Raw genomic sequence first — 144,179 nt, 5'->3', positions numbered from 1 at the left:
ATGATTTTCAGAAGTGCTGGCTGCAGTTGATTAAAATAGCATTTGCAGGGCATCCACAGCATTTGCATAGGAAAATAATGGCAAAGTTACACCGTCAGGCTTATTTCTGAAAACCTTACTACAGGCAAGAAACAAGAACTCAGTTTTTGGAAACAGTCAGATTTAATGAGCTTGGATGCTTATCAGTAACAACCACTACATCCTCAGCTGCTGTTTCCGTTACACCTGCCAGACTGGGCGTAGCGCTGCTCTACCCTGGTTAGCTTTTCAGCTGATGGGAGGCACGTAGGGAGCTGGCGCTACAGCCGGATCCGCACGGCTCCGGGGGCTGCGCTCTGCGGTGACTTTACCCAGCTGCTGTTTCACCAGGCAGATCACGCATGGGCCCAATTCCTCATTCAAGTTTGCTCCGTGCAAGGCATGAGAGAGCCAAGAGCAAACACCTCCCTTCCATGTCTTTTGATCTTTACTCTGTTTCAAGCAAATGGGACCACTCTAGGGGTGACAGTCAGAGCATGGCTGGAGCCTGCCAGCATTGACGTCCTGCCTTAGGTGACATCAGAGACATGTGCAATAATCAGGGGTCGGAAAAGCTGTGGCACACACATCCTAGCGCCTCACCCCAGAGACGGGGCACCACTTACGGGGGGTGAAAAATTGCATGCCTAAACCCATAAAATGCAATTATTATTTGAGTTGAAAAATAATGGAGTAGACAAAGCCTGGCATTAATAGGGTGCCTTCAAAATAAAGAGGGAAAAAACACCTGGTACAAACTCTGTCAGCTATAACTGCTCTTTCAACACAGCTGAAAGAGTTCAGATAGCTCAGCACTTAATTTTTAGATCATCCATTCAATCCAGTCCAGATCAGTTATTACCTCAGGAAAGCACTCACAATTTCAGGCACCACTTCCCATGCAAGCGCTCGTGGATGGTCCTGATTAAAGCTCTGCTGAGATAGCAAATCCTTCCTCTCTCCTTGCTTGCAGTCATAGAAATTGAGCAGTGAAGCTTGGGGCCTTTTTCTTACTGTCTCCAGAGTGGCAGGAGACCAGTGTGCCAGGGTGGCCATGACAATCTGCAGGGTTTCTTACTTCCACACCACTTGTTCCCACACTTCTCACCCACTAGCCAAAGAGTTCATCTTTAAATGGATTTTTTAATAAAGCTAAATGTAATGCAAATACATTCAACAACTAAGACCAGTGAGACAACTAAGTCATTGTTAACACCTGCCACTTGGAGTATTTTGCATTTCTACCTCACCCACAGGATAAGCATCATGCAAAAAGCTAAAGGCTTCTCCCAGCGCCGGGACATTCCAGGGCTGGAGCAAATCCTCAGCCTGCCAGGATGGAAGCAGGCACTGAAGCATCCCCTGGAGCCTGCATCAGGCTTCACTCACTTCCACATTTTTTAATTGGTTTGAGGGGATTTTTCTGGACTGCTAATCACTGTGAGGTAATTAAAAACTTGTGCTGCATGTTGAGTGCTGTAGCACATTAGAGATGCTAAACACCTGAGAGCTCCTTTTAGTAGCACATGCAATGGTTTTTCCTCTTCTTTTGTGTGTGTGTATAACACCCAAAGAGGGAAGAAGTCCACAAGTTTGTGAACTAGATAGCAAGATGGGTGAATACTCAGAACAGCAACTGTAAAAACATGGAAAACATCCACGTTTCATGAAAATAAAGATTCAAAAGACATGAATTCTGGAAGGGACAGAAATTCTTATTCTTACAAGCATAGACTGTCTCAATAGAAAAGGAAAAAAACTATCCCTTTTACAGTTTATTAACTACTTGCTAAATGGTTCTGAAATTTCCAAGATTCTCATGGCTTCCTAAACCATTTTCATAGCTTCTCAGGAAACACTTATGTCTAATAAAATTGAGCCATACCTTAAAAAAAACCAACCCCCCCACCTCATTCTGATCTCCACTTTTGGTAAATTTTCTAAAGCATCAGGTTTTGCTCAAGAAGCTCACCAAACAGATGACAGTGCATGCAGAGAGATGCCATTTCACTTTAAATGAGGTATCATTACCCTCATGCCATCTCCAGGGGCTTGTCATTACATCTACCTGTTCTGATCCTTTCCTGGAAGCCCTTCCCAAGTGATTCATTGTCTCATATGCTCGGCTCAAGAAGTTTCAATCACAGAAAGTCCCACATAACCTCAAGCGATGGATCCCCTCTCATTACACCTCAGTACAGTGCCTCCTTAGCAGGATCCTGATTGCAGCCAGGGACCCTAGATAATAATGCAACCCCAAAAATGGTTGTAATTCATATCAAATGGGACATATTTGATTAGAATTAAGCTAGCTTTAATTCTAAGGCTAGCAGATGTTCAGTCCACAAATTACACCTTTTTCAGTGCCAGGGAGGCACAGCATGATCCTGGCTGTGTGATGCTTCACAACATCCCCCCAATCTGTGCTGCTCTAGGGGACTGAAAAGTGCAGAGAAGATTGTTTACTTGCTGGATCAGTTTGAATAGGTAGGATTGCAGTGGTCAGCGTGAAGAGGGGATAAGGGCTATAGGCTCTGCTGGATACTGGAGAACATTTTTCCCCTGGAAAGGCACTGTTGAACCAGCTTCATCTGCTTAAAGACTTTCTGCAACATGATCCCAAATCCACAACACTTCATTGTCTTACGGCTTAACCAATTTCCGCAATGCTCTAGCTAACCAGCTTGCAAACAAGCCATTCAGGAATTCAAGATTCAAGCCTTTATTTGTTTAGCTTACGCTTTTATCCCTGTGTCAACATAGCAAAAACTCAGCAGCACAGATTTGTCAGGCTTCTCATAGCACCATTGGTGTTTGTTTAAAACTCCTCATCTAGCAGAGAATGCAAAAGCAAAATAAGGAACTAACAGCGGTCATGGAGAATAGTTAGCTAAAACCACTCATTCCCCGCTTTGCTCGCTGTACAGCGAGCACAAGAAGGGCAAGGTGGAACCAGCTCGCTTTATCAGTCAACTAGCTGCAGCAGAGGGTCACAGTAATACAGGTACTCCTCTTGCAGCTCAGAGGACAAATAAAGGATGGCTTCCAAAGGAAATAGGAATTTTAAAATAGTAGTGTTCTTCCAAATCAACTGACTTCCAGAGGAAGTTTCCACCTCTGTCAGATGCAAAATAAATAATAATAAAATAGTAAATAAATAAATAAATAAATAAATACAACCCACCGCCCTCCCAACGAGGGCTGAGGGGGCCCCCTGACTCGCAGACCTCACCTCTCCCTCTGCACCCAACCTGCACAGGACAGTGACTTGGTGTATAGTGACCATTGTTCAAAAATCCACAGGAACAGCAGACAAAATCCTTAGGACAGAGAAGATGTACAGTAAGAGGCAGAAAAAGGTGTCCATTCACTCATCTCCTTCCAATAGCTAACTACCAGTGTAATTATCCCCTGGATCCTGCAGGATAATTTACACACAGACTCATGCCTCCAGGCCAGGGTGATTTCCTCCTTCTCTCAAAGGACAGGTAAAAAAACCTTTCCAGCTCCTTTGGGAGAAGAATTTGCCTCATGCTTCCTATTTCCCTTGTCACCCTCCAGTGATCTGCAGAGGTGCAGGTAGGATAAACTAGACAGGAGTGAGAGACTGCGATTTTGACCATATGGTAAATCCCAGAACCACTTCAAAACACTGTGGCCACAAGATGCAGAGTGCTTTCTTAGTATGATAGTTCTGAGGGGTTGTCTTTGAACCAGAAGGCTTTCTGCTCAGTAAAGCATCATCTGTCTTTGATCAGAAGGAGCATAATCATGAGTCCACACCCCATCGTGAGTGCACCAACATTTGTGACACTGCAGCCTGTGACAGTTTGGGTCTGGATCTGGATCTGTATCATGCCAGTGCCCTAAGACAGGGCTCAAGTATCCTGGGTCTCCTCTCCAGCTTCATAGCTCATTTGTGATCCAAGCTTTCTTCCTGATGCATGAGTCCACCTCAGGCAGCAAATCAACAGCAGAGCCAAAAATGCCACTGTACCTCCTCTGGCCTGACAGTCTTCCCTTGCCTGCTGGGATGATGGAGTCTCTCCCTCCCAGCAGCAGTGCTGCTTGCTGCTCACACATCTAAAAGCCATAGACAACTGTGAAATGAAAAATGATCTGGCATCCCTGAAGCCTGTTAGATCCAAAAGAAACAAGATTCTACTTGCTTTCCAGGGAAAACAGGAGGTGAAATTAAAAGTGGCCATTAAAGGAAAGATGAGCTACTATGTCCTAACCAGCACTGATTTTATTTTGCATCTCTCCAGCCTAATGGGTCAGTACTGGGAATGAACAGCTTAACCACAAAAAGGGAATTCTTCAGTTTAGATAATCACTGGAGAGAAAACAGTTAGTTTTGTTTGTGTGTTTGTTTTGTTGCCTTGCGTGTTTTCTAAAGGTTTTCTAACAGGCTCTAAAGATAAACAGAGCTCTCAAGTCAGGCTGAATGGGATTCTGTATTTGCTGCTTTGGTTTTTGTAGCTTCAAGCATTTTCCTTGCTTCCCCTGTTCCCCTCAAAGACTGACATTTTGGCAGTTGCAGGTAGAAAATCCACAGTCTGAGTGCAGGGGTGTAACATAATACTAATGCCTGTCTTAATAAAACAGCTCTCTGGCTCAACTAGCGAGGATGCTGCTCATTTCTGCGGTAGTGCTACACATGGTTGGGAGCCGCAGAGGCTTTTCGGCAAAATTAGCGATGAGCGACTCCGGCTTGCAGCAGATCCAGGCCTGATGGAGATGGTCCTGGCTGGATACTTCAGAGAGTTTTCTTGACTTTGGCCATCTCCCCCAGCATTTATTGCAGCCTCCGCTCCCTTTCATCAGCTAAATAATAGATGCTTGGTGACAATCATAACTCCCAATGCTGTTACAAGGGTATTGTGTGTTAAGCAGTTAATAAATGAAGTCTGTGTTGACTATACTCAAGAGTTAGGATACTTCTTGGCTTCTATAGAGCAGTGCAACTTCCATGAGCTAAAAACAACTCTATATCACTCACCAGCTCTGAACAACCACCATTGCCTTCAAGCATGACACTGCTGTATGCCTCTCTCTTCATCCTCCTTGCTTCTCACCTGGGAGAAGTCCTTACCAAGAGGCAGCTCAGGGGAACTTCTCACTCAGCACAAACTCTTGCTGATGGCACAGAGACTGCAGTCAGACACCTGGAGACCTTTCAAAGAAGAGTGCCACAGAAGTTCAGATTATCAGTGGTGTTTCATTTTACATTAGTAATGTAAGTGTATCCCATTTTATGAGTACTCCTGACGTTGGACTTTCCTTGCTGACAGTTTCGGGGAAAACATAGCCTCAGACTGGTTACCCCAAAATGCCCTGCCATAATTCTTTTCTTGAAACTTTTCTAACTTTAATAATAATTGTATGCTAAAAAATAACTAATGTCGCTTGTTTTAAACACTTGGGATAGAAAACTCTATAATCCCTGCAGAGCTTGCAGCCAGCCATTACCTAAGGAATAAGCAGCATCAGGAGCAAGTCAAATTCCCCTCCTATTCTCTCATGCTTCTCATATATCAGGACACAGCAATGCAGTCTTACCTTGAACAGGTGCAAGGGAATATTCCTGAATTACGGAGAGAGGTTGAAGGGGAGAAGACAGGCAAGGCAAAGGAAAGGCCATTACATAGAAGACAAAACTATGCCACTTCCCCTATTTCAAAGGGCCTTTGACAACCTCGAAAAAAAGATGTTAACAACTAGCCTTTATCGGATCACTTTCCAAAAAACAAACAAACAACAACAACAAACCTTCAGTCCTTAACAAGCAAACATAAATATGTCACGACGACAGCAAATGCGGGCAATAAGGGCAGAATAACAAGGCTCGTTTCCCAGAATCTGTTTCCAGTTTCTTCCTGTTCTTAGTCTGAATGTGTTCCCTTGCTCAGCTCCTACCCTGTCCCCTGCCCACCTCCTCTGCCTGTGCAGAGGCAGAGCACTGTGGAGCCTGCCTGCACATGGGAGCATGGCGCCAGGGACTGGCCAGTCCTGTGGGGCCTGAACACCCAGGCCAGGAAAGGCACATCAAGGGCGCCTTGTGCTAGGGTTTAGACGGGCTCACAAAGCAATTAGACAAAGCAGCAGAAGGAAAAAAAAATCAAGGTTTATTAGATATATCAAGGTGCAACTTGTTCCTTTGGAAGTTGCCCTCCTTTACAAAGAAGAAAATCAGTCCCTCAGGAACAACTGTTTTCTAAACCAAAATAAGGAAGATGCAATTTTAAAGATTGTTTTTCTCCCCGATCCCGGACTTATTTAATAGAAGAAACTGCAAAAGAAGCAGGGATAGAGTAACAGAGCACCATTCATATCAGAAGCTCTATAATTGAGCTCAGGCAAGGTAGGGCTGCTGACTGGACATAACTGGCAAAGGCATTAATCAGAATCAGTCATCCTCATCTCTTCCTCTTTAGAGATATCTAAGAATACATTTCAGCTCCAGGGCTAACAATGTTGTTATAGTGTCTAGAGTTGCTGTGGATGCATTCTATTAATGAAGAAAGTCCCCCAAAAGAAAGGAATTTCTTTTCTGCAGTTCAATCTGTATTCACATAGAAACTTAATGAGATTAAATGCACCAGCTTCAGATGCCAGCTGCTTTGAGCAGGCAGATAAGGTGATCTAATATAAACTCTGACATGCCTGAAAAACAGAGCAGCATGTCCCTCGGTGAGGTGGACACACCATGCCTGCCACCCTCACGGGGAAGGGACTGCCTGCTTGTCCCTGGCAGCCCTCATGCCACTGCGGCACTAAACCCTGCATCTACCAGGGCGACAAAGGCCTTTCCAGCGTGGAGGAACCACCAAGTGTGGTTGGGAACAGCCATGGCAAAGCATTACAAATGAAAAAAAAAAAAATCCCACCCACCCCCCAAAAGAGAAAATTTCCCCTGGCTAATCCGAGTGACAGTTTCCTGGCCCATGACACAAGCTCATGTAATACAAGCAGACCCATGCGGGTCTTCTGCACTTTCTTCCATGCAAAAATTTGCTGTTGCTATCACAGCTGCATACAAAGAGGGAGCCCCAGACAATTCCCTGGAGGCTGACTGATGATTTGGGGCCAGCATGAGAGCATCTTTGCATCTTGATGCTTACAGGTATTAACAGAAGCAGCTTTGGGTACGTGACTAGGGGCTACTGACAACCAACCCACAGTAGCACAGAGATGGGGAAGTAAATATCTCACTGCTTTCAGTCTGCTGATTTAAATTCACCCTCTTCAACAAGAGACTGGATATGGATACTGGCAAGACCCGTTAACAGAGACAGATCTACCACAGAAAAATAACAATATAAATCCTGACTTTGGAAGAGCTAACAGAGATAAACAAGGAATTTCTGATATCAGTCCTGTACTGAGCCACAGGCCTTCTCAGAAGGTCCACGGTGATAAAGTATCATCTTTCACTGGACTTTGGACCATTTTCAATAGCAAACAGATTTCCAGTGAGCCTTTCTGACTGGTCCACTCCCTGCTTCTGCTCTGAAGTAAAATCCCAGCATCACATTTAATAACAGGGCCCAGATGAAAGTGGAAAACAAAAGCCAAATAGCAAGCAACAAATAAAAGACAGCTGGTATGAAAGTGAATAGGAAACATCAGTGTGGCTTTAGCCATTGTTACAGGAACCTCCGAGGAGGGTAGTACAGCACAGATACTACATGTGAGAAGACATGAGCTAGACACGATCAGAGGCTGAACAAGCTTCGAGAAAACATCTGTTTGAACACTCCCAAATAAATGTTGCTCCAGCCAAGAGCTTGGTCTACCCTCTCCTTGCTTGCTGTCAAGTTTCCTGCTCTCGTGACAGGGCTGCTAAAAAGCAGGCAGCTGCCAGCATCTCCATTGCTATACCAGTAGGGCTCCTTGAGGCTGTTCAGCAGACACCAGCCCATGTCCCGCTTGGTGGCAGAGGTCGGATGCTTGCCAGTGTAGTCCTGGTCAGCCTCCTGCCCCAGGCCAGAGCTGCAATTGTGCAGGAGCCACGGAGCCAAGACCTGCTTTGGGCCCAGATTGTCTGAAAAGGGAAGGGGCTGGCTGGCCACCCTGGAGAGCTGCCCAAAGGGGCATCTAAAGTCCACCACGCAGCCCTGGGACAACAAGCAGCACCATCTTTTTGCTCTACCGCACCAGGCAGGGCAGGTAGGAGGGTGGGAATTGGTGCAGGAACAGTCCTGAAAAGCTGGTGGGTGACAGACAACTCACTGATCTCCCAGCTCCACATCTCCCCTGAAAGCCGCAGGATGCCTCGCCGCTGCTGCCTTTTGTACTTCAGAAAAACAGCTAATGGAAGCACTGAGATGCTAGGCAGGTTTACCCAGGAAGCAATGAGGAAATTATAACTGCCCAAGCAAGTACTGCTGCTGGGCATGTGCGGATAACAAAGAAAAGCCTTAAAACAACAACAAAAAAACAGCTACACTTCCCTGTTGGATTACTGTTTCCCAGTCTAGGAAATGAATTACTCTGTAGAGAGTGCCGAGATGCACAGTGCCAGACATGAGCTACAGATGGGGAGAGCCTTCCAAGCTCGGGGTTTTGGGGAGAGGAGCATGGCTGTGATCGTTCCTTTCTCAGTGGAAGTCACCTAGTGCAGAGCTGCCCCAGGTCTAGGCATTGCTTAATTCCTCAAAATGGTAATTAAGGGCAGGTGAGCAATGCATAATGTGATACAGGATAGAAGCTATCTGCCACACAAGCCACACACCATCTATGGGGCTGTTTGAATTTGCAGCCATTTGATTCATCAGAGCGAGAACTAGTCACTGGCCTGAAATATGTAGATGATCTGCAATAGGAAATAGCAATATCTTCTCTCAGGAGCGCTGGAAGTTCCTCACTGATGGTGGCTGTCAGCCTGTAGAGATGCTGCTGGCCCCGGGGCTCCCCTGCCATGGCCATGTCCCGCCAGCCGCTCCAGCAGCCAGGGAGGAAACATACTCCAAATAAGCCCTCCGGCCTCATGGCCAAGTCCACCACCTGCACGAAACCCTTCCCACACCGCTGGCCTCATCCTATTGTACTATAACTTCTTAACAGTAGAAATTGCTCATCTCTACAGATTTCTCAGTCCCTGATGGGTGATGGGTGCTAACTCATATTCAGATTAACCCTAGCACTGACCCAGAGGCTCGGTTTGCATGCGAGGGAGTGGCGCTCAGCCTACAGCTGCACTGGTTTTGCCGGGCTCAGGCTGCACAGTCACAGTTAAGCAGAGCCCAGATGACGCTGCAGCACCTCTTGGGTGAAGGCAGCCCAGGTAAAGCCAGGCAAAGCTTTCCTAGTCCCCCACTTGGGAGACAGACCCAGTTCACCCTTCCCTGCCCCAGTTGACATTCCAGATTATTTCTCAAAATAGAGTCTATACCCTCCTCTTATTTCCAAAACGAGGACAAGAGGCATAGCCATCCCTGCTGATGGATATGATGCAGCTCGCAGCTCTCCCCAACCTCAGTCATTCTCTGCCAGGGAATGAGGCCTTGTGCAGAGCTCCCTATAGACCCTATAGGGGCCAGCAGGGGACCTGCAGGACCAGCTCCAGTTTGCAGAGGCCCAGGACAATGACACAGATACAGCTATGCATACAGCTATGTCTTAGCACCTTATTGCACACCTTAGCAGGAATGCCGGAGGCCTCCTAGGTAATAACATGCTGCTTTTCTTCAGAAGCCCCTCAGTCCTCTGCAGCATGTCCTGAAACCCACACAGAGCGGATGGCACCCTGCGCCACAGGGCAGGCACGTGGCTGCCCTGCTCCCATTTGTGGCACCTCCACAGGAGGCTGCAGGGGACATGCATCAAGTGGAGTCAGTTCTTGGGATTCTTGAAAATCTTCCCGTGAATGTGGCTGAGGCATTTAAGGCCCAGCTGCAGCCAGCACCCCCTGCAGCTAAATCCCTGATCTATTATTCAAACTCATGATCTTCCTCTCAAAATGAGACACAGCTATTCCCTCTGCCAGCACTTGCCCCAGAAGAGGCAAGTGCCAGAACAGGGAGTACCTCTCAGGTCAGTCCCCTCGAGAAGGTTTCAGAGAGAGACAGTTCAGAGATTTCCATTTCCCACACCGATTCTGCAATCAAATGAGCAGGCAGCTGGCTTTGCAGTAATCCTCCACTCCTGTCTATGCATCTAAATGAACTATGAAATTGGAAATTGAAAAGCCGGAGCCCAAGCAACCTTCCTGCCCCTGGCTCCTGAGCCAGCCTCACTCCCTCCTTGGTGGTGGGAGGATCGGCTGACCAATACCCCAGCACGACCCCCAACTTCTCCCCTCTCACAAAGCCACAGCTTCACAAGAAACCCAAGGAAAAAGGAAATCAAGGCAACAGCTGTCCTCCTTTTCCCCTTCCCTGACCATCCCTGCTAGAGCAATAAACTCAAATCCCAATAGATGGCACCAAAAGCTGACACAGCTGTGGGACACATGCCAGGAAAGACTGGGGCCCTTCTGCTCCAAACAGTGCCTTTTTTGGAGAGGCTAAAGATTTATCATATGGGAAACACCATGAGGTGCTTGCTGTCAGGACTGATACAAATGACTGTTGACTCCTGTTCTGAAAAAAATATTGGCATCAGGAGATCATGGAAATTAATTTCAGGCCTGCTTGCTGCATGACAAAGGCGATGTACTGCCAGCGCCGTGCTTTGGGGCATGCAGAAGATTGTTCTCTGATACTGTCATCAGCTCCGACATCCAAGAAAAGCCTCTGACCAGGACCAGAGGGCTGCCATGCAGGGAGCTGTAAGCTGCTAAGCCCTAATCCCTGATGGGAACGGCCCCTCAAATCTCCTACCTCATTCAGTTCCTGGACAGGTAGCAATAAGACCTCAAGAAGGAAAATATAAATTGCTTCAACCAGCTACTTTGAGCACAGGCTTGGAACTGGCCACTGGAAGGAGATAAAAGTCTTTGCTACACAGCGCAGCCCTGTAATAGCCTGTATGAGTCTGTAGAGCCTGTATGAGCAAGTAGAGCCTCCATCAGGACCCTGTAGAGCCTGGCACAAGCCTGTAAGAGCCTGTAGAGACCAGCACGAGCCTGTTGAGCCTGGCACTAGACCGTATAAACCCATAGAGCCCGGCATGAGCCTGTATGAGCCCCGCACTAGACCGTATAAACCCATAGAGCCCAGCATGAGCCTGTACGAGGCCGTACAGCTTTGCACGAGCCCATATGAGCCCGTAGAGGCCCACACAAGCCTGTATGAACCTGTAGAAGTCTGCACAAACCCTTTCGAGCTTTGTGTTTGATGGGACTGTGCAAACCCTGGAAGGGGGGAGAGAGTGGGGAGGACACTCCCTTCCTGGGAGGTGTCACCTGCCCTGCTTGGTAGACAAGAGCCTGGCAATGGGCACTTGTCAGAAGCAGCGAGGGAAGAGCAGCCCCTGCTCCAAAAGGCTCCTTCTGGGCTGGTCCCTGGGCTCCGACGACGAGGATGGGATTTGAACCCATGCGTGCAGAGCACAATGGATTAGCAGTCCATCGCCTTCACCACTCGGCCACCTCGTCAGCCTGCTGTGGCTGCATGCATCATGTTTCTCGTGAACAGATGTGCTTGGTGGTTGGGACATGATAGACACTCTGAATACAGAACCTCCTGGGCATGCCCTCTCAAATGGTGGTACACATTCTCCATGGAGTCCTTCATGGCTGCCCATGAGGACTGGAGAATTTTCTTTCTTTTCAAGGACACCTTAGCCCTGATCACCTCTGCAGCATGGCTCATCCCAGCCTTCAGCTCATTTGGCTCCTCTTTCCCCTTCTTTCTATCTGCTGTCCTGCAGCTGGAAGATCACCCTAGTAAAGGAGAAGTGGTTCTGTGGTGTAATGGGCAGCACTCTGGACTTTGAATCCAGTGATCTGAGTTCAAGTCTCAGCAGAACCTCTGGGTATATTTTCCTTTTCTCTGGGAAATAAAACATTCAGAAGAGACAGGAAAACATCTCCCCTCCTTTTTATGTAATAACTCCAGTCCTAAACTTGACCTAAACTTCCTGGGAAAACACAACCTTTCCAGTGAACTCCAAAATACATACCTCACAGAGGCACAGAGCTCTGCTCCTCTTGTCCTTCAGCCTCCTTAAAAGGGATCACCTTCCTTGACTCCAGTGCACTCTGGAAGAATCTCAACGTCTGTGACTCCAGGCATTAGGGAGGATGGATCTCACATCCAAGCTGAAGTTCACACATCAGTCGTTTACAGCACAGAGTAGTCAAGGAAGTGTGAGCAGGCACCAGAATAGGATGCCAAAGGTAAAATCTAAGAGCTCTTCTACAAATTTTGGACAGCCACATTACCAAATAGAGGTAAAGCCTGGGACTGCATTTCTGAACATAACAAAGAAATGAGTGAATGCAGATTAAATCTCTCCCCCAGGGAGGATTGTCAACATGGAAAGTAATGAAGAACCTTGGTCCATAAATTCTAGTTCACCTCTTGGAAGAGAACACCCCTAAACCCTGGAGCCAGCCCTCAGAGCATGGCCATGATTTCCTGAAGAACCAAGCATGTAGCTCTCAGCTTGAAATAAGGGGCATGAGCCAGCCTGTTGTCACTTCCAGTCAGGACTCATTCTTCTGCTCTCTTCCTGTGCTTTAGCTTATATTCCCCACTATATATTCAAAGTGTTTATATTGACCTTGGGAGCTGGGGAGGGAAAGGCTCGTTCAACTGAAAGAGAGGATTGGTAGGTTTCTTCTTTTGCACCAGTACAGGTTGGGGGCTGACCTGCTGGAAAGCAGCTTTGCGGAGAAGGACCTGGGGGTGCTGGTGGGCAACAAGTTGACCATGAGCCAGCAATGTGCCCTTGTGGCCAAGAAGGCCAATGGTATCTTGGGCTGCATTAGGAAGAGCATTGCCAACAGATCAAGGGAGGCGATCCTCCCCCTCCTCAGCCCTGGTGAGGCCACATCTGGAGTCCTGTGTCCATTTCTGGGCTCCCCAATATGAGAGAGATGTGTAACTACCGGAGCGAGTCCAGTGGAGGGCTAATATGATGATTAAGAGACTGGAGCATCTCTCAAATGAGGAAAGGCTGAGAGAGCTGAGACTCTTCATCCTGGAGAAGAGAAGACTGAGAGGGGATCTTATCACTGTGTATAAGTATCTGAAGGGAGGGTGTAAAGATGGATGTGTGCCACCATTTGAGAGGGCATGCCCAGGAGGTCCTGCATTCAGAGTGTCTATCATGTCCCAACCACCAAGCACATCTGTTCACGAGAAACTTGAGGCTGTGCAGGTGAGTTTAGGGTGCTGATGAAGAAGCTGGCCTACTTTCCCTACCCTACCTTCCCTCCTTACAGGAGATACTAGACTCACAGGCCAAGTACAGCAGCTTTTGTTGGCTTTGTTATTTTTGTTCTTCCTCAAAACTGTTCCCTGTCAAAGGGAACTGGACTTGTGGGTTTATTAGAAGGCAATACCTAATGCAGGACTGGCACATGAAAATCCAACTTTCCTTTGACCTGCTGGTATCTGTTTGAGACAACCTCTGGTCCCCCTTATAAATCCCTGATACCCCTAACCGAACACACCCTGATCCTACCCCTTGAGCCCTTCCCACTGCACACAGCCCCTCTCTTCTCTCCCACAGACAAAGATCCTTCTGGATTCAGATCAAATCAGGCTGCCAGGGAGGGCAGGGACGGTCCCCTTTTACCCAGCCCCGGGCACTCGTGATGCAAGGGGTGTGTTTGCAGGATGGCTCCTCAACGGCATTATGAGCCCAGAGCCCCTCAGCCAGTCCTCAGTCTCTCCTGCCACATTGTGTGCATCCCATTGTGTCCAGGGATGCTGCCCAGCCCTGTTCCTTCCAACCCCTGCCAAGTCCCTGCTGACCACCTGTCAGACCGTCCCTCGGAGGCCTGGCTGGCTGCTGCCTGCTCCTGCTTCCACGTGGGTCCTCCCTGCAGTTTCCTGCTTTGTGCTGGGCTCTCCTTGCCTGCCCCACCCACACTTTGTTGCACCCTGCCTCCATGAGACAGGTCCCTGGCTCCCCGGGAAGGACCAGTCTGTCCCTCATCCTCCTTATTCACCTGTTTGCACCAACCCTGCTGGCCTGGGGAAGGAGCTCAGCAGAGGACTGCGCTTTTCAGTCCTTTCCTCCCTCCTGGCAGGGACTCCTGCCCAACAGACAGTCCTGAACCTGCCAGTCCTCCCTGTTCACAAGTCTCAGTGGTGGTGGCGGCGGCGGTGGCAGCGGTGGTGGCAGCAGCCGCCACAGCCTCAGCCGCAGCCGCAGCCGCAGCCGCAGCCGCAGCCGCAGCCGCAGCCACAGCAGGCTGACGAGGTGGCCGAGTGGTGAAGGCGATGGACTGCTAATCCATTGTGCTCTGCACGCATGGGTTCAAATCCCATCCTCGTCGGAGCCCAGGGACCAGCCCAGAAGGAGCCTTTTGGAGCAGGGGCCGCTCTTCCCTCGCTGCTTCTGACAAGTGCCCATTGCCAGGCTCTTGTCTACCAAGCAGGGCAGGTGACGCCTCCCAGGAAGGGAGCGTCCTCCCCACTCTCTCCCCCCTTCCAGGGTTTGCACAGTCCCATCAAACACAACGCCTTTCATGAAGCCTGTCCCTGGCCAGTCTGCTCAACAGAGCTCCCTGGGCCTGCGACAGACCCGGGTGAAGCCGGGAGGGGAGGGCTCAGGGAATCTGAGCTGCAGGTGGCAGGGGCTGTCCCCTGGTCTCCTGTGTGCTTTCAGCAAGAGAGAGAGAGAGAGAGAAGGGGAGAAACTAGGATGCCTGCACATGGGTGCCGCAGAGCTGAAGTCGCAGCCCCCAGTTACCAGGCCAGGGAATTGGCCCCTGACCTCCAGGGCCCACACCATTCTGGGGAATCACTCAGAGACCAGTACTGTGGCAGTGAAGCACTTTTCTTTCCCTAAGCCTTTCTGTGCCCATGACAGGGGGCTGCAGACACTTCCGTGGGCTCTGCAAAGGGCTGTTGGAGTGCACTGTGCCTGAAGAGCTTGCTCTCCCCAGGAAGCAAAGTCTGGCCACAGCATGCAGCAGGGAGACAAAAAGAAGGAGACCTGAGTCCCTGTTGATGGTGATCAGCAGTGTGAAGGTACTCTGCATCATCCTTCAACAGTCAGGGAAGGGATTGGAAGGGACAGGAAGGGATGGGAGGAAAGGAAGGGAGGTTGGGTAGATCTTGGAAATAAAGACTAGTCAGTCTTGTATTATCTGGCCCCTTAGAGGTTGATGCTGCATGCCTCATGGAAGCCATCCCCAAGCACATGGAGAACAAGGAGGAGGCTGGGAACAGCCAGCATGGATTCACCAAGGACAAGCGAGGCCTCACCAGGCTGATTGCCTTCTCTGATGAGCTGTCTGGCTCCGTGGATGAAGGGAGAACAGTAAACGTTACATTCCTTGACTTAGTAAATCGTGCAACACATAGAGCTTGTGTGGGCCTCTATGGGCTTGTACAGGCTTGTGCCAGGCTCTGCGGGCTCATATGGGATTGTACAGGTCTCTACAGGCTCATACGGGGTCGTGCCAAGCACTAGGGGTTCATATGGGCTCATGCTGGCCTCTACGGAGTCGTACCGTCTCGTGATGATCTCTACGGGCTCATACAAGTTCGTGCCAGGCTCTATGGCCTTGTATGGGCTCCTGTGGGCTCATGCTGGCCTCTGCGGGCTCATACAGGCTCGTGCTGGGTTCTAGGGGCTACTGTGGGCTTGTGTAGGTTCTGTGGACTTGCACAGGCTCATGCCAAACTTTACGTGCTCATGCCGGTCTCTATGGGCTCATACAGGCTTGTTCGGGCCTCTTTGGGCTTGTACAGGCTCTAAGGGCTGTACGGGCTCGTACAAGCTTGCCTGGGGCTCTGTCGTCTTGTACATGCTCATGTAGGCCTCTACGGGCTCGTACAGGCTCATGTCAAGCTCTACAGGCTCGTACGGGCTTGTGTGGGCCTCTATGGGCTTATACAGGCTTGTGCTGAGCTCTAGGGGCTCGTATGGGCTTGTGCCAAGCTCTACTTGTTCGTACGGGCTTGTGTGGGCTCCTACAGGCTCGTATGGGCTCATGCTGCTCTCTACGTGCTTGTATGGGCTTATGCTGTGCTCTACAGGCTGGGACGGGCTCATGCAGGCCTCTCCAGGCTCGTACAAGCTCGTACCTGGCTCTACAAGCTCATACAGGCTAGTGCTGGGTTCGAAATGGTTTGTGCGGACCCCTACAGGCTCGTACAGGCTCGTGGGGGCCTCTATGGGCTTGTACAGGCTCATGTCAAGCTCTACAGGCTCGTATGGTTTCGTGCCAAGCTCTACGAGCTCATACACACTCGTCTCAGGCTCTACGGGCATCTACGGGCTCATGCCAAGCTCTACTTGTTCGTACAGGCTTGTGAAGGCTCCTACAGGCTCATATGGGCTCATGCTGTGCTCTATGGGCTGGGATGGGCTCATGTGGGCCTCTCCAGGCTCGTACAGGCTTGTGCCGGCTCATGGGGACCTCTACAGGTTCATATGGGCTCGTGCCGGGCTCTGCAGGCTTGTATGGGCCAGTGCTGCCCTCCACAGGCTCGTATGGGCTTGCACAGGCCTCTACAGGCTCGTATGAGCTCATTCGGGCTCTACAGGCTTGTATGGGCTTGTGGTGGGCCTCGATAGGCTCGTATGTGCCCATTCTGTGTTTTACAGGCTCATATGGTGTCATGAGGGCCTCTATGGGCTTGCAGGAGCTCGTGCCAGCCTTTACGGGCTTGTACAGGCTTGTGCAATTCTCTACAGGCTCATATGGGCACATGTCAGCCTCTGTGGGCTCGTACGGGGTCATGCGGGTCTCTGTAGGCTCATACAGGCTCGTGGCAGGCTGTAGGAGCTCATATGGACTTCTGCAGGCATCTACAGGCCCATACAAGCTCATGTGGGCCTCTACGGGCTTGTAAGGGCTTGTGTCAAGCTCTGTGGTCTCGTAGGCACTTGTATCGGGCTCTATGGGCTTGTACAGGCTCATGCTGGCCTCTACAAGCTCATACCGGCTTGTGCCAAGCTCGTGCTGCCCTCTACAAGCTCATACCAGCTTGTGCCAAGCTCGTAGAGAGAAAGAAGTCCAGTGTTTCAGATGAATGGAGGAACTCCTACCCAACAGACAGTCCTGAACCTGCCAGTCCTCCCTGTTCACAAGTCTCAGTGGTGGTGGCGGCGGCGGTGGCAGCAGTGGTGGCAGCAGCCACCACAGCCTCAGCTGCAGCCACAGCTGCAGTCACAGCAGGCTGACGAGGTGGCCGAGTGGTGAAGGCGATGGACTGCTAATCCATTGTGCTCTGCACGCATGGGTTCAAATCCCATCCTCGTCGGAGCCCAGGGACCAGCCCAGAAGGAGCCTTTTGGAGCAGGGGCCGCTCTTCCCTCGCTGCTTCTGACAAGTGCCCATTGCCAAGCTCTTGTCTACCAAGCAGGGCAGGTGACACCTCCCAGGAAGGGAGTATCCTCCCCACTCTCTCCCCCCTTCCAGGGTTTGCACAGTCCCATCAAACACAACGCCTTTCACGAAGCCTGTCCCTGGCCAGTCTGCTCAACAGAGCTCCCTGGGCCTGCGATGAAGCTGGGAATGGAAGGGAGGCTCCCTGGGCCTGCGACAGACCCAGGCCTTTTGAAAGGCTCACAACACCTCTTTACACTCTTCTTCAACGCTTCCAAGAGGAATAAGTAAGAGTAATGTCTTGTGTAAACAACCTTACTCTGAATGTTTTGAGAAAGACCCAAAAACTAAGACAGCCAAAGCCAACAAGATGGACTGGCCTTCATAGCTTCTCTAAAAACTAGTTTACAAGTATGCTGCCTTTTTGGCCCTGCTGTTATGTCCATTACTGGAAGTTTCTGAAATACAGAATTGGAAGAGCAGAGCTGCCGCTACCTGCTGGGGCAGGGATTTGGGAGCCTGTTCTTTGGAGGAAGGTGTGTATCAGAGGCCTGGGACCTGCTTGTCACCCAGGTCTGGAGGATACATTCAGACAAGAAAAAAAATCATACAAAACAGCCAAATCAAACAAAAAAACCCCGCTCCAAATGACAAAAAGTTGACTCTTCTTCCTTGAAAATCATCATTATCATCGTTACTATTATATTAAAACAAAACAAAACAAAACAAGAAATCTGTGAGTCAGCCCAAAGGGTATCAGAGATATTTTACCCAGGGTGCCTTGCACTTCAGGTTTTCAGTCCCATCCCTTTGAAGGGACATTCGACCAGCTTGTCAGGCTCAGCACACTGAAGAAAGGAGGAAAAGGGACAAAAACTATCACATCACCGCCAGGGTGCCTTTTTACCATCAAAGGAAATAGGAATCGACCTCTCCATTCACTAATGGAAGATGTGGAAGGAGGAAGACAGCCTGCTGCAGGGAGGAGAGCCCAACGTGTCAGAAACCATGGTTTGATTCCCTGATGAAGATCAACAGCTGATGCCCTGCTTCTCTGGCTCCTGCTGGTGCCACGAGTTCTGGCCTGTGGCTTTTCTGAGTCTCTTCTGCCAACGCGGCCTTCACATGGGAGTGTGGGGAAGGAGGGCAGGAAGAGCAAAGAGTTCCTCCTGCAGAGGGAGGAGAGGGACCAGGAGACAGGCATACACTTGGCATATACATATACTTGCTTCCTGGGGAGAGCAAGCTCTTCAGGCGCAGTGCACTCCAACAGCCCTTTGCAGAGCCCACGGAAGTGTCTGCAGCCCCCTGTCATGGGCGCAGAAAGGCTTAGGGAAAGAAAAGTGCTTCACTGCCACAGTACTGGTCTCTGAGTGATTCCCCAGAATGGTGTGGGCCCTGGAGGTCAGGGGCCAATTCCCTGGCCTGGTAACTGGGGTCTGTGACTTCAGCTCTGCGGCACCCATGTGCAGGCATCCTAGTTTCTCCCCTTCTCTCTCTCTCTCTCTCTTGCTGAAAGCACACAGGAGACCAGGGGACAGCCCCTGCCACCTGCAGCTCAGATTCCCTGAGCCCTCCCCTCCCGGCTTCACCCGGGTCTGTCGCAGGCCCAGGGAGCTCTGTTGAGCAGACTGGCCAGGGACAGGCTTCGTGAAAGGCGTTGTGTTTGATGGGACTGTGCAAACCCTGGAAGGGGGGAGAGAGTGGGGAGGACGCTCCCTTCCTGGGAGGCGTCACCTGCCCTGCTTGGTAGACAAGAGCCTGGCAATGGGCACTTGTCAGAAGCAGCGAGGGAAGAGCGGCCCCTGCTCCAAAAGGCTCCTTCTGGGCTGGTCCCTGGGCTCCGACGAGGATGGGATTTGAACCCATGCGTGCAGAGCACAATGGATTAGCAGTCCATCGCCTTCACCACTCGGCCACCTCGTCAGCCTGCTGTGGCTGTGGCTGCGGCTGCGGCTGCGGCTGCGGCTGAGGCTGCGGCTGAGGCTGTGGCGGCTGCTGCCACCACCGCTGCCACCGCCGCCGCCACCACCACTGAGACTTGTGAACAGGGAGGACTGGCAGGTTCAGGACTGTCTGTTGGGCAGGAGTCCCTGCCAGGAGGGAGGAAAGGACTGAAAAGCGCAGTCCTCTGCTGAGCTCCTTCCCCAGGCCAGCAGAGTTGGTGCAAACAGGTGAATAAGGAGGATGAGGGACAGACTGGTCCTTCCCGGGGAGCCAGGGACCTGTCTCATGGAGGCAGGGTGCAACAAAGTGTGGGTGGGGCAGGCAAGGAGAGCCCAGCACAAAGCAGGAAACTGCAGGGAGGACCCACGTGGAAGCAGGAGGAGGCTAAATGGGACCCCAGGAGATCACAGGAAAGGTAGATTTTCAGGTATCAGGACAGGAGTAGCTGTGGTCTTTAAGAAACCCTGTAGTGCAGTTCCCTTTGACATGGAGCCCTTCTGCAGAAGCTCGTTCTGTGGAATGAACAAAAGCCACTGTGCCTGGCCTGCGAATCTCGTATGGCCTACTTAGAGGAAAGCTAGCCCAGCTTCTTCATCGCCACCCTAGTCTCACCTGGGCAGCCTCAGGAAGGAGAAGAAAAGCAGAAGTACTCATCGACAGATGTGCTTGGTGATTAGGACATGGCAGACAATCTGAGTGAAAGACTCCCTGGCTGTGCCCTCTCTGATGGTGGCACACAGTCTCCACAGAATCCTTCAGGGGTGTCCATGAGGAACAGGGAGTTCTTTCTTTTACAGGACACCTTAGCCCTGACCGCTTCTCCAGGCATTCTTCATGCTCTGTCTTGTGGTGGGACACGCATTTGCCAACAGGTTGGCCAGCCTGGTAAGGAGGGCTTTAAACTAGGAATGACGGGGGAAGGGGAGAGTTATAGAGACAGGGTAGCTGGCAAAACGCTGCTCAAGTCGGGATGCCTCCAGCAGGTGCATGCAGCCAGGGAAGTGCGCACGGGACATGACTATGGAGGATCCTCTTGTATCCCTCCTGGAAAACCTGCATGCTTGATCACCTCTCTGAAATGCCTGTACACCAATGCACGCAGCATGGGGAACAAACAGGAAGAACTAGAGATATGTGTGCGGTCGCAGGGCCATGATCTCATTGCAATTACAGAGACATGGTGGGATAGCTCGCATGACTGGAGTGCTGTCATGGATGGCTACGTGCTTTTTAGGAAAGACAGGCCAGGCCAGGAAGGCGAGGTGGTGGAGTTGCTCTTTCTGTGAGAGAGCACCTGGAATGTATTGAGCTGTGCCTAGGGATGGATGAAGAGCGAGTCGAGAGCTTATGGGTAAGGATCAAAGGGCAGGCTAGCATGGGTGACACTGTTGTGGGTGTTTACGACAGGCCACCTGATCAGGAAGAGGAAGTCGATGAGGTCTTCTACAGACAGCTGGAAGTAGCCTCACGATTACAAGCCCTGGTTCTCACGGGGGACTTCAACTATCCTGACATCTGCTGGAGAGACAACACAGCTAGGCACAAAGAGTCCAGGAGGTTCCTGCAGAGCACTGAGGATAACTTTTTGACACAGGTGGTGGAAGAGCCAATGAGGAGAGGTGTGCTGCTGGACCTCGTACTAACAAACAAAGAAGGACTGGTTGGAGATGTGAAGGTCGGGGGCAGCGTTGGCTGCAGTGACCATGAGATGGTGGAGTTCAGGATCCTGTGGGGAGAAAGCAGGGCAAAAAGTAGGATAACAGCCCTGGACTTCAGGAGAGCAAACTTTGGCCTCTTCATGGACCTACTTGGAGGAATCCCATGGCTTAGGGCCCTAGAAGGAAGGGGGTCCAAGAGACAAAGGTATGAAGGTATAGTAACTCTGTAACGGCCTCGTTAGGGTAGAGTTCATGTCAGCAGAGGTTGTCACTCTGCTGCTCTCTGTTCTCTCCTATAGCTATAGAAATAAACAACTTCTGCTCTGACCTTAACTTAAATTGGATTCCAGTTATTCCACAACAGAGTATGGTGCCATGATTCAGATTCACACATCCTGTTTCTCCTGGGAGGACCACAGACTGCTCCTTGCCGGGGCTCCCTGGCACCGCTCCGGGAGGTAAGGGACCTTTTGAAATCCCTATTGGAGCTTCAGCTGAGGGTCATCTGTAAGCTCCCATGGCACACTTGGACTGCTGAATCTGAACCTTTAATACAGGTCAGTCCAGAAACTAATTACCAGCTAGAAGAGGGAAAGCTAACTGTAATTCTGGTAATTCTGGTGAATCTGGTAAAATTAAGGAGAGGTAGGTCAGGAAAGTCTGGGTTGCAGTTATAAATACTATATGGATGTGGAATGAATGACCTGACCTCAGGACAACTCTGAAACCATACACAGTTGCCCTGAGCCACTCACAAACCATACTGGTGATGACTGGTGTAACTTGAATGCAAGAGCATGTGGCGGATTGTGGCTTGATTGCCAGATATCCCCTTCCCTCCCTTGTCTCTAGTTCCAGCATGAGTCTCCCTGGGTTCCATTGTTAATGACGTTGACCCTAACCAACATGGTGGGCTTGGGCTAGACATCCTGACCAGGAGGACCCTTGTGTGTGTTGTCTTTTTTCCCTTAAGTCTCTGGTTTTATTGTCAGGCTGAATAATCAGTTCAGTGGTGGAGACTTTGGGCTGATATTAAGGCTGTACAGGTTTCTTCTGACTTTCCTTTGTCTCTCCGAGTGAGTGAGAATGCTAGCCGGACAGTCAAAGGAAGTCCCAGTACCCCCAAAAGGGACTCCAGCATAGTATACATACATGTGTTACTCTCCTAAAACCTGCAGGTATTTAGATAATTGCAGTTTCTGCAGTAAGGATGATCCCTCTAAGCAGTGATAGTGCACTTAAGGGGTACCTTGGAGTCCAGCGGACCTAAAGTATCCCAAGGTCAGGAGGATGAATTTTTTGATTGGCACAAGGAACCCTCCAAAAGAAAAATAGAATCTCAAACAAGTAGTTTGAGAGACTCTCAGGAAAAATTGAAATATTATGTAAAGCATCTTAAGGGGCAGTTAGAAAAACACCAAATCCCTACTAACCCTAGTGCTCCCTTATATCCTTTGCTCCCCAAACAATCACCCCAGAAGAGGAAGAGACTAAGGAGGATATTTTAGAATTTCCTTGCCCTCCCTTTATAATACCAGAGATGCCTCAAGCACCTCCAGGTTTTCAGGACATGCCTGATTTTTCTCCATTTGCTAGTAGAACTAGTGATCAGCTGGGAACACTAATACGGGCACCTTTATGGGAAATGTCAGAACCAGAAGATATGGTCATTGTTCACACTCCATGGACCCCTGGAGACTTAAGAAACCTAGTCAACAATTTCCAGACATAAGGGAAGAACCTAAAAAATTTAGAGAGGAATTAGAGACTGTCATTAGTTGTTGCAATCTGAACTGGGCCGATAGGAACCAACTCTTGTGTGCTATTATGCCTCGTGAAGTTGGACAGTGATTAATAGCCGAAGCTGATTGGCCTCTTCATGCTCTAGTTAATGATAAGGGACTTGTGGTAGCCTGGGATCACCTCCTTGAGGCTAGCCAGCAAGTCTGTCCGAGAAAAATGGATTGAGCTAAAATAAATAATTGCAAGCAGAATAAAGGGGAATTCCCTGCAGATTACAGGGATTGCCTTAAGGCAGTCTTTGACAGGCATTCTGGCATAGACCATGCTGCTGAAAGTGCCCAAGAGGCGGTGGCAGCTGCCTTTGTTCAAGGCGTAGCACCCAAAGATTCAAGAACAATTCCGATATATTACCATTGGGTGGCAGACTAAGCCTCCTGTTGAATTAGTTACCATTCCTAATAACTGCAATACATGTCAGGAGAGGAAGAAGATAGACACCGAGACTAAACTCCTGGCACTGCAAATGCATTTTGTTCCTGGAAATATTAATAAAAATGGAGGAGCTACAAGACGCTGGGGCAGGAGAAGAGTAGGAATGGGAAGAGCCACGACTGAGGATTTGGAAGACCTTTTAGTTTTCCTAAAGATTTATGTCATTATTATAAACAGCAGGGACATTGGAAGTCAGAATGTCCATACTGACTTAATCGTGAGCTCTTCTGTATGACAGCATACAGTAACCCTGATCTTCAACCCAACTGGGCGGGGAGCCATGGGAAGCTTGCAGAGGGGTCGCCCAGGCGACCCAGCCCTCGCCAGTGCTGGCCATGATTTGCATTGGAGAAATGTTTCAACCCCATCTGCCAACAGCTGCAATGAGCTGCTCCCAAAGGAGAGCAGTTTGGCCTTTCCCCACAGGACACAGTCACTGAACTCTTTGGCTTCCACTTCAGAGGCACGAAAGCATGTGCATCCATCACCAAGGCTCGGGGTGAGCAGGAAGCCACTGTGCAGTGGCCTGGCCATCTCCAGGAATGGCCTCAGTGCCCCCATCCTTGCACACAATGGGGTTTCTCTCCGTCTTGCGGTGGGTCCCTGGTTGACCATCACCTTCCGATCACTCCTGGGGATCTGAGGCTCCTCAGAGCTGTTCTGTGCCCCTCTGGGGGACAGACAACCTACACAGGCTTGGCTATGCTCCGAGTACCTCTGTGGCCCTGAAGTGACTTGTGTTTCTCAGGGTCAGCCTCAGGCCCTCCAGGAAAAGCCCCTGTCAGTTGCCTCCAGTGCTGCTCCACAGCTCAAGTCCCGACTGAGTGGTGGCCGTGTTCCCCAGGAAGGGCAGCACGTGCACAACACCCACACATGGCCTGGAACTTCTGAAACTCTTTCCCCTCAACTGGCACGAGACCTCAGGTGAGCATGGGTATGGGGAAGAAACCAAATTACTCGCAAAGTAGTCATTTTGGTCTTACCCGGGATGAAAAGGGAGCCCAGCACGTCAGACGAAATAGCAATGTCTTTCATCTACCAGCAGAGCTTTGCAAGACAAAATTACTGTTGCTGAACATGCTTCCTGTCCACATCCTTTTTGAGCTCCCTCAGGGCTCTGGGCCGCAGTATAAAAGGGTGCACAGCTCCCAGCTCTTCTATTCCCTTCTTGTGCCTTCCTCCCCTCAGTGAACTTGGTAAGTCTCAGGTCGTTCTGTCTCTTGTCTCTTCCGTCAGCAGAATTCTTTGCTTCCTGAGAAGTCTGAATCCTCATCCTGGTCTCCTCCCCTCCCTAAAGGATCCTAAACGGAGAGTTTCTATGTCCATGCCTGAGAGCGCGCTTTTCCCAAGGGGGACTGTTTGCACAGGTGGGGTGAAACGAACGCTTGCCAAGATACTGTAGGTCTCCAAGAGTGGGTCACCCCTGGTGGGTAGGAGAAGAGGTCCTCAGAGGTAGGGCACGGTGTGACCAGGGAGACTCAAACTACACATGGGGGACGGAAGCGGGGACCGCTGTGTCCTGCCAGAACAACAGCAGGAGGCCACAGCAGGCCCTCCTGCTGGACACAGCTGTCTAGAGTCATTCCCCATCCCAAACCCCGCTCCGCTGAGCTCTCCAGCACCCACTCGTACCAGAGGGAGAGGAGCTGAGCTGGGGATCTGAAATGGTGCAACAGTTTCTGCCCTCCGCTCACTCCTGGCTCAGTGTTGCAGAGGCTCCTCCGTCCCGGAGACATGGCATGCTACAGCCCATCCCTGCCAGCCACCTGCAGCCCAACTCCACTTGCCAACAGCTGCAACGAGCCATGCGTCGCCCGGTGCGCTGACTCCAGCGTTGCGATCCAGCCCTCGCCAGTGCTGGTGACGCTGCCAGGCCCAGTCCTCAGCTCTTTCCCAGAGAGCACAGCTGTGGGCTCCACCGCGTCGGCTGCCGTGGGGAGCTCTCTCAGTGCTGGCAGCGTCCCCGTCGCTTCTGGGGGCTCCCTGGGGCTGGGTGGCTTTGGGTGGTCAGGCCTGGCCCATGGGCTCTGTTGGTCCTTTGGATGGGGCAGTCTCTTCTGCTAAAGCCCACAGATTGCCTGCTTGGGAGTGAGCCCCAGCAGCCTCGAAACAAGGCCTGGAGCCAGGCTGGAGAGCACGGCCACGGTCTCCAGAGGAGCCGAGCTCCCACCTCTCCACCTGGAAGGAGACTCCTGGGCCAGCTTCCCGCCTCCTCCCATCAGGCCTCCTTCTGTCCCCCTCTACCTTTGCTTTACCTCATGCTGCCCCTGAAATACCTCCTCCTTCCATGCGTTGTTGGATTTGGTACAGACATCACCAATGGCAACAAGCGGTAAGTGAGTGCCTGAGGCTTCAGGAAGAAGGCGAGAGGAAGCAGCCACTCCCTGCCCAGCTCCCCAGGGATGGGAGGAATTCTCAGGGCTTTTCTGAACCCTGGCAACATACTGCTTGCATCTTCTGTGCGCTCCCCTCGCTTTTTGGTTCTCATTAAAGGCATCGTGCAACAGGGCTGGACACTGGTGGTGTTTCTTTCTCCTCTTGTCTCAACCCTCAACCTGCTCAGTGTGAGGAGGTGAGGATGCCTTTCTGACCTCACGTGATAGGTCCTGGCAATTCATGGAGTTGGAAAACCTCCTGCCTTTTCTCCCCCATGAGAAAGAGTCCTTCCTGCTACCCCAGCAGCAGCAAGGGAACCTACAGGAGCCAGCTACCCTTCCTGGCAGCAGAACCCTCTCTTTTCCTGGCCATGCACTCGGAAGCCTTGGGGTCACCACTGCGAGGCAAGCAGCCCCCCTCCTGCAGTCCTGCCTCCCACACAGAGCTGCATCTGGCATCCCTGTGGGGAACAAGCTTTTACGTGAGCATCGCTTGTTTCAGTAGCGTCAGCTGCTCCCCATCGCCACACGCTATCATCTGCTCTGTCTGCTGACAGCGCCTCCATCTCTGCCCTGCATCCCAGACTGCTTCCACTGAGCACCCCTCCGCCTCTGGAGTCATCCCTGCTCCTCTGAAGAATGCCTGCAGGACAAAGGCCCATTATCAACCCTGTGTGCTCAGAGACCACCTTAACAACCTGTCCTCCCTGACTTCTGTTTGCTATGACTTTGGGGTCAAAAGGGTGACAGCTCGAGCTTAGAGAAGGGTCACCACACACTCCCCTCACATGCACTTGGTGCTGGCCAGCTAGCCCATCTCTTTAGAGATTATTCATAGGGCCGGAGACTTCTTTAGCCTGGAAGGCCTGGAGGATGTCATCCAGCCTGTTGCTCCAAGCCAGGGTAGTTTCCGAGCTAGACGCACGTGCTCTTGGCCTTGTCCTGCAGCACCTTGACCATCTCCAAAGCTGGCGACTCCTCAGCCTTTCTGGGCACCAGCTCCTGTGCTGCCCCACTCTCACGGTGAAGGCCCTTTCCTTCGTCCCTCGTTTTTGGGGTTGCAGAGTTCCCATTCACCTTCATATCCCTGACACTTCTTCCTTACCCTTGCCAAGCAGGTGCAGCAGAGTGCCTCCCCTCGTGGGCTCATCCAGCATGGTAGACTGTTGTACATCGAGGAGTTAGTGATTCACATAACAGTTGACCTGAGCAGGCACAGGCCTGTGCTACACATTACTTGCCTGCAGGGTAAACTTACCCAGCTAATTGTAGCGGAGGAGCCTGTAGGCAGCTCCCACTTGGCACTGGTGATTATACCACCTGTGTGTCCTCATCTTTATCTAAAAGCAAAGCGGCATGTTCTCATATGAACATCCTTTTCTTGAACAGTAGGAATAACAAATAGATTTTTTTCCTTCTAAGAAAATCCTGTAGGAGCCCTAAAGCCCAAAATGCTGGTGAACCTCACCACACAGGATCGGCATAGTGTGCCATGTCCTGACGGAGAGATCTGTCCAACACTGTATTATCTCAGGGTTCCCAGCACTGGAAGGGATGTAAGGGTTAATTGCTAATTTTTAATTGCTCTCCTATCATTGAATAGTTTGATTTAAACATCATATTATACTTCAAGATTCAAGTGGGAATTTCTTTTCCTGAGATCCAGAAAGAACCAGCACTTTCCCAGTGTACAATATGCCCTCCCCAAGGGCCCTAGAATAGCCCCTCAGGCTCCAGGGGCTATTCTAGGGCCAGCAATGGCCAAAAGCACACAGACTGGCCCACCCTTGTTAGCAGTGACAGGCCCTGCCTCTTAGTATTTGGATGGGATGTTGGGGCAGAAAAATGGGTTCACACAGATATCTGTAGCTTGGCTTGAAGTTAGGTAACTTTCCCAGTCCATGTCTCACCAATACATCTAGTGGACACTATTCAGGAGAACCTGCTGAAGGCCTTGCTAAATTTACAGTAAACAAGATCCACCACTCTCCCCTCATGCACATAGTCAGGTCATCAGAGAGCTGTCAGACTGAGCAAGCACAATTTGCCCCTGTTGAATGTATCCTGGCTGTGTTAATCTCAACAGTCTTGCTGCACACAGAAAGGAAACACAGTTTATAAAGTCCAAAACTTAATTGTTAATATAATTCAAATGGTAACAGTCTTATCTAAGAATTACTGTAAATCTAGATCTAGTTATTGCAGAAATAAAAAAGAAAAAGTAAACACTTCTATGACAGGAGAAGTTTCTATACTAATAATAGTTACAGTTGCTTTGCACATGCACCCTGGTATCCTCCTCTCTTCTGTACAGTTGTGCTCATCCTTCCCCTACCACTCTTGCTCTTGAGGCCAAAAGCACAAGGCTTCCTCAAGGAGATGGGAAGAGCTCTCGGCATGTGGACAGCATCCTGAGTTCTTTGCCGTGAGAATGTGATCATGGTGACAGTTTCTTCCTCCTCATTCTAGGGACCACGTGGGGATATTTTTATATGTTTTCTATTGTGCTCTACCCCTTGTTCTTTCCTCACCTGCAGCTCTAGGTTACATTAATATTTACCTTAAATGGTGCATTTTAAGTAGGTTGGTTACTTTTCTTTGTTCTCTTTGTTACCAGTAAAAACGGTTGTGTCCAGCTCCAAGGTCTGCATTTCTTTAACTGACAACTGCTGAATAGCCCTGAGGTGTCCAGCGTTAGCCTCTGCCTTTTACTTATCATCCCAAGCCTATACTCCTCTATACTACATACTCTGTCTCCACTTTGAGGCCGCTGCCAGGCCTGTATTCCTATACAGACATCATAATAGAATAGTCATGTATTCCTCATCAGCCTTTATTCTATATATTCTGTATTTAGAATACAAATATGTATCTATATTCTATATTCCATTTTTTCAGAATATAAACCTGCTTTCTACACCAGGCGTGTATCTCTCTACAGTACATCATGATGCTAGAATCATCAGTGTTTTCTTTTACATAGAGTAGCTACTTGTTACTGAGAGCTGCACAAAAATATGGTTACAACTTCAGCAAAAGTAAAACAAGTCAGGCATAACCACCTGGTCATTAGGAAAACTGCTGTTACGGCTAAACAAACTGAAAGAAAACTCCAGGCAGGCCAAGACAACCTCAAAGCCTGACAAGCCTCAGTCCTGAGGCCTTGTTAAGTCAGAACAAAGCTGTGGCCTGTTTCTCATAATGGCAATAATGTACTCCTGGGGTGCATCATGATAAAGTATTTCAGTATGTTGGTGTTTGGATTTAGAAATTAGCATACTGGTTATAGGAATTATCCAGTATGTAAAATAACATATGGTTAGATATGGGAGTATCAGTGAATATGGATGCAGGAAAAGCTTTTCTCAGTGAAGTGGGTGACAGAGTTAGCTCAGATAGCTGTAGGAAGGTGTACTCAGGCCAAGTACAAGGTTCAAGGAGAGGTATATGTGAATATACAAATCAGCATGCAGAGTGGAGAGTCAGCATACAAATTAGCTAAACCAATGACTAAGATTTTTCTTTGGTAATGATATAGAGTCTTCTTTTGTTTGCTTTTTATAGATGCAATTACGTGCCTTGGGCTTTATTAGCAGAAATTTCTTAAACTTTTTAATTGTTGTACTTGAAGAGATGTTCTTAATGTGCCTCAGTGGACATTATTAGAGTCATGCACAAGTGTCAGGAGGAGTCATTAACATAATTGTGAAAACTTTTTGGTGATGAAAACTGGTAGCAATTCTTTCCTTCCCACTCAGGTTCCCAGAGGGAAAAGTCACCCCATGATCACATGATCAGCCAAGTAGGAAAGAGACGGTGTTTCAGGAAAGTGTTTAAAGATGTTCCTGTTCTGAGGTCCAGGCTTGTCCTCAAAGCAGCTGAGACAAACCACTGTGCAGGGCCCACAAGCAGACACTAGGAGAACTGGGTTTGTTTAGTTCAGCAAAGAAGAAGCTAAGGGATAATCCAATAGCAGTCTACAGTAACTTGAAGGGGTAATGAAAAAGAAGCAGTAAGGCTGCTGAGACAACAAAGACACAACAGACACAATTGCCTCTAGGGAGGTTCAGGGCAGACATTCAGAAAACCATCTTTCAATAGAAGGAGGGTCACTGCACTAGAACAACGAAGTTGTGGGAGCTCCATTTTTGGAGATTTAGCAAAGCCATAACTGAACTTACCTTGTGTTGGCTGTAGTGCCACCTCATGCAGAAGGTTGGACTGCAGAACTCCAGAGATTCCATCCAACCAAAATTGAATCTTTGAGACAGGGAAAGGTCCCCTACCTTCTCCCATCCCCTCAGTTTCCCTAAGTCACAGCATGAGTCAAACTTCTCCTGAGATGTGTTCTTGAGGAGTCAGCTATGGGATTATAGAGCTGATGGTGGCTGGGACATGCACCTTGCTCTGGGATGTCCTTCAAGGTTGGGAAGAAAGCGTAGAGCAGCTGGAGAGCAACATGGAGGTGTCATGTTTCCCACAGTATCTGAGCTGCAATTGGCTGTGCCATGTGCTTACTTGATGAGAAAGAATACAAAAGGAGTCTGATCTCAGGGGTATCATATTTAGAGGAAAAACAAACAACAGAATAGAGATATATTTATATCTTTAGCAGTGAACACTGAAAACAGTATGAATGGATTAAAAATAAAAAAAGCTTATCTAAACTGATTTTGGTTTGGACTAATAGGATGAATCAGTGACTAGAACATGTCCAAAATGAACAGCAGTGCAAATAGGCGAAGTCTGACAGAAACTTAGATAAATACCCTTCTATAAAACCATCTCACACATGCAAATGAGCTTGTACATGTTCAGTGTGGCTCAAGATTAATGCCTTGGCATTTAGGGTCTAAATGCTATCCTATGTCATTGGTAAAAAAAGCAGGATCTGAGAACCAAGACTTAGACCAACTGTAGTTCTGGGTAACCCTTAGGAAATCATTTGAATTCTCTGTGATGGTTCTGTTCCTTCTCTCCTCAGTCACATCCTTGAGCTCAATATCACTTCAAAGACAGTTTAGATACAGACAGACCCCAGAGAGGGACAGGCCAGCAAGTTACCTTGCTGAAGGTCCCTCTAGCTGGTGCGCAGCTGGTTCAACATGGAATAATCCCATGCAATAGGACAAGCTGGTCACCAACTGGATAGAAAGCAGTTTTGCAGAGGAAGATATGGGGTCCTAGTGGACAGCAATTTGAACAGGATTCAGCAGTGTGCCCTTGTAAAACTTAAGGCTGACTGCACACTGAGCTACATTAGCGAGAGTATAGTCAGGTGGTCCAAGGAAGTGATTAGTCTCTTCTGCTTGGAACTTGTGAGACTGCATTTAGAGTAGTGTGTCTGGTTTTGGGGTCCCCAGTACAAGACAGTGACACACTGGAGAGAGTCCAACAGAGGCCCCCAAGATGGTCAGGGGACTGGAGTAGCTGATGTACAAGGAGAAACCAAGAGAACTGCTTTTGTTCAGCCTTAAGAATAGAAGGCTAAGGGGAGACCTTATTGCTCTCTAAAGCTACCTAATGGAATGGTGTAGTGAAGACAGAGCCAGACTCTACTCAGAGATGCACACTGGAAGGACAAAAGGCAATTGGCACAAGCTGCAACAATATCTAATCTTTTTTCAGTGTTGAAGTAGTCAAGAACTGACAGGTTGCTGGAAAATCTGTGAAATCTCCCTCCCCCGAGACATTTAAAAGTCAAATTGAAAAGTTCTGAGTAGCCTTCCTTTAGTTGACTCTGCTTTGAGAGAGACAGTTGCACCTATATCACCCTGTGATTCTATGAGTTTAGGTAGGCTGATAAAGTGTGCTGTGGAGTGTTTTCCTTCACTGTCTCCAAAAGCACCATTACATCTAGCTGTTCCTTTATATTCACCTGAGAGGTCTTCTCTGAGATGTCTCTGAGTTTCTGGTACTTTACCAGGCTCTTTGTAGCAACCAGGTCCAGCACAGACACTGAGAGAAGACAACCATTTGCACACTCTACATCTCTATGCAGATTTTGGACCTCTCTTTGTTTGCTGGAAGTTGATTCTGGCAGGATAAAGCAAAACTGAAGATCTCATCAACTATAGTTGCAGGGATCTGGCATAGCTCGTCCATCATGTTTCCTGCTGCTTGCTCAAGGAAGTAAGGTTATCTCTTACAACTCTATCTCAAGGGAAAGCTGTATCAAAATGGGCCCATTCCAGCCCTCTCTGCAGCCATAAGTCATTCTCAGATCTCCACCTCTAAGATTTCCCAGTCATTCCACAAACACCCAAATTAGCAAGATGGACACAATCTAGGTCTACCTTCAAGCCAGGCCACAGACATCTGTGTGAATTCATTTCTCTGCCCTGACATCCTATTCAAATACAAAGAGGAGGGGTCTGTTACTGGTAACGAGGGTGAGCCAGTCTCTTTGCTGACCCAGCTTCTCAGGTGGCTGAGAACAGAGCTGCAAACTCCTTCAGCAAGTAGTGGGCATAGCAATACCTACAGTATGGACTGAAGGATTCTCCCACACAGAGCTGTGGTGAGAGGGAGACCCTGTTGCCTATTTAGATGGAGTTTAGCAGGCGTAGCTTCTTTCTTGGTTTGTCCTGTTTAGATTCTGGCTGCACGTCTCCTCTCAGCATTTTCTTTGCCTCCACCTCAACTGTGACCTCTCCAAGTTAGAAAAGAGCCTCATCCACCTTCCATCCAAGCTACTTGTGCATGGCACCAGGAAGAGGTTGCCTAACATCATGATATTTATATCTCAATGGAGGAAGAAAGACAGCACATATAGTGTTAAGATCTCTGGTGTTATTGCAGACTGTCTGAATGCCACAGCTATGCAAAAGAATGCCAGAGACAAGTGTGTGATGCATATTCACTGTGGGCTGAAGTCAAATGCTTCTCTGTCTCTCAGAATATTTCTTTCTCCTAAAATCTTTGTTTGAGCATTGAAATCTCTAAAGCACCGTTAGAGTCTTTCTGGCTAATATCAGTACTCTGCATTTTTCTTAAATGTCCCCAGTTGCAAGATTAACAAACTGTAACAGTTCTGAAAGCTAATCTTCCTTTCCAGAAGAATTGTTTCATCAGTATCACTGGCAGTTTTTCTGATCATTTTCCTAGTGAGGATTTTCCAGATGCTTAGTTAAAAAGGTGGCATTTTACAGCATGAGACATCACCTTCTTTGAAGGTAAACAGAATTTGCATCTTGCAGTCTTTTAATTAAACATCTCCTTAACCCATATGATGGTAAAAAAGCTGTATTGACTTCCAAGCAGTGATCTCATGTATACTGGATGCTATACTGATTTGACATTGTGTTGAATTAAACAACTCCTAGATATAGTGTTGAAAGCACAGTGTGACATGTGCAGTCTGGAGCATAGTAGCAAAGACAGTCTCCCAATCCCCTAGCTGAGAGAGAAAAGCATTTTAGAAGACATTGAAGAAAAAGGAAGCAGAGCTTGAAATGACCTTCTTCCAAAGAGGCTGAACAAATAACCCTAGGGAGAGGAGCAAGGCACTGAAATCTCATGTTTAGGAAGTTCTCAATGCAAAAAAATCTGACAGCTGTAAAGCTAGGATGATCATTTTTTGGGGGAGGCATGGATTTGAAGACTTGGTTCTTCTTCCTGGAAGAAAGCTTTAGCCACTAGTGCCACTTTGGAAGAAAGTTAAAGATGGACTAGGTTTTGGAGAGGGTGATGGAAGGCTGAATTGTCTCCATCCATCTGCAGGTAGCTGGAATGACTTCTCAGCTTATATGATTTAATGCCTTTACATTTTTCTGTGGAAACTGATATAACTTTCAGAACACAGTGACCACTTTACATTGGAAAACATGCATTTATACATATCTGTTACTCACTATGTAGTCTCTTTAGCTAGAATAGCAGATATGAATGTTTCAGATACAGGCATATTACAAAATTCTCTGGTTTGGAAATCTTAAAGTAATGTGTTCTTTGCCAAGCAACTTTAACTTTGGCAGACAGGCCTATGCACCTTGATGCCCAGTGTCTTTAGCTTCTAGAGCAAGTTGGATTTACAAACTAGGTCTAGAAGCCCCCTCCTGTTCCCTCTTGAATAACCTCCCATCCTTATCCACTCTTTGTTCCCTGTTACTACTCTCCAATATCAATGATTAGCTATGATTTGTAAACCTATCATTCTCTCATTGGAGGTGAAAATCAGATGGTAGGATTTAGGTCATGTAGTCATTTAGCCCAAACAATAGTACTCAAAACTTACAATTGGGAGACTGCGATACCATTTTCTTAAAAGGCAAAAAGAGGATGATTCATGGTAAATCATTCTTCTCCCTAGAATCCCAAAGAACAACCCATAAATGTGAGTGCCAGCTTAACAGATATTGTCTCTCTGCAGGACTGTAAAGGCTGATCACATACCTAAAGCTGATATTCTGAAAAGGCTGGGAAAGGCACATCTACTTTGCAAATACTGGCAGTGGAAAGCAGCCTGTGGCACCTGGAAGCACACTGCAGCAGCCTGTTCTGCTCTCCAGCAAGCTACTGCTCAGCAGTAGTTTTTAATCTCCATGTGATACAGTAGCTCCCAAGCCAGCTTGCTCAGAGACCTTATCCCAACATATACATGCATCATTTCTGTTGCAGAAGTGATTGTTTCAAACCTCAAATCTTTCCCATTATTTTTGTGTTTGCTTATTTTTAAGACTGATTGTTATCATGGAATTTATACAAATCTTTTTATGCATATAGTTAATTGAAGGGTAATGGCAATGAACTGAGACGGTTCAATGAACCACTGTTACTAAAGGCAAGAAACAAAAATAGATGCTTCTTTGTATAGTTGAACTGGTACTGTACTAAGAGCTTTTACATGACTGTCCAGCCTGTTGGACTAGATAGGTCAGGCATGTGGATCACACTGTAGATACTATATTTACTTTTAGAATGGCTATGTATAGCCTGCAGCTGCGATAGAAATATTTTCTTTCAGGGCAAGCAGCCTCAGCAAATGCAATACTCTGTGAAAATACTAAAGGATTTCTAATACGAAAATTAGATCAAAAGAATATTTTATCCCTACTTGAAGTCTTCATAGCGATAGTAAGTCATTCTATTTTCTATATCTTTTTAAACAGAAAACAATTTTATTGGATGTTTTATCTGAAATTATGAATAAAAAGCCTTTTATATGTTTTACAATAATAGAAACATAATTAAAAGATTAGTGTTATATTTTAGTCTGTTTTGCCTCAAGCCAATATTTCTTCACAAAATCTATTATGTTTTTGCCAACACAGAGTTATTTTGAATAAAATGAATCAAGATTTGCTTAGAACATACAATAACGAGGAAAACAGCCAAACAAAGAACCTTATAAAAATATGGTAATATTAAACCTTTGATTGGAAGGCAAACTCTCCACTGCTTTAAGCTATTGGTGTGCTGTGATAACTGGCTTTTCTGGATATGGAAACATTGATCTTTTAGAAAAGAATAATTTGAAAAATAAAGAATGCATGTTATGATTACTGTTATTCTGATATAATCTTGTTTTCCACAGAGATGGGTATTCTTGCTATATTTGCCCTACCATTACTCCTTCTAGGGATCAGTGGAATTATTCATATTTACCAATCAGTCATGTGGCTAGTGTCCAAGTCAGCTGTGCAAAACAAGGTGGTGGTCATCACTGATGCCATCTCTGGACTGGGCAAAGGTAAGTTGTTTCTTTTCTTCACAGTTTCACAGAAAAAAAAAGGCCTGAGAATGACCCTGTAGGTGATTAAATGTGCATCCATTATGTTGTGTGTATCATAACTGTCTGGATGAATCAGAGATTAGGAATATGGTTACAAACAAATCTTATGATTTTTAAATGTACATTTTTGATCTCAGCCACAGGAACTGCTGTTGAACTTTTAGGAACTGCAGACCTTTGTATTCATTTAATTCAAAAGAATAAGAAGCCTGAGAAGCAAATCAAGAGTGTTATTTTTAGCACATTGCTAATATGAGATCTTATTACATCGACTGTCACTACAAGGTAGCAGCTAATCAGTATAAACAGGTGTCACATTACTCTTTTCCATGTTCCTCTCCATTCCTTAAAGGCTTCTTCTACCTTTCCTGCTCTGTGTATACAACAGCACTCGCCCCCCGCCCTTGTTCTTATCTCTAACTGTCTAGCACTTATGCTCTTCCTCTTCCCCTAATAATCTCCAGTACCACAAACTGCTCTATGTGCAACAGTGGGATCAACAGAAGGAGGTGAAGGGTATGTGGTAATTTATCTGTTTATACAAGCTGACTGTCTGAGCGGCAAGCCACTTAACATGTACTTCCTCTTGGCCCCTGTTTCCTTCCCACACCATCCCATCAGATCAAAGGCACTGGGTCATATACTGCTTGTGCACGCTCCTGCTCTAGGTGTTCCTTGGTGGGGAGGTAGATACAAGTGCGTCATAAGGAGAACATAGTTTGGTGCTACATTTTGGCCTTTTTTATCAAGACTTGCTGTATGTTGTAAACATATGTTCTGGAGAAATATAAACCGGTTATTTGTAGAATCACAGGACTCCTGGAGGTCTGTAGCCAAACTCCTGCTTGGAGCAGGACTATAACCAGTACCGGATCTGGATAGATGTGGTTTGCCTGGACAAAACTTGGAAACCTCCAAGGACAGAGATTCACTACCCCTCTGAGTACCTTGTTCCAGCACTGTATGATCCCCTGGGGAAGATTTTCTTAATGTCCAATTTCCCTATTAACATTTGTTCATCTTTTTTGTGACCAGCTACTCACTGTCCTTTGAGGTTATAATGACAATAGCACCTCTCCCTCCCTTTTTTGCACAGGAGACATCTCAAAGCATTTTCATTTTATAATCCTGAATGTATCTACTGCCAGAATCCCACAGGGGGATTCTTAGAAGTTACATGCAGGCTTGAATGTTTGCAAGTCATCTAAAATTTAATATGCAGTCCACCTATGCATATGCAATGGCCATTTGTCCAGACCTTAAAAATACAAGCAGTCTGGCCAGCTGCTACGTATTAGAGATTTCAGGAAACATTCAAATTCCTTTTTCCACATGTCAGAATTTCTGGGCCAAAGAAGACATTCTTTAAAGTTAAAAAACAAAACCAAAATCTACCATGATTGAAGGTGTTTGCAATGGTTTATGGCTGTTACTTAAACCTAATTCCTGTTTCTTCTCAATGATATAACTCAGAAAAGTTCTGAATAGGTCTAGAGAAGAACATCATTGATTTTCTTTGTTCTGTTGCTCACTAAACAATCTTGCTCCAACTGCCAAGTTTATAGGAAAAATATTTGTGTAGTTATCACAGTACGGGCAAATAATATTGTGGTCTTTAAATCACAAAATTCTTATATGCTAGAAAAAAGAAAATGAAATAAATTCCTAAAATTGCAGTCATAAATAATTAAAAAGAGATTGCATGAATAAGTCTCCAGCTGCACAGGTTTATAAAAATAAATTTCTTAAATGTCCATTTCACACTCTTAATCTATATGGAAGTGCTTGTACCCAGTTTTCTAAGATCACTGTATTAGAATAACTGGATTTGCCTGTGGATATTGAAATAATAAGCATCCCAAGAAAATGTTTGGGAAGCTATAGCACTAGGGTTGTGCTGTTACCTGTCCAGGAATTGCACCAGCTAAGACAAATCAAACAGAGTAAATATAGGACCATATAGCTTTTTCTCCTGTGCTGAATATAAATATGTCATACATATTTATATCATATACATTATTGTGCCATTTCAGACTATCTCTTTTCTTATATATATTTTTATTCTTTCAAAAATGAATTAGTTTTTTAAAGGAAAGATTCAACTTCATTAGCAAAAAACAGCCACCCATTTTAATCAAAAATGAGTACAATTAACTTACTATTGTTATTATTTATGTCAAACTTATTTCTCTCCTAGAATGTTCGCGGGTGTTTCATGCAGGAGGAGCGAGGCTTGTGTTGTGTGGCAGGACATGGGAGAAGTTAGAAGCCTTGTATGACGCTTTAATTAGTGTGGCAGACCCCAGTGTGGTAAGTATTTCCTCATTCTGCTTTGAAAATTGACAAGTTGAGGTAAACAGCTTGTTCAGGTACACAATGTGCTTTTAAGTCCACTAAAATAAGGTACGTTGAGCATGATTCACTCTTACCCAGCAGAGTCCACAGAGAGAGAGGAATACCTCTGAAGGTTTTCAGAGCATGATGCTGAAAGTCAGAAATTCTGCTCTTTTGAGCCAATTCAAGGCAATTGATGTAAAACTACTGAGTGGTCCTGCATTTTGAACAAGCTACTGCCCGAAGCCACCCGAGAATGCTAGACAGATGGATTTGATTTAATTCAAATATGAGGGATTCAAAGCTCTTCATTGAATCACAGGCACTATCATTTATTTTCCACATAATTAGAACTCAAGAAGTGGGGGATGAGTCTAAAGACTAAATTCAGTTTGAGAGGAGAGGCCCAACTACCCAGCTATCGGATCAAGTGAAAAAGAATACCCTTTTCTCATTACCACTGCATCACCACCCAACTTGTCATGCAAAACAAACAGACTCAGGAGACTGGGAGATGAAAAAAGATCCTCAGACTGAGTCTTCCCCCTGCCCTTGCCTCCGAAAGCAGTGGATTGGTAAAAAAAAGGGGCATATGGGCAGTCTCGAGGTATGCTTAGGTTGTTCAGAGATCTTAAAAATTCATACCAGTAGACTGCAAAAGGTCTGTAAAGGCTAACCATGCTTTCAGAAGTAGTTGTTTGGAAGGCGTTTCTTTGATGGACATGGGAAAGCTTTTCTTCTGTGGTCAACAGACAACTATGACTCATTTCAGGCTGCAGATGCTCTTGAGGCATCACACAAATTCTACAGCCATTGCTGATCAGACCAAAGAATATTTGCATTTGACCCTTTTTCTGCAGTGAGCTTCACTCATCTGTATAAATAACCATAAAATAGTGTGTTCATGTTACTCTGTGCTGACTTAACCAGGAAAAAAACATATTTAGTATGGCTAAGGGATCTGCATTACATCGTCATAGTAATATGGCAAGGGAGGAGCCTCAGAGTTCACTCCTCTGTCTCGGGGCATATGTTACCTCTGATAAAAACCTATATTTTTGCGGAGACCATGCAAATGTAACCCCTGCTTGGATAACCTATAGCTGAATAAACCATTCCTACCTGACAATTTCCCCTGTGAATTCAGTCCCTCTGTATATATGTAAATTATCCATGAAAGCACTGTATGCTAGTCTCTGCAGTCAGCAAGTTTCTCTAGAGAACTGCTTCCAAAAGGACCGTAGCTTGAGGTGCTAAGTCTGACCCTGCTTTGTGTAGTTGTCTATGTCTATTGATTACAGAAGGAACTGAGAGATACAAAGCTTGTTAGGGTAGAGATAGTCTAAGTTAATCTTCCCATGGTGTTTCTACTTTATGCACCTAAATGCCTAATGTCCAGGGTACATGAATACCGACTACTGAACTATCTTTTTTCTAGGGTGGATTACAAGAATAAAGCAAGTTTTTTGTGAGAATGATAAAAACTCTTTCTTTGGATATCATGGAAAATTAATTAAAAAAAAGAGTAATACATTTTTATATAACAGGAATCCTTGAAACAACTATTTTCTTTATTAGACATATACACCAAAGCTCATACTTCTGGATATCTCTGACATAAACTGCATCCAAGATGTAGCAAAAGAAATCCTGAATTGCTATGGCTGTGTGGATATACTGATCAACAATGCAAGTATGAAGGTGAAAGGAGCAGTGCAGAGCATTTCATTGGAACTTGATAAAAAGATAATGGATGCCAACTATTTTGGACCTGTAACATTAACCAAAGGTATTTTATTTTTTTCACAATTTGCTGTTACTACATAAAACTCAAGATCAAAGGCATTGGTATTATTCTGTTTCATTTTCATCTAATTTTGTCTTCACTATAATCAAAAACAATTCTGTGAAAATCAATGGGCTGAATTCAGCTGAAGATGATCAAAATTAGACTTCCTGAGTTTGGGAACAGAGATTGGCCAAGCAATCAGATAAAGAGTTGTTTGAAAGACAGGCATTTTTTAAAATAGCAATACTTTGCTAATAATGATTCCTTTAGTCATGTGCCTGCTGCCTTTTACAAAGACAAGTATTTTCAAAAGCTCTTGAAAGGATATAGACAGGCTGAAAACTAAACATGATAATGATGCACCCAAATCATGGGTGTGCGTAGGATCCAGCCCTGACCAGCCTGGGTAGTCTTCGCAAGGAACCTGGATCCAGATATTTGTAACCTGAGCATGTTACTTGTCCATTATTTCAGAGAAAGTATTCAAATGCTTAGAACTGAGCACCTGCTTAATCCTGAAAACTGCAGAATTAAGCCCTTAAAGCATTAACATACCATTATGGTGCACCAAAGAACTACAAAGTTTTGTTACTGTACATTTTCCTTCATCTGCTTTTTTTTTTTTCCCCTTTTATTCCTATCCCTTTGCGTGGTCCCAAGAACAGCAAAGCATCATTCAGATATTCTCGATTCAGTCTAGCCCCAGCATCCCAGCACACAGGGAAAGATTAAAGAATCTGTGGATTTCCTGCTATGTGCAACTTTGTTTCCCTAGGTATTTGGCTCTCAAGAATTAGACGTGAAACAGGACTTAAAGAGAAAAAGGTTTTCAGCACCCAGAAAAAATGTATGTGTATCTAAATCATGTGCTCCAGCGCTTCACTACCTGTCTCAAACCTGCTCTCAGCTGCATTTGCCCAGCTTCTGTAACTCTGGAAGTGACAATACATACTTCTTACAATTCCCCTTTTTACAGCCAATACATTAACTATTTTAACAAAGCTTTTTCAGAAGCCTTTATCTGCTTAGTAAGAGCTCAGTTTTCAATATCTTTTCAAGAGTGTTTTCTGCTGTTTTCTTGTCTGTATCCTCCTTTGCAACAGGAATGAGCTGAAATTGCCCCTTTTTTCTCCTCAGAATTATTTTCCTGAATGCCAATATCCATAATAATTGAAAATTGCCATTTTTGTCCATTAACGGTCTGGAGAAATGTCAGACAACCATTTCTGAGATTCTGACTCCAACTATTACCTTATCTCTTATAATGAAATATGTTGAATACATACCCAGCTCAACAATTTAAGGTCTGGCAGGGCCCTGAGCACATCAGTAGGCCTTAATGACCCCGACCAGCCTCATCTGGGGCCTCCACCCACATCCTGCCCATGGGCCCAGGAGCTCCATTTCAGTTCAGACCTGAACCCTCAGTCCTTGCCTAAGATATGTTACATGCGTACCTGTCTCTGGCCCTGACTTGGACCTTGGACCTATGCTGTAGGTAGATTGTCTCCTTAATGGAGCCCTCATATGGACATTGTAGATTTTTTTGCAGTCCTGTCTCTGGTCTCATTTCCTGCTGCTCCTGACTGGACTCCCTAGACAGACTTTGCTCCTGGTTTATTGCTTGCCTTCACTGGGACCCTCCATAGACCCTGCTCCCAGTACCCGACCCTGGCCACTGTGGTCCCTGGGACTGTGGCAGGTCAGTGAGGATCTGCCCTGAGCTCATCCCCAGCTCCCACCTTGCCTTCCTTTATGGAGCTGATGGCCCTTGCTGCTCCCTGAGAAAATCAGTCAAAAATTCTTTAAAACATTCTCCTTCTTTTAAGTCTTTTATCAGATCAGAAAAGCCTGATTTTGCTTGGGAAGGTGAAATTTCACAAGTTTGCAGACTATTTGCCCTTTTCCCCTGTCTTAGCATCATGATATTTGCAGTAACTTCAACCCCACAATATTAAAATAAAATTCTCCTTTCATCTTTGGTTGAGCTGGTGTCCTATCTTGCCAAAGTCTTCCCTGGAGCTTTTTCTGAGTATCTACATATTACCACATATTATCAATATTATCAGTTTTAGCTCTCCAAGGGCTTTTAATTGTTCTCTTTCCCTTTTATATCTTCTTTTACTCCCTGGGGTCCTTTTTGAAAATAACTGTATAAATAAATCTCTTTGAAAGAGCACTTGTTGTGAAGATTCTCCTCTAGAGCCATGTAGTGGTAGATTTCTTAAGGATCAGACTGTTAAGTGGGTCTTCAAGCTGAAAACAGGCATTAGCACTTCAAATACCTGTTCTTTTTCTAAACTGTGAGCTAGTTCTCCAACTGTCTTTCTCCCTCTGCTCAGCTTAGGTAACTCTTTAAGAGATGGTAGATGTGCTCTTTTTCTGTCCTCCAAGTCCTGTCTAGGCTAACTGTTAAGCCATGGTCACTGCACACTGTGCCCATGTTTTAGAAAACCACAGCAAGAATGGATTTTTTTTTCCCCCTCTCAGAGAATAACGGAGCTGTAACTGCAATAGAGCCCAGGAAGGTAAACCTTGGCAGCTAAGTGGTGTCTGATATATAGATGCTGCAATGAAGAATTTGAAGCAGAAATGTTGGGGTAGGAGGATTCAGGGAGAAGGGAGCTGGGACTGGGTAAGGGAAACAGCTTGGAAAAAAGTCTTGGAATATCAGATTTTGGGTCTTTAAGGTGTCTTGGAGCTCAGATGTCAAGGGAATGGTGAACAGCAAGAGAGGGATAAGAGTGACAGAAAAGAATTTAGGGCAGAGTTAGAAAAAAGAAAGATTTCAGGATTTGAGAGTCTGGGAACTCTGGGAATAACTAGTGAGAAGGAAGCAGGTAGCCAGGACGCTCAAGGTACAGTAACCCAGGGCATGGAAGGGGTGGAGAATTTGGTAGCTGGCATGGGAGAGGAATCATGAAGAGGGAGGTTTAGAGTCAGGCCAAGGGAGCCTGGAAGAAAGAGACATGCAAGTTCTAAGAGAAGTGCTCTGAGACAAGAATAACAAAATTTATTACGGGACATGTCAGCTAGGATATTTCAAAGGGGGGCCTTAACTTCAGGGTATCTTCACCCTGGATATGAAATTAGCACGTAACTTCTTTCTTCAGGGGACTACCAGACAATTCTCCCTCTGACAACTTTCAGTTGTCAAAAATACAGCTCTCTTAGTTAGGAGTTATCAAAACACAGTGAGGAAAATGTACCTCAAGCCTAACAACAAAAGGAGATCACAGTAAGGTCTCTTTGAACAAAGAGGACCAACAATGACAAAAACCTCAGGCAAGCTCTTGTCCAATCCTGAAATATTCCCCATATTATAGCTCGGAGTCTACATCTAGGTTATTCTGCCAATAAAGTTCTATTAAAATGAGCTGAGAAACAAAATCTGTACCTGTGTGAGAACATGCACACACACACACACACACACACACACACGCACAGAAACAGATGCAGAAATGCATCAGAGGTTCAGGAAGGTCCATACCTGGCACTGGCTATCAGTGCTGGGAGGGCCGTGCTGAGCATCAGTCACCAGATGAAGAAATGCTGTCCTGTGAGGCAGAGATTTTCTAACTCTTATAGTGGGACTTGGTAGTTCGAATGCAAATCATCAAGAGTTGGCACAACCCTCTGATTCAGGCAGTCCTTGACCCAGAAATGACCCAATAGCAGGAAAGCAGATGCACTGTGTGCCTGCCTTTTTATATGAACTAGTATCTCCTGGGCAGTATGGGGATAAGATGGACCTTAAAGCCTTATTTTCACTCTTTCATGGAAAGTTTGTGTTCCTAACACTTTCTTTGACATAGGAGAGTAGAATCAATACAAAACTTTATCACTAGTGTTGTCAATATGTCTTCATAAGAAATAGATTATGAGGAAAAATGATTGAGCCATAATATTATAAATCAAAGAAATGGAAAACTGAAAGTAATGACAATAGAAAGTAGATGCAAAAATTGTCAAGAGATTATAAGGCCAGAAAACATAATCTCATCTCATTCCTGGAGATGTTTCTGCTTAAATGGGAACAAGTCAATAAAACCAAAAATACAGAATAAAATAAATAAAACCAAATAACTATGAATAAAACCAAAAAACTAGCCAATTAAAGATTTCCAGTAATGAAGAATCCATGATTGTCTTCATAATCTGTTTCAGCATTCTATTACTGTTACTGTAATGAATATGTGCTTCATGTCTAGTCTGCATTTGACTAGTTTCAGGTTTCAGTTACTGGATTTTGTGATAGTTCTGACTGCAGTACTGAGACAACCTTCATTAAAGTTTTCCTGTCTATACGTGTGCTTAAAAAGATACTTCAGCTTTCACTTCTTTTTGTAAAATAGATTGAGATCTTTAATTACTTGGCTCTTTCCCTTCTTTTCTTTTCCCTTCTCTTCTCTTCTCTTCTCTTCTCTTCTCTTCTCTTCTCTTCTCTTCTCTTCTCTTCACAGCCCTTCTTCCCAACATGATCTCAAGAAAAACTGGCCAAATTGTTCTAATTAATAGTATCCAAGGAAAAATAGGAGTCCCATTTCGTGCAGCTTGTAAGTTATACAGAGCAAAAATGTACATTCCAATGTTTGAATTGTAAGTATTCCATGATTTTGATATTAAGTTATTACAAGTGCTTATTTGTGCCCTGATTCAGTAAACCTGGATATGCATTAATATGGTATTTAGCTGAAATATTTTCAAAGAAGTGAAACTCAGGAAGAAATACTTTAAATACTAACTGTGATGTGTAACCTCATGTGTAAGCCTAAGATACTGGAGGACGAAAAGCTACCAATGCAACAGCAAGTTTCTTAAAAATTCCTGGCAGGGATTCAGGGAACAACAAACAGATGTCAGTAAGTGTGGCATCTGCACTGGGCATATTAGTATAAGCTATAATAAAGAATAAAGTTAGTGGAGAGATATACAAATATAACATATTCGTAGAGACTAGATGCTGCTTTTGTAAAGGGAGGTCATGCCTCATAAGCTTAATGGAGTTTTCTGTAAGAGTTTAAAAGGACATGTAGGTGATGTAATCTGCTTTGATTTCCAAAAGGTTTTCACGGAAGTCCTTCACCCAAAGCTCCTAGTGAAATTAAGCTGCCCTGAGTTATGATGAAAGGTCTTTGAATTCATAAAATACAAAGTTAATAGAAAGGAAATATAGGATAAATGTAAACAAACAGTTTTCACTGTGATGTGAAGTCAGAAGTAGATTATGGGCTCTGAACTAAAGGTCTGCAAGACCTCAGGGTTGAGACTGCAGTAATAGTCATGAAAGCAAAATCAAGTGACAAGAACTATTAGAAAAGGTGCAGAGAAGAAAAATAAATCCTGTCACTGTGCCTTTCTATAAACCTATGCTGTGCCCATATCTTGAACATTGTGTGCAGCTCTGGTCTCCCCATCTCAGATGAGGTATGAAAACTGGAAAAAGGCCCAGAAGAAAAGCAACACATTGATGATACATCTGGAACGTGTTGTCTCTAGGAAACAGACAATTGCTTCAGGATATGCTGGATGTGTATAAAATCATGAGTGGCAGGACAGCTAACAGATAGTTTTTACAGTTGATACCTATGTTGCATGACATGAAGCCAGAAGAAGGAATTTCAAAAGAAGTCAAAGGAGAAGGTTCTTTCCATTCCAGACTTGACCTGCAAAGAGGAAAGAAACAATGAAAAAGAAGATAACGTCTGAAAAGTCTTTTTTTCTGGAACTTGTTGGCAGGTTCCTGCCATTTGAGTGAATGCGTGCTGAGTTTGCAAACTAGCAAAACTGCCTTGGAGCAGCAAGAACTTCTAATGGAGCAGCAAAGAACCTAAGAAGATTGTGACTGAGGCATTCGTAGAAAAAAGATCCAAAAGACAGAAGACCCTCACTTGATTCTAGCTATGAAATCCTGACATGTCATTTTTTAGATTATTTTATGCACAGATAGGTTTCCAGTACAGAATCAATTATGGGGTGGATATGGGCTTTGCAGCTCTGGTCTTCTTAATGAAAAGTTCTGGTTCTTGGCCTAGATTCACATACTATTATGTTTCCTTGATATCTTCTCAATAAAAATTCACTGGCAGCAGTTAAAAAAAATCCATGTAATGCAGTTAGTTTAAAATTAATATTAAAAGCATCTCAAATGAGAAATTGCTGCTGCAGGGGCAAGGTATAATTTATTTACAAAACATGAGCTGTCCTGCTATTTCTGCAATGGATATGCATTTCATTGTATCTTATTAATGTTTCACAAACTGTAGCATGAGACAAAGTGGAGACTCATCTCAGGGGCAACTGTCCATCCACCAAAGATATTTTCTCACTGTAGAGAAATTTTTTACTTGATAGTTTTGCTGAGTGCCTCCTGTTCTTTGCCTTTTTGTTAATCATTCCCTGCTCAGTTTTCCAAACATTCGTGTTTTATGAACTCTGTCATGCATCCATATCCATACATCCCTGCATCTGTGTATTTTCTTTTTTTCTTTTAGATGCTGCTTCTAAGCATGCTGCTGTAGGCTTTTTTGATTGTCTTAGAGCTGAAATGGAAGGATTTGATATTTGTGTCAGCACTGTGAGTCCAACCTTCATCTGTTCATACCATCGTCAACCAGCAGCTGGCAACTGGGAGGCATCAATCTGGAAATGTAAGGTTTGATACATCAAAAGAGACTGTAGCAGAGGCCCATATAGCAGTATGGAGGCTGTTGCAAGGCAGAGGAAAGGAACATTGGGAAAAGAATGGAAATGACAGAAAGCATGATCAGGTTAAGGAAGCAAAAAAAAAAAAAAAAAAAGAGAAGATTGGAGAAATCAGATGAGTCTGGCGATAAGAGGAGGAACGTGAAAGGGGACAACATTACGTGAGAAAATAAATACACCAGACCATGGGGAATGGGGGTAGAGCATGACACAAAAGGGCAGAGGAAGGAAGGCCATGAGCAGGGTCGGTGAGAGACAGGTAGCTGAGTAAGGGAGAACAGAGAAGAAGCAGAGTACCTGCTCAATAAAACTAAAGAATACAACCTCTACTCTGTTTTGCTATGGGATACTGAACAGAAAATGTGTCAGCCAGAGGATTTGTTCTGCCTCAGGCTGGGACTGGTGGGATGGTGGGGAAGAGACTCATTTTCTATGTTTCATAGGGTGTCTTGTTTCAGGAACTGAGGCACTGAGATAACACTGAATAATATGATGCTTATAATAGCACCAATAGAATTGTCAGCATTTTATGTGCCCTGGCTGTTCCCATAAATTTGGATTTATGAATACTCCCTTAACCCAGAACTGAATACTAGAGAAGTATTTTACTGAAACTCCAGCTTTACACTTGACTCTTGTATCCCCTCCCTTTAACAAACACTGAGGTTGTGGCAGCACAGTATACCCAGAAGCCTCAGGGATCTATCAGAAATTTCACCTCCTGGTGGGTGAAATATTCTGCTCTACTCAGTTTTCCCTGTGGTGAAGTACCAGCACACAAGCTTTCTCTTCCCAGTTCTTCTCTGAACTCTGAAAATATTCTGTGCATATTGTGGGGATTATTAACAGATTGCATTGCCTTTCTTTGGGAAATGCCACTAATTTTTTCTCCTATGACAAGTAAAAATCTGCCAGTTTGTCACAGTCATCAGAGCTATGGAAGCCACCCAGCTTCAGTAAGAAAAGGAAAGGAGCTTTTGGCACTTTCCTGGGAGGTGGGAGAGAGGTATGAATGGATGAAAGGATGGAAGACCAGAAAACCTCTGGTCTTCTGCTTCTCAGGGAGGCAGCATGTGTGTGAGCAAGAGTCTCCTGTGCTGGCCATCTCTTTTAATAAAAGTGGCTACACTTTGTGCTGACTTGAAGTCTGTTGGCTTGTATCAGTGGTGCCCAGGTGCAGTGAAAGTACTACGGCCACAAGTAGGCCACGGTAGATAGGCACAGGCCTGACTCATTTGTAAAAGGCAGGAAAAAGAAGTCAGCCAATTTGGGCCTGTTAGCTGTAGGACTTCAGTTTCCAAATTAGCTTTTGTGTACAGAACTTGGCCACCTACTAATATTAATTAAAGAACCTGTTCTTTCTTGCCTGAGAGAAGAGGTTGAATTTAACCTTATGTGAAGTTAAACACACACATCCCTTTGCAGATCTGTACCACTGCAGAGAGTGGGTTTCAGTAGGCCTCTACTCCAATCCTCAAAACCCTGTGACTTCACTAAATAGAGAAACTAGGAACTGTTTGAACTGTGCAGAATGAGCAAGAGAGAAAAAGAGCATAACAGGGATGAAAAAGGAGAGTGAAAACAGTTGGAGAACCAGACACATTGCTCTTGCTGCTGTTAGAGGTTTGGAGAGCTGGCTCATGTGACTGTTGTTTCTTGAAGAGGTTGCTTATGCACCACAGAAGTGCCTGAAATGCAACCGTTTCAGCCCTTCCTCAGCAGCAGGAGCAACTGCTAATTTGTTGGTTTGTCCAAAATAGGCTAATATGTCAAAGTCAGTTTTGCCATCCCCAAAGGCTTTTTCTTTTCCTATGCTAAGTCAGCCCTTAGGAATACAGTAGGACTTCACAGACTCACAGAATCACAAAATAGCTGGGGTTGGAAGGGACCTCTGGAGACATCCAGGAAAATAACCTTCAGAGCTGAGTACGATATGCACTTCACTGCTCCTCACCCATGGGTGGGTCAGTTATACCGACCTTTTCATTCACTCCTTAGTGCCCTGCCTTGGTACTATCATCATACTGAAGCAATCTTGCTTTATCCCTATATACTCACTGACAGTACAGAGAAAAGCTGATATGTCCAGAATCTGGGGCCCTGAAACATGTTTCCCAAGTGAGAGTTCAGCTGCACTCAGGTTGCTCCTTCTCTTAGGGATTGTGAGGATTTTACTAGAGAAGACTTCAGCTTCACAAAAAGACCTTAGAGTGGATGGTCACAAGGAGGAGAAAGGATGGAAAGGGGTAAAGGCTTGGAAGGGGGTAGGAACTTAACTGCTGATATACTAGCTGGTATATCTTTTCACCACCCATTTCCCCAGATGTGTCTATCTGTATCTTTCATTCCTCTCTGGTTTGATTTATAGTCTTTTTCAGAAAGGTGGCATATGGTGTGCACCCAGTGGAGGTGGCAGAGGAAGTCTTGCGCACAGTGAGCAGAAAGAAGCAGGAAGTACTTATTGCCAATCCTATCCCCAGAGCGGCAGTTTACATTCGGACCTTCTTCCCAGAGCTGTTCTTTGCCATTGTTGCCTCAGGTATTAGGGAAAATCTGAAGACAGAAGAGGAAAATTGATTTTGTTCAGTTCTCTTCCCTGTTAACGACCTGAATAAAGTTTATGTTTCAGATGTCAGCGCTTTCTGCTTCCCACTATGTGTAGAATAAAGCAGGAGGCTGCTTCCATAAAACAGCCAGTGTCTCACTGAACAATTTGCTGCCATTGGCATACATCCTTCTGAGGGACTTCCACTCTTCTGAACTTAGTGAATATGATAAGACATTGTTTGCATTACAACACTGTGAGGAAAAACTCCGCTAGGAGCTACCCACACCCAGAGAGAGTTGCCATAATCTAAACAGACATGTCAAAGCACTGGGGACCTGCAACAAGTTTTCAGAGTAGTATCTCAGAGCTAGGACTGATGGGGATTTACAGGAATGAAGGGATGGGGAAGGAGAGGGACATGGCAAACAGAAGAGTAAAATTCAGTCAAACAGTGGAGTCAGAGCCCGGAGCAGTGTTCTCCATTTGTGCTTCATGGAAGTACTTTCAGAGCATGAGCATGCTGAGCCCAGACAAGGGCTCATCTAGCTCAATATCTCATCTGTGACAGGACTGAGGAGCACATGCTTAACACAGGAATATAAGAATGGGCCAAACATATGGAGACGCTCCCTCCATTACATTCTCACAGTTTCTGTCAATCTGCTACACAGGGACATTCTGAGAGAGAATCTGTCTCTGCATCTTATTATTTAAATATCCTTGTAAAATTTTCACATAAATTTTTCAGATTTCTTTTTTGAAATATTCTATGCCTTGAGAAAGGAACTGCACCATATACAAAAAAAAAATGTTTATTGATCACAGATAATATGCTTTGAAAACTCTTACATTTTTATTTACTGTGAGAGACAATAATAATCATTCTCAATTCATTCTATCCCTGTCATTCATGCCCATCACACTCAAAAAGCAGGTCCCCAAACTGCACTTGCTGCTACGGCAAGTCTGGTTGCTCATATAAGTGATTCTCAGCACCCACTATGCTAATCTATGTCTTACTATCTGTAACAATATCCAAATATGTATGGAAATTCTCAGTGCAAGGAAATACATGGTTATCATATGGCGGGGAGACTAACCTTTTCTTTTATGTCCAGTTCAGCTGTTCTGTCCTCTAAAAAGAGAATATTTTCAAGAAACATGCATGCATCTACCACACTCAGGAAAGTAGGTGACAACTAGGTGAGAGGCAGCCAGTTCCTGCAGTTGCTGCTGGACCTCTATCTGCTTTCTGTTTTACTTCTGGGCTTTACTGTTATTTGAATAAATACCTTAACAGTGAAGTCAAACATACATTTCATCCAAAATTTCTTGCTGTTCAGTAGAGCTATACTCCTTCAAAAAAAAAATCAGCTTTTGCTGTGGTCTCAGTGTGTCTGCACCTCAGCATCAGCCAAGCGCTTCCCAGCTCCACAAAAACAAGATATGAAACAATTGCATAATTTCTCCAGAAAAGGATCAGGGAATCCTAGGACATCACAGCTAAACATGAATCAGAATCATCCTGCTTTGGTAATTACTGGTCTGTAAAAACAGGTGGATTGCTTGTTGATAATTAGAATGGAGCTTCTGCTCCATTTTGTACTTTTATATTGGCAGAAATTCTTTGATTTTGAACTCTATACTTCAAAAATGTGGAACAGTTTAAGAGACAACAGTGAAAAATAATGAGAATAAAAAAAGCTACCACAACACCTGTAATCTATCAGGAAATTTTGAAAGAACAAAAATCTTAATCTGGAAAGCAGAAGAAAATTATATCTAAATACGTTTCAAATATCTAAAATGTACTACAAAAAGAGGTTAGAACTAACCTGTTCTCCATTTCTGTTGTGGTAGGACAATGTGCTAAAATTGCTGCAAAGGAGATTTAGAGTGTATCAGCATAAGAATTTGCTGCTGGTAAGAATAATTAAGCACAAAAGATAAGTTGCCACAGAAATTTTAGAATGCCTGTCTTTGGAGGCTTTAAAGGACAGATTAATGAAACATCTGTAAAAAAGCAATGTAGGTTTAGTTTATCCTGTCTTGGAGGAAAGAAGGATTAAATGACCTTTTAAACGGGTTGCACTTTTCTATAATCTCATGGGGGTTTTTTTGATTTTGAGAACAAGATTTCTCCATCTGTAGTTTTTCAATAATGTTTTTTTTTTTCCTCCAGGAAAATCTATTATTTAATCTGAAGTTTTCTTTTTCATTTCTCCACCTCTGCCCCACTGCCTAAATACATGTTGCATATAAAAATAGGATGATAAAAAGAAATATGAAGAGATGGGTTAATCAAAAATTATTTTCTGTGAGCCCCATTCAGACATAGTTTAATTTATATAAATTCATTAATAAGACTAACTTTTATGAATGAAGACAAAAGTGGGCCTACAGATTTAGTTGCAGAAGACATAGGAGAAAGGTATTCTATCACATCTCATATGCCTAAGCTTCTCATATGCTTATGGGCCTGGACACATGACTTTTCACTTCATGTGAGCTGCAGTTGTGCTGTTTTAAATTTACATTGTTCCAGCTGAATTAAAGTGTTTCTTAGTATTGTCCAAGAAGTTGGACATTGCTGGACAGAAAGGCCCCTGTAGTAAGGAAGAATTTAAAAGCATTAAAAGAATGCTAACACTGCAAAGAAGTTAGAAGACTCATCTTACCTCATTTTAGACATCTGCCATGGAGATAGCATACCCAGAGCTAGCTTTCCAGATCCCCTTCCTAAGCAATGGGTAGAAGTAGGTGCCTGTAGTCTATGATTTATCTGGCATTTACAGAATCACAGAATGGAAAAGAATTAATGGAAAAGAATTTCTATTATTGAGTAAAAAGACAAAACTCAAACCTTGAAAATGATGGTTGATTAGGTATCTGAGGCATATAGAAAAAAGCAGTCAGTACTAAGAGCAGAAAGACTGGTTTTTGAAAAGGAGTTTTCAAATATTTCACATCAGATTCGATTTTCTGTGGTGACAGGGATAGGATCACAGGATAGTTCAGGTGGGAAGGGACATTAAGAAGTCTCTAGCCCAACCACCTGCTCAAAGCAGGGTCAGGTCTGAGGTCAGAACAGGTTGCTCAGGGTTTTATCCCATCAGGTACTGAAAACCTCCAAGGAGGTAGATTGCACAGCCTCTCTGGGCAACCCGTTCTACTATTTGTCTGTCCTCATGGTGAAAAAGTTTCTCTTTATATTTAGCTTTATATCCTCTCTTGTTCAATCTATGTCATATTTCAACCTCTGTCTCTCATCCTCCCACCATGCACTGGGGTGAAGAGCCTGGCTCCATCTAATCAAAACCTCCTTGTGGGTATTGGAAGGCTGCTATTAGGTCCCCCCTGAAGCCTTCTCTTCTGCAGGTGCAACAAGCCCTTTACTTCAGCCTCTCTTCATATCATATGTGCTTCAGCGCCCTGACCATCTTGATGGCCCTCTGCTGAACTCACTCCAGTTTGTCCGTGCCTTTCCTTTAGCGGTGTGCTAAGTAGTGTGGGATAGTCACTTCCCTGGATCTACTGGGTCTGCTTCTGCTAATACACCACAGGATGCTGTTGGCTTTCTTTGCTGCCAAGCACATTGCTGGCCCGTCTTCAGTTTTCTGTCCACATGTTTCTATTTTTGACCACACGTGGAGCTCTAGTTCCTCCTGCTCATTTCCCAGGCTGCATATTTGTGTATATACCCCTGAGATGGGCTTCCCTTCACTCTGTTTTATCATTCCTGAAGCATCTTCTTTTCCTGTCACCTTACACCTTTTGCTTTCCACTCCTGTCCACCACTGCCTCACTTGACATAATCTCCCTTCTCCATCATTCCTAGTTGAAGCTCTCCTCAGCATGTTGGCTAGCCTGATCATGAAGACGCTTCCTCCCACTTTGCCAGCTGGACCTTGTCTTTCCCCAGCAGTCCCTGATGCTTAGAGAGGTCCCATGGTTGTCAAAGCCAATCCTATGTCACTAGCACCAGCTGTGTGCAACCAAGTTTTGACCCACAGGATCCACCAACTCCTCCCAAGCCTTTCTCCTGCAAAAAGAGGATCAAGAAGAGCAGCACCTGGGCCCCAATGTCCTTCACCTTTACCCTCAGAGCCATGTGGTCACTTTTGATATGCTAAAGGTCTCCCCCGGTAGTATCATTGATGCCCACTTGGATGAGCAGCAGGGGATCAAAGTTTGAGGGTTGAAAATTTTTCAGCAGTCTCTCTGCAACACCCATGATCCAAGCCCCCATCAAGCAGCAAACATCCTTAGACAGCAAGTGAGGTCATAACCCCTGAAGGAGGGAGTCTCCCAGTACTGTCACTCATGATGCCCCCTTGGCGCTGCTGCATGTTTCACAGGACAACTGTTTCTGCAGCTGCAAACCTGCGGGTGGAGAAGGAATTTTCCTCCTCTTACCAGAAGTCACAAGCGGCCACCCTTCAACATCACAGGAGTCCCCAGTTGCCAGTTTAGTCTCTGGCTGCCCTTCCTTCTGCACAGACGCTGGTCCAGCTCACATCTTCGCAGAGTCTCTGTGAAGATCCTGTCAATCTCTTTCCCATTGCCCCTTATGCTATGCAGTCTGTTCACCTCCTCCCACAGCTCTTCAGCTTGGAGACTCAACTCCTTAACTGGAGCACACTGCCTGCAAACAAGGACACTGACTTCACCTGCCACAGCTTCAGCGAGAGACCCCAGGCATTCTCTGCAGCCCCAGACCTGGAGAGCTGCATCCTCCCTCAGGAGCTTGTTCCAGGTCAAGGCCTCTGCTGCCCCAGGGATAGTTGCTCCGGTGGTGCTGAGGACCATGCCCGCTGGTGCGTCACCACTGCTGCTGAGCACTCGCATGCTGCCTTAAGCAGAGTTTCTGATCCCCTTCCATGCACCCTTCTGCACAAACTGCTGCTTCTGCCTCAGCTGTTGGTCTAGGCCCTGTGCTTTGGACCCCTGCTCAGGGCCTGGCAGTCATATGGCTCTCTCGCCGGTACTGGTTGAGTGAGTGCTTGACAGTCCCTAATTGGGAGTCAGCCTTTCACAGCAACAGCCTGCGACCAAGGAGCCCTGAATTTGCCCCCAAAACTAGAAGAACCCAGAACTGCTGCAAAAAGTGCAAGAACCAGGAGTGAGGAGCAGCCCAAGCAGTGTCTGGGGCCCCCGCTCACACCCTCTCTGCAAACTGCCAGGCCCAGGGTCACCATACTCCCAAGGGCCAGTTACGTGGCAGGTGGAGGCAAGCACAGGTGCCTACCATCCCTTGGTAGGCTTCCTCCTACCACCAGCTCATTTCTCAGGAGATTAGCTTATGCATTGTAGATTCGTTGACTCGACTTATTGTCTCATAATTTTCACCTCTTGCCAGTAACGGCCCAAGGTTTCCTTCTGAGCTAATTGTGTGTGACTGTGCTACTCTATTATTTCCCCAATCTTATCTCTGGCCATAAACTGACTGGATATGGATCCTGCTGACATCAAGTTCATACTATCTTTATGTTATGATTGTTTTGGCTGAAAGAAAAATCTAGTGATTTTTTTCCTAAGGCCTAGAGCTTGTGGGTATACTGTGTCAGGCCTCGGAAACGGAATCATGACAGCCCGCTCTGTGACTCAGTGTTCACAAGAGAATTTCCGAGGGGGAACTCGTTAGGAGCAGAAGTTATACAACAAAAAATCGGGTATCCAACAGGGCAGGTGCATATGGCTCAGTTCCATGGGGAAAGCTCTAGCTTGATCCCAGGAGTTAAGCAGCTTGGCATTCCTGATTCATCAGGATCGTAATCATTTCCGCTTTTCCATCTTTAATGTGATTTTAAATTATTCTTTATCTATAATAATTGCAAATAAAATTTTGGCTCTTTCTGGTACTATTGTCATGATGATACCTAGAGAGTTTCATAGCTGAGTTGTGTGCTACCTAAAACCACAGATCTTCCAGTTTTCTTTTTGTCTTTCTAGCCATTGTAAAGCCTGGCTTTATATGCAATTTTTGTATTAAAAAACTCTCCTCCCATTTACCTTTCTGTCACAGCAAATCCTATCACTATACTTATGGTTAAACTCATCAATCTACCATGTAATATACTGATTTTCCTGGAGAGGTTTTATTTTTAATAACAAGCAATTTATTCAAGCCACACACCACCTGTGGGAGACTTTCTTTGCTGCCTTGTTATTTATGTTTTTGTGCTTGGGTTTTTTTGGAAGTCTTTTAAATAGGGAATTAGGGGTGAAAATCCATAATGCTCTGAAATCCTAACAAACTCACATTGTCTATATTAACATTAGAGAATACTTAAAAATCAGGGCAGTGCAGAATCTGTGTCCTTGTCTTTTGCTGAACTGAGGTACCTGTATCAGCCTTTTCAATACTAAGACTTCCCTGAAACATCCATGAAAATATCATTTCTTTATTAAGAAAAATGACTAATGCTACACAAAGATACATTTTTATTAATTAATACTATTTCATTGTGATATACCTTATGATTCACAGGATGCCTTGAGATGTGGTTCAAATTTACAGAATTGATATATTGGCCAGGTGATGCAAGCCTTTTATTGGGTGTGCAGGGTCCTCTGTAGTTTTGTGAAAAGAGTTCACATACACATTGCAAGCTTTCTCTGGAGCTGCAGGATCAGGAAACTTGTATTTAATCTTTAAACTCCTTTCCAGCTTTTTTCTTTTGTGCTTGAATTCCAAAGTAGTTTTTGTATATTTGTTAATAGTCGTGACAGCTGCAGCCATACAGCAAGCGAAGGAACCCCATGCGAGGCTATAAACAAAAAAGTTTATCAGAAATTAGCAAAATAGATTCATATCCAAATACTTCAATTTTATTTTTGAAAATATTACACACTAGTGCTTATATTAGTGTATATTATGGAAGGGGCAACATGGTGGGAGAAGGAGAAATACTCTTGGTTAATGATCATCCAAGTACCTGATTTATGTAGTTGACATCTACATATTGATTGTTATATTCACATTTAACATCTTTGTTTGAGTGAAACCCTATCCCCACCACCAGTTCCTCTACTTACTCTACTTAAAGATTAATTTCAGAATAAGGAACTATATAAAAATGGGGATGCCTGAAAAATTAAAAGATGCTGTTAAAGAGATTTAAAAACTTAAAGTGCCATTGAGAAAAATTTGTACCACTTATTCAAGAGGATTAAAAAGAAAAGAGAAGGCATGATTAAATAGCTGACTGTAACAGGCTCAGAGCACTGAAATGCATTCCTGAGAAAATACAGGTCATGACCAAACTGAAGAAAGGATATAAACTCTGAAATGTTAATATAAAACCATAACAAGACAGAAATAAAAAATGATGTTGAGAGACAATTTGCTAAAGGTGCAGGACATTTCTAGATTACTGACTGGCCAATGCATGATGGAAGTATAAAATTAGTATGTAAAAATAAGGTCACAGTGATATGAATTAGAGTTCACAGTGAAGGAAGTTACTCGTCAGAGCCTTTCTTAACATGTCAAGGTCAGGATAATCTAATGAAACATGCTTTTGTTGGAGAAACCAGTTTAAGAAACTTCTGCTTAACTCTCCTCTCACTCAGAGCTGTTCATTCCCACATCCTCCTTGCAGTTCAATGAACTGATTTAGGTTTAAAATAGCACTTTCTTTTTTTGGGGGGGGGCGGGGTAAGGGGGGATGCTTTTAGTCAGGACTGGTTTTCAGGATAATCATACAACCGGACGTGTTGCCAGAATTTGGGGCAGTCAAGTATGGCACATAAATACACATGGGCTGCTAGGAGCAAGAACAAGAGAGAGTAGCTTAAGCTCTCTTTGTTACATTAGTCAGTCAGACTACACCCTAACTGTCCCACATGTGGGGATCAGCAGAAGAGCTCTTACAACAAAGAGATAACATGAATAAGGGCAAATCACTAGAAGCAGGTGGATTTACCTTGCCATGCCAAAGGAACTTAGGGATGGAGCAACAGACCTACTAATGGCGGTACGTAACCTATGGTTTAGGTCAAACATGGTAGAGAAGAATTGAAGGTGGCAGCCATGACTGCAGGTTTTAGCCTCTGCGATCAGATAAAGGAAGCCTGCAATAGTCCTGACTAATGTAGCAGGCGTATTGGCTGAATAACTGAAGTATAGTAGCATTAATAGACGAATCGATAAAAATGATATTATGGATCACAGTTTTTGCTGAAGGATGTTATTCCTGATCTGTTAATACCTTTTGAAGGGTTCAGTGAGATAAGGACAACAAACTGATTTCAAACAAGCTTTTAAGAAGTCCTCTTACCAAAGACAGAAAAAAAATTAAGTTCCTATTAGAAGATGCTCTTGTAGATCAATTCTGTATTAAAAGAAACAAAACAAACAACAGAAATAAATGATTTCTTTTGACAATACAAAGAGGATATCAGTGGAATTCTTTAAGATTTTTGCTAAATCTTCTGCCTTTCCACAAGCGATTTGGAAATGATGTCTGACTCATGAGAACCAAAGAAAGAAGCAAGCAAAGTCTTGTCACTGAGAGAGCCAGAGGGTAAAGGGGAGTTTGATTATAGTGGAAATTCAGCCTCAAGAAGGATTAAGGTCAGTGGGAACTGTACACAGAGGCAAAGTCCTGAAGGGGAAATCAAACAGGTCAACTGGACAAGGAAGCAAACAAAAGTAACAAGTCATTCCTCTGGATAAGAGAAATGCAGATGGAAGCTCAGCTGGATTGTGGGTTTTCCTTTTACTACACTAAGTATTGGATAGAAAATGTGTTATGAGAATTCAGTACAGGGAAAAAGGAAATTATGAACTTTAGAGACAAAATGCTGCCTCTTGATGTAAGGATACCTCAATCTGAGAAAGGCAAGGAGAGTGCGAGATTAACCAATAATGGAAACATATTGCCAGCTTCCTGGCAAGCTGCTGAAGAAGAGAAAAAAGAAATATGGAGAGACTTATTGAGAAGACATTCAGGGATGCCACAGAGTAAGCCTACTCATTACTAGGAATCCCAGCTCTATAGAGGAAGAGGAAAGATTATCTTGCCCCCTAGTCAAGGCGGAAAAAAAGCTCTAGCTACAGCAGCTGGATGTGATGAGATGGGTGGAACTGTGACACATGGAAGAACCATGGCAAAGGCTCAGCAGTTCTTGCAGGCACAGCTGCTCCCATGGAGCTGATGGTTGAGATGAAAAAACTGCTGCCATGGGTCCAATCCTTTGTTTTTCTTTGCTAGGGAGGTGGTGACAAGTCCCAATGACAAAGTAGGACAGTCTTTCCTGTGCTGCTGTCTGCCCATGTTCTGTCATCAGCTTGCTGACATTGTTGGCCAAAGTGGCTGCTGCAGTAATTAGAAAGGGAGCGTCAGTTATAATCATGAATCCCCCTCTTCTAGCATCTGTCCTCTGTCCTCTTATAAGGCAGCAGTAGTGTCAGCATCCTTCACCTTGTCTGGTTCTCCCATACAGTCAATGGAAGAACAGCTGTGGGAGGCTGGAAATGAGGGTTCATACAACAGGAGGGGGGTGAGGGGTGCAAATGCAGGTTATCAGAAAAGAGACAATGATACAGACAGAGGGAGATAAGAGGAAAGAAACTAAGGCCCTTCAAACAGCCCCTCCTACACGTAAGTCTTTCTGTATGCAGGTATTCGGTGATGACAGGAACATTTCTTTGAGGCATTCAGTGGCCCAGGCTTCACAGAGTTAGAAGGCAGCCATGAAGTCTTCTGCCCCTGAATGTGTGGCACATGGCAAAAGTCATTAGTCCAGATGCCCATGAAGAGAAGGCTGGCTGTAGTTGCAACAGTGATGGCATCAGTGGTGTGCACGATGATGATGGTAACAGCGGCAGCAACGAAGCTGTGTTGGTAGCAGTAATTAATAGTGGCAGTGATGCTGATAATTTTCTTCACTTCCCAGTGGGATGGAAAAGGGAGAACAGGCTTGTCTGTACCAGTCTGCAGTTTTCTGTTCCCACTCACACAGGAAGGTGGAAGGAACATTTTCCCTTTTCCTAGTGGCCATTCTTATTAGTTAGGTTATAGTGAAAACAGGCCTAAGTCAATTCATCAAAGGAATGGAGAGCCCTCCCAGAAAAGGGATCAGGGCCCAAAACTAGGGAAACCAAATGATTATTGAGAGAACAAAAATGTGAAAGAAGGGAAGCATCAGGAATCAAAGAAGCAAAAAGTATCAAAGTCTGAAAGGAGAGAAGAAGACACTATTGGAGAATTCTGCACAGTGCCCATGATGCCTGTTGAGGGTGTCCAAGTAGCCACCAGACATTGTCCAAGATACAGTTTGGATATTTAATATTAGGCTTCTTCTCAGAGCCATTCTTCCAGACAGGAGAGAATGCAAGGTCACCCTTTCCTCCTTGAATAAGTGGGGGACACAGGGCAGCTAAGCCACCTCATGTTGTGGACAAACAGGATAGGCTCAATCGGTTGTCATGATCTAGGTGGTCTGCAACCAAGCAGTACTGGCCAGGCCTCCATTTATACATATGTAACAATAGCTTCTAAATGAACTGTTACTATTCAGGAAGCTTAGATTCATGGAAAGAGACCTAAAAATGTGAACCATTTTGTCTGAAATTTCCCCAAAATAGCAACCTGAAGCATATATCTGGTAAGGAAACGTTCAGCCTATATGGCTGAATCTGGAAGAGTTAAAAGCAATTTATGCTAGGCAGCATTCCTTGGAGACAAAGCTACCAACACTGGGTCTAATAAACCTGGTAGTCTGATGTGTGGGGAAAAGAACCTCTGCCTCATGCAGAGCAGTGGGAGGTCTCTGCACTGTTCAGTGAATGGTAAACAGAAAACTCACAAGCTTAGAGGATCAGAACTGTGCTCATAGTTGCTCTAAACTCCAGCTGTTACAATCCATACAGTAATCTAAGACTAGTGAATTTGGTTTAAAAAAAAAAACAAAAAAACCCCAGATGGAATACTGAATTGCATCCCCAGGAGTGAAACAAGATAGACCCATTCCTTATCAATTAAGCATACATTCCTTGACTACAGGATGAAGTGACTGAAATGTAATGGAAGAACCAAATATAAATCAATAGGTACCAATAGGACCAGCCATAATCCCATGTGTGAGGTCTCCAGTCTTCAGGACCAAGGTTGACAGTCATTTGAAATACAGTGGTGTACATCATGTGAGCAACCATGCCCAGAAGACCTAAAAAGTATAATTTAATAAGAATATTAGAAAATATAAATTGAGGACACTTCTCTTTGTCAACTTATTGCAATTCTCCCTGGAGCTCCTGGAGAATATTTTATGAAGAATCTAAATTCTATATATCACTGAAAAATACTGGATATTATAATTTAAGTGTATTTGTATGTCATGGATTTTGCCAATACAGTCACCACTACAGCTCCTTGACACTTACTATAAATGGGACCTACTAGAGGAACCTAATGGAACAATGGGACATTCAGTCCATAGATCTTGAAAGGCAACTGGCTAGTTGGCTCCATCCCTCTGAAAACCTACTCCTTGGTAATTCGTCTCTGAGCAGGGATCAAAAAACCCAAGGTCTCACTTAAATTCATTGCACAGGACACAGTGTCCCCTAATAAGCCATCAGAAGCTTGAAATATAAAAGAATGGGAAGATTTTTCAAAGGCACAAATATTAGTTATATGTCCTTTCCCAATGCCTTAAATGAGGCCAGATTTATCAGTGTTATTTTAGATAAATAAAAAAGTGAATAAGCACCTAAATGCTGTTAAAAGGCACTGAAAGACTAGATTTTGGAAGTGGCTTATTTATTTAACCATTTGCTTAGCCATTTATTTAACCAGTGGCTTTATTTAACAATATAATCTTCCAAATTCCTATTTAGCTGTTGCCTAATGGTAAAGTTATCTATTTTCTCTTAACATTTTATTTTCCAGCAGTGACTGTCCCGGTGAACATTTACTTTTGTTTCCATTTGCATGTACAAATCCATAAAAATCCTGGCAACATAAGTATCTCAATGTCTAAAACACATTGCCTTCTCAGAGTAGTGGTCCATCCACAAACCCTCTTACAAGACCCAATTTACTGAGTGTTCCCAAAGCAGGCCTGCTTCATAAATTTTCACAAAACAAAAGCAATTGCTAGCACACAGTAGATTTCAGTCTGGGACAGTTCTGCACAAATAAGGGCTGTTTGGTGTTTTTCCATTGTCACCTACACAATAACCTGGCTTCAGTAGACACTGGGAAATTGTCTTCCCTGAAATACTGGTGTTCCCTGAAACACCATCAACTGGTAATTAGAACATTCCTTTTAGGCAGCATAGAGACAAGCTGCTTCATGCTGTGAAAGACATTACTTAGTTGTTAGCTGGCGCTTTGATAGCACATTCCTTAAACTCTATGGAGAGAGCTGTTCTGAGCATGTTTTTCTGCCTATGTGTAAGGATTAAGACAGACAACAAATGTTTCTGCCAAAAAATAAATAGAAGTGGAGAAGGAAAGAAGGAAAGAGGGAAGGAAGGAAAGGAAGGAAAGGAAGGAAGGAAGGAAGGAAGGAAGGAAGGAAGGAAGGAAGGAAATTGTACTACGCATGAGTGCTACCTGGAAGCACATGGGGATCTTTGAGCCCAGGCATGGGGTCTGCAGTGATCCTAGAAAAATCATTAGGAGGAAATAGAAGGTTGTTGCTGTGGGGATTGGAGGACTGAGGCCAGCTGTCCATCTCTCCCCAGAGAGGTGATATGTCATAGTCATTTTTGAGTTACACAAATGCCAGTCCTGATTCCTCCACCCTGGATGCCCTTGCCTGTACCCTGATGGGTAAAATTGGGGTGTGTACATGAACTCCTGTGGTGGGCCTGGAGGTCTCTCCATTTAGCTCTTGTGCAAAGATAAAATTCCAAGTCAGGCTGACTCAACACTTCAGCAGTGGCATCAGGGCAGTTTGGGGCTGGGAAAATGGTAAAAATTTAACTGAAATGTTGATGCAAGTAGCAAGAATAGTCAAATATGGGTGTCTGTCAATGTTCATTTTCATGAAAAGTCACTAGTATATGTGGGTTACAGGAGAGTGGTACCGATAAAGAATATTCATAGCAATGGAATTAATGAGCAGAATACATGCTTGGTATTTAAGAGAACACATTCACAAAAACAGAATAATATTTTTTGTAGCATTTAAACCCGCATGAGGGCCATCATAACCATGTTCTATATAAACTTGCCCAGAAAAATTGACATTGTGATTCTTATGGCAAGTCAATATGGTCTGCATAAGTTAGAGCACATATTTGGGGATTTCATTCAGCCTGAGCAAAAGATTCAGGGTACTGAGAAATCAAACATTAGCTTTAATGTGTTTTTTTCAATCATTAATTACTATAACAGTTTTTTTAAAAAAGTATGTTTTCAATATAGCTAGAATTATGCAGCTACACTTTCCAGAAGTGGAATTTTGATTTGCATTTGCCTTCTAGAATCAAGAGCTTGTTGGTATAAGAAATTGTATCATCATTACAGATTAAGGTGAAGGAAACTTTAAAGCTTTTCTTTGATAAGGCAACTAGATTTGGTTTATATCTAAAACAGATTTATATGTAAGTTTTATATCTAAGACAGATATTCTTCAATTTTTTACTATTTCAATAAATGCTTAAAACCAGGGACTAACAACCAAAATGTCCAGTAAAAGCTTTCAATGTGAGCCTCCTTAATACTGTACATGCCAAAACCAAAAGGAATATTAATAATGGTGAATATTTACTATTATTTGGAGAGGAAAAAGTTGCTAATAATGGGCAAGACTGGCTAAAGATTTGAATAAAGCTCATGATTCTTTCTCTGGAAATAGACACAATGGTGGAACAAAAGGGTTGTTAAGATACAGGTAAAAATGTTTCACTGGAAAGGTAGGCTCATTTAGCCATGTTAACAAAGGAGACTGCTTGGGTGAGTCTATAGCTGAGGTCCAGCATACAGAAGGGCATAGACATGTTGAAAATCTTTGAGCAATAGTAAGAGGAAAATTTTAAAAAACTTACCCATAGAATTTACTGATAAACCACTAATCAAGAAAGGTAAGGGGCACAGGGCTTTTTGTGAACAATAAGTAGAACTGGTGATGATAAAGATTTTTAACCAGCTGGATAGCTTTCTGGAAGGTCTTTCAACAGAAAGGAGATAGTCCAAGTTCTCAGAATACATCAGCAGCAAAGTTTGGAGACAATTCTCTAGACTATAGGGAACTGAGATAGCAAACTTCAAATGTGAAAAAGATAACTGCAAAGAGAAAGGGATCATATGGTCTCTATTTCAGATGGGAATCCTAAAAAAAGGTGGATAAAATTACAGTAGCAGAGGTTTAGATTAAATTAGATTAAATTTAGATTGAATGAAACCTTTTGAATAGTAAGAATTAGCTTACATTTCCTAGAAAGGTCACAGAATCTTTAGTACCAAGGCAGGAGTGTTGTTTTGTTTTGTTTTGGGTTTTTGAGGGTTGGAGATTTTTTTAAGATGAGGTTAGACAGACATCTGTCAGGAAAGGTTTAGGTAGAGCTGAGCCTAACTTAGGGCAGAGATTTGAGAATTCCATAAAATTGAGTAAAACTAAAGCATCTCAGGAATGACCATCTGGAATGTAAACTGTGGTTCTTGGAGACTCAGCACTGGCCAGGATTCACCTGCGGACCAGTGTCTACATTTAGTACTGCCGTCTAGGAAAACTGCATAAAAACTGGGCTAGACAAAGACAAAAGTAACAAGAATGATCAGAGGTTTGGCAAGTATATGAGAAGTCATATGAAATGTTTCTCAATCATTTCTTTCAGGGAAGAGAAGGTAAAGGAAAGACATGACAGGTGCCTTCAACTGCGCAAAGGCTTCTGCAGAAAGGAATAAAATGATCTCTTCCGCATGATCACAGTGGGACTATTAAGAAACTTGATTTATTTAGCCAACAGTAATGCAAATGGTAGATAAGATAAATATGTGATTATGTTTAAGAGGAAACGGTGTACTAAAAAATCTTTAATTTGCAGAGGAAGGCACAACAATCACAAATGCATGAGCACTAAATCTATAAACATTAAAATTAGAATCAAAGCCCACAATTTTGGCAGAGAAAGGGAACATTGAGATTATTTCACCAAAAGAGATATTAGCTTTGCCATCTGCCAGTGTGTTTGACTCACAATTAGATGCCTTTCTAAAACATTTACTTTCACCAAATATAAATTACTTCGGATACCATACAGGAGTGACAGCATGACAGCTAGTGGCGTGTGTTACACAGGAAGTCATACTACATACTCAGTATGATTGCTTCTTAATTTAAAATTAATACCTCTATGAAACACTGTTAATGTTACCAGCAATTATTGTTTTTACTGCAGCTTTCCTCCGTACCAATTGTATAATATATATAGAATCATAGAATACTTCAGACTGGGAAGTACCTCAGGAGGTCTCTAGTCCAACTTCCAGCTCAGAGCAGGGTTAGCACTGAATTCAGACCAGATTGCTCACCATGAGGACAGACAGCCTGTAGAACAGGTTGCCCAGAGAGGTGGTTTTGGTTCCATTCTTGCAGCTTTTCAAGACCCAATTGGGTAAAGCCTTGAGCAATCTGGTCTGATTTCACAGCTGACTGTTTTGAGCAGGAGGTTGGACTAGAGATCTCCTGAAGTCCCTTCCAAACTGAATTTTCCCAGGCTCCTATGTTGTATAGCACTGGATTAAGAATAAATATTCAGAAAATGAAACACATTGTTTAGGATGATCCTCCACTAACAATTATTTAATCAAATTTTATTCCACTTTATAAATACCATTTTATTTCTACCTACTGCTAATTTTATACTCAGCATGTTGAAAATTAAAAAAAATCAAGCTATAGGAAGAATATATCACTTTATCTTTGACAGCCAGTCTGACAATCAAATTAAAAATAATAAAATTAGAATAGTAAAATAAAATTAATAAAAACTATAAATGTAAAATATAAAAATAATATTAAGAAATAATTAGATGACTCAAATATATTCCATAAAATTTTGCTGCATCCTGTTCTGTTGCCTGTGTCTCAGTAGGCATAGTAATAGTTCTTAATCTTGTTCTTAATCTTCAGTTGAGAGTCTATCAATGTAGCATTTTCTGGAGGTATATCAATTGCAATCTTAAACGATACCTGCTAGTACGGTGACCACTGCAGAAAAGGCGTTGATCTTTAGGCCATCAATGGCAGCAGTGTAGTAGCACACTTCTATTGACATAAGAATGGCTCCAGCCAGAAGCAAAATGATGTACAGTAGCTCTGCTATGATAGACAGCCATAAAACCCCTGGAAAACCAAATTAACAGCACTGATATTGTAAGTTGTCATTTAGTATTTTCACCATTTCTTCATTCTTCATTTTTATTGTTTACATCTTTGAACAAAAGTTCAAAGACTGTGGGGACACTATTATAACTTTTTTAGAAGATCTCAGGGTTCATGGAAACCCTAAATTTTCACTCCTCTACTGATGTGGACGGTTAGTGGAAAAGCATGTGCACCTTCCTTCCATACCTTTGAGGAGCATACAGTGCGAGATAGGGCAGTACCTTTGTTATACTCAGTAGTTATGCTAACATTACTTTAAAAAAAGAATTAACATCCATTTATCCATTTTTTGACGTCACAGTTGTTGGGCTCATAGAGAAGTGTACCAAAAGAAGACTGTAAGGCCACGCACACAGTCACATGGCTGAGGGCCCAGCTGTTAAGTAAAATCCTCCCTTTGGGCTTAGTGTTCTACCAGTCTCTTGGGTTTTGGACATCTAAACCATCATGTGCCACAACATTCTTCGGGTTTCACTGGGATTCATCTCTTTCCTGCTCTCCCTGGCTATCTCTTAATTTTATCTTACTCAAGGTGCTAATTTTTCTCTAAAAGATTATCACCCCTCTGTATTACTATTAGCATGTTAATGTCCCACAGGCAGGAGTCTTCTCTCCAGATGCTAACTAGGACCTGCCAACAACCCTCCCAAATCTTTTTTAAAAACAAATTAATGTATCCTGACAGAAACACTTCTTTGTAGATTCAAATATTGATTTCATATGAATGTATATACTAACAATCATAACTTAAATATAGCAACAATAATAAGGCATGTGGTTGATTGCTAAACACTACACATGGGAGTAAACAAAATGTTTTGGAGGTTAAATAACCCCTACTGCAGGCAGGTGTCTGTTTGACAACTCTGATTCCAAAGGCATTTAGACATTAAAGTCTTGGGTTAGGCTATGCCTGGACCCAGGCAAGGTCTATTTCTTTGGCAAATCTTTGCCTCAGTAAAAAATTCTGATTTTGTCCAGGATCTCCAGGTAGCACATAGCCCAGCCACAACAGTATCAGCTGCCCTGACCAAGACAGCTTGCATCTCATTATTTTTGATAAATGATCCATCACTGCATATGCACTGATCAACTGTGAATGATCCCTGACTAAGTAATCAGGGTTGATATATTTATGAGCAGTGAGCCTGATGCACCCAGATTTTTGTCTACACCCTGACAGAACACAAACCCTCTCATTTGCTGTGCAGGGCAGGAGCCTGTATTTCCATGCAGGATTTCACTAGCCAGGGGTAGCTTCACAGTGCTGTCGTAAGGTACATAGGTGCTGTCTTAGGTGACTGGATCTGACCCGCAGTCACCTCTGGCATTTGCTGACCTCCTGTTCACAGCGATTATTTCAGCATTACGGCCAACAGAAGTTTCATCTCTGGGGAGTTCTCAGGGCAGGGCCCAGAATTCACCCCTCCTTTCTGAGGGCTGTGTCTGCATAATTAAGAACTACACTTCACTTCACTTACATTTTTTTTCTCACACTATAAAAAGCTTGAGTTATTTGTGCACAGTGATATGGCTGCAATAGAAGGAGAGAGCACTAGCCTTCAGATACTCAGTGACTGGGTAACTAAAGCACTTTCCTGGATACGCAAGGCAAACTCCCTGGGGAAGAAGGCAGAATTGTTTCTGGATTAGCCAATTCCAAAGTATTGATCCAACCTTATAAGTGATAGGCTTGATATTGAAGGGTCTTTAACAGCATCTGTGGGCATGTTTTACAGGAACGTGAACTGTTCTTTGAACAGAGGTGGCAACGCCATACTTTCAGGAGAGATCTTTGTGCTGCAAATCCTTGATGAATGGAGATGCCTCCGTACGGCTCTGAGGAAAGTACTGGGGGAGTGGATTGACACTGTCATTCAGACTGGTTTGGTCCAGGACATGTTTCCCCCAGGCCCCCTGAGCATACTAGCTGCCCTTGGTTACATGGTGCCTGTCCCTCTGCCCTCTCCAGGGAACATGGCACCAGCCACAAAATTCCTCATTATGTGAATTCAGAAGTATACGAAAAGAGGGACAAAAACTAACAAATCTTGCTTTTCAGTACTCATATTCGCAACATAAAAAAAATGTTTCTTTTCAAATGGGGATTGCAGTGTTTTTGAAAGTCATTTTTTAACTGATGTGGACTTTGCTTTGAATTTTAAAACCTGAAATAAAGGATAAAAGCTTTTATGGGATTAAAGCAAGTGTTCAAATCATAACATTTATATTGATAAATTCAATCTGGAAAGTTTTGTTTGTATAAAAAAAATATGAATATTTACCTCGATCAGCAGGTGGAGTCAGACTGATGAAACTTCTACATTTCTCACCTAAGAAAGACATATAATTAATTTAAAAATAAAATTCTGGATTATTTTGTATTGTGTAACATAGTATTCTGCATTACCTACAGGAATAGATTATTAGAATGAAAAAATGCAAAATATAGCATAGAGCACACACTTGATTTTATAGCAGCAGAACAGATACAAAGATTTTACTTAGAGTCAGCCGTGCATATCTTAATGGTCAAACCAAATAAGTCAACTTAAAATTTAAGGTAGGAAATGCATAAAGGTCATGACTTTTAGGATGCTAGTCTCAATGACAGTCTAAATGTTTGGCTACAACATCACTGAATGCATACAGATCCCTCTGGCCCCCTGGACATTCAGGTTCAATTATTGTGCAACAGTGTTGAGTCCAGAGATTACACGAGGAAACAGTGACACACTGAAAGGAGCAGATTTAAGTAGTTATACTGTTTAGTTGCTAGCAGTGACAGAAGAACAGTGGACAGGATGGGGTCAGATAAGGTCATTAAAGAATGAAAGAACAGAAGCACAAAGACTGTGTTTTCGAAGGCTTGACCATTTTTTCTAAATGTATCAACTGGTCTGATTTTCAGAAAATACCTCTCACAAGTCATATCTTCCTTGCATCCTTAGGTCATCAGCAGTAACAAGTCTGAAATCAACATGGTGTTATGGATCATAAGTTTTGCTAAATAATCTTGACATTGCTTTTGGATGAGATAACAAGCTTGGTTTATACAGCTAATTGTTGGTATAATAAAGCCTTCTGTAAGACATCTGAGAATGTGACATGATGTGTTTAAAAAAAAAAAAAAACACTTTAAATCTGCAAATGTATCACTTCCATCTACTAATCCAACAAATCATTCACCAGCAGGATACCTTGAAGCAATGTATTTCATCCTCAGTACACTGGAATCTGAAGGAGGATCCCTCTAAAACATTTGATCTCAGATCATTGTAAATTGTGTCTGTCAGGGAAAGGGACCAATGAGAAGACCAAGAGAAACCACTTCTGATGTATGTATGTACATACAGAGTCCCGGGGACCTGGACCTACTCCTGGAGCTCAGTTAGAGAATTCATTCTGAATTTGTCAAGACACAGCCAGAGTCAAACATTTGTGGGAGACCTAGGGAAAGGCTATGAATTGTTTTCCAAAAAGTTGTGGCTGTGAAAGCCAGAATGGGGAAAAGAGCAATTCCTTTGAAAGACTGGTAGCTTGTCCACCATCCTGCTTATAAAGGAAGACCTGTTCTCTCTACAGCAACAAGGGTGCTGCTCACACAGATTTCTTCTAAGCTTGATTCTGGTTTTTTTGCTGTAAGCTCTGATTTTCAAGCCCATTTAGCCTGCTGACCCCCACGCAAATTCTCTGATCAAAGCTCTTGGAATTAATTCTGCTCTACTTTGGAAATGCTGGACTTTTTTTTTTTTTTCCAGCTACTAACTAAACCAAGTAAGAAAATAAGAACTGGCATAGGAGATGCACAGATTTCCTGGCCTGTGGTATCTACAGCAGTCATCACCTGAAAGATGTCTTATTTTTTGTTTTCTCTTGAGCAGGAGATGTATTTTCCTCTGATCTTTGACGTTTACTCCCTTAAATGTCTTACTTAATGTAGAAGACTTTTTGGTAGAACCAGATTTTCAGAACAGGTGACTGCTAAAATATTTGCATTTGAAAGGACAGATGATAGTTTATTTGATCTCTGATGTTTTGTTCTGATTCTTGTGATCTTGTGACTGATGAGAACAGTAATTGGAAAAAAACCTGGAAACCTGGATTTACAACATATACCCTATTTGTTGGACTAGCTAAGCAACTTCATTGTACAAAAATTTAAAATTACCCAGAAACTTTCTTTAATGGTAAGTTAATTTCATTCTATCAATATTTACATATTAGAGTGCAACTCAGTTAAATGCCACAACTCATGATTAGTAAGGGTCCTAGTTACATTTTGTGAAACATGTGAAAGGGTGAAAATAATCTTCTGCTATTGTTTATGAAAGGCAAGGTCACTGTAAGAAAGTAAAAATATCTATTCTTAATAGGAAATCTGTGAAACAACTTAACTCTCACATATTTAATTGCTGGAAAAAAATCCCAAAGATTTTTTAAATAAGATATCACACTGTGCTTTCTATGTTGCCTAGGTCATCATAAGCAGTGATTCAAAACAAATGTGCTCGTTTTTGGCTCAGGCACTAACAACATCAGAAAAATAAAACACTTTCCTGTTAAACTCATTTAACTTGCTGCTATAGCTAGAAGAATTTTTAAAAAAATCTTTATCTGTACTCCAATATGTCAGTCTAAAAACTCTAATATGTCAGTCTAAAATTCTTAACAGAATTTATTAGGAATTTTTTAAGAATTAATTAGAAAATACAGAAAAGGAAATTCTTGAAAAATACTTTTCCCTTTAAAATGCATACACAGCATTGCAACAAACAAGGAAATGACACTAAATAGACAAGGAAAAAAATGAATGCATTCTAAAATAAATTTATGTGCTTTCACTCACCTTCCCCACTTACAATTTCCTCGCAGGAATACCAGATCCCAGCATGAAACTTTCGGTCAATGAACTTGTCATCTCCTGTCTCCCAGATATATTGCACAGTATTGCTGTTGTTGACATCACGGTTATTAAAGCCGATGCAGTGTTCCCCTTTGCTTTGTCCTGCACAGAAAGGTTTGGCAACTTTTCTCATCCCTTCGCACCAGTAGCTGCTACTGAATGCTGTAATAGAGAAGACTAAAGAGAGAAAACTGAGAGAAAATGCTGCTGAGGCTCTCTGCCGTCTGCCCCTAACTGGAACTGGAACGGGCATCCTCCAGGACTGCAGTGTCAAATATGCTAGAAACAACACTTTACAAAGCTGTGTTTATATCTGCCTGGTGAAGCACCTGCTTATATTTACCATCCCATTCTGCATTCCTCTCAACAAATTGTACCAGCTCTGTAATTAAAACAGACAGCAGAGATATGGGCATGAGCAGAAATGATGTAGCAGGAGAGATTAAGGCTGTAAGACAGTGGTTGGCAGTAAATCTTGTGAAAGAAATACAAGGAGGAGGGACAATAAATTATACTTTTGCCACTGAATCACAGGAGTAAATGTATGTAACACAGAAAGTACTGCAATATGACTGCGTCTTGCAGTTCCAAATGCTCCTGTTACATTGAACACTAATTAAATTGAATACAGCGGTGAATCTTACTGTAAAGAAATACTTAAGAAGATGAGACCAGTTCCTAAATTAGAGCATTTCACAGTGTTAGAGCATTTCCCAAGAGCACTGGGAAGCTGCCTGTACTAGCTCCAAGTTCCAGCAGTTACAAATGAAAGTCGTATGTTTCATGTCTTTCCTATTTATGGGACTCTTGGCACTCTCCAGTCTGCCTCCATGAATGTGTAATAGAATTTAAACTCAGGTTAGATGAAAGAATAGAGAAAAGGCTGAATTGTCCTCATTCTGTCTGCTCTTCTGTTCCTTCTGTGAAACAGTAATTTTTTTTGCTCATCTAAAAAACATTTTCCACCTTGACATGTTAAAGATGTTGCTTTTTCTGTCTGCCTGATAAGGCATAGGATTCTGATTTGTTTCCTAGGAAATGAGTGATAAATTTTGCAAAAGCTTGTGTGGAACAGTTGTTGCTCCATGCAATAATAAAGAATCCGTTGCGCTAAAAGTAAGGTGGGACCAGTCCCTGCAAGAACAGTCCATGAGCTACACGTACAGTAACAAGTCAGGTCTATTTGCCCCAGCTGTGTCAGTGTTTGAATCTTTCAATAAAAATAAGTGAGGAAAACAACTGGAAGGAGCAGGAGTTTTAGTAAATGGCCATCTCATTTTACAAGTCTGAGGTCAAAACATTTACCCTAAGGGAGACTGATACCACAAGACTGATGCTGAAGTCACATGTGTATCCTTTAATGAATCTCATTCTGCTTTTTAAAGTAAAAGACTGTCAAGGAAAGAACAAGTTCATAAAACATCAGCGCTTAGTTCTGCTTAATTTTGCAGGCAGAGCTGAAAGAGCGGCCTCTCATTACACTTGCTTAATCCTCCTATCATAGGAATCCCACTTTATTGACGATTATGGGATTGTTGCATGCTCAGAAGAGCACCTTGAGGATCTCCTTGGCTGCTCTGCAGCACCATCTAAGGCCTAAAGAAAATGGAGGGCATGTTTCCACTCCCTAGCCTTACAGAATTCCTATTGTCACTAATGAAAAACTAAGTCTGAGGTTGTGGACAAGATCACTAGCCAGATAGCATCCTCTCCCAAACAGTAGCAGTTTATGATTCAGTATTTAGCTACATTTCCAGATAAAGCTTTCCTTTAGGTCAACTGCAAAAGTACATCTGGAGTGAATGCAGGAGCTGGTGTTCTAACATTGTTGTTCCATACAAAGCTGTTATCATTTCCATTCTCTTCCGTGAGACTAGTTTACAGCGCTATATCTGAAAGCTTAAGCAATTCATCAGTGTTGCTTTCTGGATACCCACTGATATAATTATGGAACAAATATCGAGGTTTTATCTTTGTAGCACTACTCCCTGTCCTAAAACACCATTATCTGTTACGGAAGAGGGAAAGGGGTATTAAAGACGGAAGATGCTAAGAGGAAGAGGAAAGGCATGGACAAAGTGCAGTGAGTTCAGCAGAGGGCCATCAAGATGGTCAGGGAGTTGAAGCACGTATGATGTGAAGAGAGGCTGAAGTAAAGGGCTTGTTGCGCCTGCAGAAGAGAAGGCTTCAGGGGGAACCTAATAGCAGGCTTCCAATACCAGGCTCTTCACCCCGGTTTGTGGTGGGAGGATGAGAGACAGAGGTTGAAACATGACATAGGTTGAAACACGACATAGGTTGAAACAAGAGAGGATATAAAACTGAATATAAAGAGAAACTTTTTCACCATGAGGATAGCCGAATAGTAGAACAGGTTGCCCAGAGAGGTTGTGCGGTCTGCCTCCTTGGAGGTTTTCAATACCTGACGGGATAAACCCTGAGCAACCTGTTCTGACCTCAGACCTGACCCTGCTTTGAGCAGGAGGTTGGACTAGAGACTTCTTAATGTCCCTTCCCACCTGAACTATCCTGTGATCCTATGATACTATGACCTATGACCCAATGAAACAAAGACTACAGAGACTCCTGGGTTGATGGAGAGCTGTGGCCAGTCTGGTTTGGGTCATGAATGCTACAAAGTGGATGGTGCAATACGCTACAGACAATCAGCACAGTGAGGAACATGAATGTCAGCATGGACCGAACTGCGTTAGGCACAAAAGGTGAGTTAGTTACACATCGCAGAATACATTATACCTCTGAGGGGCGCTTTTTAAGAGACAGAGTTCCTCTAATGGATGCAAGAATGGACAGCATTAAAAATGCTCTTTAGTCTGTTTAGTCAGACAGAGCACTCATCAAGGTCCACTGCCTTTTACCAGAGAGTTGACATTGTGCTCTGGTAAAAGGTAGTGGACCTTGGTGAGTTACCAACAGCCAGCTCACAGCAGGTATATCTTATACCTCTGCAGAGAACACAGCTTATGCCTGGTTATATATTTCGTAGGTGTGTGTCTCCTATGTATGTCCACATCCTTCTCAACAAACAGTATCCAAGCAAAGAGTAGACAGGCTGCATCTGGGAAACCTGTGGCAGGCATTTGAAAAATATGTGTCAAACACTTTCCTCCTGCCAGAGGAAGGTTATTTTCTACAGCTGTTCAAAGGCCTACAGCTTTGAACTACTTTCCACCCAGAAGCTGTCAGGATAGGAGAAGCATGAGATTAGGCAAGTCCCAGCTTGAAACTCCTAAAGAAACGGGGGATAAATGTGTATTTTAAACTGTTATGAAGATCTCAGCTTGAAGAACTGGCCAGCAACAGAATGACAGACCAAGCAGGTATCTGGACTAAAAAAAAAAAAAAAGTGCAACCCTAAAGAGCTGCAGAAGAATCTTGCAAAGCTCGAGTGACCAGATGATAAAACGTAAATGAAATTCAGCAGTCATGAATACAAAATGCTGCACACAGAGAACAGCAGTCCCAGCTGTCTATGCACAGTGAAGTATTTTAAGGTGAATACTGCCATTCAGAAACAAGATCTTTGAGTATAAGTGATGGTTCCTATGAAAATGTCACCTCATTGCTCAGAAGGGGTCAAAGCAGTAAGTGAAGTGTTGCCCATTACTGTAGAAGAATGAAGAAGAAAATGCCATGATGCCACTTCAAAAATCCATGACGTACTGACTTCTTGAATAAAGGGTGATTCGATCCTGTCTTCTTCATGAGACTTATTATTGTAGAACATGAAAAGGCAGAGAGAAGAGCGGCAATGGCTGCATGCTGTCATATCTACTTTCCTGGAGATGTGGAATAGTGAGGAATAAATGAATCCCAAAGAGGCCAAGTATTATCACAACCTTTGGTGAAAACAGAGCCTCGGCTGTTGGGCTCCAGCTCTCAGTGGAGCAGATGAGAAGACTTGCATGCTCCTGGGAGATGAAGCAAGGATGTATCAAAAGAAATCCTGAGGATTTGCTCACCTAGGGCCTGGCCTGAATTCAGGGTTTCCTGAGCATTGGAACATTTCTCATGGTGGCCTCAAAACAGCTTCAGTGTCGGAACACTATTCAGGTCTGCTTTTTGTAACCTGCTACAGTGCTGATCTTTCAGTATTGATCTAACATGACCGTTAGAAAATGTTTATCTATTCTTGGAGCAATACACAGCTGAGCAGTTGCCAAAGGGGTTTTGAGGTGCTTTTTCCTGGTCCCCAGAGTTGCCCTTAGGTGTAGCTTTGGGAGGATATGTGTGTGTGTCAAAACATCCACCCAGGAGAGCAATCCCTGGCTCTAGGAAAGCAGAGTAGCCACTGCCCATACTCCCAGGTCTCTCTAGAGACCATCCATTCTGGATGTATTCCCAACCCGAAACATTTGTCTCACAGAGCACTTCCATGTCCTATGTCCCAGTACACATTTCTACCACATCCAGACTGCATGTGAAGATGAGAGATGGGTATAAAATGTGCCCTTCCACCTCTTGGATTCCTCTAGAGGAAAGCTTGGGTATATTAAGTAGGGAGAGAGTCATGACCCACTCGATGCTGGTCAGGTTGATGGGGTGTGCTGCAGAGTACATCTGCTCCACAGTCTGGATTTAGCTTGTATCTGGCATGGAAAATTGGGCTACTGCTGGCCTCTACAGTCCTAATGGTGTGGCCTCTGCCCCCTGCCCCAGCTCAGCTAAACTGGTCCACCTGCAAACTCTGAGAAAGACACAAGGCCTTCTTCTGTATGCATAGCTGTAAACTTCATTTCTCTCAGAAACGCAGGAGGCAACATCTTCCTGACTGTCCAGGCTATCAACTCAGAGCATGAAAATCATAAGTCAGGCTCTAAGATTATAATATTATAAATGGTTTTAATTTTCTGTATATCACGTAGGGTTATTAGCGTTTCAGGCTTTTCTCAGCAACTAAAAATGTTGCAAACAAATTTTGGAAAATTAAAGCTGAAATTCTTCAGAAATTTCTCAAGCCTTGCAGTTGAAGCTGTTGGAGGAACATGGAAATTTATAAGAACTGTAGTAAAACTTTAATCTCTGGTAACAGCATTTTTTGTGCATGCAGATTCTCCAATCCTTCACTGACTATATATTTGACAAAGTGTGATCAGAAAGGATAAAAAACAACTATTATTTAGCAAGGTTCTTACACAAAGATTTTCTCTATTTTAAGCATATGTTTTAATAGTTTCATAAGCATATAAATATCTGTATGTATTTATGGTGCTGGATTTCACTCTCACAAAGCCACTGGCAAAATTCCCATGAAGTTCCAAGGGAACAGGATTAGCCCGTTAATGTTTTAATAGTTTTGTGACTTCTCATTGGCTAAAGGACAAGCTACAGAAAGCAGACTTTCTGTGAAGCTTAGACTACATTCTCTCTGCCTTTTATCAGAAAAACAAAACGTAGTTGGAGTCTAGCAAGCCTAGACATTTTAGCAGATTTCCTGGCTTATTTATAAGAAGATTCTGAAACAGTTGCATCCATAAAAGAAGAGATTTTTAATTTTTTTCACAGGACAGTTGCTTTGTGGTAGAGTGAGATAGCAGCATATCAAGAACAGATTTATTAGAATGGGCATGGCCACACTTCTTAGTCTCTGCTTCAGTATGGTGTTCTGGTCCAAAATATTTCCTGGACCTGCCAGCTCTGTCATGATGTTGTTTCTAGTGAAACAGGTAAGTTAATTCAATAATTAACTATTGACAATACAAAAGAAGATTCCGCTCACATAGCATCTTAACCTTCACAAACAGCAAATTTGTTGCACAAATAGTTCTGATATAAGAATTTATATTTGTTGAAAATTAGTCATGAGAAATGTTGACTGAGAAGCTATAGAATTTTATATTACAACTCACTCTGACTAGGTCATTAACACAGTTTTCTTCTGTTAATGCTGATTCATACAGTGAATAAATAGTATTTACATTTGTTTTATACAATCTCTTTTCATATCAATATTGTTTAATAATAAATTATTTTTCAATTTGCCTAACAGATATCAATACAATCATGAATCATGCTTATTTTCTACTGTTTTCCCCACTTTCTTGCCTTGTAGAAACAGCTTAGTGTAATTTATGACACTATCATTTAGACGTATGCAAGTGCTACGCATTCCGTTTTCTGTATCTGCAAGCTGATATTATTGGTATCATTCTGCATCTCAACTTTTTACAGAAGGCTAGCAAAACTATGTACAATTTTTGGATTGTTACCTGTAGAGCTTAATAAACCATCATCTTGCTTTTGTACTACATCTAGAACAAAATTTTAATAAACTTGCTTCTTCATCTATATTGTCTTAAAATTTGGGACAGCTTTAGGTATGTAATGACAAAATATCTCAGTGAAATTCATTTCTGGGAAATTTTCATATGTGTTTTTAATCACCATGTTTATCTTTAGCTCAGTAAATTTTAAAATACAGTTTACTTAGGTGTTGTAGTAAATTTTAAATCATCTGAAGAAAACTCATATATAAATTTAGGATAAATGTATATGAAATAAGTGGGCATGAGAATTAATGTAACTGACAGGTTTACCTTAACCTGAAAGCAATAATATATAATATTTTATATATATATATATATTTTTTTTTCTATCCACTAATAATATATTTCTATCCACCTGTCCTCCACTTAGCCAAGGAAGCATGCTTAATGTGCATGTTACAGGGGTTGTAATTTTGCTTGTAGAATTTTTATGAATAAGTTATCGGGAGACATATATTCTGAATTTTTTAGTAGATAATATTACTATTGCTTGTGTGAGAGCTTCTCTCACATAAATGAATACAGAACTGAAAGGACTTTCAGGTTTGTAAGCCACATTCAATATATCGCATACCTCAAGCAAAGTGCTGGTGCCATCGAAGTTAAGAGAAAAATTCCCAATGACCTCAGTGGAATCAAAATTTTGAAAGATATAAATTCATTCACAGTGAATTACTTTGTTACAGTGACTCCTGGAACTTGTTTACATCAGGTAGTTTAAACCATAATAAAGAAACCATAATAAAGAAATAACAATCATAAATCTCTTTATCCACATTTCCTAGACAAACACCAACATAGCTATAAAAATCATCAGTCAGGGAACATCAGGATCATGGCTGAAAGAATCAGTAAATACTTAAGCTCTTATGTCATTTCTACTTTATATAGAAAGTTCTTTTTTTTTCATATTCCAAATAAACAGTCACCACTTCTTTTCATCATTAGCTTAATATAACTCAGAAATTAAAAGGTAAAATACTGATTATGCTATAATCGATGATGGCAAAATAGATTTAAATTAGGCTGTTTGCAACCGTAGAGATTTATTTTTATAATTCATTTCTTAGGTGAGAGCTTCAAGCAGCGATATCTGCTGCATCCAGAATACTTTTAAAGAATAGTGACAAATGTTGTCACCCTCATGCAGTTTGAATGCTCTGAGTAACCAAAATGAATTGAAAGACCCTTCCAGGTAACTTTGATTAAATTTTAATGACACTGAGCTTTGTTGTGAATTGGGTGCTCAGATTCTCAAGCTGAGATGGTTCATATGTTACCGATGAAACTTCAAACATTCTGAAGTGAAGAAACTTTCAGTGCAAGACAAAGGTTACAGGCTTTCTGAATTTCTGTCTTGGATTTTGAACCCTAAATTCTGCTAAATTTCTGTTTAAATGCTAGAGTGGCTAAATTTCAACCAAAATCTAAAATTGACATCAAAACTCAAGCTCAGCTGCATATTGTCATGGCCTGAGATCACTATAAATTTTCCTGAAAGCTTGTATTTCTACTTCGGAGCACACATAGCATCTCAATTATGATAGCACTGAGTGGCTCAGGGCTTAGTTCATAGTAAAACCTCACTGGGATCTGTAAAAATAATCACACGCCTATTTTGCATGCATGAGTGATTTGGCAGCACTTTTCAGAACATACCTACAGAACTGGACTTTCTCCCAAACATGGCCAAAGGAGGAAAAGCTCCCAAGTTCTCGGGAGTCATTGCTATATCCAGATTCATCAGGTACACCACAATTCTTCATCTTCCTGAGAGAACCTGAACCCCTCTCTGAAGAATATTAACCACATGGATAGAAGATATATATGCAAGCCTGTCTTATTGACTTCTCTTTGAATCCTTTTCACTTAGTTAGACAGATAACGGACATTAATGTGTCCCACCTCCTTAAATCCTCCTTCCCATTTAAGGCTAGTGCTTTATTGCCATCCATACAGTTTGTCTTCTCACTGCCCAGTGAATATCTCTGTAGTCTACTTAATACTGAAGAGCTTGGCAGGAAGGACTGAGAATGCCCCAGTGCGGAACACATTCAAGTCTTCTGTATGGCACCTGCATCAATCTCCATCAAGCTAAGAAGGGAAAGAAAGCTACATCTTCCTCATTCCAAGGCACTGCCAGCATTCTTCAGCCTTTCTCAATATAGAGGTCCTTAAAGATTTGCCCCAGTGGGAATGGAGACCACTGCAGACTGAATGGTAACATATGGGATACACGCTTGCCTTTTTTAGCTGTTTTTGGTAGGCTCTGTATAAGTAGCCCCCGAGCAATTCCCAACCTGCTGTCATTAAGTCCTCATGGGTTGCTGTTGAATCTTTGTGTAGCCATTTCTTTGATAAGACAGAACTATGGGGGTTTATTAGCTTTTTATTCTAATGCTTGAGGCCACTCTAGCACTTCCCTAACAAATTGCAAATTTATCACCATCTCTTTTGAAGCACGGCCATCAAAGTTAATCATAATATCCAGACAGAGTCAAGCCAAGAAAAAATACTGCATCATCTCATAGTTCTTTTCAACATTCCCACTTGTATGTACAAATGCAGGAATTTCAACACTCTCTTTTACTGCAGCACTGCAAAGAGAGGATTCCTGTCACTTTATTTCTACAACTAAATCTAAATCCTTCTCAAAATCATTGCAGTCCTCAAATACATCTTCCAGCTGTGGCTTCTAGGAGTAAAATTTTGTATTAGGTGTATTACAGCATATGCTCTGCAGATAAGCTCATGCTTCTGTGTGATCCAAATGATCCTTATTAATTGACCTGTGCTATCATTGTCTGCTCCTCTGCTAATTTCCAATCATTTGCAATTTTTCTCATTAATTATTTCAACGATATGTTCTTCTAACTCTGCATTTAATATTAACATTTCAGGTCAGCTGACTCAGTGTTTAATTATGTCTGGTGCTGACCTCATTTTATATAAAGTTGATTCTTTTGAGTTTTTTTCATCAAAATGTCTTCTGGTGGAAAACCAAGCATCTCAGATGTTTACATCAATAGTGACCAGGTATTAGATTTCTGACTCTGTTTCTAGCTTTGCAGAGACTGACAAACACATAAGGAAGTGAAGTTAAACTGTCCTTTATGCCTAAGCTGTTCCTCCCTCTTGTTAAGTGAGTTTCTTTCATTAATTTTTCTCAATTCTATCTCCAGAAATGGAACCAAACAAGCAGCCAGGTAGCACTTATGAGGCTTTCCCTGTATTTCCTTTCCTGTTTAATGTGTTTGTTTGTTAAAAACTGAAGTGCTATCCTTCAAATCAAGTAATCTTTTCTACAACTGCGTCATCTACATCTCTTTGCCTCTTCAAATGAGGTTCACTGACCTGAGAGTTTCTCAACAGTCTCCCCCAGCTCTCAGCATTTTGGGGCCCGCACCAGGGAAATGTCAAGATGCTTTTTATTTTGGAAACATACATTCCTTTCTCATGCCTGTTGTAAATATTCTCTCCTTATCTTGCAAGTCCATCAGATGAAGAATAATTATAGACTTTCTACTCCCTGGAATTCCAAGTAGGGTGTCTGGAAATTAGCTAGGAGTCTCAAAGCAGAACTTTGGACAGGCAGCATTTTATACAGCAAAAACATGTATGAATACTCATATATGGTCCCATATAACAGCTAAAGTTTCACCACTGTTCTTGTTTTGAAAGCAAACAAACACAGACTTTTCTTTATTTTTCCAGCAAACTTAGATCCAAAGATAAGATACAGGTGAAGTTCACAGCCGTACAGTAACCTGGTTATTTTATCAAAAACAACAACAACAACAACAACAACAACAACAACAACAAAATTAAAAGGAGGCAGAAAATTAATTCTCGCCTTGGGAAAGGAATGGAAGGAGGAATTGAGCTGAGAAATGCCACAGAATATAATGACTTCCTAACAGATCTTTTCTTTTGAATTCTGGTTAAAGAGCCATTCTGATGGAAAGAGAAAAAGGGATTGATCTTAATAAATCTTCTGTATCCATAGAGGAATAATGTGCTGAAGCTCAGAGTGATGCTGTTAGTCCACCGACATGTGGATGTGTGTTCAGTGATGATTCTCAGCCCTTGGCACCTCACCAAGCTTGCAGAATCTCAGTACATTGCACATGTGTGAAAGGCAGTTCCCAAAAAGGTTCTGGTCCAGACAAAGGGGTCTTCCTTGGAAAACTGAAAAGCATCCTTTAGCAAGAGAGTTGTTGCATTTTGAAAACTTATAGTCTACTCTCCAAAATGGTCAAGACGATCTGTAACGTTTTCAACCAGTATTGAATTATTCATTTTTGGAAACTTATAGTAACAGTATTCTTGGACTATCTGCCTGCCTCTGGCCTCTCAAAGTCTTAGTTCAGGAAACCAGCTGCGATATTACACAGAGACTACTCTGGCTGATGATTTTTTCCCTGGATAAATAATGTTCAAGTCATCATACTGATGTTGATCTGTAAGCAGTATCTAGCACTATCTTTTCTCTACTGCTTTGCTCTTAGGTGGGCATTTCTTCAACAGGTCAGCTCTAACATATCACAAACCAATTTTGCATTTAACTCTTCTCTTTTTAGCCGTTCCTTTCCTAAACAGTATTTATCAGCTATGGCCCTCTAAAGGCCTCTTCAGTAAGATTGTCATGTGATAAAGATGTGTAAGAAAAGTTGGTATTAACAGAGAGCAAGCTAAAATGTGAGAATCCCTTTGGGACAATTGTAACTCTTAAATTGATAAGGCATGTGCCATAGATGTGCACCACAACCCAAACAATATTCATTGATTTTCTGACAAAAATATTTCACCCCATAAAGAATGGTCATACCTAGGCAAAAAACAAACAAACCAAAACCATATTTTTCTGACCAGTACAGTCTCTTCTGTCAGTCACTGTATATAAAATCGTTGTCCCCCTATGGCTGGGAATGATGGTGTTTTTTTTTTTAACATCAGAACTGATTTTATATTTAGAAGCAATTCTTACCCAGTGGAGATGAATGTAACCCCCTTCTCTGTGCTGACAACTATAGATCTACACCCCTGTTCTCACCCTCTCTTGATAAAACCTAGGCCTCTCTTTCATTTCTCCATATCTACTTTCAGGTCCCAAGGGAGCAACACAGGGTCAACACATCCAACAGAGACCTTCTAAACCTCTCTTCTCACTCCCTTTTCAAACACTATTGACAGCCCCCTCAACTTCTGTGTCTCTTCAGTGTGTTTCCATGACTGCAGTACATTCCAACTCTTGTAACGGCAGCAATGCTGTCTCATACAACCTGCAGCATTTTTATGTCAGAGTAAGACCTCCATTTAGGCTCTGACAGACCTGTTGCATTTGTGTTCTTAGTATTATCTTCATCCAGAAAAGGAGAGACTGGGTGATGGGTCAGACAGGACCCTGTGGATGGAGGGTGGATTGTTCTTGCAGCTGATCGTGTTGGGGGGGACAGAAGCTTCCAGAGAACAGAATGGGGTGAGCAGACAAAGAGACAGAAGACAAGAGAGCAATGAGATAGGAGACTGCAGACTGGGCAGCAGCCGAGAGGAGCAGCCAAGCTTTTGTGGTGGAGAGGTTGATTTTCTAAGGACCAGAGGGCACTCTGCAGAATTTGCTGCCACTAAACGAAACACAAAGTTGAACCTGTTTTCAAGGCTACAGTGGTAAGGGGGAAACTGTTCTTGCAATTTTCGTATTTCTATTCTCTCTACCCAGATCACTTCAAAGCAATTATTCCAGGTCTTATTCTCCTGGAATCTAGCTTTTTTTTGATTAAACACGTTCTTGATCTTCTCTGGAGAGATCACTATAAGAAAAGGTGTAGGCAGAACCAGTCTTGAAAATATCTACAACAGAAAAAAAAAATCCAAAATATACCTACAAAAGCTTGGACATAAAAAATCCACTTGTGTGATGTTTCACATGGAGAAAATTTCGGCATGGAGAAAAGTAAGAATTTATGCTCCATTTCTCTAAGCCAGAAGTCTTGAGGGCAGAGTCTCTTCCCCCCTCTGGGCACATGACAACCTCCAACAGTAAGACTGTTCCCTGTCCAGGCCAAAAAGGCAACATAGAAGGTGCAGGTGGGCAAATAAAACTGAGATGAACAGTTGTGCTTTTTTTTTTTTTAATATGAAAAGAAAGATGCTGATGGCAAGGTTGCAGCCGTTGGAGGACGAAATGGCTTTTGAAGTGCTGTGAGGGGGAGCACAGAATGCACTAGAGAAAAAGTGTTATTATCAAAATAGTATTGTTTATTCATTACTCATTAATTCAAATTTTTACTGAACTGCTCAACTGAGTACAGCTGATTATCTTTAAAAATACTCTAAAATATAAACAGTCCTGAAAATTATCATCAATCAGATTCATAAATTAATCCAGAAGAAACATAAATACACAGGAATGATTAGCTGACCCTGGCATAAACTGACTGTAAAAGGCTTGGAAAGACTGTAAGATTTGAGAAGATCAGCACACATTTTCTACAGTATAGGAATGAAATTCCCATGTATCTGGTGCACCCCCCAGATCCTAGCAATTAAATATCTATGTGGATTTTTAGAAGGGACTCAGGCACATGTTGAATAAAACTGTGGCAATAGATTTCTTGTTCAAAGACAACCATTGATGAAATTTCATTAATAGCTTCCTAGGGAAGAAGGGATTCTGTCTTCCCCTCCCTTTTTACCTCTCCTCTCCTCTCCTCTCCTCTCCTCTCCTCTCCTCTCCTCTCCTCTCCTCTCCTCTCCTCCTAAATTTGTATAACTGAAGGAAGCTTATACCATTAAAGACCACAAGGCTCTAAATGATTTTCTTTGTGTCCAATATTTTCACCCACAGGCCAAAGGATCACTATTGGAAAAAACCACATCTGGATGGCTCAGCTACAAAAAAGAATGTTTGAAAATGCTACAGAAACCAACTGTAGTTACCGGTAAGGAAGCAAACAGCAAGATAAAGCAAACTGTCAAAAGTAACACTGCTGAATATCCAAATATTCAAATTCTTTACCTTGCTTTGTGGAAGTGTGTGTTTGTTTTTAAGTTCTAAATGTAGTACAGTCAGCTATAACTTGATATGCAAACAGGTGCAATCATGAAGTTATGGTCTCTTTTTGTCCTGAAACATGTTAGAAGCCCAGGCTATATACACAAGTGATCCCTTGAGCAGCTGGTCCTGAGCTACCACTGTGGTATGGCACTGAGTGCATCGTCCAGATGTGGATACTACCAATTTTAGGCATGAACACGTCCTTTGGATGCAGGAGACAGTTCCCATTTCAGTCTGAAGGAAGTCAACCCCATATTTTTGGAAAGTACTAGCCATAAGACAGCAGACAATCCAGGGGAAAGAAAGCAGTTCCAATTTATCCTTCAGAAACTGAGCCATGACTGACAAGAATCCAAAACACACGAGGCAAGATAGGGTCTGATTTCTGCCTAGGCAAGGCAGCTGGGGCCCTGTTCTTTTCTCACAGGACTGTTTATGCATTTTGCAGTACAGCCATTATGTTAATAAAACAAACAAAAGCAAATAAATTAAGACAGAGACCAGGTTGTCCCATATTCACCTGACACCTGAAACCATTAGCTTCAAATTTCAGTCCCTTACTTGTTGTCCTCCCCCCATGCCTTTCGGATTCTTGGATGAATGGTGTCATCGCTTCTAAAGCTGGAGTGGACCGCACCTAATGTTCAGTGTCTTCTCCAGAAAGGTAAAAGTGGTGGAGGCAGGAACTGATCCCACACCTGCCAAGACTGGTCGAGTGATCTAAGGTTAATGTTGCTGTGCAAAAGGGGAGTTCATGGTCTCTGACTATATCGTTCTTAAAAGAATAAGCTCTGCTCAGATAGGTGCCTACTTAAGACATACAGTGAATGGACAGAGAACATTTCAGTTATATTTCAAAAGAGGTGGAGGAGCATGAACATGGACGGTAGCCAACCTCCCTATCAAAAAGTGGGTAGTCAATGAGGACATGTATGCAAGCTGGGCCTACCATACATTCTGCTCATCACAGTTGTCCTTTCAGCTGCACTGATTTCTTTTACTTTCTTCTCAGCTACTATTGCAAACAAACACCATTTATGGTTTCTTTTCTCTACTTTGATCCTAGTCTAAGTCTTATCTGACTTACGTTCATTGCCTTCAGCCTATTACATTTCTAAAGGCCAGATGCTGGACAAAGTTTAGAACTGAAACTTTCACTTCACCCACCTCAGTTTTTGAGCTATATTCAGTCCTGTTAGTTTTCTTCTTCTTGCAGCCATGCCCTCCCTCATTTTCTATTTATTTTTCTCTAGGAGTTTCCCTTCTGCCTATCTTCCTTTATCTGCATTTCATTGGAAGAAACTTCCTCCTTCTCCTTAAAAATCGTACAGGCTCCTACAAACTTCATCTTTGGCTTCCATGATTTCTCCTGTTGCATTTACTTCATATCATGTCACTGCTGCTGGATTTCTCCAAGGTCGTCTCAGGTCAAAAAAAAAAAAAAATTAGAAAAGCAGTATGCCTCAAGTTAGAAAGCTGATGTGGAAGAACCTAGAAAATGCTGATGCATCCTTTCTGTATATCCTTTTGAGACCTCTCAAAACAATGGGATTCAATTTCATTGTAAGAATGTCATGTATTAGCAAATCATGTAACTCAAGGAAAACTGTCTGAGTGGTTAATTTCTCTCTTTCTTTTGGGGTTGTGAGACTGTAACAGGAGATAGCACCGTCTGGCATAGAATCACTTTCTAGGAAGTCACCAACATGTAGAAGGAGGAGTGGGACCCAGTCATCAGCTAGACTAGCACTGGAATATGCCAGAGTTTTGAATGACCAAATTTAGTGTAAAACTGAGAGCCTGTTTAGGCTGAGATGTCTAACTCAGATATATAGTTAGGCACCTCCCTAAACTTGAGATTTAGACCCTGTTTTGACCCTGAAGTATCAAAATTAGGGCAGCCGACAGGATCTCTCATTACTCTTAACGTATCTTCAGAGAAGAGGATACCACCATTTGCATTACAGCACTTAATGATAGATGATGTTCGGTCTTGTTTTCAGTCTGGGAGAATATGGAGTAAGAAATTTAGTATTTCAGGAACTCATGCTAACCACTGTGCCACTATCCATTCTGGAGGAGATAGGAGACCGTCTCCCACCCTTGTTCAAGCTGATCCATTGTGTAGTTACTCACGACAGCTAGGGGAAGATATGAATTCCAGTCCCAGTTCTTTGTAATGTTTTTGTATTTTACATTGGACAGGCACTGGATGAAAACAGAAGCAATCTAGGGTGTGGAACTTCCCCTTACCACTCTCTGGGAACATGGAGGCTCTGGATTCAGCTTCCATCAGGTTACAAGAGGGCAATAAAGACTATGTGAATCATGTCCTGGAATACTCTTCTAGACAATAATCTGCTTTACTCTGGATGCTATCAGTAATGTTTAAAGTCAGTTCTGCCAGTATGTACTACCATGCTGAGAACTGAGAATATGAGAATCTCAACAGTTTAGGGGCTTCCATGGTACACATCATTTCTGTGTCCTGAACAGTTTGAGGCAGGAAGTAGGGCACCAGGCAATCAGTATCAGGGAAGTTGACAATGGTCTGAGCTGAAAATTGGTGTCACAGAGGTCATGAAAGGTGGAACATCTTCCATTTAAAAGCAAAAAGTCTCTGGCGGGTAACAAGACAGGAAGTGAAAACACGTCTGCATGTGTGTGTTATATTGGAATAAAAGATGCCTTGGGATGATTTTGAGCTATGCCCTCAGCTCCCAGTGAAGCACATAAACCCTGCTTCTTTCCTGTTGATCCATGGAAGAGAGGTAACAGCCCTTTTTGCACTGTGCATAGAGCATTGCACTGTGAATTCATGCAGTTTGTTTGTTACAGCTTGTAAATACTCTTTGGATCATTGCTTGCCAGAGCACAGCTCTCCATGTGGCAGGAGTCAGCCACTCCACACAGAACGAACCCATGTGATTGCAGGTTACCTGGAACAGTACACAGTAGTTTTGATAGTTATCCATTGTTTGAACTTTTTTTTGTAAAACATCTATTTGCTTCTCTCCCCAGGAATACATTGTAATGGGACATTTGATCAGTTTGTTTGCTGGCCTTACTCACCCCCGGGAAATGTCTCTGTTCCTTGTCCTTCATATTTGCCATGGTTGGAAAATGGTAATGTGAAAGCGGTAACTTTTCTTGGAGTTGCTGGGAATCCAGCTAAGGGACAAGTGGTGCTGGTCTCTGCTGTCCCAGTGTCCCACTCTCTGAAGGCTTTCCTGTCTCATGGCTTTCCTGACATGAGGCACAGACTTGCTGTCAATGTTTAGTTGTGACCTTATTTACCCTTTTCTCTCCATCTGTGCTTATTACAACTCCATTATTGTCTGCTACAAATGAACATTTCCAAGAATGTGTAAACATACTGCCAGGGCTTGACTGGCAGCAACAGATTTGGGGTTCAGTTTCTGGGGATTCAACTTCTGGGGTCTCCACTGAAACCAGAAATGAAGCTTTCAACCAGAAAAGTTGAATAACCAAACAAAGGTGTCTGAGCAGCCACCCCTCCAGTAGGCCATACTGCACCACCAGCAAGTGGTGAATTGAATAAATGGGCTTTCCAAACAATATTTTCTTGGACAGAGTGAAGCAGGGAGGTATTAAGGAAGGCAAAAAGAATAACATGTGCAGGACTAGAACTATCTAAGAGCAAACAACCTTCCCTTTCTCCAAAATAAAAGGATGGACATTCCTATCAGCAGTGGGTAGAGATTCTGCTTTCTGCCACATAACCTGCTTTCTTAGCCACCTTTCTAAAGTCACCTATGAGGACCAGTATGTTTAAGTCCTTTAGTTTATGGGAGACTACTGTGGGCTGCTTATCCAACCTTCTCCAGCCCTCCCCACATGTGGTTTGTTAAACTGAATGAATAGTTCTGAAATTTCATCATTTGCCCTTTCTTGGGCTGCTAAGCAGAAAGAGGCCCTGCCTTTATCTATTCTCCCAAGTATCTGCTTCTGTAAACTGTTTGAAACAAATTCAGCTCTTCACAATAGCACATTAGCATCTCCTTTCCCTCCATGTCATAAAAACTCCTTTTTTCCCTTTTTCTATCTGAATTTCTGCAAATACAAGATGTAAGACATAGCACCAGTTCATGAAACTTTTCACTGTGATCACAATGGGGAAAACTTCAGTTACAGCATCATCTGGCATTCCCATCCATGCCACAGCACCTCTGGTGAAGAAGCATTAGAGAAAGCTCTGCTGTCTGGCTGTCCTAGGGATTCTGCAAGACTGGGGATGGGGTACCTGTCTGTCTGTCCTGGGACACAGCAGGATTGGACTAGAAATGCTCTGAAGCACAAGGTTGATTTTTCATGGCTCATCATCATTGCCAAGTCTGAGCGCTTAAAAATTAGGATAGTCTAGAACTCAGATTGGCTTTCTGATCAGATTTGACACACATCTTTGGATTTTTTTCAGTGTATAAAGTAAGTGACCACTCCAGTTATAGTCTGTGTAAATTTTAGTCTCTCTTCCTGGATCTGGAATCCTGAGGCACAATCTCACAGTCAGCCTCGTCATTGGCCCTTATGAAGATGACAGTTTATGGTGTGTGGCCAGGCTTTTCCCTAGTACTGGTGCCTAAGATCTTCCAAAGTATTTTTCTTCACTCTACCCCTTTGTACTGGGCATTGATCAGTTTAACAGCTTTGGAGCTAACCTGGCAATAAAGCAGGACCACAGCAGAGCAGAGCGGTTTCTGAATGAAAGGTCAGAACGTTGGTTCTCGGAAACTAACACAAACCCTAAGGTGCCTCCTAACCTGACCTGATCGGGGCTTCCGGGATTCTTCAGTTATTCATGTTTTGCAATTTTTTTGTTTGGCACCTTGTACAGAACAGGCCCTTAAAGACAGCCTCCACCTCTCTGAGGTGTGCCAAAGTCCCAGTAAAAGCGCCAAAGTCATTTCCTTCTGCAGGAGGGTCTGTTACAACCCCACTACTTGTCAGACATGCAGTCCCCACACAAAGCTCCTGCTCCATCATACCAACCTGCACTCCAGAAGCAGTTCTCTCAGTTCCAATTATCCTGAGTGAAATGAGATATTCTCATTTCTGCTGCCACCCTTAAACAATTTCTAATTCAAAAATGAGTAAAACCCCTCAAGTTTAATTAGATATAGATGGAAGTCAGCTGTTGAGGACAACTTCAAGATGAGGTCAAGGAGTTAAAAGAGACCCCATCCTTCATTACGAAAATAAGGGGTCACTGCTGAAAAACAAAAATCAACCAGCATCTCCACACTGTTCCTCTGCTGTTATAGGCAAATTCTTAATTAGTATAAATGAATACAACACAGTGCAAGTCAAGGAAGCTTCACCAGTTCACACCACCTGCTGATCTGGCCCCAAAGTACATAAACAAAACACCAACCACAGGTGTTTTGAAGCCCAAGAGAATGATCATTCCCTGATCAAACCATCCTCTTCCTCTTACAATTTTGGCTGCACAGCTTGGGCATACTTGATGGGCATATTTATGAGCTTAATGAGGAAAAAGAAATAAAATTAAATGTGGGCTTTTCTTTTGGGTGTAATAACCATGTGTTTATTGTAAATACAAGGTGTATACTGGGAACTGATTTCTGCTACCTTACATTCCTACTTTCTCCTAAGCACATATGCAAAAGAAATTATCAAAGACAAGAATTTTTTGTTCCTTTTTGGGGTGAGGGAGGGAGGTTCTATTGCTGTGGAGAAAGGGAGAAATCTGTAAAGTGTATATGAAAAATGAAATCTTTATTTTGAACTTTCAGACTAAATCTCTGTTTACTTTCAGGAAGTGCAGGAAATGTATACAGAGTCTGCTTGGATCAGGGAATTTGGCAAACGAGAGAAAACTCCACAGACATTTGGCGTGATAGTTCAGAATGTTCTGAGAAAAATCATTTCAAACAAAATGTAAGTATGATGTTTTATGTTATGGTTTTAATACTTAATCTTCTTAACCCCTTCTTGAGTAACTGATAAAACATGTCCATTGAATACCTGAAAAGGATCTTCAGATTTCATTTAGATTACCAAATGGAAACCTGTACTTTTATTTAGAAGAGAGGGAAGAGGAAAGATTAAGGATGGGGATTCCTGCTTCAGATGCCACAAATTATTTTCTCTTCAGAGTCCAGTCTTCACAGGTGCTGGCTTCTTCCTAATAAAATTGAAAAGTACAGCAATTTGGCTATTAAGTAACTAAAATTCAGAGGATCTCAGTCTGCCCCAAATTGCCGTAGTCTGCCAAAGCCTTAATTCCCTTCACTTCCTGAGCCTTCTAGTCTTTAATTAGCCATTAACTGGTCCTTTCAAATAAAAAAGAAAGTGAAAAGCAAACCCATATCTTCTATCTGTCCTGAATTTCACCTCAGAGCCTAGCTAGTAGCAGATAGGAGGACTACCATGATACAAACATCATCCTTCTTCCCTGCCTGACATAGAATGAAGTGCTGCGCTTTGGCAGCACAGGAAATAGCTCTACAGAACTTAATAAAGAGCAAACTAAAAATACTCATATTGATAATGCTCAGCCTTTGTACTGACGATAAAATGAAAACAATTACTAATTGACTCTGGTTTGTGAAGCTGTACGTGAGTCTCTTGCTTCATTTGCAAGAAGCCTGGCCTCATCTTCTGCATAAGAAGTTTGCCACTATATATGCTCAATTCCAACATTCAAGTTACCTTTTCAGTAAAGGACAGGGCTTCAAGCAGTGAACAAGGGATCTGATCCTGCTGCCTGCTTGCACAACTGAGCAGGGTGAGTTGCAATTAAAGCTGCAGCGTTTCCGATAACAGTAAAGCATGCAGTTTATTTGGTTTCAGGCTTCTTGTGCATTCTATTGCCACAAAGTTCAGCTTGGCTAATGTCAAAATTAAGTTTCTTTGGTTAAGCATTATTACTGTTCTTTGTTATTTGCTGTTTGTTACTTAGAGTTAATAATGCTATTATTATTTATAATATTGTTTACTATTTTATTGAATAATATTACTTTATTGAGTACTTTATTAGTTCAGCATCCTCATATGTTACTACCATCTTAATAAACTCTTTATATAGTGAATATATGGACTTACAAAATTGCAGTTATTTATTCAAGTGTGATAAATATTCATGGATACTGAGGATTTTTCATGGTCTATTGATTAGTCAGGATTGTAAACTTGTGGGTGGGAGAGTACCACATATATTCATCTTGTGTGACAGCAGACAGTTTCTCTGAAGCCTTTAACCATCTTTCTTTCCGATGCTAAATGTGGTTTTGTACCTGTTCCTTATATTTAGTCCAAAAAATCCAAAATGTTAGGTATCCATCCACATCAAAGGAATCAACTTGGTTTCATCTGCTTTGGTGTTGCAAACTTGCCACAGACAGGATAATAACTCATGCTTTTTATTAAGTTCATTCCTGAGTTTTCTTGTTTCATGAAGCTGAGTGACTAAGAGCTCTACTATGGGAATCTCCTGCACCTACACTGCACTCCCTGTGCACTTTCACCCTCTCCAAGAAAGTTTTTATTAGCAAGCACAACTCCCTATGCTTTCCAGATAGTGCTAAATAGCATAAGCTTATTAGAGACAGCTCATTGGCAAGGAGAAAGTGCTACAATCCCTGGCAGTGAGCAATAGGATAACTAACAAAGGACAGTGAAATCACTGAAGAAAGGACACAAGTTCCAAGAAAATCTCTGCAGGCCAAATATGGATAACAAACATCATGTATAGTATATTTCTGTGTCTCCTCTGCAGAGAAGCTTTTCTTGAGCTAGAAAAATAATATGAAGATATGGGAAGTAGACATAAAAAATCTAAACAAAACTTAGCAGTAAGAAATGCTAACTGAAGCAAGTTGGAAAGAAAGAATGTGAGTGTGCCCTTTTTTCTTCTGATGTCCTGTTCATGTCATTCAAAGACATTCTAGATACATTTTAATTTAATTCTTTTTTTTTTTCTCTGAACTCATGAAGGAAGTCAGTCTATTTCAATGACTCTATAGACAGAGGTGAATCTCAAAATTGTACACACAAGACTGATGTGCAGGTGTTTCCTCACGTTGCACAAATAGGGATTGCATGTGTGTGTACAGGTGGAATGAGTTGATCTCTGCAGTTATTAAATGACCAGCATCCATTTGGTGCTTATAATCATGACATTGATTAGCTATAATGAGGAATCAGAATTGCATTTGTGTGGCAGCAATCTGGAAATGAGACCTCAAGTGCCTTCAGATTTTACAAAGAAACTAAGACTGTTCTCCAGGTGTCTCCTTCATGCACTGATTTCAAGAGAGGAAGCGGAGGGAGCAGGCATCAGAAACCTTCCATAGCTATGCTGCAACACAAAAGAAGTCGGATATAAATTTCCTGATTTACTGTTCATGCCCTGCCTGCCTGCACATATAACTTGATTATTTTTCTTTTTTGTTCCTAGGAAGAAGAACATACATTACTTACCACACTACAGTTGTTGTACACCATAGGATATTATTTCTCTCTCATCTCCCTTATATTAGCTCTCCTTATACTTTTTTTACTCAGGTTAGTACAAATTTACGTGCATTTTTAAATTACAGACCACAATATGCACATTCTTCTATTCATGTAATTGAGTTCATTGTTTAACTTCAAACATAAATACATGTATTTTAGGAATAAGCCTTGTAAAGGCAATTCCTAAGCCAAATACATTGATGACAGCAAAATGAATACAACAGTGTGGTTTTTTTTTTCATTTCTGTGAAATAAATGTATTCTAAAGCATTCATATATTGTTTTTTCTCCCACAGAAAACTTCACTGCACAAGAAACTACATCCATATGAATTTATTTGCATCTTTTATCTTGCGTGCCATGGCAGTTCTTATAAAAGACACTATATTGTACAATACTTACTCGAAAAGACCAAATGATGAAACTGGATGGATGTCCTACTTCAGTTCTGAGGTAACTTGTTAGTTCTTTGCTAATAGTGTACTGTTGCTGCTGGTGGCCATAACAATTAAAGTTTCAGAACAGTTTGCCATATGGAAGGAAGCTTTCAGATGACTTAGTTGAACTTTGAACAGTGACATTTTGCTGATAAAGCTTAGAGTAATAAAAGAAAACTATCTGATTTGATAAATTATAATGCATGCATATATACAATTATAATTACAATTGTACATGCCTACAATTATAATACATACAATACCAATTATAATTAATCAATTTTGTATGAAGAATTGTATGAAAACTTCACATAAAGCAATGGTTATACTCATAACCTTCCAATTAAGCAGAACAATTTTATTACACTTTTAATTTTAGGAACAAATCTCTACATTTGTTTGGCACTTAAATAGAACCTTTTGTATTTTTTCACTTTTGGTATGCATAACACAATGTAGTGTACTCAAATATTGCTTGTAAGATGATGTTAACAAGCGCAGTGTATCTGTTGTGAGAATACACTAAGAGAGAAAAAAATAATTTAAAGGCTTTTTGGTACTAGGAAAATAAACTTTTTTTTTTTTTTTTTTTTTTTTTTTTTTAGAAAATGGAATAACATCTACCATTGCCACCACTGTGGGCATATTACATTTTTACAGTGTTGGCTGAATGTAGTTCACCCATGTCAGTCAGCAAAATTCCCTGCAATATGTTAATCATCTCTTACCACAGAACTGCTTCTGTGTGGGTTCTGTTAGCTTAATAGTTCATCAGTAAAACTTCTGATAAGCAGATGCCCCAGCCTACGCACAAACATCTGTCCTGTCACTGTCGTTTCTTACTTGTTATCTCCCCTCAGATTATTGTCTCCATCCAGTGCAGAAGCCTTCAAGTTGTTGCACTCCCTTCCTGCAAACACACTTTGGTTGCAGCCTCTCCGAAGCAGCAAGGAGAGTCATAGAAGTGCTACAGGTCTTGTTTCTCCTCATTTCCTCTTAAAACTATTGAATGTAACTTGCTTCATCCCACAGCCTGATAAATTAGCTCAGTAGATAGTTTCTTCATCCTTCCTACTTATTGGTACATCACGAGGCATTTCATATGCTTGTGGGAGTTTGTAATACCCAGGTTCATTCGAAATTGCATCAGAGTCTGTATTGAACATAGCCATGCAGTGTCACCTTCTGCTGAGCTGCCTGTGTACCGGTAACACTTCTCTTCTATTGAATATAATTTACAAATTGATTCCTCTTCAACACTTTTCTCTTCATTCTTAGTGTCAGGGTCTCCTTCTCATCCAGCCTGCCTACAACCCCTGGCATGAACTGGGAGTCATTCTACCTCCTGCCCCTTCTGTTTCAAAAGGGAGAGAGCATATCCATCTCTCAGTCATTCTGTCACCAAAGGCCTCCTGACATCATCTCATCTTCCCATACCCTCCCTTTCCAAATATCTGTGTCCTTCCTACATGTTGTAGATGTTCCTTACACCCCTCACTTACCATTTGCCCCAGAAGCTTTACACCTCCACTGCCTCCTGCTTCCCACACAGCTTTGTTCAGCACTTCCAAAAAGGTAAATATTTTCTTCTTATGGGTCAGATTGAGGCATAAAGGCAGCAGAAACAAAGTAGAACATTCATAATGTTGTTGACCCTAATCTCTCCCTTAACCCCTTGATACTATCTGCCTCCAAAGCCTCCCATGACAGCAGGTTCTAGAAGTTCACTCCCTTCTTATATTAAATGCTTCTTTTTTTTCTGTTTGGAACTGGTTTCCTACTGATTTCAACACATGACCCCTAATTCTAGTACTTTGAGATTTGATAATAGCCTGCATTCAACTTATTCATCTTCATCGCTTTCATGATTCCTTGATCATATCCCCTCTTGGCCATCTTGTCTCCAAGCTGAAGTCCCAGAGTTGTTAGTTGTCCTCATTAAACAGTTGCTCCATTGCCTCATGATTTCAGTCACCCTTCTCTAGATCTTCTCTAACCTCTTTAGATTTTCTTGGTATGCGCCTTTATTTAAGGCACAATGATGCCCTCGGTCTTATTTTGAATCGTCTTCCCCATGAAACTTAAAATTTTGTTAGCTTTGTTGGCTGCCACGGTACACTGAATTGATGGTTTCACAGAACTTTCAGTGGTGACTCCAAGATCTTTTTTATTTCTGAGATGTAACAGTATCTTTCTTGATACCTCATACTGACAGCTCTGCCTCAAGACATAAGACTGTGGGAAGCACTACTATGCATCATGGAGTCTACTGAGCAAATGATTCATTGTCATTTCTCACTTGTGTTCTTAAGACAAATCCCTTTCTCCCTTCTTCAGGTTCTTTCCAAGATCTCTCAAATAATAGAAGCATCATCTGGAGCCAGATCTACACTCATATATTTGTCTGCACTCCAGAATGACAGATGATATTGAAAACTCTTTGCCCTCTTTCTTTAAAACATAGTTCTCGTATGGAAGCTACAGTTCCCAGTGGCCGAAAATCTTTCTTTAGATTGCATCATCTTAGCTTGCACTGAACTGAGATAGTATTCTCAGAGAACTACCCATAAAAGCCTATGTGAGAGGTAATAGTGGGTTTAGAAACTCTCCATGTGGATATGACATTGTGTTTTTTTTCTTCACTTGGTGTTTGTCAGATTTGAATTTTATCTGCCAGACAGTTAGTATCATCAAATCCATCTACTTCACTTTGAAGGCAGCCTTCACTTTCAGCAAATTAAACCCCAAGTCTTCATGAGATTTTGTCATTTCATTACTCAGTGTCTTTCCAGTTTATTTTTGACTGAAGAACAGCAGAGATTCCTCTACAAATCCACTGGTAACTTCCTTCCACCATAAAAATGGGCTATTTGCTCCTGCTGTTTGATTCTTACCTGACCTTTACCAGTTATCAATCCACTAGTTTCCTTTGGTTTCTGTGCTTGCTGGTCCTGTTGTTGCCAACTTCTTGCATATTTGAACCTGTACTATGGTATCTAAATATGGTTTTCCAAGAACTCTTGAAATTCTGTCAAGTCCATATCTGCTTTCCAATATTTATTCTTTTATTATGACTTCTGAGTAACACTCATGTCTTGTAACATTCATGTCGTGTAGGATGAACCACGCTATATCCACTGTGAATCACTAACTGCCTCATGTTGGCCATCACTGACATTTACATCGACACCAAGAAGCCATCTCCTACAAATTCTTCTGTTCACTTGAAACAAGTTAGAGCAAAGCTCCACAGCTAAAAGTCAAAATGTTGCTGGTCAGGTGTATATATTGCAGACTGATCCATTTCCTCCTGGTCATTGCACTGTTACCTGCAAAAGTTATTTTTCTGCCCTGCAGAAAAATTATTCTTACTTCCTTTAGACAGAAATGAATAGAGGGCTTGCTCCCTAAATGAGCTATGTAATCTGCTTCATGTAGTCACTGATCTTCCTACCCTGAAGATGTTGGCAAGGTAGGTATCTCTCGGTGTCTAGATGTCCTCTATAGTCAAGAAAGAAATATTTGAGATGTCTGACTCGAGAAAAGGTGACTCACATCCTGGAAAGGTCTGTTCCGTCACTGTCTGTAAAGAGCATCTAAGCACTAAACTAAGAGTGTGTTTATGCTGTAAAGATAAATTCTCTGATTTTTGTCCTTTCTCAGCTTCAGAACTAGAGGACAACCTTCACTTTGACAGATACATTTCACAAGCACCTTTAAAAATTAGATCTGCCTACCATGGAAACAGCACAACTCTACTAATGCTAAAGCAGGAAAAGGGAATTTCCCTGTGATTCTGTAGAAAAGCTAGAGCTGTCAGTTGAACAGGGACATTAAAATGTAAGCTGAGGCAGACACTGGTATGGTTGCAGATGCTTTCTATCATCTGCACAAGTACAAGTTCTTCAAACATTGTGAAGGTCAAAGCACCTTTGGATTAGCCAGCCTGATGGTATCACAGGTTTACCCCTAGTCTCAGAATAGCCCAAATACCCCAAAATAATGGCAGCATAGTATGTTGCATGATACATGACTGAGATAAACTTATATCACAATCATGTGGTAGTTTTAAAAGGGTTACTAAGAAAACAAAGAGAAAAAATGTTGTCAGAGACTTTATATATAATAATGATTCCTGATCTCTCATTTCTACAGATTTTAATCATTTGCAGGACTGCCCAGTTTTTCATGCATTACTTTGTTGGGGCAAATTATTTTTGGCTATTAGTAGAAGGAATTTATCTCCGTACATTATTGGTAACTGCTGTATTCTCTGGAAGACGACTGCTGCAGGCATATACTGTGATCGGATGGGGTAAGCGCATAATAATTTCAGTTCTTGATATTGTACTATTTTTAACGTCAATGACAAATACTTTATAAAGAAGACAGAAAACTTTGCACTTTTGTTTGCTTGTTTAGAAGTCAACTGTTGTCAGTAAAGATATACCTAGAAATGATCCTTTAGTTGCCGTTCAGTTTGACCTGCAGACGCTGTAAATGAGTAAATTGTTTTATATTAAAGCAATATCCTAGTAGACAGAACAAGAATTTTACTCTTATGCTTCCTGTGTCATCACTGAATATTAGAGCACTATCGCCAAATTCATTTTCTGGCTTCATGATAAAACATCTAAATGGTAAAGATGTTTAAACATTTTTTGCTTTTATATATTTACCTTCACATCTGTAACACAGTTAACAATTAAGTTTCTAAAATCTCTAAAACATGTTTTAAGTTGGAGGATAATCTGAAATGCTGCCTGATTAAAGTCCTGTGTTTCAGGCATTTTTCATGGAATAAAGACTGTGTGAAGTTAGTTGCAAGCATTTGAAACTTCTTGCATAAATAATCCTATTTCTTTTTCTTAATATCAGAGTAATGTGAAATCTGACAACTATGTTTGTAGCTCACTCAGACAAAGGACATAACTCTGTATCTTGCCTGGACAGAGGAGAGAGGGGAAAGCCATTGTTTCCTAATTCCCAATAATCATCTAAAATCTACTTGTACAGTCTATGAGCTCTTGAAGGTTTTAAATGAAGATTATAAAAAACCCTATGTAGGTTTGGTGCAAGAATTACTGATTCAAATCTATTGGCCTGAGTTGAGGAGGACAAGATAAATGGCCATAATAGGTTCTTCTAACTATATGACCTATGTCAGTTAATGGGTTTACAAGCTAGTACACTAACACCACTCACTCTATATTGTCAAAGGTAAAATTGTTTGTCTATAGCTGTAAGACTGTAGCTCAGGCCACGCAAAGAAAGGGAGAATCTATACTAAGAAACAGTGATTCTTAAAAGAATTTGTGTAGTGGATGGTTACCTAGTTGTAAATAAATTATTCCGTATTTGCTCTGCTGTACTGGCTGCTAGAATTATTTACCCTGGATAAAAAGGTATCATTTTAATGGGGTCTTTAAACTCAAATATAAATAGATGAAGTGAATGTCAGATAAGATTGAAATTATAGTAATTACAGTTGGGATGCTACAACATTAACATGTTTAAAGGATTTTTTTTTATTGTTATCAAAACTGGGGCAAATTCCTTGACAGTAATTGATATCATTCAGTTTTAGCTGTCAAAAAGTCATACTAGGCTCTCTGTGTAACCATCACAGAGAATGAAAACAGTTCACTTTACTTCTCTTGGACATCTACCTTCTCTTTTTAATTTTTAAAAGGGAATCAGACGGCATCTAAAAAAAATAGCATACTGGAGACATTCCTAGAATTAAGCGAATTTCGGATAAAGAATGTTTTCCTGCCTTCATAATATGACTGTATTAACTTATTACCTAAGAACCATTGTTAGGAAAAAACAAACAAACAAACAAAAAAAACCCAGACACTTCAAGATCCAAAATAGGACTTAAGCATCTGTAATACCGTACAGGGGAAACCTGAGCAAAAAAGTTTTGAAGCATGATATAAAACCCTGTTGAAGTATAAAAGGTAACTTAATTTTAGGCAGACCTGTTAAGTCTGAAAAAATAAAGATTCATCAAAACCCAGAAATCTTGACTGTCTTTTATAGACATGGCTTGCACTAATACTGACATGGTTAAAGAATATCTGGGTTTTGTCTTTTACAGCACTGAACTAGGAGTTGAAGGTATGTTGAGATGGTATTCTATGGTTTTCTATGATTTATTCTAAAGATGTCAGTACAACTGATTACTTCACTTTGTGTATTGTGTAATCATGTTATCAGAAATCATTAAAAAATACTCAGAATCAGTAATTTTGGCAATGATGCACTTGATTCTGGAGTATTAAATCAGTTAGTTCCAGGATGTGAATGCAAACTCTAAGCTGGTCTTGACTGTGGAGCCAATTTTTTTTTCTCAGTTGTTAATAATAAGAACATCCATGTTATTTTCTTCTTGATTTGCAATTTTAAAGCCAAAAGATTTTATTTAGCTTCCAGTACCAACAGCAGTACTGTAATACACTGGTCAACACCTTGCACCTCTTAGTTCCTTAAAGACGAGATAAAAATTGGCATATCTCTGGAAATTAGGAAATCCAGGCTGTTTTGATCTAGGCTCATGAGATATTGAGGATTTCTGGGGACCTTCTGGTAAATGAAGATCTTTCTCTATTAACCTACACTACAACAATTTTAAAACACAGTTACTGCTGAGCCTACAGAACGATGATTAAACAGAGGCGTGTGTCAGTCCACACATGCAAAGCAAGCACTGTGACCTTGGAAAGATTATGTTTCTCATGTTAAAAAAAAAAGTTGATTTGTTGTTTAAATCAAAGCTATTTCATTATAAGACGTAACTTTACGTTTTGACAACAGAAGAGAAAGAAGCTTTGGGAAGAAAAACATTGCTTTTAATTGGGGAAGCATGCACAAAGGAGAAAGGCATGTCTTACTGCATACTTGGAAAAAATGGGTTTATTTTCGCACCTGAAACAGAAATACCAACCTTCAAGCTAAGCTGAAGTTTAAATCCACCATGTTAGCAGAGTAAACAATTTGACAGAAATAGGTAGCTAATACCTATGACAAGGAGATAAGGAGGTGCTAAATAAACTAAATAAAATCATTTGAAGCACAGTACATCAAAGTCAATTCTAGATGTTCAAATGCAGTTGGTCCAGGTCCCAAGGTAGATGTGAAATGCTACATCTGGAACCCTTCTGCGCCAAATCCACTCTCAGATTTGAGCTGAGATGAATATGGAGATACACTCTAGCACATTGCAGCTCAGATTTGGTGACTAAGCCTAGGCACATATTGAGACATCATTATGGATAACTTGTATTTTTCATAGTTCATAGGACAGAAGCAGAGCAGAAACTGAAACATTCAAATATTGCATTTTGGTACATGGATAGAAATTTGTCTGTCAGAATTGTCAAATAATTGGTCTCAGATATCTTCTTTCCAGAACAAGTCCAGTTCCTTGCAGTAAAGGATCTTGATTAAAAAAGAACATTAAAAAAGTTCATTTCCCCTTCTTCTCTGTGCAGTCAAAGTCATGATGAGTCCCAAGTATCCCAGACTGGCTTCCTTATGTTTCCAGGGAGTACATAGGTATTCATATCCAGCCTCTGAGTGGTATTTACATCTCAGACTGTGGGTTGTTATACTCAGGTAGTGCTTAAATCTTTAGTCTATTCTACAAAATGAAGGGGAGGGTTCATTTTATCTGACAGTTACAAAATTAAAGTTATGTAACTAAAATCTAGACTCTATCTAGAACCAAAAGAAGAAGATGAGTACCTTCAAAGAGTGAACTGTTTCAGTGCCCAAGAGAAATGGCATATTCTCTTAGTCCTTCCATGCATCTCTGGATATAGTCTCATTGCAACTTGTCTTATTTCCTAAAACAGCTTTTTTTCTTGCCTTACTTGCATCCATGCAGAACGTTGCTGTGAGGATTATTTTTCAGGATTGCCGTTTTGACCATGTTATCCCATTTTTTCCATCCCTCCTTTTGCTCTTCTGCTTCTTTCTCATCAGACATTAACTACTTGCCTTCACTTTCATACCCATTCCCCTCTTTTCTCACCTCTTAAAAGTTTCTGTCAAATCATACCACCGCTCTTCACTGTCCATTGTCAAACCTCTGGACTTTCTCCTTTGCTGTGCTTGGCATTTTGGAGGCTCCTTCTGATCATCCACAATTTGATTTCTCTACATCCTCCCACACAGCTCTTTTAATATCTCCTGTGATAGCATGCAGGCTGCTGGCACAACAAGATCACTGTCTTATGCTGATTGAGGAAGCAATGAGACAATACCATTCTTCCCACCCCTCTGAATCCATTTGTTGCCTTTGATCACCAGCTGTCTGGAGCAGGGACTATCATTTCATTCCTTCGTCAAACTGCAATGGGACCAGTCTGTTAAGAGAGCTCCTAACTACTATAATAGTATAAAAAATAATCATCATAACCCTGTAGGTCCCCCTTCATTGCTTTCATACATGTATGTTCTGTGATTTCCTAATGGTCTCTTCCCACTAATTCAACTAGTTTCTCATTTATATTTATTAGAATTATGACTAAACGGGAGATTATGGCACTTCTCACCTTACAAACATATGCAGTCTCGATGCTGCTGCTGAGCCAGGAGGGGCAAACCATGTATATATCTACTAAGATTCATGCGCTTCCTCAACTACTGGCTGGGAACTGCACTTGATAACATCACCTCACCCTCCCTGGCATCATCCTTTCCAACTGTACAACCTCATACAGCCCTGCATATGCTTCTCTCCTTTTGCAAGTGGTCCATGACACTGCCCTGAGTGTCCTCTCAGACCCATTTGTTGCACCAAAGCTATCGCCCACCCAAGTGAGACTCTTTCTACCTCTTTGCCCACTTCCCCCACTCAGAGGTCTATCGCCTGAGAGTATTTTGCTTCCTGCCCTTTCCCCACACTGCTGCATACCAGGTCTCTCCATGACCTTTCCTAGTGTCCTAGTATTCTGAAATGGACCTCATTCTGACCCCAGGGACCCACATCTCCTTCCCTTTCTGCTACATCCTCTAGAGACTTGTCTCTGTATTACTGGATTGGGAATCAGATTGAACACCTGCCTTTAGTAGCTTGTATTGCCTTGAGCTTGTGCTTGAAGCTTGCGTTTGCACAGTTGTAGGCCACTGGAACAGCGTAGTAATCCTTTAATTCAATATTTTTTCAGTCTGCACAAGAGGGTGCAGTAAATAAGGGGCTAGGGGCCAGGGATTATCTTAAAGGGGTCCAGGAAAGGTAAGTCAGGAAAACAAGCCTTCTGTCAGTTGTTTTAATTAGCTAGACAGAGCTCCGCTCCACCACTGAAAATTGTGTAGTGCGTGACAAATCAAAAATGTTAATGACCAGTGCCTTAGGTAGTCTGTGAGGGCTCTAGCACCAACTATTTTGAATTCTCAATGTCAGGAACTTACAAGACTTAGTCTGGTCAGCAGTGTATGTGCATGTATATACATATTACTAGTGAAGTTTTTCATGCCTGAAAATGAGAAATGCATCTGTACTATGCGATTCATTTTGAGCTGCAAAAAGTTAAAGACAGGACAAGGCTGATTTTTGTACAACATCTAGATATAAAACTGAAAAATGTATGTCTGCACCACAGATTGCTGTAACGTATCTGTAATTTGTATGAACCGTTCTGCAAGCTTGGCTCTAATTGACTCCTCTTTTTTTCAGTTGTTCCTATTTTGTTTGTGGGCCCTTGGGGAATAACCAGATCAAAGCTAGAGAATACAGGGTAGGTTACAAAACAAAAATTGTCTTAGAATACTGTGTTTTGGTTTGTTGTTTTTTTTTTTCTAGGAACCCTCTACAATAACCAACACAAAAATTGATCACTGGATTATATTAAGATTATAGAGCATCCATTAATACTTGGAATACCTTCTAGGTTTATTTTAGTCCTTTCACATTAAACCACTTCCAGGAATTCACAGGTTTATTTATGCATAAAAGAAGGAAGCAGAAATAACATTCACAATTCCTCAAATGAAAGCTATTTATCTTTGCATGGTCCTGCAGAAAGTGAAGAGTTATTTACAAGCCTGGACATAGGCACCTAGTACAATTTTAGATGTGCATGCATAACAGAGACAACCACACAGGACTTGCAGGTATGATGCAGAATCTGTGAAAGAGAATCTATGAAAGAAGCACTCTTCTGGAGTGGCAAACAACCTGAACATTCAAATTAATAACCATATTGTGTCTCTTTTGTCCTAACAAGAAAATAAGGGCTCTATTAATTTTCTTGTGATAGGACTCAGATATAAATCACCATATTCATTGTTCACTTATACAAAGCAAAAGTGTCAGCACAAACATCTTCACTGAGAGAATCTTGTGAGCAAGAAAAGGAGACTAGCGCTTGGAGACAATCTGTGTTTTGAGCTCAGTTGGCATGGACTGTCATTTTGGAAAAAACATTAATTGTGAAGAATAATGACAAAAACTGAATGCATTCAGTATTCAGTGAATGAACCAGTAAAGTAACTTACACAAGTAAGCATCAGTCTTCCATTCTGCTGGTCTTCAATGATGGTGTTATTAATGGTGTCACATAGACTACCTATTTTACATATAATTTCTTTGTTTTATTTCCATATTTTATTCATGGTTACCAGTGAGTTTTGTTGGGAATAACAACACAGTTATTTAGATTTATGTTGACACATCAGGATCACAATTATGGTCCCATACAGTTAGATGTTATACAGACATACTGTAAATGACAAACCATAGTCCCACAGGGTTTCAGGCTAATTAGTAAAGCAGAAGAAGTGCATGGGACAAATTAGAAAGTTGGAGTCGGAGAAAAGGAGATAGCTTCAAAGAGACAGTATAGATACTATTTAGCCAGTCAAGAACAATGGTCACAATTCACAGCTTACCCAATTACATTTGGGTACAAATGTACAGTGGTGTGGATCCAAAGACTTAAGTTTGCTAGATGGTTCTGAAGTTTGCAGTCTAGGACAACCTCTCCCAAGATTTTGAATACATAATAAAAGATCTTAAGAAAAAGTACAATTACAGTTACTGGCAAGACTTCCTAATTTTAGGAAGTTGGCATTTCTCCTGAATGTCAACTAAGAAAAGTTAAAAGCTTTGTCGAGTTCCTTTTGAAATAAATATATATTTAATTTAAGCTTTATAATTTATATGTATGAACATAATGTAACCATTTCTTAAATTATTCTTCAGGTGTTGGGGAACAAATGAACACATGGGAATCTGGTGGATCATCCGAGGACCAATGTTGTTTTCCATTACAGTAAGAATTAAATTTTCTGTTCCCAATAGCTTACATAAGTGTGACTGCCTCTCTGTTGGCACCCTTTCTTGAAGTATAATGCAGTTCTCAGACTAGAGGAGCTGAGACAGAAAAGACTGTAAATGAGATTTCTTGTGGATGAACATAGCTTCCTTTCTGCCTATCTCCAAGTAACAAAGATTTCAGTGTCAGCCTCTCAAAATACTGATGCTTATATGTGCAGTGAATTCTGCATAAATCTATGTACATCAGCACAGAATCTTTTGCTTAAGATATTTTTAACCTCATTTTCTTCAGTGAGCAGGTTACTTGGGGAGAGTGCTATAATCCAGTGTGCACCAGTAGAAAGTTCCCAAATTCTCCACAGAGGGAGTTCTTATGATAATAAGGATGCAGGGAAGTAAGACCAGAAGTACTGATGGTGGTGGGGAGAAATCACTCATCCAAACAGGCAACAAAAGAAAACAAAAATCCAAGTCTTAAAAACCAGTCAGCCCTGGTGTAAACATAGGTAACATATGTTACAACCATTGAGGCCAACCTATGCAGCCATAATCAACTCCGTCCTTCGCCTGATAACATTTAAGTTGTTTCAGAATTACAGACAATGTTTTTGGCGGGACTCCAAGTGCAGATCAAACTTTAGCCATATATGATATTCTAGCGTTTGAGACAATACTTATAATCATGGACCACAGAGATAGTAAAATGGTACTGATGATAAGCAGTACTTGTGATAAGTGTTCTTCGCTTCTAGCCAGGCAATCCAGAATCATGTTTTTCAGATGACCAAAGACTACTGGTCACAAACTGGCAGAAGCTGTGCCCAAAAGAAACTACCTTGCTTGGGAGTAGCAGTTTAGTCAGGCTCACTTCTAGATAGAGAAGTACGACAGGATTGCCAGATTGCTGATGCAGAGCACAGGAACTTGAAGGACAAAGGAGCAAAGGCTCTTCTCCAGGTGGAACACTTAACATATGGTTGTCTTTCTGGAGAGTCCAAGAGTGAACAAATCTCCTATGACTTTTTCACTTTCAGTGCAGCTGAATGACCTATCACAAAAACTGTAATTCACAAATCTTCTCAAGGGCTTCAAAGTAGTATGCGAGCAGAAACATCCAGCTTTGATTTTCAAAGAGTTTTTGACAAGATCCCTAATCAAAAGTAGTTAAAGGAGTTATGCTCCTTGGGTGCAAAAGAAGCTGAGTAGGGATCAAAAAGAAAACAAAATGTTATAAATTATTAGGATCTAAGTATAGAAAAGTTAGTATATACCTGAGTGAATATTTGATGCATCTTCATATTGCATGGTTTCTGTAGTTTTGGTTGGCCATTTCTAGATGGATGTATATATATGTCGCAGAAAAGGAAAAGATACAAGAATGAGTGACGAGAATAACAACTTGTTGATATGAGGAAAGGACAAGTAGACCAGGATTCTTCTCTTTGAAAAGGAGATAGCTGAGGGGCAAGACTGTATGAGAAACTACAGTATCACAACTGATTTGAGAAATTAATGTTTTAAAATTATCCACTTACAATATAAAGTGATGTGATCTACAGCAAAACAAGGAGAAAGAGGCACTTTTCATATACAACATATAACTGAACTCTGGATCCTGTTGCCACATGATGTTTTAGGTTCCAGAACTGTGAGGGGGTTCCAAAGCAGATGACATAAACCCATTAGTGACTACCGAATTTAATGGGCCAATTGCAAATCCCTGCTCAGTAGTCTGCAAACTGAGCCAGAAACAAGATCACTCTAGCTATCTGTTCCTATGATTTCCTTCATCTTCTGTTATTGAGCATAGTCTGAGCCAACGGACAGTGCTTGCATACTTACAACATGCTAATTTACAATATTTGGCCACTCTAGTATTGCTGCAGTTACTAGTCTTAAGGTTATCTCTTAAAAATACTATATAGTTTCTCAGAACTTTGCAAAACCTGAGCTGAAAACATGATTTTTTAACAATTTAAATCCTGAGAATTTCATTGAGGCATTGCCTAACAGCAACAGTACTTGGTTCAGGACTTCCTGTCTGTGATTGCTCCTCATTTGATTGCCACTCCTTTTGCCAGTGTACATTAGCCCAGCAGTGGAGCTGAACACTGGGAGATTCCTTCTGTGACTTGTTCAACATCAGCATCACTCCACCACTGACAGTATGGGAGAGGCAGGGAAGGAAACAGGGAGAGCTGAAATCAAAAGCAGCAAGGATAAAATCAGATTGCAGGAGAATAGGATGTCAAATGTGACTAGAAATGGGGAAGAGAAAGGAGCAAAGAATGGTGAGGAAGAGGAACGAAGAGGATGCTCAGCAAGATGAATTGGAGAAGGAGGGACAGAAACAGAACGGAGGCAAGAGCACTACATGGTGGGGGAGAAATGAGTTAGAAGCCCAGAGCCAGAGAGTGTAATAACCAGCATGGTTATTACCGGATCCTCTCAAGAGCCTATTCTTGAATACATCTTGGCAAACTTATGTAAAATCCACTGTCAAACTGTGTATTGTCACTGCCTAATGATAGTTGTGCATGGAGTATGACAGCCAACTATTGCAGCAGGAACCTATCCTTGTGGGGCATAAATTGATGCACAGGGTCAAAAACTTCCTAACCTTGTTAGTGTGAAACATCAGAAATATAAAACTCATATTTCCTTTTTCTTGACGTTGCTTCCATGTTCTAGTGAAAATTCTGACATTTCCTTGAAACATCAAGTATATTTCAAGTATATGGCAGGCATTTTCAATGAAGTATCAATATTTTCTGTGGAAAGCAAACATTCATTGTGGAAAACTATCTTTAGAATAAACCCAATTTTCTGGCAAAAATGAGTTTGGATGGAAAATGCTCCCTAGCTCTACTTTTGGAAAACCTTCCAGTGTTGGTTACGATGAATACTTTGTATTTGCAAACACAAAAAATTATACTAAAAGGAGAATTCGAGTTCTGAAATTTAGAAAAAGCCAGAAGTAAAGTTGTCCATTTAAACGTAACTCAGCCCCCTTGTGCACGTGCATAGCTTTACCTTCTCTAACTTGTCAAAAGAACTGCCCACAGGATAAACTGTTGCTACAGAGTAGCACAAGAAAGCACTGTCTGCAGACACGTGCCTTAATGAGAGATGTGTGACCTACAAGAGGGGACTTCATGAAGAAAAAGGATGGTCCTGGGCTTAAAGCAGTTTAATGCTGCCTCAGAAAACTTCTTGCCACTTCTGTCACTGTCCCCAAGTCATATGCAATGCTAGGCAAGTTATTAAGCAAAATATCACAACTGGCTACTAACTTCAGGTTTTTGCTTTCTGAATGTCCAGACAGCCCAAAGGAAAATGCTGAGCACTTGCAGCTGCAGCTAAAGTAACAAGTATGATACTTTAATTCTATGACATAATTATGCTAAATACTCTGAAAAAAATCAGATGAAAGCACCTTGAATTGTTCAGATTTTACACTTCGGACTTTCACCTATTTATGCTTAAGCTTCCTTTTTTTTTTAAGGAAATACTATCCCCTTATTTCCCTGTGATGCTTTAAAGATTCAGCTATGCACCTTTGTGGACAACAGCATAAAAATGTACCTGAAAAGTGTGTGATTCTTTACACAGAACAAGAACTAGATTTTGAGCAGTAATATCTACACATCAAATGAAGACAAAAAAATTAGCTCTGAATAAGTGTGCACCTCCCAAATGAAGAACAATTCTGTGTTAAAATGTAAACATGCAATGGAAGATAATGTATCATAACATTTACAGACACGGGGCTTAAGACAATGATGAGTTTCCTAACTTTGCAATCTTAATGGTTTTTTTTTAATAGGGCTTTTGGTTTTACAAGTAGTTAATATCACTTTTATATTTCTATAAAATCTATATAAATAGTGTTACAGTATTTCTTGTAAATAACCAATATGTATTTTCTTTCAAGGTTAATTTTGCCATCTTCGTAAAAATTCTCAAGTTGCTGATTTCCAAACTAAAAGCCCAGCAAATGAGCTTTCATGATTACAAATACAGGTATGTAATAAATAACAAAGAAGTCCTAGCCCTTTTTACTTTCAAAGGTTCAAAAAGTTCCTCACATGCCCTGCAGATTATATATTTACATGCCACGAACAAAGGGACAAAATATAACATGTTCAGAGTAGGACATACGAAAGCCATCTGGGGAAGCAGGCTCCATAAACTATATTTTCATACCTGAGTGGAAAAGACAGATCATTGCCTGTGTCCTGACTATTGTGGGCATTTTCTCAAGCAGTCTGCAATGCAGGAAGATCCCTGCTCTCAGGAATCCTCGCTGTACACAAACGGCTTCTACTGCTGTAGCAGTGGGGTCACTGCTCCAGTTTTCTTTGAGTGTGACAAAGTGCCTTCAAAAGAAAGGGAGGTCCAGGAGATCTCTGGGACATTCCTGGATGACATTAGCATAGCTGAGCTACCTTTTTCTCATAGACACAGAGAGTCTTGACTGAAGAGTGTCCCTGTCCTTCTTGTAAATGCAGATCATACCATTATCCTTAACCTGCACTCTTGCAAGTCCCTAGTATGACTCTCTTGGACAGAGTTTCAAAGGACCATCATGTCTTTGGAGAACAGCTAGGGTTGGCTTCTGTACAAACATTTTCCCACTGTGTGTAAGCAGCAAGGGCAGGCTGGGTGGTGGGAGGGGGAGGTGGGGAATGGATGTTACAGTATTAACTTCATTATATGAGCAGGGAGCCTATTTCCATTTTCCTCCAAAATCCAAAGCCCTAAAGATCTCAGCTATATTCTCAAGATCACTGCAGAAAGATTGTTGTGGTGATAATCACATGCAGCAGTACCTGTATTTAACATTGCCTGATGTTTTGCATTATATTCTATTTTATACTGCTTAAAACTTTGCTAAACTTTCAAAGATTCAAGCAAAAATTCTTCATGTTGCAAGTCTTTCTCAGAACTCACTCTCTTTTGATACCTCTTCTTTCATTCTTGCAAACATGTTCCTTGTTAAAGAAGGTTCCCTTCCATTAAAATTATTCTGGTTGCATTTTTAAAAGCTAGAAAATTTCCAACAGAATCATAGAAACTTTTTGTGCAGCCACATAGAGGTTCTCCAGTTTTCAAAAGGAATAGAAAGGTCTGAGAACCCTGGTAACAAAACACTCATATTTAGCTATATAAATATTTATGCTGTTACCTAGCAGCAAAATTTTGATAATACTGGCTTCTGTGACCAATTTCTTATCTCCAGCTTTCTTTTCTAAACCTAAAGCCAAGATTCCCTCTGTACACTTTTCTGATAGCGTATTCTGAAATTCAAATCTGGGATTTTGTCTTCAAAATGCTAAGTCGAATCATTCCACAGGCAGTCTTGAGGAAATATTTCTGGAATCATTTCCATGTGGCCAAATTTTCCATATTGCACTAAGGATGTTGAGAAATACTATAATCAATCATTTTATTTTTAAGATTGGCAAGATCTACGCTTGTGCTGATTCCATTGTTGGGGATCCATGAATTTGTATTTACCTTCATCACTGATGAACAGGTGGAAGGTCTTTCAAGACATATAAGACTTTTCATTCAACTGACAATGAGCTCATTTCAAGTGAGTACCGTATTGAATATATTTCTTTAAGGATCAGATATCCACATATATTTGTTGCTTTTCCTATACATACCACACAGTGTGTACATGCCACAGATATACACTGTTCTTGTTTAATATTATGCTCCAGCCCATAATGTTTTTAAATATACTATTGCAATAACAGGATAAAAAATTAACAAATCAAGTATTCAAAACAAGCAGTACCAAAGACCAAAAAAAGGAATCTGACATTTTCAGAGACAGTATACCCCATGTTCTTTGATAACGGGTGACAGTTCTGAAAATAAGATTGAACAGGTCTATTTTAAATAGCATCTCACATAAGATTTTTTCTAAAAGACACTGAACAGAATTTTAAGATGACTTTCAGCAGCAAAAGATATTGATGGTCTGTTGACTTTGCCATCACAGTGAGGAGAGTTTTGGTTCTGGATTCATCTTTTTTCAGTGCATATTACACATCCAGCATATGTCACATACGCCGCAGTGAACTTGTAGTTGTGCCACTGTACAAAAAAGAAATTGAGAGACTCTTTGTACCAGGATGTACAAGGAACAGCCTCACTCCTGCTTGTGTAGTTGGGGCAGTAAATTGTGAACATGTTGATAATGGGATACAGTCCTTACTTTTAGAACTATTCCAAAGAGAGTTAAATGTAGACTACATGGTATTTGGGGTAGTCTGATGAGAGGAGACACAGATCTGAATAGTGAGAGAACAACTTGCTATGAGAAGTGTTTGGAGGGGAAGCAAAAATGGCTGCAGGGTTTTATGTGGTTCCAATCTAGAGGACACACTCTGAGTGCACCTACAGGACTGAGGCCCTCAGGCAAGAGCGTTGAAAACACATCTAGCATGTGAACCCTGTTGGGGCCCACAAGTCACCTAGGTCCTCTGTTGCTCAGCAGTCATGACAAAGGCACTTCTGTGAAAGCCTAAAGAAAAACTTAGAGTTTGGAGAATTTTTGTGTCAAAACATCAGTACCTACATACTTCAGTCCTCTCCATAGTTCATATGCATCATCTGAGCTAGCCTTTAGAGAACCTTCATCTGGGGATTCTGTATCTTTTTTGGTATCTAGTCTTTTTGCATGTTTGATTGTAAATACAACAAAGCACTTAAGGTATCAGAAGAGAAACAGAGAAGCCCATCATGGATTCACTGAACAGGTACCAGTAAAAAGGTCCTCTTTTCACACTGAGCTCCCTGATTAGCGCTCTCTTCTGAGAGGATGGCTCAACCTGCTCCAGAAAAGTGCCCCAACAGCACTTATGCAGCACAGTTTCCACCTGCCCAAAGAAATCTGTGTAACCCAGAAACCAAAAATGTGAAATGTATTAAGAGGAAGGGGGATAAAAGAGAACCTGAATCTTTGACTTAGCACCTGGCTGGGAAAGGAATGGTTTGAAGCCTCAACACCTGCCACTAGGTGTTAATACTATTTACATTAATTAATTATAGATTTAAAAAAGAAAAAGAGAATGAAAGCAATCCAAGGAACAAGAAGTAGAATGTCTCAGCACTTGTATTAATCATCATGATTCAATCACCCATGACCCTGTGAGACTTGAGTTCATGGCAGTACTGGATATTAACCTGCCTTTATTCAAGAGAGCACAGATATACCTCCACCCAGAGAGGCTGGTAGCTGGGTTACTATTCTAGGATGTGGCTGAGCCTGTGGTGAGACACTAGGTATGTCTGGTACTGCTAGGTTATTGGGCAAAAGATGGGTAACACCACAACAGCCAACTTCTCCTTAATTTGAAGAAAAATACACTGATCCTTCAACTATACCTAAATACTTAAGATAAGTCCATGCAAGAAACAATTTCAGTCGCATTGTCTGCTTCGTCATTTTTTTCTTGCCTGGCCTTGCATCCCAGTTTCCAGTTATTGGGCTGTTGCGAGTTCCAGTCTAGGTGCCTAACTCCCTCTCCTCCAACCCATTCAGTATACACAGAAGTTTGGCACTTAACTTAATTGACACAAAATTGCACTTGTGAAGGCCTGAGTCTTCAACCTTGGGTCACAGCATTTAATTCCCCTCTGAATACGGTTCCTAATCTGTAAATGCTTACATTTGCCATGTTCCTACTGATTAAAGAACTTTTGGTATAATATAGAGCATCTCTCTCATGAATCCTGAGATTTAAGTCTGGCAAGATCAACATCTATAAACCTGTGTCTCTTATCTTCTCACACATCTCTACAAGGAGCTGTTTTTCCTCCTGACAAGCATTTCAGCTTGAATAACAGGAGAACTCTTGAGTCTTGGTTACAAGTAACTGTAAAAGTAAACTCTGTAAAGTCCAAGTCCTCATGGCATGCCATTCATAATCGTTAACTAAGACCTTATTAGCATGTCTTTTTAATGCAGTTAGCCATATATATATAGCCAGTTTTTTCAGAGGCACAAAAGGTAAATTAGGTAGTGATTTAACTCTCCTGAGCAAAGAAACAGGTTTTTTTGCTGTCTCCTGAGAGACAGGCAGTTCAGGAAGTACCAACAATTTCCTCAGGTAAAAGAATAAAAAGTGAGGTTCATCTGTGCAATACTGAGATGCCTGTGCATCAAACTGTCTTACTTAAAAAAAAAAAAAAATCACAAATACGAGAATATGAGTGCTCATCCAAAGTGTGGGGTCCACTTCTCTAAAGGGTGCATTAACTCAAAATAGCTGTAAAGTGACAGCGTGGCCTCTGATATGCACACTCAAAAGGCACTATACTTCATGAACAAACTTCTAGAGCTAAGGGAAAAATTGTCAGAGCACTCACATGAGTGGACCACATAGATGAACTAGCACCTGTAGAAGGAAAAGATGCTTCTCATCTATGCAGTCAGCAGAGTATTTTAAAGATGTTCGTACATTTGATTCCCCCTCAGTCACCCTATCTATTTCCTCAGAATCCTTAGGAAAGAGAGGTCTGAAGTTGTGAAGGAACGAGAGTGTAGTTCTGGCAGCTCTGCACCCACTTATCTTGAGCTGCAAAAATGAAGATGTGAAGGAGCCATGCTCTATCATGGTGGTCAATGGAAAATAGTCCAAATTCCACTCCCAGCTCACTAGCTATGGCTGAAACTGTGAACAATGGTTCTTGAATAATCTCTTATTCACACCTATGCATATATTTCACTTTAGCTATTTATTCCCCAGTTTTCAAAGGTTGAGGAATGAACATGCTGGACATTTTGCAGTTATGAGGCACTGCTGTCAGCCTTAAAACTGTATTATACAGAGTTCTCAAGTAATGATTTTTTTCATATAGTACTCCCATTGAACTACTTAGCAAACTTGTCCTTTACCCATGAAAGATGATACATGCAGCATTCTGGTTTTGCCTTATCTTCCTGCCTTACCCTTCTTAGTGATACAGGACAGAAATCTCGAGGTCTCCATTCTTTAATGAGGTGCCAGCTCTTTCTCTGGTCATCAGAAGTCCTTGCCACTCACTAACTCAGTACTTTAATGTTCATCTACCCTCTTCTACAGTCTGAGACATGAGGTCACCAAAGCATTATTGCATTTTTCCCACAATTCACAGAGGTCTTTGTGTTTAACCTGTGCATATGCATCAGTGCTGGATATTTGCCATTGTTGCTGAGTCTGTAATCAAAAATTTACACTACAGCATGAGGGGAAAAAGTGCGTCTGCCCAGTCAGGCAGAAGGGATTTCATGTGGAACCATCAATCTAAGGGGGACTGCTGATATGGTGGTGAAGTGTGTGTTCCTCAGTTAGACATTTCCTTACTTGGAAAGGTTGCAGTGACTAGATGTTATTTCTAAGCATCTAAAGCACTAAATCATTTTAAATGAAAATTTTATTTACAGACTTGCGCAAAGAAATCTGATACAGAAGATATCTTACTCATGCCTGGTAGAAAGCACAAACTTCATTCCATTTAGAGGAACTTGCACGATTTCTGCTACATAGCAAGCTTCAGAAGCAAAACTTATTTTCAAAATACTCAGAGATCTTAGACAATGTTTATTGCAGATTCTCTTTTTTTAACTACAGCATTATTTGTCAAGGGATTAGCAAAAACTCATATAAACTGGACCCAATTACATTTGTTTAGTCTGTAAATCTTCTCAGTAGTTTTAAAACAGTTGAATTGTTTTGTTAAGGAAAAACAATTACCTCTGGGATCTCATCTGGAGGTTTTAACTCAAATGTTTTCAAGGAGCACAAAATTAAATTCTGAACACCAATTCCTATTTAGCTATTATGCTTCTTTGCTTTAGAAAGAGGAATAATCTAATCATCTTGGCTTACTCACATATGTGGACTAATAGCCACAGGAAAAAAAATGCTGATTTATGGTGGATTAGAAACAGTTATTTAATGAGAATTTTGTCATGTTGCCATTCTCAATAGACCTGAAGGACAATGTTAAGGCCTAAACAAGCATCTATCCTTTCCTATAGGATACTATGCTAGTGAACGTTTCTTCTGAATTTCTAATCCATCTTTTTCCCTGATGCTGTGATCATTTTAAAAATGTGTGCCTTGAAACTCATGGTCATAGCAGAAAGATCTTAAAGTATGAAGTTCCATACACTGCAAAGTTATTAAATGTGAGGAAGCATTAAAGAAAACCGTATATAAAATGAACAGCAACCATGAATAATCAACCAAATTTGCCACCTTCTGCTGTGATTTCACAGTGCTTCTGCCTGTCACTTGCACGTTCTGCTCTCACAGCAGTAGTAGATTAAATTCACAAATGGTTTTACAAACCTACATTCAACATATAGGTGCTAGTAGTATTCTAGTATTCACAATGCCCTCCTAACCCAGTGAGCATCTACATTTCTTGTAGTGACTGTCACCACTCCTGTGACTGAGCAGAATCAAGTAGTTCGGTTTCTGCTTCTGCTTGTGGTGCCTGTGAGGCAAAATTCAGAGCTAATGCTCAGAACATGGAAGAAATAGTGGAGAACAAGATTTTCAAGGACTCTCTCTACCTAAGGAGAGAACAATCTGCAGATGTGGAAGTAGTTCTGCATAAAAAGGGTCTCATGGCACTTGGATGAGTTCCTAGAGATGCTGAGATGTGTCTTACAGCTGGAGCAGGGCCTCTCAAGAGTTGTTTCTAAACAAATGGAAAAAAAGCGTAACTTCCAGAGAGTCTTCTTCTTGCCATCAGTGTCTTAGATTTTTTTTCAGTGAAGTACATCAACTCTTTCAGAAGACTCCTACAACTAAATGTGAATAAAATTGGGAAGACAGGGGAAACAAGAAAAGTTTGATGATGTGATTTTGGGGGGGTGAGAATTTATTTTTGTCATTTCTGAATGGCCACATTAAGCTGAACTGAATAAGCTATCTCATGCCTTTGAGGTTTATGAAAAGTCTCAGTGTTACTTATTAATGACACCATCCAAAAGAGAATCGGCTCATTGTCTAGATACTCCATTGAGAATATAAGTTTTTAGAGTATTTTAGAAAGTATTTTATTAGCTTTATTTGTAGAAACTTGTAAAAGTGAGTTTGAGTTTATGGTGTTTCTCTATGTTTTTATGATTATACACTATTTCCAGGTGTTCTTCCTCCTACCTTTTGTGTCAGGTAGAAGGAGTGCCTTGTCTTTAAGGACCGTCAATAACTGAAGTAAAGTAAGTCTATCAGAAGAAAGCAGAACAATCAAAGCTGTTCACACAGAAGATCTCACATTTCTCCTAGATGAGATTAACAGTGTAATGAACCAGATGATAGACTTGAGGCTGCTTAAGACACTTTTTGTGTCTTTGCAGCAGAAAAGAGAGGCCTGGAGCCCTGCAAACAGATTGACCTAAAGTTTTTGCCACAGGATTTCAGTGTGGACTTCCACTATTTTCCACCATGTTTTACCCCTTTCATGCTTTTCTTGTGAATCAAGCATAGGCCAGTCTGAAATCTCTCAGCAGAACCAGAATGTTCTTTGTTCTTTGCCATGAAATCCCAAGAAGAGGAAGAGGAAGGTCAACTTTGAGAGAGCTCGGGGACCATGCAGACAAAAGCTAGATGCTGAGAAAGTTTGCACTAATTTCAGTGTTTGAACTGCGGAGTCCTGCAGCTCGCAAGGCAAATTATGTGGACCTTAAGACTGCAGCTAGAAAACCACATAGTGTTCCCAGGCTATGTCTGAACCCAGGACAGTGAGTACCTATGGGTGACCTCATCTAGGGGGGTTATAATTATTAGAGATCATATTTTTGCTAAAATATTATTATGCTATAAAAGCACTAAATGCTCATAAACTAAATAGAAACTTGCTTATGAGAATATCACTTTCAGTCCAAACCTGATAAGCCACCTTATTTCCCTGACCTGAACAAAAAAATACAAAATAGTTGTAACCAATGTATCAACAGCTTTCGATCAAACTGCACTGGTTCCAGGGGCCTGCAAATGCTCTTGGGGACTGATCTGTCTGTTTCCTTATTCAGTTTAACTTGTGGGCAATTTCAGATAAACAGGGTTTTCGTGGTCTGTTCTCTGCCAGAAACTGGAGATTCAGAATCTGCTTTTTTCTTCTTCTTCCTCTATGAAAGTGGTAGAGTTTCACAGAATCATAAAGCCATTGGTAGGGAGGGACCTCTAGAAGTCTCTACCACATCCCACTCAAACAGGACTGTACCTACCACTAGATCAGGTCAGGCATTACTTTGTCTACCTGAGTCTTGAAAACCTCTGAGAATGGTGAGTCTACGACCTCTTTGCATGACCTGTTATGGTTCTGCACTATGCTCCAGATGAAAAAGCTTTTTCTGATATCCGGTAAGCCCTTCCCAGGCTGCAGCTTGTGGCTATTGTCCCTTAGCACTGCCATGGAGAGTTGGTGCCATCATTTTGTAGCTGACCTTTAAATAGCTGTAGGATGCTATTAAATTTTTCACCCACTGGTCTCACTAGTCTCACAGCAGTCCTGTCTTTTCCCAGTAATTATTTTCTTAGAGGAGAGAGGCAGCTTCAGAATGGGAGACTGCCTTCTGCATTGCTCTTTTATATAGATCTTCCTTGTATACCTCAGTTCTTCATGGAAGGAGTTATGTAGAAACTGGCAATCCCATTTGCACTTCTTGCTGTAGTATTTAAGCAAATGGTGCTCTGATCTGTGAAGATGCTGCTGCCACGTAACCCAGGAGACCCACTTAGGGATCAGAATCTGACTCTTCTGCTTTCCAAAACATCCTTCTGAACATTTTAGAAACATCTGATCCAGAAGATTCTCTAACAAGATAGCAAGAACTGAAATGAGTATGTTTAGCTGTTACTATGTTACATTAGTGTGTTAGCAGGTAGTAAAAATGTAGGATAATTAATCAAATCGTGGTTCATTACTTGGCAATAATATGATTGTTGTACAGAGTCTGGTGAATACTGAACACGAGAGATGTGTTTACAAGTGTTTGCTTAGTGGAAATAAGAATTTAAATTAGTAAGTGCTTTTCCAACATAAACAGACAAGTCATTGCTCATTTGATGTTATGACTCTAAACTTTTTTGAATTATTATTCTAAATTAAAGTATTTGACTGTTTCTTGAATGTCTGATAACTTAACATTCCATGTTTACCCTCCCCTAACCAATCTAATGAAATTCCAGAATGTTTTTTACTTTTTTGTCTGCTGAGTTATCACTCATACATGATAGTTGGCATCACTTGCTTGAATGCTTTAGGACTAAATAAAGGAAAAAATATCCTTAAAAAAAGTACTGTTGACAATATAAAGTTCTCCTTCAAAGCCATATCATAAGTTGGTGGGCCCTACACATCATGGGTTTGTGGGCCCTACACGGCCTGTCTTTAGAGCAAATTTTCTTTATTATTTTCATGTGTTCAAAACTGAGACTCAGGTATCTGTTCTGATTGGTTCTAGTATATGTTTTGGACAAGATGTCTTTGACCCTGACTCTTTCCTGGGTCTGTATACCAGCTGAGATCAAGCAACTTCAACTGAACGCTCTTGCAATTTCAGAGCTTCACCTTCTAGTTTGTAGTTGTAATTGGTGGGGTTTTTAACAACTTTTTCTACCAACACATTTTTTTTTTCTTTAATGGCAATGCTAGAAATAGTACGTCTTTTTCAGTTGTGATTGGTTTTAGTTAAGAGTCCATAATTACACCTCTGTGAAGTGTTAACTTGAAGGTCTGCTTTGAATTGTCACCTCACAACTTTTTGGTGTTTATCATCGCTGAATATCAGAACAGACTCCTTCTTTGTCAGTTGCTTGACATTTTTTCTAACTGTTGTGACAGAAGCATTAAATTACATTAAATGCAATATTACATTAAATACAATAAATTATCAGTTTCAAACATCACATGGAATAAATTTCCCCATGGATTTACCTATCATTTTCTTGAATTGAAGATATCCTTTGTATTCTCCTGGCATCTACCTTTTAAAAAAAAATACTTGAGTACAGGCTGTTTTTTAAACCACTGAACTTACATTTATCCATCAGAGACTGTCTCCATAGTTTTGGAGTTTCCTATAACTACTACTCCAGAATTTATACCCGTATCACAATACATAAACTCTAATGCCCACAATAATTAGTAATATTTCTTGCATGTTTCTGCGAAACAATTCAGATGAAGAGAATAAATTAAAGGGTACATTGGTAAATGATATGTTAAAAGCACATAGATCTTGCTGCCAAAACTTAGGTGATGCAAGAAATATGATAAAAAAAATGTAACTGCTATTTCTTCTGCCCCAATTTCCAGTAGTATGGCAAAGAAACTGTTCTTTTTCATGCTTACTACACTTCTGCTTAAGGAATTAATGGTTCCAACTTTTTCAGAATTGCTAAAAAACTAACTCTAGGTTCTAAATGCTGCAGGTTAACACTAGACATAATAGAAAAATAGTGAAGCTGCTGTCTACCTGAATTCCTTTTTAATCCTTTGTCTAAGAAAAACAGGAACAGTTCTGGAAAAGTGTGACTGTGAAAACAGTTGAATGATGTCAACATTATTTCATCTGATTATGACACCTTTTTCCCCAGTGATATGAACATTGCTTTGAGATTGATATTCTACAGTATTTATTCTCTTCATCAGACCCTGTGTCTTAGATGTGTTTAGACATACTGAAGGAAATGCATTTCCTGAAGCAATTGCAATAAATTTGTGAATCTGTGCCAGTCTGTTAGATTGAGATGTACCCATTTAAGCTGTTTAGGTTTGAGATCAAACACAGAAAGGAGAAAAATGGGAAGGGTAACGTTTGTGTTGGTTTAAAACAAGTTTTATTTCTAGGTTTTCAAGCCCTTTTTGTTTTTACCCTGTGTTTGTTTAAATCAATTTTAAAAGAGAAATGACACTTCAAAACGGTCAGAACACCTTTTATAGAGGTGAAAAATTAAATCAACTTCTTTTAAAATTACCAAATGATATTCCTTTGAGTAGTTGCATTCTAAAATTCAAACAAAACCATGACTAATATCATACCCCAAGCTGCATTTTTGGATGTTTTACCAGACCTAGAAATAGCAACATTTGCTGTGCGACAGAGGTTGTTTGAAAAAATATTTATGTAGTAGCAAAATAAAGATCAAACGGGTTGGATAGTCTCTGTTCTTCAGCATCTGCACTAAAATACCTGCAAATGTGCCCCACATTTGCTAAGACAACATACAAAAACAAGCTAATGGGTACTTCAGCAACCAGTGAAAACAGGCAATTAGTTTCCTCTTTGAAAATTAAGGAAGTAATGCTTTTCTTATATTTATGGTTTTAATATTAATGTGATCTTTAAATTAAGACTTCAGAAATGGCTTTTTCCTGTACGAGCTAACATTCTTCCTTGTCTTCTCTTTCTCTTGCAGGGTTTTTTCGTAGCAATTTTATATTGCTTTTCTAACGGAGAGGTAAGAGACTCAATGAGAAAAGTTTTTAGTTGATTAGTGAAATATATTAGTGACACCAAACACGATGAAAATGCCAGCTAGCACTGGTTATTTGAGAGCATACCTGCATTCTTTTAAAGTGATGCAATTGTTGTTTTGTACAAAGAGCTCAGCAAGACCCATCTCTTGCAGGTCTGGATTCAAATGCAAATTATTTCCACTGAAGCCCAAATTACTGCATGGCATTGTGGATGCCTTGGATATCCTAGGGTGTGTAAACACCCATATAGGCTTATGCTCAGCCACCTAAATACCACTTTTTTATCAGATGGAATCCCAGACTTCATGCCTGGCCTGGATAAACTTTTGTTTTGCTTACCTCTAAAGTCCCTGTGAAGCTGCCAAATTTGGGGTACTTTAATATCTTAGAAAGCAACAACTTGAAAAATTAATTTCCTGCATATACTGCTCAGGGCATCCCAAAATTTGATGTGAGGGGATTCCTTTGCTGGAGGTTGTTTCCTGCTAAGGCTCAAGGTTCAACCAGGGGTTCAATTTCTCAGTATTTAAGCAGATCATTCATGGCTGTTATGCAAGGAAACAACAGCAGAGAAATCAAAGAATAGTTCAGGAAGGAAGGGACCTCAGGAAGCTCAACCTTCTGCTCAAAGTACGGTGAAGACCGAATTTCGACACAGTCCAAGAACAGAGATTTCATCACCTCTCTGGTTCCCTGCTCCAATGCTTCACCATTTTCATGAGGAAACATGGTTTCCATATATCCAGTTAGAGCTTCCCATATTTTAATTTATGATCCCTTGTCTCTTGTGTTTCTACCACACACCTCTGGAGAGAGCCTGGCTCCATCTACTCCATTACCCCTTGCAGGTAATAGACGGCTGCTTTTAAGCTCCTTCTGAAACCTTGTCTTCCCCAGGCTGAACAAGCCCTCTTCTTTCAGTGTCTCCTCAAAGGGCATGTGCTCCAGCCGTAACCTCCACTGAACTTACTCAAGTTTATCAAAATAATTATTGTGCTAGGGGCCCAAAACTAGATGCAGTATTCAGGTGTGGTCTAACAGTTGCTGAGTAAAGGAGAATAATGATTTCCCTTGATCTACTGGCTCTGCTGTGTTAATACAGCTCAGTGCACTATAAGCCTTCATCACTGTCACAACTGCAGGCAATCTCTGCATTATCGCACTGACCTGCCACAGACCCATCTGAAGAAATGAGTTTGTTTTGTGAGATTCATCTCATTTAATGTTGAACATCTAATAGTTTTCTAAGTTAAAGCCTGTTGTCTATACTCCCCTTATGCTCAGTGGGAAGAAAAGGGCACTTCCAGAGGGTGGTACATCAATCTAGATCTACCCACTGCTTCTATAGGTAGGATTGTTGTTTTAATTACTTTGGTGTAACTTCCTCAGAGTAATTGTTTTGCCTTCAGCAATAGTAGGTCTGTGATACTCTTCTAGACTGACATCTGAAGGCTAGGAGAGATAACCCAAAGTACCTCAGATAGCACTATGTGTCTGACAACGTAGTTGACAACGCAGCTGTCCATCTTAAGGTTATTTAGACTACTCTCTCATCTCCAGAGACAGTTCAGAAAAAAAAATCTGGTGCAGCTCTAAAAAATCAGTACTTAAGGACACAAAAGGAAGAATTATGAATCTTTTCTGGGTAGATTAATACAGCTGATCACCCTTCTGCCACTTCAAGATAGGTACCAATACCTGACGTTGCCTGTTGGAAGCTAATTTAACTCTTTTTACGCTGTTCTTCAGGCAAGTCTGTGACTGCAGTTAGACATCTTCTATGTGCAGATAAAGGAGACTTAATGGGATCAGAAAGCATACATGACAGAGAACAATAAAGAAATAAAATATAAGAAATATTAAATCAAAGGTAACATCAGTGATTTTCTTCCATTCATTTGGAAAAATTGCAGAAGGGGTCAATGAAAGGTAATTTCTACCTTCATATTTGGAAGATAGAAATCCTAGCCAGGTCCTGAGTATTTCAGTGTCATACTTCACCCAGTGAAGGTATTTATTAAGTGTTCATTAACTTGTTTGGAAAATATTTATAAATAAGACCTATTTTTATTCAAATTATTCTTAGAAACAGTTATGGAATTCTTGTTTGTACTTACAAAAACTGAGAATGCAGCCTGACCTAAAAAAAAAAAAAATCAGAGCTGTTCAAATTAATGAGAATCATGGAGCACGGAGCATGGAGTACAGTTGCTAAACGGACCATTGAGGGACAGGTGGAAGCATGCTCAGCACAGATGTATTCTTTGATTTAACAATCAAATTCTTAAAACATGAGCTTGTTCAATTTCAGACTTTACACAAATGTTGCAAACAGGTTTTTGAACAAGTGCAAAACTACCAATTTTTGACTGATCCCATTTTCAGAAACTGCAGAAGTTTTGGCTCAACATCTTTAAAAAAGGAAAGGTGTTCCTTGAGACAGAGCCAGCTGCATGGAAAACTTCACCGCAAACACTTGAATATAGCAGTGTTAACAGCAACTGAGAATTGGCATTTGAAATTGAAATTCAAAAAAACCAAAACTGAAATATTGGAAATTAAACATAATATTTGTATCACAGACTAGAGAAGTGCAAAATCACCCTTGGAAACTAGAAACTACCAGGGCAAACTCTACTTAGACCCCTCTCATACATTTATTTTAAAGTTAGTCAAAGATAGATAGTTACATAGACTGACAGATAGATAGATAGTGCATACCTGTATTTATAGTTACATTATGAAATTCTTTTCCCAATAGCTTCCCACTTCTCCTCTATCTAAGAACTCGAGTGAAAAAACATAATAATAATAATTCTTTAATGCATGTGCTGTGTAAATTCACTAGTTTTCCAATAAACAGAACTTCTGTTACATACAGAAGCCACCCTGTTCCCTGCAGCAAGGTTTAGCCCCTGTCTGTGCACATTCACAGTGCAGATCTTCACTACTTGCAATGAACAGACACTGACTGGATATCAGTAGTATTCGACACCCTGGCACAACCAGTTGACAAAATACACAGTATACATGTACAGAAATACTTCACTAACAAATACACGAATTTGGACCTCTTCTCCTTAAAGACACCGGGGAAACAAATGAGATGGGCTCCGTATTAGAGGCAGGGCATAAGCTCCTAATATTTAACAAAGACACCTAAGGCAATTTTTAAACTACTTAAATAAAACAGGGAACTGGCAACTGCCTGCAGTACAGGAGCAATTCTCTAACATTTATGAACGACAGAGAATTATTAGTATCTCTCATCAGCAGTTAAAAGTTGCTCTTTTGGCCTTTTAGCTCCTTGTTCCACTGAGCTTTCTCAGGCCAAAGGGAATATTGCTCCTGTTTAAAGCAAGGGCACGTCCTGTTCCTCTGTGCTGGCTCCGGAGCCTGCCCTCCGTCTGCAGTGCCGACCCTGGGGTCAGGCACTTAGCAGGCTACTCGGTGCTGCAGATTTCAGGCAGGCTGCCAAATAAAAAGCTTTAACAAAACAAACCAGATATCCAAGCATAACACAGGCAAAGCAGAATGGCCCTCACTTCCCCAGCCCGTAGGCTTTCCTCCTCCTCACTTCATCAGGCTATAAACATTGAAGTTCATGAAGAACTTGAGCTCTTCCAAAACCTCAACATTATGATCTCAGTATATAAAATTACAGAGATTAAGGGGCTACAAACAACTTTACTACCTTATAGTGAAGAGCGGGGGACTATGGGACCAGCTTCCTAGGGCTGACTTGGCAAACCAGCCTTCTTTTTCTATGCTACAAGGACATCAGCAGTTGTGACATGCACCACAAGGGTCAGGAAGCTCAGCACCTCCACAATCCTACTCATTTTATAACCAGCATTTGGATAAACAGACTGAAGGGTGGTCAGCTGAGCTGGCTGAATGACCATGACAATGACTGTTTCTTTGTTCTCACAGGTGAAAGCAGAACTCAAAAAGCAATGGTCCCGCTTCCTGCTGGCAGATCCCTTTGGCTGTAAGCTCTGCTTTCTTGGAGAAAACATCAAATATCTTAGGAAATGTTCGCAGAAACAAAAAACCCAGCACCTTGGCAGCAACACCTTGTGCCAGAAAGTAATTGAGCCCTGGTGTGTGCAGGTCCAGCAGGTGTTGGTGAAGAACGGGAAAGATATCTGCCCAGGGTTAGGCTGTGCTCTGCCATCTTGTCCACGAGCAAGCATATCAGACAGCAGCGAAGAAGTCACTAGCGGAGAGACAACTGAGGAAGTCTTTGAAGAAAGTGAATGTTCCTAACCTGTGATGGCCAAGAGGAGAGAGGTTTTCTGAGTTGAAGAATCCTTTGTGTTGACCAGTCTAGAAGATAGCTGATGCTGAAGAGCATGTGCGCAGTGAGGCAGGATGTAATCTGGACATGAATAGGACTCTGGATACACACATTTTTTTCCCAGTAGCTTTGTCCACACATGTCCACCATTCTATTCATATAGTAAAGTTGTGTATTTGTCTATTTTGCAGCTTTATTTCACAAATAAAGATATGAGACTAAAAGACTTCTATTTCTTGTCAGATTGTGTTAAGAATTTAATCTATTTAATCCATACCGGATGGATATTTAAATAAAATATTACTAAAATTTGAATAGTTGATTAATTTTAAAATATATCTGAAGCTTTTAAAGGTCTTTTATGAGAATGCATGCGTTGCTTACATAACATTTTACTCCATCACTCCATTTACTTCTTCATATCCCTTTAGCAACACTAGACGCTATCTGCTGACAGTGTCTTCTCCAATTTAAAAAGGACTGAGTTCCTCTGGAGATATTTTTCAAGATATTAAAAGGCTTTAAGTGCCTTTTATTTGACTGCTAGAAATGCAAAAATTGTAAGAATTTTATTAATTCTCAGTAAAATAGTTTACTTTTTAGTTGCATGTTAAAATATTTCTAGTGGTAAAGAAAATAGTTCTCAGTTCTGTGAGCAGCAGTCCCTGGTGAGCTATGTTTTCTCCCCTCTATTATATGTATAATCTTCTGACCTCTTTCAGTTTATAAAAATCAATGTTTTCATATAAGCAGAACCAGGAGGCCTGGTGAAAACAATCATCACATAAATCCATTCAGAAGGCATGTTTGTAAGTAGATAAACCATCAACTTTCACCACCAAAATATAGCATTATTTATTGTATCACTAAAGTACAGAAGTTGTTAAATCTGGATTACCACACACACGATATATCTTTACAACAGTATTACAGACTCTTCAGATCTAAATAAAATATCAAACTGTCTAGAAGACAGCAACATATTCAACAATTCAAATGTGTTAAGAGAGTCAGCTATTTTCCCCCTAGGGAGGAGAAGGTATGCAGTTAGGTATCTTCCTGGGATCCACCTCCAGTCCTTCGTGGAGTCCCAGGTCTGCTGGAGGCACATTGAAGCCAGAGGAGCTCATAAGAGGAGCTGCAGCACATCCCTGGGCCAGAAGCCAGAAGCCAGACCACTTCCAGGGTTTCTACGAGATCACGGACTAGAGAGACAAAAAAAAGTTGGGACTTACCATAGAAGAAAGGACAAGAAATATGTTCTTGCTCTGATGAAACAAAGTGGTAAAGGAGACAGATTGACCTATAGTGATTCTTCCTCATGAGTAACATTTTCTGTAAATTACTTATTCAATTTGCACACAGATTAATTGTCAGGCAACATAAACTTTGTCTATAATGTTACCATGGATTTTTCTCTTTATCAATCAGTTGGTTACCATTACTCTACAAATGTCCACCACTTTCACCTTATCAGGAAGACTGAAGGGATCTAAAGTGATCTTAATGGTAGTGGCCAGGCTCTTGTGGTCTTGGCAGTTTGGGGTCTGCTGAGGCAGCTCATTAAGTTAAGCAAGATGGTATAATCATGCTCTAGGCATCAGAGACCATGCATGCTAAAGCCTGAGTCACAAAGTTTGAAAGGGGTCTTTCCGAAGGATTTTGTTTTCCATCAGAACTTGCAAGACCAAAAGTTGAATCTCAAGCCCAAAATAGCTTGTGGGATTCATCTGATCTATCCTATTAGATGTAGCATGATGACTGGTCTGATTTATATGAATAAGATTTATTTAATCTAAATATTCTGTTGTGAGGCATGCTATCAATTTTTATGCTTTCCTACACATAAAACACAATCATCTTCCAGACAGAAAAGCTCCTTTAATGCTCTGAGATGTCAACTACATACTAATTATAAATGTTCTTCATTTAAATATATTTCTTGTATTAAGAAATATATGTGTCTCAAGGGCTCAGATAGTGAACCCTCTAGCTTATCTTGGTAAGGAGAGCCCTCTGTCAGCTGTGCCTGGGAATTGATAATACTGTTTTGTACTTTTTACAATACTAAATAATTTGAGATATGCCCATTCTAGCATGCTTGATGTATTCACTTCCTGAAGCACCAAACAGGAGTGAAATGAAGAAGTTTCCCATGTGCCACCTCATTATATCTTATGAAAAAGCTAAGATATTGGCAGGGTTGAATGCCTGGGAAAGACAACAGCACTAATAATGTGCTTTATTCCAGTACAAACATGAGTTAATATAAAAACCACATATTACTAAAGGGAGAAAATACAACTTTATTAACATAGATAAACAAAGTATCATATGATAGCTTGTTCTTAAACTACAGTTATAACAGGATTATTAGTCCTCTTTCCTCCAGGATGTTGAGACTGGGATGGGATAATAAGGTCCATCTTAGCTGCTGACCAAGCTCTGACATGGTTGCAAAATGGTCTCCCTACACTTCCAGGCTCAAGCACAGCAGATCACAAACCTGCACCTCTGGGTCCATGTAGACAAAATAGTTCCCAGCTTTCCAAATAACTGTCCCTGAAACCAGAGCTAGAGGGAGTGAAGCCCTACCAGCAAAATGTGCCTTCCTTGGCAGTCTTTATTTCTGTGAGTGCTCAGTACTAACTGGAGATTTTAAGACAATCCTGGGTGTGGGGGACAGCAGCAGGACAGAGAAATGCCAAACTATGACATGCATCCTCAGGCGCTTGAAGGTCACAGCTGTCTGGGCATAATCTCCCTCCCAACCCTAGCTGATGTCAGCTCCTTCATCTGCATGGTAGAGGCAGATGAAGCTACTTTCAGCTTGACTGCATCTGTGTTTCGCAGCCTGCTGTCTCTTGGTCCACTTCTCAGCACTTCTGCAGACACTGCCAAGCTGCAAGTCCTGGGCTGTTTCACAGAATCACAGAACCACAGAATGGTTGAGGTTGGAAGGGACCTCGGGAGATCATCTAGTCCAACCCCCCCCTGCTCAAGCAGGGTCACCTAGAGCACACTGCCCAGGATTGTGTCCAGACAGCTTTTGAATATCTCCAAGGAAGGACACTCCACAACCTCTCTGGGCAACCTGTTCCAGTGCTCCGTCACCCTCACAGTAAAGAAATTTCTCCTCATGTTCAGATGGAACTTCCTGTGTTTCAGTTTGTGCCCATTGCCTCTCATCCTATTGCTGGGCACCACTGAGAAGAGTCTGGCCCCATGCTCTTTACACCCTCCCTTTAGATATCTGTATACATTGATAAGATCCCCTCTCAGTCTTCTCTTCTCCAGGCTAAACAGGCCCAGCTTTTGCAGCCTTTCCTCATAAGAGAGATGCTCCAGTCCCCTAATCATCTTTGTAGCCCTCCGCTGGACTTACTCCAGTAGTGCCATGTCTCTCTTGTATTGGGGAGCCCAAAATTGGACACGGGACTCCAGATGTGGCCTCACCAGGGCTGAGTAGGGGGGAAGGCTTACCTCCCTTGACCTGTTGGCAATACTCTTCCTGATGCACCCCAAGATACCATTGGCCTTCTTGGCCACAAGGGCACATTGCTGGCTCATGGTCAACTTGTTGTCCACCAGCACTCCCAGGTCCTTCTCCACAGCGCTGCTTTTCAGCAGGTCAACCCCCAACCTGTACTGGTGCAGGGGGGTTATTCCTCCGTAGGTGCAGGACTGTGGACTTCCCTTTGTTGAACTTCATGAGGTTCCTCTCTGTCCACCTCTCCAGCCTGTCCAGGTCTCTCTGAATGGCAGCACAGCCCTCTGGTGTATCGGCCACTCCTCCCAGTTTGGTATCATCAGCAAACTTGCTGAGGGTGCACTCTGTCCCTTCATCCAGGTCATTAATGAATAAGTTGAACAATACTAGACACAGTACTGACCCCTGGGGTCCACTCCTAGCTATAGGCCTCCAACTAGACTGCGCTGCTGATCACAACCCTCTGAGCTCTGCCATTCAGCCAGTTCTCAAGCCGCCTCACTGTCCACTCATTTAGCATGCGCTTCCTGAGCTTGCTTATGAGGATGTTATGGGAGACAGTGTCGAAAGCCTTACCGAAGTCAAGCTAGACAACATCTACTGCTCTCCCCTCATCTACCCAGCCAGTCATTCCATCACAGAAGGCTATCAGGTTTCTTAAGCATGATTTCCCCTCAGTGAATCCATGCTAACTACTCCTGATCACCTTCTTATCCTTCACATGCATGGAGGTGGCACCCAGGATGAGCTGTTCCATCACCTTTCCAGGGATGGAGGTGAGGTGACTGGCCTGTAGTTCCCTGGGTCCTCCTTCTTGCCCTTTTGCAAGACTGGAATGACGTTGACTTTCTTCCAGTTGTCAGGCACCTCTCCTGTTTGCCATGACCTTTCAAAGATGATCGAGAGTGGCCTAGCAATGACGTCCTCCAGCTCCCTCAACACTCATGGGTTCATCCCACGAGGGCACATGGACTTGTAGATGTCAAGTTTGCTTAAATGATCCCTAATCTGATCTTCTTCCAGCAAGGGAAAAATCTCCCTTTCTCCAGACTTTCTCTGTGGTCTCTAGGGTCCGGGATTCCTGAGGGCTAGTCTCACCAATAAAGACTGAAGCAAAGAAGGCATTCAGTTTCTCTGCCTTCTCTGTATCCTTTGTCACTAGGGCTCCTGCCCCATTCAGCAACAAGCCCATGTTTTCCCTAGTCTTCCTTTTGCTACTGATGTATTTGAAGAAGCCCTTCTTGCTGTCCTTGACATCCCTTGGCAGATTAAACTCCAAATGGGCCTTGAACTTCCTAGTCCCATCCTTGCGTACTTGGATGATGTCCCTATATTCTTCCCAAGTGGCCTGTCCCTGCTTCCACCTTCTGTACGCTTCCTTCTTCTGTCTGAGTTTTGCTAGGAGCTCCTTGTTCATCTGTGCAGGTCTGCTGCCTGCTTTGCTTGACTTCTTGCTCATTGGGATGCATCATTCTTGAGCTTGGAGGAGGAGATCCTTGAGTATTAACCAGCTCTCTTGGACTCCTCTTCCTTCTAGGGCCCTATCCCACGGGATTCTTCCAAGCATGTCCCTGAAGAGGACAAAGTTTTCTTTCCTGAAGTCCAGGGTTGTTATCCTGATTTTTGCCCTGTTCCCTCCTCACAGGATCCTGAACTCCACCATCTCATGGTCACTGCAGCCAAGGCTGCCCCTAGCCAGCCCTTCCTTGTTTGTTAGTACACGGTTCAGCAAGGCACCTCTCCTTGTTGGCTCCTCCACCACATGTGTCAGGTTTATCATCAGTGCTCTCCAGGAACCTCCTGGATTGCTTGTGCAATCTGTGTTGTCCCTCTAGCAGCATCGGGGTGGTTAAAGTCCCCCATGAGGACCAGGGCCTGGGAACGTGAGGCTACTTCCAACTGTCTGTAGAAGGTCTCATTACTTCTCCCTCCTGATCAGGTGGCCTGTAGCAAATACCCACAACAGTGTCACCCATGTTAGTCTTCCCCTTAATCCTTTCCCATTAGCTCTCGACCCACTCATCGTCCACCCCTTGGCAGAGCTCCATACACTCCAGCTGCTCTCTCACATAAAGGGCGACTCCCCCTCCTCGCCTGTCCTTCCTGAAGAGCGTGTAGCCATCCACTGCAGCATTCCAGGCGTATGAGCTACCCCACTACAACTCCGTAATCAAAATGAGATCATAGTCCTGCAACTACGCACAGATCTCTAATTCATCCTGTTTGTTTCCCATGCTGTGTGCATTTGTTTACTGGCACTTCAGAGAAGCAGTATGTGCCTGAAGGAGAGACCTGACCCTACACTGGTCATCCCAATTCCCCATACTTTTTTTTAAACAGAAAGAAGCCCTGGTCTCTGGGTTGGAAGGGAATCATGGCATCTTCCAGCCAAGATTCCAATCTGGACAGGTCTAAATGTCAGGATAGAATAAGCCTTAATAACCCATGGGTGGCCTCTTCCTGTCACCTTTTGCAGTGCAGGGAGCTTTGCAACTTGAAACAGTGCTGTCAGTGAGCAGCTCAAATGTGGTCCACTGTGCCTGCAAACCCCATAATGGCTGGTTGAGCTGTACAAATACAGGACAGATGAAGGTCTCAGATGGAGTGAAGAGGGTGATGGATGAAAGGGGAGCAAGGATAGTGCTGTAAGTAGGGGCATAGAAAGGAAGGGTATGGTGTCCAGACTTCTCTGTATTGATGTGATGGTGAACTATGCAAGGGATGGCCTAATGAGAGATCAAGAGAATGAAAGGAGGTAGGGAATGAGCCACTGTTAAAATGCAGAATTGAAGCTGTCTGAGCAGAAGAAATTGTACAAAGAGGGAGAGACAGAGGGGAAGAGGAGCCCGTGAAGGCTGAGAGAGAAAAATAGGGATACGCTAGACAAGAGAGACCAAATGCAAGACTCTGAGTATCAGAGAGAAAGCCCCAAAAGACCAGCAACAGTTGTGATCAAGAAGCAGGCAGTCAGCAGCTTCCAGCTAGAAAAGAAAACCAGTACAGAGCAAAGATGAAGTCCAGATAAAATCCTTGGATCAGAGAGAGGCCCAGATGGGAGCAGGAGGTAAGAAGATTCTGGTATTGGTAAACAACATTATGTTTGAGCTTGCACCTGGAAGGAAGAAGCAGCTGGATTCCATCTGGAGAAGAATGTAGTTTCTTGTGTGAGGCAGGTTTTATTCTGGAGTTTTTTTTTTTTTTTTTTTAAGATGTGTGGCAGGTATGAGGTAGAGGAGTGTATATGGTCCAGGGAGATGAACCGAAACAGAATGAACAGTTTTGGGGGCAGGGCTGAGGGTCCTAAAGAAAGGGTGAAGAGATGATTGCCTGTGGTTAGGTCATGACTTTGCTGGGTGAGCAACACTAGATGCTGTTCAGTCATCTCTCATTTCCTAGGAAGTTTTTCCAGCTATGCACCCAGTATATTGTTTCCTGGGTGCAGTGGGCTGCATGCTTACAGCCTGCTGTGCTGATCTAATATCCGTAGCTATGTGGAGTCATCAAGGGAAGACAAGAACTCTGGCCAAGGCTGAGCAAGGTATTAAAGTAGGACAGCTATTGCTACCATGTTCAGGGAAACCAACACTGGGGCAGCTTGAATCCTTCAGAGTTCATGGAAGTGAAGGGTGGGTGTGATGGGTACAAAATGTGAAGACCTAAAGCAGGAGAGGGACCATCGATGCAATGAGACCATTTATTCAGACAAGAGCATCCCTGAGCTGGAGCCATTGCCTACGGTTTAGCAGCAAGTGGGATTTCATATAGCACATCACTGTATGAAAATCACTGTATCAGTTCATCAGCATCATACTGTGCAAACTGTTTTCTACAGAGTGTTTTGGCAAGTTTACATGAGCTTAGAAAGGAATTCATGGGAGAAAAAAATCTGCCAAGGGCTATTAAATACAAGACTGTCATTCCTGGGGAGAAGAGTCCCCGAACGGGGGTTACCAGAGGCTCAGAGGGTATTCTACGGCAGTATCATGAAGTATCACAATACATAGCTTGCTTTCCACCCCTGTCCTTAAGGAACTGATAATTACTGGGCACTGTCCAAGCCAGGATATTGGGCTATGTGGACCTTTGGTGTAATCTGAATTTTTGCTCTTCATACACTTGAGAGGCAAGTAATGAGTTTGTTTCAGCAATAGAGAAAACTGGGAAAAGCATAGATCAAGGGCAATAAAAGGTGTTGGCTGCACGCATTCCTTCAAGATGTGTAAGCACCTCAGCAACCAGGCAGTTAATTATACTACAAAATATACAGCTGGAACATATTTCATGCTTTTTTTGCTAAAATTTGCAGGCATCTTCATGACAATGTGAGCCAACAGAAAAGATTCCTGAGAAATGTCAGTAGTGTTAGAAATGCTAGCAGTACTCTGCTCCCACATTTTTACCTTAACCACAGCACCATCCCACACCCTTTCTCCTTCTTCTCCCCTTTAAATAGACTTGCCATAAAGTGAAAAGACAGTAAGAAATGCTCCTGAAGCTTGAATCTCTGAGTAGAGAATAATGAATGTCACCACATTGGCGAGGTCAGCTTAAATGCATGTAAGCAGCTAAAATAAAAGGAGCATTCTAGTCTCTTTAAGGCAAATCATATAGTGTTAAAGCATTTGCTAAGTGTACAAGAAGTCTAGCTTTGTAAATAAAAAGACTAATTTATGCTGTAGCTGCAGGAAACTACGTGTTTGGTTTTCTGCTTTATATAACAGGAAGTGAAATAAAATTGGAGTTAGAAGTTCTTATCCTCTGCCTTCAGGGACTTGTGAAAAAACAGTGCAAACAGATCATGAGGCATTAGCTGGTGAAGCTGGACTGTTTGTCCCTACAATAAATACTTCACTAGTGAATGTTTGTAATTTTTTTTCATTTGTATAAGGACAGAGACAGTAATTTAGACAAGCAAGATTCTTCAGACAAGCAAGATTTTTCACATTTCTAAGAAATGTGACATCAATATTTTTGTGGTTTGACTCAGGATAGAAGCTCCTGACTGCCAAAACGTCACTGTTTTATGAGGTCAGATTCAATGTAAGGCATGCAAACAGCCCTCCTTGGGCCATCTTGTCTTGACCATCAGTTCTGATGAACATAGGAATTGCCATTGTGTTCAATGAAACCATGCGGGCAAAAAGGTAGTTGGCACCTGTGTAGCAAACCAGGAAAGAGTCACAAAACAAAATTTAAACCAACTGTAGCAACTCTGCACATAGCTTTGCTTTTAAAGACGTCATGGAGGACATACGTCATAATCACCTTGTGAGATTTCCACAAACATTTTCAGCCCATTTTGCTTGTAGAGTAAGGCCAGGTTTAACTTTTTTTCATTTGACTCAGAGAAGTAGTAATGACCTCTTCTATTCAACAGTCCCGTGAGAATCTCTCCATGAACAATGCAAATCACTTTGAGCATCTCTAACCTTCTACCACCTGGTGTTTCTCCATCTGTCCTAAGTTACAAGGCAGAATCATCTCTTCTTGTGTTTGTACAGTGACCAACACAGATGAATGGAGACAGGATGAACAAGCTGCCATTTCTTAGGGCCTTGAGGGCTCTAGCAGGCCTTAATTGCCCTGACCAGCCTCACGCGGGCCCTCCACCCACATCCTCTGCCAATGGGTGCCAGAAGCTCCATCTAAATTCAGGCCTGGGCATCCAGTCCTTGTCTAAGCTATGCCTTAGGTGCTGCTGTCTCCAGTCCTGTCTCCTGGATGGACCTCGGTCCTGTGTTGTAGCCTTGTCTCCTAGTCCTGTCTCTGGCCTCATTTCCCACTGCTCCTGACCAAACTCCCCGGATGCACCTTGAACCTGGTTCATGACCTCACCTTGTCTGATGGTGTTGATGGACCCCATTACCAGTGGCCTGCTCTTTCTACAATGTTCAGAGCCTGTGGGGCTGTGCCCTGCTCAGGGAGGGCACTGCCTGTGCTGTGGTCACCCTCGGCTCATGGCTTGTTCCCTTCTCATGGAGTATGCCCTGCTTTTGCTGTTTCCTGATACCATTATTCTTGATCACACTTTTTTTTTTTTCTTTTAATGGAAACATGACTGTTTATGATGGGCATAGGTGAAGCATTGGAAGATATAAGAAGCAACTCCACTAGGGTGATCCCAGGGAAGAGGACTGTGCCGTAGAGGATTGTGTGGTTCCTTTCCTAACTTGGCATCCTGCATCCACCCAGCAGCATGCTTCCAAGACTGTAGATCTCAGTGGTATGAAGGTTCAGCACCATTTCTGCCCTTAGCTGGAAATTATGCCTTACCCCTTGCTCAAGAAATCTTGTGCTGCACCACCACTGCTTTGCCCTATAACTACAATTAATTGCAAAGCCTTTCCCTGAAAAGATACTGCCCTGGCAAGGATTTCAATTCCGGGTCGAGCAGTAGCACTGTGGCTGGAAGTAAAGCATATAATGAAGCTGCAAATGTGATGCTGTCCTTGGCTGATTGTATTGATACCCGGGATCATATACAAAGAAAATCATGCAACTAGATGTCACATAGACATGTCCTATCACAGGACATGTCCTGTCACCTCCTCTTTCCTTTCCCTGTTCCAAATCAGGATACATTGCAGGAGTGTAGACTCTTAAAATGAGCAAGGGTGAGACAATTATGGCAATAAAGCAAGATTAAAAAAACTAAGCAACTACACGTTTGTGGCTAAGGTGGTTGTTTCCTAATCTGTTGGGTCTGTGCCTGCACAGCATCCATCTCCAATCTTGATATCACATCTTGCAATTTTCTGTTCACACAGCTGCAGTTTTCTAAAGACATCCAGCCTGAAGCCCTGTAGGACAAAAAGCGAGGCACACTGACATCTGGTGTAAGAGACTGACATCGACACTCCAAAAACTAAAATCTGCGTTGTAAGAGGCAGAAATGGCTCTGACCTGTGAGGGAAGGTGAAAGGGCACCTGAAAATATTCCTGGGGTTTCTCAAGAGAAGAAAGTTGGTTGTAGAGACATATATGTAGAAAAACTATGCCAGACATAACACCACCCGCTATATTAAAAAAATAAACAACTAGAATCAGTTTCCTCTGTGTTCATGAGAATTTGCAGATTTATTTTCAGTGATATTTTTAGCAGGTATTTTAATTGTTCTAAATAGATGTAGTCACCCGGTTGATAAGGTTGCTTGTTTCTGTTTTGATATTTATGACAAGTCTTTTAACTACCTTTCTGTCAAGTATCTAGGGTGTTTCTTGACAATAGCAAAAACAGGGCTGGAACATGAAATGTATCAGCAAGGATCATGTAATAAATGCATGTAAATGTAATGAGACTTCACTGTTTTCACCCTTGAGGCAAATACAGAAGGGTTTGAGGGGACATGCTGGGGTAGTGATTCCATGAGATGTCTTGTTTTAACCACAAAATCTGAGCAAACTCTAGCCTATGAGGACCCTTGACACGTCCTTGAAACCCGTATTTTTTTGGTGCTCAGCATTCTGTCTCCAGCAGTGGAAAGCAATAAAGAGCCAGGGAAGAGTGCGTGATTGGGCACATGAGTAGTGCCGCTTCCCTCAAATACTTGCCCATATTCCATAAAGCTGCAGTTTAGAACCTTCTGCAACCAGAGGCAACATCTTTGGATTCAGCAGCGTTTGGCAGGTACTTTCTTTGAACAGTCTAACCCGTTTTAGAATAATGCAAGCTTCTGACATCTTCAGCATCCTATGGCATCAGGTTCTGCAATTTAACTATAAGAGCAATTACTATCTTTCACCTGTTTTGATATTCTTGTCGAATTTAAAAGCCTCTCGCAAGAGAGGTTTGTGTTAAGAGCTTTCCTGGCTTGTTTAGCCTTTGGGTGGGGGAGGGAAACCCACGACTGCCACGTATAAAAGAGAGAGGAAATACTGGCAGATCCTCTTTTGAAACCTAATACAGGCTGGGAAGAGAAACACAGTGCTCTTGATAAAGGAAGGCTATATGCTCCTGGACTTAAGATGATTTAGAAGTGGCCATTTAAAACTAGCCCTTAGCTTCTTGCACTTAAGTCCCTGTGCAGAACCCCAAAGTGGGGACCTAAAAGAGGTGTTCCTTTCTACAGAACATGCCTTATGAAAAGCTTTTCTCTTACAAATAGGAAACAGTTAATGAAATGTTCTGTGTAGCACTGTTGAGTTTTACTAACCTACGGACTACTGGGCTTTGAAGAAAAATGAAGTAGGAAAAACTGAAGTAAGTATACTGCCATATACTTCATGAGCAACTTAAGGGCATTTTCTTCAAAGGAGGAAAAGCACAGGACTACAGCAAGTTTCTTACCGGACACTGCAAGGAAGGAGACTCCCCAGAGTCCAGAGCTATGTCAGCACCATAAGGCTATGTTTTCTGTAGTTGAGTTGGGTAGAGAAATGTTGATAAAAGATTAACCTTGCTTTATCCCAACAGGGGCAGTGTTGAGGCTCTAAGCACTCTCAAGGCTTTGCTATAAGCATATGGGGGGGAAAAAAAAGCAGAAATGCCATTTTATAAGGTAGATGTACATCAATGTTTCCTCTTAGGTGACAAAGGTATTGCTTTTGTGTCAAAAGGATCGGTTATTAATGGCTTTAAAATCCGCAGTTTACTCTGCAAGGCCTTCTAGGCTCATTGGTTTGTATTAAATATCCACCTACATACAATGGTGGCAGACAGACCCTGGCTGAAATAAAATGAACCAAAAAGACAAGATTTTCTTTAAACAGACCAATGAAGCTTTTATTGCAGGGAAATCATTGCAAAAAGTACATAATCAGATCCTTGAAACATGCTTTGAAATTATCAGAAAAGTTGCAATTTTTACACGTTTTATGACTGTTCAAAATTAATAATGAAGATACAGTCTCTCCTCACAAGTTAACACTTAGCATCAACAGCATAGGACAAATACGCAATGGCATCTGCAGGCAACCAAGCCATGGCCTAGTCCTGAAATATTCTGTGTAGAGGAATTCTGTCTAAAGTGCCTCATTCAGCATTCACTGACTATGTGCCTAAATAATTTGATCGCTAAATCCAGATGCCTCTTGTCACAACAGTTATCCAGGGAGCATATCTCTGGAGAACTCTTCTAAAAAACCTTCCCATACTGGCTAATGTAATGGCCAGTAAAAGAGAAGGCCTTTTCACAGAGGCTTCCTTGACATGAGTAGGGTGAGTGCTATTTGAAACCGGCTCAGTTTGCATTTACTGCAGTTTTCAGGACTGTCATGAACAAAACCTATGTTGGTTAAAGCATTTTCCTTTTACTAGCAGGGTGTCAGCTCATCTTTTCCGCAGCTTCCTGTTGGGTCTTTTTCCTGCCAACAGGACCATGATCTCACAATTTTTTTTTTAAGTGACATGGAGATGGGGCTCTATGTGTCATGTGTCATAGCCATAACACATATCCAGAAACACACGCTACAGGATCTTTTAAGTCTATGTCAGGCCTGAGCCATTCTTCACAGTTGAAGCTTATCCAAAGCATTTTCTGAGCTGCACCCTCTCCCAACTCTGAACAGTCTGAAAGATTGTTTTTAAGTTGGGTTTATCAATTTCCAATTCCCCTCTTAAGAAAGTCCAACTTTTCAAAGCAGTCCAGATTTAAACTTTTTTTTTTTGATTTAAACACACATTTTAAACAAAAATTTAAACAACGTCCCACACATCCTGATGGCTGGGGAGGCTGCATCTTACCAGGGCTCTATAATAGTTTCAGCCTTGAAAAGCAAAGCAATAATTTATTGCAAAGATCAAACTGTTTGCTTTGGAAAATGCTTATGGTTCCTGGGCAGGTAAACGCAGCTTGCTGGGTACCTCAGTAAGTGAAATGCAGTGTTCTGCTGCAGATATTTATCATGTCAGCAGCATTCTTATTTACCAGGACTCTTGCCATATATGACCAACCATACTACTCATTCTTTCCATAAAGGAAATCACAAGATAATAAGGATACTGAAAAACAACTGTACCATGGTGTTCAATGACCATGCGTATAGTCTCTCTGCAACATGCTCTAGGGAGGAATCCCCATTCCTCTGGCCAACAGACTCTCGTCAGGTTACTATTCAGGGCACCGTGGACCTTAACAGAGGCCACATTTAGTTTTTTTAAGTGGCATTGCTCAGAACCTCACTCAGACAACTCATGCAAACCCACCCAACACATTCCACCTGGAGCCATATGGCCTCCCTATAAGCATAAGACATTTTAATAATTCATTATGGTTCTTTAGGAGTTAATATTTGTTATTAACACTCATCAGCAGTCTATTGCATCTGTTCACTGACAGCATGAAGCTGCAGTTGTCTCAGTGCACAAAGGAGCAGGGTGAAAGTGCATGAGGGGCCAAGGGTTGTCAGGGCAGACTTCCAGCACTGGTTTGCAGTGTGGGAGCAAGACCTGTTGAAATTCTTTCCACCCTGCATCTCATAGCAGTTCTTGGGACAATTTAACCACTGACTCGCTCTCAAATTCTGCCTTCAAAGACGCTAAGTTATTCCACTCCGAAAGGGAATAGCAACTTAGCACCAATGCAGTGTGGGTAATGTGAGGAACAGGATCCAGAGCAAAATGGTAAGCAATCCAAAACACTGGTGTGCATGCACCTTGTGATTTTAGCTTATGCTTAATATTTGCAATAAAGTAGAACTTACAGACATTCCTAACATATTGCCTAGACCACCATATAGAAAACTTGTAAGTATTTATCTGAAGATTTCAGGATCACTTTGCTGATCAGGGAAACATCAGAAGCTGCAGACTAGATTGTCATAATTTTATTCATAATCAACAGGAACTTTTGAAGCATTAGGTAACAAGCTTGAGGCACAAAGCATGTCTACTTCTGAACCTCAGAAGTCTGAAATCAAAACTCTTCACTGATGCTGTTCCAGGTTTATTTCCTTTAAATTCATTTCTGAGGAACCTGAGAGAGTCAAAGGCTTAACTGCACTGGGAAATCAAGCCTGATCTTTTATTTTAGTCACAAAACTCTAGCACAGGTTCTCCTGTGTACAATGGAGTAAAATCTCCTGTTGCTAATCTTCTTCCAATTTCTTTATAGCTAAATGTCAGAGGCTGTGAGGCTTCCAATGAAGTATTTCAGTAGTTCACTCTGGTCATTTCACCATGAATGTCTTTGTAAGCACTGGCATCGCATCAGCGTACCAGTAAGTATTGTGGGTTGTAAAATATCTCCCCATCTTGGGTTTCAAAGTTCTGTGAAAGCTCTCTATAACTGAAAATGCTTATCGCTGATCAGATGCAGTTAAATATGGCATGGTATTTGGAGAACTGCTGGGTGTTCACCAAATTGGTCTTTACCATGCATCAACATCTGAAAAAGCATCTGGAGTATTTTTAAACAGATTTAGGCTACTTTGGGCAAAGTGCAAACATTCCGCTCTGAAAACCAAGCTTTCACCTGGAACTTGTTCAAGGTCTTACCTTTCTTTTGCTTTTCTAGAGAGAGTACACACACCTCTCCAACTACTTACCTCATCATTTTATAAGAAATTTCCTGTAGTAGCATCTCCTGTATTCCTATATCTTAAAAAAACAAAAAACAAAAAAACCACATGCTAGAGCTGTGGAATGCCATTCTGCAGGCAGTTGCAATAACTCAATTTTTGAGAGTTCAAAACGGAACAAATTATTAGAAGAAAACTCCACTAAGGGCTATGAGGTACGCAGACAGTGCCTTCACCTCCAAGATCCCTGAACTGGAAATCCCTTGTAGTGCCGCAGAACTGCAATACACGCTTGTTCTGTTTTCTGTTTTTTCAGAAGTATCCCACACTGGCCGCTTTTGCAGACAGCTGTTGAACTAGATAGGATTTTGGTAAGGCTGATTTTGACTTCTGTCAAAATCCCTGCTAACATGCCTATTAGCTCAAATATCCAAATCAGAAAAAAATTATTAACAGCAACATTTTCAGCATTTTACAACAGTCTTAAGGGCTCTCTCTTCAGTTAAGCATCAAGGAGCACATGGAACTTTCAGGTAAAGAACGGGCTATAGAAGACTTGCAGATCACTTAAACTATGCCCATCTCACTACAACTGCTTTGCAACTGATCATGGTCAGCTTACCTGCTTGTTCAAGAAACAAAATCATTTAAGTACATGTGTTTTTTTAAATTGATTTGCAAATACAAATGACACTGGAGGAACTGTACTCATCTGAATATCATGCGGAGATCTGAAATAGATACGAACAAGTAGATCACACCTGAGTGACGCAATTGCACATTCAAGCAGCATTACACTGATCTCAATGAAGCAGTAAACGTGCATTTGGCACCTGCAGTGTACTTTGACGATATTGCAGTGAAAAGGTGTGTGGCTTTGGTAGAAGTAAAACAACTGGGTAAAGACAACGCCATGCTCAATATATCTCTGTACAGTTTATTTTACAGGAGATGAGATGAGCACTGTGGTGCATAGGAGTTTGAAGAACAATATAGGAAAATACAGTTTAACCATATGAAATTGTTTTACACTAAGACAGAAAAATTATGTATAGCAAATGCCTTCAACATTGAAGGACAAGATCCACAGCTGACATAAATTAGCTTCCATGAAACTTTGCCAGTTTACCCAAGCTGAAGATCTGCCCCTTAACTCTTTTCTGCATTCAGCTTCTTCAGTAAGTGTTTCCTTCATATATCTTTACTGAACAAAAGCCATATCATAATTTGCACAATGATCCAATATTTACTAGTTACCCAGACAGAGGTTGCATGATACATAAATTATTTAAGGGGTCTATTCAGCCAAAATTTATGGAAAGATATAAAATTTTGGTTAAACATCTTTATAAAGAAGTCATTAGTACTGGCAAAAGACAACTTTCCTAAAAACTTGGAAAGCATTTAGCAAAAGTTACACAAAAAGGACCAAATAGGCAACTTCATTTTAGTAGAAAACTCTTAGTATATGACTACTGATCAGGCCTGCCTTTGAATCCCTGCTTTTAGAATTGCATTTTTCACTCTGTCTTGGACTGCTGGAAGAAAGGAAACTATTTAAGGAGGATGAGAAATCATTTGTCCAGTACTAGTACCTGCTTTTTTCATAATGATAGATGCTGCTGTCCCTAAAGAGTGTTCTTCCCCTGTTGGAGTAACAGAATGGTAAATGGACATGAAAATTTCTTAGGCTCAGCCATCACCTCAAAAACTCCAAAGGAACAAGAGATTTCAGGCCAAACATTCCCAAATTTGAATGACTAGATTGTCATGTCATGCAATATGAGATCCCCAGAAGCACTAATCAACTTTACTCTTCCAGCACCGGAAAATTTGTTTTAAGCAACTGCTTCAAAGAGAAGAGTCAAGGTTTGTTTTCTAAAAAATAGCACTACTTATGTCCAAGATGCCCTTTACTCAACTATTTTTTTGCAAAATTCCTTACTTATTCTGCAGAGACCCCTCTACTGAAGGATGTGTCAGAAGATTAGGTTAGCAACTGTCCTTTAATGCAGTTGCTTTTAAATCTAACTTTCCTAACATCTCCTACTCCATTTTCAGCACTGAGAATTTATGATGCCTGTGCTGGACAGTAAATGATGAATGAAATAAAGGCAGATTTACTTGATATGTGATTGCCCTAAAAGACTGCACAGTGCAGAGCAAGGAAGGAGTGTTGAGAATCCTGCGAGATCTGTGCATACTGGCTGCTCCTGAGTTTTGGAAATTTATAGGGTGAATCAATGTATTTTATACGGTTGTATGAGGTACAATTTAAAGAGGCACTTTGGGGGGAACTGCTAGCTGAATTTTAGTAGATTTGCAGTTCAAGCCATTATTCAGTTATGTGTGAAACAATGGTCCTGAAAGACTGTATGTATTCAAAATTATAGTGTTATCCGCTCACTGAACCTGAATATAGCAGCTGAAATGCTTTTGTTCTGAAATTCCACTGAGTTTTTCTCTTACGTTATACCTAAAAATAGTTCAACTTAATGTAAGTTGAAGGGATTAAATTGGAATGTTTCAAATTTATGTAAATATTTTTTCCTGCAATCATTATGCTATTGACCTAAAATGTAACTTATCAGTCTCTGAAAGTTTTTATCAGTGCATGATTGTTAGAATCAGATGCTTAGTTAGACACAAAAACTTCTGGCCTAAGGAATGCATCGGATTAGAAATTTAAGTCAAATTGTGCTATGTGTTGGTCCCTTCAGAAAAAAAATAATCTCCAGGAAGAAAGAATAAACTGTGAATAGCATAAAAAGGAATCATTGCACTTTCAAACCCAGTGGCTGGCAAGAAAAGAATAAAAATAGAAAAAAAATTCTCTAAAAAACAAGCACTCATCACTCAGAAAATATCCAAAAGCATGAAGTTTGGTCAGCACATTAAAGCAACAGAGATGTTCTACGAAAACTCAAAATTAAAGAAAAGGTCCTGAAAACTGGTGTAGGTCAGTGATGGAAGTGTGGCTACAGTAACAATGAAGAGGAAAAATCAGAACTGAATGCTGCATATTTATATGAGTAAGATCAACTATAAAACAAAGTGATGAATATTTTTTATACAGTAGTCCTCCAGAAAAGACAAGGACTTAATGATGTGAAAGAATACATCACCATTATGCAATTAGAAAGACTGCATGCTCCAGACTCTTGGAGAATGCCTGCAAACCAGGCTTGATACATCTCTCCCTAACTTAGGGTCAGTTCAGTGCAATGGTGCAGGACATCACAACAATGCCAAGTGCCAAAAAGCATTCTTTAGGTATCAATGTGGTGTTGCCACAAATCAGCTGTCATGACCAGGTGCTAACCAACAAGCCCTGTATCAAGGAATAGACACAAGGGATCATTTTGTCACTGATTTTCGTGTGCTAAGGAAAATCCAGACATTGGTGAGCCTGTTACTGGGATGCGGCAGGGCTCTAAGGAGGGCAAATGTCTGCTGTCATGAAGCTCAGACCTGACTGGGACACTTAAACATTTTACTGTCCTATGTGCTTGATTTTTATTTGAATCTGTCTGTGACTATTATCTGCCTAGTTATATTAAATGTGACCAGCAGGCTCCTGTGCAAAGCCTCATACGACTCCACAGCGCGAAGGAGCTGGGACACCAGTCAGCCATTCCCTATCCCTGTATTAGTACAGAAAGAATGCCCATATAGCAAGAATTATTTGTAGCAATGCTTTGAATAACGCTACCTCTGGGACGTCATTCCCCATCTATTTCAACACATGCTGTGAAGCAAGAAGCCTGTATACATTCCAGAAAGCTCAGTGATCAGGAAAGCTTATTATCTTGAAAACTTCTCTTTTAATACTGTCCTTTGAAGAAGTGTTCTTGCAATATGGAAATCTGAGCATGTACAGGATTGCTTCTAGGACAACAGATCTGACTCTCATCTCCGGGAACAGACCCAGCAGGCTGCGCTAGTGCAAAATACATTTTTTTTCTGTTCAGAATGGAACAATAGACTGATCATACCATGAAATTACATCGACTCACTCCAGGTGGGCCCTTCAAGGTGCTGGTCTGTATTTCTAAGGTGCTTGACAGAGAAAGACCCAGCTGGGTAAGCAGTTCTCTTTTTCTCCCTGTGTGCAATTGAATAAACAGATGGGCAGAGCCACTTTTTCACTTGCCTTGGGATGTGGATTCTGACAGCTGGCATCAGAACCACGAGACCAGCAGGCCCTTGCTCTAGAACTGGGTTCCTGACATAGCCTGACAGTGTCTGTCACGGAGCTGCTGGAAACTGTATGTATAGCAGCTAGCTCTTATACATTCAAGTGTTTGAGGTTTCAGTTTCTCAGGGTTTACCTTTTACACATACTTGAAGCCTAAGGAAAAAAGAGGCTCATGCAATCATGTAGCCTGATTTTCAAAGTGTCTTCTCACCGACACACTCCCTGTTGACTTCCTAGAAATCTGAGTGCTGAGCACTTCTAGAGAGCAGGTCAAAAGAGCAGTGTAAGTTCCTACTTAAAGACTAAGGAGTCTAACTTGCAGAAACTATCTAAATAATGCCTTAAAGAACAGGGATGAGTTTAAAGATGCTCTGAGAAGGTCTGAGCAATAACAACTGCTAATGAGCATTTACCAGCTTCCTTTACAGAAAAGTCCTGCTAGGAAAAAAAAAAAAGGCACAACAAAAACTGGGTGATTTGAATGCAGCTCACTGTCAAAACACAGATACACAATCAAAGTGGCATTACAGTGCATGGCTGTGAGGTAAATGAAAAGCAGCTAATTCTGCAGCATGAAATTGCACAGATGAATAAAGCACAAAAAGAACCCGAGAACAAGCTTGCATGCTACCTGTTATGCATGAAAGCAAGAACAATTTCAATACTTATTGTAACTGTGCAACAGGCGGGAGTACAGCTACCCCTCAGCAGCTCAAGCAGGGCTGCAGGGAGGGAAAAGTATCCCAGAGACAGAACAGGGATTTTCATATATCTTTTCATTGCTGTTTTGACTTTTTTACACTTTTTTCCCTCCAATTTTAAATGTAATCTCTAAAGATCCCAGTATCAAATAATGAAATAGCATTCCTAGAACGGAACACCTGAAGATTTTCAAAAGAAGTTCTAGATGAAGAAATAACGAACAAATGTGGGTTATGGAAGTGAGAGAACCTGGAGCAGGTTGGGAACCTGAAAATTAGGCCTTTTTGGAAGTTATTCTATGAAAGCAACTGGAATCTTGCCAGTCATGGAAGAACAGTGCATTTGGCCCCTGTGGTAAAGGACTCATCACTTTCAATTCATCTGGGAATTCATCTAGGAAACAGCCAACATCATTGAATCCCAAATTAGTTTTGTTAGGAAAAAAAAGTTGAAAGAAAACCTTGGAGAAAGACTTCAAAGAAGGAGGACTTTCCATTAAGTAAACTGTGCCAGAAGATGGCCTAGAAAATAGCAGGCAGGCTGCTATGAAGGATAAATAGCATGTTCTCATTCTGTATGGTAGGTGAGGTTACAGTTGCTCAATAACTCACCTGTTCTGGCACCTGAGTCAGGACACCAAAACGATTCAGAGCAGCTGAAATTCATGAAGCCCTCTAGCTTATGCAGTGGTAGAAAGCTCTCGTTGAATCAGAGATCACTGGAGAATGAGGCTTGACAGGATGAGACAAGTTGCCACAATATTGTTTAGACAGAGTGAGCTACACAACAAAGGTGGCCTTCTGAAACACAGCAGTTTCAACAAGGACCAGAGCAAGCAGAGCTATTACGTGAGAATCAAAGGCAAATTCCCACTAATTGTACTTCTTCATGTGAAAACAAATGACACTAATCAAAAGCTTGCCTTCTGGTCTGTGACCATAGAGCCATATGATTTAAGGTAGGTATGT

General features: G+C 41.8%; 3 protein-coding genes and 5 non-coding genes across 9 annotated transcripts; 5 read left to right on the top strand and 3 right to left on the bottom strand.

The window, feature by feature from the left end:
- Positions 1-11,478: 11,478 nt before the first annotated feature.
- On the bottom strand, positions 11,479-11,560 carry TRNAS-GCU (transfer RNA serine (anticodon GCU)). Its single transcript has one exon. It is a non-coding gene; the product is annotated as a tRNA-Ser (tRNA).
- A 304-nt stretch (positions 11,561-11,864) lies between these two features.
- Positions 11,865-11,936, top strand: TRNAQ-UUG (transfer RNA glutamine (anticodon UUG)). Its single transcript has one exon. It is a non-coding gene; the product is annotated as a tRNA-Gln (tRNA).
- A 2,398-nt stretch (positions 11,937-14,334) lies between these two features.
- TRNAS-GCU (transfer RNA serine (anticodon GCU)) lies at positions 14,335-14,416 on the top strand. Its single transcript has one exon. It is a non-coding gene; the product is annotated as a tRNA-Ser (tRNA).
- A 2,859-nt stretch (positions 14,417-17,275) lies between these two features.
- TRNAS-GCU (transfer RNA serine (anticodon GCU)) lies at positions 17,276-17,357 on the top strand. The gene has a single exon. It is a non-coding gene; the product is annotated as a tRNA-Ser (tRNA).
- A 1,909-nt stretch (positions 17,358-19,266) lies between these two features.
- On the bottom strand, positions 19,267-19,348 carry TRNAS-GCU (transfer RNA serine (anticodon GCU)). The gene has a single exon. It is a non-coding gene; the product is annotated as a tRNA-Ser (tRNA).
- Positions 19,349-35,174: 15,826 nt separating this feature from the next.
- DHRS7C (dehydrogenase/reductase 7C) lies at positions 35,175-48,775 on the top strand. Its single transcript, XM_013950307.2, has 6 exons — positions 35,175-35,328; positions 37,568-37,680; positions 39,283-39,493; positions 43,957-44,049; positions 45,988-46,143; positions 48,567-48,775. The coding sequence occupies exons 1-6, from the start codon at positions 35,175-35,177 to the stop codon at positions 48,773-48,775; spliced, it is 936 nt and encodes a 311-aa protein (XP_013805761.2).
- Positions 48,776-55,209: 6,434 nt separating this feature from the next.
- GSG1L2 (GSG1 like 2) lies at positions 55,210-70,179 on the bottom strand. Its single transcript, XM_013950300.2, has 5 exons — positions 69,946-70,179; positions 67,382-67,429; positions 64,902-65,054; positions 59,810-59,921; positions 55,210-55,516 (listed from the first exon to the last, which is right to left on the bottom strand). The coding sequence occupies exons 1-5, from the start codon at positions 70,133-70,135 to the stop codon at positions 55,261-55,263; spliced, it is 759 nt and encodes a 252-aa protein (XP_013805754.2). The 5' UTR covers positions 70,136-70,179; the 3' UTR covers positions 55,210-55,260.
- Positions 70,180-75,412: 5,233 nt separating this feature from the next.
- Positions 75,413-123,626, top strand: GLP2R (glucagon like peptide 2 receptor). 2 transcript variants are annotated; one of them, XM_067308140.1, is made up of 13 exons: positions 75,413-75,689; positions 83,137-83,230; positions 86,368-86,472; positions 89,144-89,265; positions 91,787-91,893; positions 92,142-92,298; positions 96,438-96,597; positions 101,968-102,028; positions 103,495-103,564; positions 107,504-107,592; positions 109,030-109,168; positions 119,004-119,045; positions 122,998-123,626. In XM_067308140.1, the coding sequence occupies exons 1-13, from the start codon at positions 75,585-75,587 to the stop codon at positions 123,331-123,333; spliced, it is 1,587 nt and encodes a 528-aa protein (XP_067164241.1). In that variant the 5' UTR covers positions 75,413-75,584; the 3' UTR covers positions 123,334-123,626. The 2 variants fall into 2 exon arrangements, with proteins under 2 accessions (XP_067164241.1, XP_067164242.1); XM_067308141.1 differs by lacking the exon at positions 86,368-86,472.
- The last annotated feature ends 20,553 nt before the right edge of the window (positions 123,627-144,179 follow it).

The sequence above is a fragment of the Apteryx mantelli genome, chromosome 19 (assembly GCF_036417845.1).
Source record: "Apteryx mantelli isolate bAptMan1 chromosome 19, bAptMan1.hap1, whole genome shotgun sequence".
Lineage (NCBI taxonomy): Eukaryota > Metazoa > Chordata > Aves > Apterygiformes > Apterygidae > Apteryx > Apteryx mantelli.
The sequence above is the reverse complement of the archived record's forward strand: the minus strand, read 5'-3'. Positions and strand labels throughout refer to the sequence as shown.

Bases quoted from the DNA above. Each gene is read 5' to 3' on its own strand.
- DHRS7C (XM_013950307.2), top strand. From the start codon at position 35,175: ATGGGTATTCTTGCTATATTTGCCCTACCATTACTCCTTCTAGGGATC. The intron at 35,329-37,567 runs GTAAGTTGTTTC...TTTCTCTCCTAG, and splicing joins CATCTCTGGACTGGGCAAAG to AATGTTCGCGGGTGTTTCAT. The intron at 44,050-45,987 runs GTAAGTTATACA...TTTTTCTTTTAG, and splicing joins AGTCCCATTTCGTGCAGCTT to ATGCTGCTTCTAAGCATGCT.
- GSG1L2 (XM_013950300.2), bottom strand. From the start codon at position 70,135: ATGAGAAAAGTTGCCAAACCTTTCTGTGCAGGACAAAGCAAAGGGGAA. The intron at 65,055-67,381 runs GTAAATATTCAT...TTGGTTTTCCAG, and splicing joins GACTCCACCTGCTGATCGAG to GGGTTTTATGGCTGTCTATC. The intron at 55,517-59,809 runs GTACCTATTGAT...TTTTGTTTATAG, and splicing joins GATTATGGCTGGTCCTATTG to CCTCGCATGGGGTTCCTTCG.
- GLP2R (XM_067308140.1), top strand. From the start codon at position 75,585: ATGGGCATGGCCACACTTCTTAGTCTCTGCTTCAGTATGGTGTTCTGG. The intron at 102,029-103,494 runs GTAGGTTACAAA...ATTATTCTTCAG, and splicing joins TCAAAGCTAGAGAATACAGG to GTGTTGGGGAACAAATGAAC. The intron at 109,169-119,003 runs GTGAGTACCGTA...TTTCTCTTGCAG, and splicing joins TGACAATGAGCTCATTTCAA to GGTTTTTTCGTAGCAATTTT.